Source organism: Henckelia pumila, chromosome 2 (assembly GCF_033568475.1).
Source record: "Henckelia pumila isolate YLH828 chromosome 2, ASM3356847v2, whole genome shotgun sequence".
Classification (NCBI taxonomy): Eukaryota; Viridiplantae; Streptophyta; class Magnoliopsida; order Lamiales; family Gesneriaceae; genus Henckelia; species Henckelia pumila.
In genome coordinates this window covers 111,050,804-111,193,627 of record NC_133121.1, presented here as the reverse complement: position 1 = coordinate 111,193,627, position 142,824 = coordinate 111,050,804, and the positions used below count along the sequence as shown (strand labels likewise).

Here is a 142,824-nt window from a genome sequence, read left to right as displayed (position 1 = left end):
TATTGTGTCAATTTCTGTACTGCAATAACTTATTTATAATGTGGGCTGCTAACAGCTTAGGGCTCATTAGTCATAAGTTCAAGCCTGACAAGCAAAGCCCGCATGTTCAGAAATTAATATAAAATTCATCGTGACTCAGATTGATAAACCAATTTCACCAATGTGCACAGAAATCATTTCTGCATCTTTTAAAGTCAAGACAAATTTTCTGAATCCGAATTCAGTGGTTTCCAAAAATGTCCATCAATATGTCATTTTAGGAAATCTTACTCCCTCTACTTTTAAATAAGAAGTCCTACTTCTTTATCCACTAAATTTAACTCTTTAAATTTAATTATCTCAACGGGGATTAGAAATCCATTATTTGTGTGACCCTCAATGGTTCAGGGATACAGCTAGCCGTGGGCTCACAGCTCCTTGTGACTCGGAACAACAATTTCCGACTTGCCCATCGAATCATGGTAAGAGCGTCTAGCAACATCGCCCCATGATTCCCTAGGTATCACTGATAGTGCCTGCAAGAACCAGTAGATTTTGGTTAGCGTACAGTACGGTCCCTTCATCCATATATCATGATCGAATCAATAACCATTGGTACATCGAGAGTCGTTCGAGATTTGATAACTATGCAATGTATCTTGAAGATCAAATAGTGACATCGCATGTGCTACTAGGAAACCAAGTAACCTAAAACACATCATGTACTCTGGCCAGAGATTCGTCACACTAATATCTCCTCAGATTGCATAGGATATCCACACTCGCAAGTGTGCGGTGAATCCTTGACAACAAAGCATCGACTCCTATATGTGTCGTAACTGTACCCAATCCCGACACCTGATGACCCTAATAGAGTCGGTAAACGAGTCAAAGCACAGTACTAGCATATAGAGTCTCAATGATGTTTCAAGTAATAAGGACTAATGGTGCACAACAAAAACCGCGGACTATATCCACTCGATAAGTGATAACCACTTGGAAAGTCCGAATATGATAGTTCGATCATTCATCATATGAATATCCATTTGCATGCTTCGAACATCTCTATGTTCCATACCAATGAAACATGGTACTCGGCATCGCAAATGCTAGTCTCAATCTCGAGCGATCCTTATCCTTATTTGTGGATGGCTCAATTGACTAGAAACTGTTTAGAATATACAGTGAACATAAGATGTGTTTCATGACAGTGATCTCTCTATATTCACTATCTCATCTTACTTTAGTATATTCAAGGTCTTTATCAAAATAGCAACAGTATATCATTATATAATATTAAGATAAAGTAAACGTCATTTAAAGAACGTATATTATATTAAACAAAGATTGTTTACAAAAAGAGACTCTCAAAGCCCTTAGCCACAAGTTGGCTAACGGGGCATCAACTCTTTCAATCTACCACTTGCCCTAAAGCCAACTAGTCATACTACGTAGTCCCATTGCTTCGCGATGTTTGTCAAATAATGGTCCTGGCAAGGGCTTAGTAAGTGGATCAGCGATATTGTCTGCAGAGGCCACTCTCTCGACAGTGATGTCTCCTCTTTCCACGATCTCCCGGATGATGTGGTATTTCCTCAGTACGTGTTTGGATCTTTGATGAGACCTTGGTTCCTTTGCCTGAACAACGACACCCGTGTTGTCACAGTACACCGGGACTGGACCAATAGCTTCAGGAATAACGCCCAACTCTTGGACGAAATTCCTCATCCAAACGGCCTCTTTAGCAGCAGCTGATGCCGCAATGTATTCTGCCTCAGTGGTGGAATCCGCTGTGGTGTCCTGCTTGGAACTCTTCCAAGAGACAGCACCGCCATTGAGCATGAACACAAATCCAGAGGTTGACTTCGAGTCATCCACGTCACTTTGGAAGCTAGAGTCGGTATAGCCTTCCAATTTCAATTCTCTTCCTCCATAAACCATGAATACATTCTTAGTTCTTCTCAAGTACTTAAGAATATCCTTCACGGCTTTCCAATGAATTTGACCGGGATTGGCTTGATATCTGCTCGTGACACTCAGAGCAAATGCCACATCCGGTCTGGTAGATATCATCCCATACATGATACTCCCTATGGCTGACGCATATGGTATGTGTGTCATTTTCTCTATCTCTTCGTCAGTCTTGGGACACATAGACTTGGATAGAGAGACTCCATGACACATAGGTAGATGTCCTCTCTTGGACTCATCCATTGAAAACCTTTTCAATATAGTGTCGATGTAGGTAGCTTGAGTAAGTCCTATCATTCTCTTAGATCTATCTCTATAGATCTGTATCCCTAGAATATAGGACGCCTCACCCAAATCCTTCATCGAGAATCTACCTGACAACCATATCTTTGTTGACTGCAACATCCCTACATCATTCCCAATGAGTAAGATGTCATCAACATAAAGTACTAAGAATGTCACAGCATCCTTAACTACTTTCTTGTAGACGCACGGTTCCTCCGGGTTCTTGATGAAATCAAAGTCCTTTATTGTTTCATCAAATTTCTGGTTCCAACTTCTTGATGCCTGTTTGAGACCATAGATCGATCTCTGAAGCTTACATACCTTATGCTCGCTTCCCATGGATGTGAATCCCTCGGGCTGCATCAGATAGATCTCTTCCTTAATGTTTCCATTAAGGAATGCAGTCTTCACATCCATTTGCCATATCTCATAGTCATACCATGCAGCAATGACAATAAGGATTCTTATGGACTTGAACATTGCGACTGGTGAAAAAGTTTCATCATAGTCAACACCTTGTCTTTGAGTGTAACCTTTTGCAACCAATCGTGCATTGTAGGTCAGTACCTTACCATCAGGCTCAAGCTTTCTCTTGTAGATCCATTTACACCCTATTGGAACTATTCCATCGGGAGGATCTACTAAAGACCAAACTTGGTTTGCATGCATCGAGTCTATTTTCGACTGCATAGCTTCAAGCCATAAGTTCAAATCAGCATCAGAAATTGCTTCCTTGAAGTTTCTCGGATCACATCCAATGTCGGGTTCACTTTGATCCCCTTCAAGAAGAAGACCATATCTAATAGGAGGCCTAGAAGTCCTCTCGGATCTTCTAGTAATAGGCGTGTCTTGTGATGATTCTTGAGGTATAGGATCGTTATTTTGTATCTCGGGCTTTTCTCGAATTTCTTCGAGTTTCATCATCTTGCCTTTCTTATCCAATAAGAACTCCTTCTCCAAGAAGGTGGCATTCCTTGAAACAAACACTTTTGTTTCAGTAGGATGATAGAAATAATATCCAATTGAATTCTTCGGATACCCTACAAAATAACATAAGGTGGATCGACTATCCAACTTATCTCCCACTGTCTGCTTCACATAAGCAGGACATCCCCAAATCATCAAGTACGAATACTTAGGAGCTTTGTCATTCCATAACTCGTATGGTGTTTTGTCCACTGCTTTAGTGTGGACGTTGTTCAACAACAATACCGTCGTTTCAAGAGCATAGCCCCAAAACGAAGGTGGGAGCTCAGTAAAGCTCATCATAGATCGAACCATGTCCAACAAGGTTCGATTGCGACGCTCCGAAACACCATTCAGCTGAGGTGTCATAGGAGGAGTCCACTGAGAGAGAATCCCATTCTCTTTTAGATAATCCAAGAACTCGGTACTTAAGTATTCTCCACCTCGCTCTGATCGAAGTGCTTTAGTACTCTTACCTAGTTTGTTTTCTACTTTAGCCTTGAATTCTTTGAACTTTTCAAATGATTCAGACTTATATTTCATCAAATATAAGTACCCATACCTAGAATAATCATCAGTAAAGGTAATGAAGTAGGTATGACCAAATTTTGTACCAATACTAAATGGTCTGCAAACATCTGTATGGATCAAATCCAATAGATTTTGACTACGCTCAGGTTTTCCTTTGAAAGGAGATTTAGTCATTTTTCCTTTCAGGCAGGACTCACAAGTAGGTAGAGAGTTAATATCATACATATCAAACATGCCCTCTCCCACTAGCTTGTTCATCCTCCTTGAGGAAACATGACCTAGCCTAGCATGCCAAAGGTTTGCCGGGTTTTGATTATCAATTTTCCTTTTATTTGTTGTTACCGGTTTATCAACATAATTAATTGGAACGTCTTTTAATTTTAAGTTATATAGATCGTTTTCAAGTTGTTCACATCCAATTGAACATTCATTCTTGTAAATATTGCAAATCCCATTCACAAAATTGCAAGAAAAACCATCTCTATCAAGCATAGAAATAGAAATAATGTTTTTAACCAAATCTGGCACATATAAAACATCTCTCAAAAATAACTTAAAATCATTCTGCAAAATTAAACAAATGTCTCCCACAGCTTTTGCTTCAACTCGAGAACCATTTCCGAGCCTCAGCAGGGTCTCACCCATCCTAAGCTTGCGACTTCTTGTCATCATCTGCAAATCATTGAAAATGTGAGATCCACATCCGGTATCCAATATCCAAGAAGTAGTATTAAGTGAAACATTTATTTCAATATAAAACATACCCTTCGCAGTTCGCAACTGCTCGAGATATTCCTTGCAGTTACGTTTCCAATGACCGGGTTTCTTGCAGTGATGGCAAACATCCTTGGATTTTTCCACGTTTGAAGCCTTTGTCTTGTTCTTCTTCTCGGGTCCGATTTTGTTGGATGGGGCAGAACGTTTTTTACCCTTTGTACTTGGCCCCTTCTTAGCAGAAGAAGAGGAGCCCACCAAGAGAATCGGTTTATCCTTCTTTAAAGTGGCTTCATAAGTTACAAGCATATTGACCATCTCTTCAAGGGAGGCCTCTATCTTGTTCATATTGAAATTCACCACAAAACCGTCAAATGATGAAGGAAAAGAGAGAAGTAATAAGTCCACATTGAGTTCATGCTCCAATACCAATTCAAGCGTTACCAACTTCTGAATGAGCCAAATCACGCGTACCCCATGATCACGGACCGAATTCCCTTCACGCATGCGACAGGTCATTAACTCTTTTACAGTAGCGAACCTTTCAGCTCTCGATTGAGCCCCAAAAAGTTCCTTGAGTTGTACGTGAATGTCAGCAGCATTCACGATATCCTCAAATCGCCTCTGGAGTTCATCAGACATCGAAGCTTGCATATAGCATTTGGCCTTGATATCATGGACCCACCATTTATCAAGTTTGGCCAACTCTTCCGGACTTATATCAGCTGGTGCTTCCTTCGGAGGAGATTTTTCTAACACGTAGAACATCTTCTCCGAGGTCAAGACAATCTTCAACTTACGGAACCATTCCGTATAGTTTGCGCCAGTCAGTTTGTTTTGTTCGAGAATAGAGAATAGTGGATTGCGCGAATTCATCTTAATGAAATACTGAAAAGAAACAGACAATAATCAGTGATTGTTTAATTAATTTACTAAGACATAAAATAATGCGAGTTTAATTTTATGAATTACACTCCCACTATTTTAACGATTCCACCACCCTCTAGTGAAAACGAGAGAATTATTTTATTTAGTGGGAACATGGAGCCCAATTGACAAAACATGGTCCCGAATAATATCACCCAACCATACTCTTCAAAAGGTAGAGCCCAATTGTTTCCAAAACAATCCCCATGTTATTTACCTCATGTCCAATAAGGGCCCAATAATATGACGTCGTTTATTGTGACATGTCAAGATGACCCATCAATATTAAGTTGTGATGGACGGTCGCCATGTGGATCCCCAATAATATGAGTCAATCCCATGGGAGTTCCACCCAACTTACAACATGTGTCGATCCAATGTACAGCTTTCCGACGAACGAGCCCCCCCAATAATATGAGCCGGACCATGCCCGCGGGTAGCATCTCTTACATTAATCGTTGATGGAAGGAAGGAACATTTAAACAATATTTAAATTCTCTTTTGTTAATCTTGATATCAATTTTAAATAAAATTTAAAATGAGGGATTTTAATTTTGAAAAGGTTTGTCTCATCATTCAAAATTTTGTATGCTTGCGGGATTCATACAATTTAGTCTAAACATGCATACAACAATAATATCATATATTACATTTTAGGATGATCGATTCCATTACTAATCGACCCGTGGTTGCCAATCACGAGTCTAAGTCCAATCCTAGGTGATATGCAAGTATGCAATGCAATCCTATTACATTGTGCTTCCAATTTATATTTCTTCAGTCTTTATCATTGCTTGCTGGGCCCACCTCCATCTTCAAAATCTCCCACTATTTCTAGTGAATTTACAATAAATTACTATGACAAATAAAGGGATACATTATAGGGGTGGGAACGGGCCATAAACCAGGCACACTTTTATTACAAATGATAAAATCAAATTGGGTCATAAACCAGGCTCATTAATAAAACCCATCAATCAATAATAAAGCCAAATGTAAACAACCTACCATACACCTATAACATTGGTCATGGCAATCGATCATCCTTATCCAATATTAAATTCAAAATTAATTCATTGGATAACATGCAATGACAATAAATTTAAATAGATAAAATCATATTTCATACATAAAATCTTATTTTATATATAAAATCATATTTTATCTAATTTATTCATAAAATCATATTTTATATATAAAATCTTATTTCATATATAAAATCATATTTTATTATCAATTGTACCAAAATAATTAATTTAAAGATTAAATTTATTGGATTAAATTTATAAATTTCCAAAATTCAAAATTTATCCAAAAATTAATTTTATTAAAATTTTGGGCTCAAACAATTTTGATCCATTGCCTCATGGACTAATCCAAACAATTTTCAATTGGTCTAAAAATTATAATTTCTAAAATTATAAAATAAAAAAAATTTAAATATAATTTTGGGGCTGCCCGGGACCGCCTTGCCCTGCTAGGCTGGGCCATAGCCCAGCCCAGCTTTTGGCCCAGCCGAGCGCTGGGCTAGGGCAACAGTTGCCCTAGCCCAGCTGCTGGGCCACTGGGCCGCCACCTGCAGCCCAGCTGCGCGCTGGGCTAGGGCAACATTTGCCCTGGCCCAGCCGCCGGGCTGCTGGGCCGCCTTACGCGGCCCAGCTGGGTGATGGGCTAGGGCAACGGTTGCCCTAGCCCATCACGCTGGGCTGCCGAGTGCAGCCCAGCGGCGCGCAGCCTTTGAAAAAAAATATTTTTTTTTTCAGTTTTGAAAATTGAGGCATGGTACAATTTTGATAAAATTTTAATCGTATGATCCGAGAGCAACCTGGCTCTGATACCACTGTTGGAACACGGTCGTTCTCCGGATCGAAAAAAAAAGTGATACCCGTTGCAGCGGAAGTTTTAAAATTTTATATGGAACAATTCCATATCATGGGTATCAAATTCCTACGATTAAAATTGATAACATAAAATTTAAACAATGTAAATTTTACCTTAAAATCTCGAAGCGAGATTATGGACACCAACAGATTAATCTGCTCTTGTTGTATATCCCAGGAACTGATGAACGAACGTTTTTTCAATCAGGTCCACGAACGGAGATTTAATCCCTCTGATAGACTGCACTAGAAAGTCTATCAGAAGTTTCTACGAATAGAAATTAACAGATTTGATCTGTTAAACCAAACTGCAATTTCGAAAATTACAGGCTGGATTTTCGATGACAAAGAGGGAGAGGGGCGGCGGCCACCTAGAGAGAGAACCCTAGGGTTTTCGAAAATTTTTATGTCTTATTGTGTCAATTTCTGTACTGCAATAACTTATTTATAATGTGGGCTGCTAACAGCTTAGGGCCCATTAGTCATAAGTTCAAGCCTGACAAGCAAAGCCCGCATGTTCAGAAATTAATATAAAATTCATCGTGACTCAGATTGATAAACCAATTTCACCAATGTGCACAGAAATCATTTCTGCATCTTTTAAAGTCAAGACAAATTTTCTGAATCCGAATTCAGTGGTTTCCAAAAATGTCCATCAATATGTCATTTTAGGAAATCTTACTCCCTCTACTTTTAAATAAGAAGTCCTACTTCTTTATCCACTAAATTTAACTCTTTAAATTTAATTATCTCAACGGGGATTAGAAATCCATTATTTGTGTGACCCTCAATGGTTCAGGGATACAGCTAGCCGTGGGCTCACAGCTCCTTGTGACTCGGAACAACAATTTCCGACTTGCCCATCGAATCATGGTAAGAGCGTCTAGCAAAATCGCCCCATGATTCCCTAGGTATCACTGATAGTGCCTGCAAGAACCAGTAGATTTTGGTTAGCATACAGTACGGTCCCTTCATCCATATATCCCGATCGAATCAACAACCATTGGTACATCGAGAGTCGTTCGAGATTCGATAACTATGCAATGTATCTTGAAGATCAAATAGTGGCATCGCATGTGCTACTAGGAAACCAAGTAACCTAAAACACATCATGTACTCTGGCCAGATATTCGTCACACTAATATCTCCTCAGATTGTATAGGATATCCACACTCGCAAGTGTGCGGTGAATCCTTGACAACAAAGCATCGACTCCTATATGTGTCGTAACTGTACCCAATCTCGACACCTGATGACCCTAATAGAGTCGGTAAACGAGTCAAAGCACAGTACTAGCATATAGAGTCTCAATGATGTTTCAAGTAATAAGGACTAATGATGCACAACCAAAACCGCGGACTATATCCACTCGATAAGTGATAACCACTTGGAAAGTCCGAATAGGGTAGTTCGATCATTCATCATATGAATATCCATTTGCATGCTTCGAACATCTTTATGTTCCATACCAATGAAACATGGTACTCGGCATCGCAAATGCTAGTCTCAATCTCGAGCGATCCTTATCCTTATTTGTGGACGGCTCAATTGACTAGGAACTGTTTAGAATATACAGTGAACATAAGATGTGTTTCATGACAGTTATCTCTCTATATTCACTATCTCATCTTACTTTAGTATATTCAAGGTCTTTATCAAAATAGCAACAGTATATCATTATATAATAATAAGATAAAGTGAACGCCATTTAAAGAACGCATATTATATTAAACAAAGATTGTTTACAAAAAGAGACTCTCAAAGCCCTTAGCCACAAGTTGGCTAACGGGGTATCAACTCTTTCACAAACTTGCCGAGCAGGTGATTATTGTAATCTTTGTGAGGAAATGTTTTCCTGGTTATCATCGGGCCTTATATGTAATCAAGTTGTAATGGTAAAATTTGCAATAGTTTTGTGTAGTTAGCTAGCTGTTATTTGCCTTGGTTCATCTGTTTGAAGTGGTGTTTATTGTATTTAGTTTTTTTGACAAGCCAATATTATATCCCTTTGGATCCAAGATTAAAGCCATTGTTAGGGAATCCGATTGTGTGTAGTTTTCTTGCTAAGACATATCTATCTTTTTAAAAATTTAAAGTAGGGTGTTTATCGATCTGGTTTAAGTTGTTTCGGATTGTGTTTATCTATCTTTTTTTGTATTCATTGTTTACTGATCATCCAATGTTTTGTTCGATGAAGTTTCTACTGCAGTCACTTATGATAAATCTATGAAGGCAATACGAGTAAAGGTGCCTGAATCAGATTAAGAGTTCTTTTTGCACCCTGAAAATGTTAGGCAAAATGATTGATCTGCACAAAGTTTGGTACGTTGAAGTATCTTCAAATGTTTAAATATCTATGGAACAACTATTAAAAATTTTTTGTGAAACGAATTGTCAAAGTTGTTGACCTTTTGTTAAAAAGAAAACATTTTCACATTTTAATCATTGATGATTCAAACAGGATGAATGGACTGGTGAGCACAAACTGTGTTACTCAAATGTATCAGAGGACATCGAACCTGAAGATATTCGGCTCATGGGGAATTATGCTATATTCATATTAAAGTCGAAGGTGAATAGCTTCTTTGAAGCAAAAAGATTTATTACTCAATTAATTTGCATTGTCTATGTCCACTTTGAATGTGTTGCATCTTATTCATATTCTACTGCAACTGTTCTTGATGAACTGTGTTATGATCCTCAATCTTCATATTTCATATAAAAAAGCAAAACAACCGAATTCATACAAATGTGAATCGAAAACCCAGAGTTAAGCCTCTGTTGCCCTCTAGCTATGCTAGTAATTTCTCAAATGCAAAATATGCTGAATGAATCCTAAACTATCACGCCCCTTAGAATATATTTGCATCCCTAAGTAAATATCCGGCCCAACTATCTTAAGCCCATAATAATATAGGCCCATATTTGACTACTAAGCCTAATTCCCAGGTCGTAACAATACTCCCCTCTTTCAAATCAGCCTTGTCCTTAAGGCTAAAAGTTATAGGTTGACTCTTGTTCTCTTCCATTGCTTCAGCAAGTTGTTGACACAGAAGCCCAATTCCCATTGTTGATATATTCATTCCGGCTTGTAAAAACTCGTCATTTTCAATGGCATAGAGAGTAACTTCTTTCTCTCTGTCCCATTTCTTGTTAGCATCAATCAACCCATCAACTAGGATAATAAAGGAACATCCATTTCCCCCTTTTCCAGCCAAATACAATTTTTGAAACCCAGCATTTATGGCTAAAATCAGCCCTTGAATAGCATGACTATCCGCATCTAATTTGTCGCCGACATCATCCCAGAATTTTGCGACAGGAACAAGTGTCGTGGTCCCAGGAATCACTACACATCCATGAAGCTTCCCTCTCATCCCACTCATCCCACTTGCAGCATCACCACTCACCCTCAAGATTCCAATTTTTTCCCTGCAACAAAAATAGAGATGGACAGCATCACAAAGGCCAAACCCAGCCTTCATTTTCCCTAGCTGCACTCCATGAAGTCGGTCCTTTGAAATTGATAGAATTTCTTGGGGGACATCGTTAACGAGGTACATATTCTCCCGACCACGGTTTCCATAAACAATAGACTCATTACCCAGGTCACAACTCCAAAAATTTAGAATAACTGTGAAATATTTTTCAGCCCACTCTTTACTTGTACAAATCTCCACCAAGTACACCGTTCCTTCTTCTTCTGCCTCTTTTTGCATCCATTGGAAGCCATAGATTTGTGTTGTGCTTCTGCCTGCAACTCTAGAGTTGTAGCTAATATGGGGCCAAGTTAATCCATTGAGACCCAGCCCATGTTCGCCAAGTCTGAACCCATTATCTCCAGTTTCTTTCTCCCACAATTCTATCGCAGCAGCGAGTGGAATGAGGCAATGGACCCTCTTTTCAGTCCACTTTTCAACCCTAGACTTAAAAAAATAAATTGCTCGTGGATCAATTCCTGCATCCCACAAAATTTTCCAATGCATAACGCACCGCTATACCACCTTCCTATCGGAAATGTTCCTTTCAATCTGTTGGGTGATGTTAGAGAAAATATAGCTGAAATACTGAAAGCAACCAAGTTTGGGTGATGCGGACAGAAAAAAGACTATTTCCAACTCGTTTGCTTTCGAAGACTCCCTCATCAGACACGGCTTCACTACTGGGAAAAACCCATCACCCATGTTTGACCATATTTGCACTTCCAGCTTCGGTACGGCCCCTTCGTGCTGCTGGAAACACCCACGCCCAGCAATTACCTCACCGACATCACGACAAAAGTCTCCAGGTCTAGTATGCGTAACTGGGCTGGAAATTATTTCTGGCCTTCCAATTTTTATATTTGAGCCCACTATGAAAATAGCCCAAAAAACAGCCAATGTATTATTATCCAGTAAGATCTCCATCTGCACTGCCCAAATCTCAAACCCATCCAGGCTCTGGCCTTTTGCTGTATTCTTCTCCGAAGAAACAACGAGCTTACCCAGATTAACTGCTTTACGCCCACTGTATCGATTGATCAAATCCTTGGCTAATCCTCCCAAGTTAACATCTCGAACCTTCGTTTTAATCTGCTGGAACCCAAATCGTGTCGGGCACCTCCTACAATGGGTCACGATTTTCATGGGATCGATTGGGTAACTGATGATTGTCTCAAGGTATGATTCAGCCGTGAATGCCCGTTCCAGTGTCATCCCATTGATCTCAACCAGACTTTCTTCTTTGGTAGCATGCTTTTTCTATTCAAGCCCATGGCAAGGGACCCATCGGTTTTTCTCTCCTTCAGTATCGCCTTTGAGATCTTTTCCCATGATCATTTGATTAGGGCCCATGATGTCACGAATTTTAAAATGCTCCTTCGTCTCTTCCATTTCGATTGCCAGATCTGTGGGCTTCTCTACCAAATTTTTCTTTCCATCGTCACCTTCATTTTGTGTTTTTTGAGAGTCTCGTCCTTGACTTGTAGATAGAGCTCCAACTACCGCAGGGATGAGTTGCTCCACATATGGCTTCAATCCCAGCAGAGATCTGAGAGATTGGTTAAGTGTTTCCATATTTTCTGCTATGTCTTTTGTAGTTTCTGCCATAACTTTCATTTTCTCGTTCATGTCTATCAAGGCCTTCTCAATGACTTCCAATCGTTCCTCTTCTCCGATCGTTAGATCTTCATATTCCTCCCTCCGATCCGACAGGTCGGACCAATTGTTATGATCCCCAATATTCATATTTCATATAAGAAAGCAAAACAACCGAATGCATACAAATGTGAATCGAAAACCCAGAGCTAAGCCTCTGTTGCCCTCTAGCTATGCTAGTAATTTCTCAAATGCAAAATATGCTGAATGAATCCTAAACTATCACGCCCCTTAGAATATATTTGCATCCCTAAGTAACTATCCGGCCCAACTATCTTAAGCCCATAATAATATAGGCCCATATTTGACTACTAAGCCTAATTCCCAGGTCGTAACAAACTGGTCATCTTTTTGCATGATGCTTATCGGTATGTGACATATTCGTGTGTTTTCTGTTGTGTGATCTGGTATTAAAGATAATGAGTTATATTCTTACGGAACAAGTGCAGTGACCAAAATAAAGAAAAATAATACGTAGTATTCAACTGATTTGTTTGATATATTTTATTTATTAAGAAGCATGAGTATTGATTATATTGTTTGAGCATGAGGTAAACATTTTCGTATAGTTTTGCTATATGGATGCCACCACACTGCCACGGTGGATCCTAACAATATTGTGATTCTTTGTTTGAATCTACACAAAGAAAAAGTAATCTTATTTTTTTATTTTTTGTTCTGTATATCAATATACTTGGTAGTTCATAATGTATGACATCCTAAAGTATGTTGTCTTGAAACAATTAACATAAATGGATTTTATGTGCCAAACATTTTAAGAACCCTTTGCTCCAAATTGATCATCTTCAATGTGATTAGTTTTGATATCTGTAACCGCTCATTGCCACTATAAAATTTCCAAGGGATGGTGCTGCTACTTTTTGTTTCTCATTAATTGGGACTTGGACTCATGGAGTTTTGATTTTTTACGAGTTTGTTTATCTTCTGCGCTTGAAATTTGAAAGATTATTATGTTTATAATATTTTAATTTGTAAATGATTGTGAAGAAACCACTGCTTTAGTTCCGGGCTATGGAGATTGTTTTTTTAAATTTGAGAGAGTACAACTAATTTTAAATATGTTTTCACAAAATCATATGGCTCTTACCGTTGAATCGCAATCCTTAACGCTGATTTTAGGTCGATTTTTTATGTTTTAGCTTGGATTCGAATTTTAAGAAAGTTTCTAAGTTCAAGCCTTGTTCTTCCAGCTCATTTTGGTCACGATCAGACGAGTTTTTCCAGTGATTTGAACTTTATTCTTGTTCGCCACTTGATTGCTAGCTTTGTTATATGATGGATTAATTCAAGAAAGAAAATGCCAGATTTATTGATGTGTTTGTCTAAATGGAATTTCATAACGCAGGTTTTTTTTAAAGAATTTGATAACGCAGGGCATTAAAGAGAGAGTGAAGACCAGGGAAGAAAATTCTGAGAGGGAAGGACAAATGGAATGCAAGGTTTATTATCATGGATATATTTTTTTCCAGATCATTGAGCGATCTCATTTCTTCAAAGTTACTTCTGCTTGTCCGCGGTAAAAGCTTACTTGAATTTTTTGCAGTATTACCTGTCTGAAGGAGGATGCAAATATGGAAAAGATTGCAAATACATTCATGGAAGAGACCGAACCTCCATGTCCCATACTCCGGAGTTAAACTTTTTAGGCCTGCCGATTTGACTGGTATAGCTCTCTCACACTCATAATTTGAAAATGATGTTTTTCCATCGAATTTGCTGATCATGTTTCCTCCTATCTGGGCTTTGGGTTGATTTAGATTTTTAAATGTTCTTCATTGATGTTGAAATAAACTATTTAGTTTTTATGGCTAAAGCATTTCCCCCCGATACTTAGAAATGGGAGCGGAAGAATTTTAGCGATGTATTTTCATGGAATTGGACAAATGGTACAGATAATCCACCTATTAAAATAGCACTTAGTTTGATCTTATATAAGTGACAATTCAATATTTTGTATCTTTGGCGTGCCCAAAATAATAATGGTTTGTTGCTGCATCTAATTTTTAATTAATCCGTTTGTCCATTTTTTTCCTCTTTATCTAGGCTTTTATTTATTTATGGGATGAAATGATATTTATTTGTTTGTTCTTATAATCCGTTGTTTGACAACTGTATGAACTGCCCTTTTTTTGGTACAATATAGAAGGTGATTTTCAAAACATCTCATTGCTCTTGAATTGACAAAGTAAGTTCTGCGGGCAATGGTGAGTTTAGCGGTGCTGAATTGAAAAAGATAATGGCGAATGAGAAACAAGCTGAAATTGCATTAAGTGATCCGAAACGGGCCAAAAGGTAATCTGTCCTTCCTTTTTGCTTTCATTGCTCTTTAAATAGACGAATTTTATGCGCCGTGTTATGAGTAGAATATTGTTGTTTTAGGATTTTAGCTAACCGCCAATCTGCTGCTTGGTTAAAAGAACGGAAAACAAGAATATTGCAAAGTTGGAACACAAGGTCCAAACAATACAGACAGAAGCAACCACATTGTCCGCACAACTTACTTTGCTTCAGGTGAGAGATTGATTAGATTTTTTATTGTTCAGGATTTTTGGGTTTTAAACTTTTTCTCGAAGACGGGTTTCTGTTTGCTTTCAGCGGGATTCTGCCTGTCTGGCCAACCAGAATAATGAGCTGAAGTTTCGGCTGCAGGCTATGGAACAACAGGCCCAACTCCGAGATGGTGAGTTATGATTTAAAGTTTTTAGTTCTTCTAACTGCATTTTATGGAGGCTTAGTTTCTTTCTTCTTCCTCTTATTTTTTAGATAGTGTATAGGAAAATACCAGGCATTCTGTACCATTCATCAATAAACATAATCTCAATATAATGGTAACAAATATATATATTGAAGATTGCATTGATAGGAAGAAAGAGTTATGCTACCTGAAATAACCGCTGAGTAGGTAATCAGGCCATAAAATTTTACTCCCTGAATGAATGATGTCATAGTAATAACCCTTGGCACTAAATCCTTAACATCGGGAAATTCTTGTTTGGTCTATGTTGTTATTTCAACTTGATAGAACAGTCAAGTGTATGCTAATTAAGGCCATAGTTAGTGTTCTCCTATATCTTTTTTAGTCGCCCTTTTTTATATTCGTTTGACTTGATTACATATTCATTCTTGTAGTTTAAGAGAATTAAATTGACTATTAGCTGCCTTGTTGGTTGGCATAGTTGAGGTTTTGACAATCTGTCATATGAACTGTATGCAGCTGAATGGCTGAATGCTTCAAGGATCGGACAGATGTACAGTGCTTCCTATAGTTTATGAAAGCTTGGGACGCTAACATGTGCTGAAGAAAGGAATCAAAGTTTTTCGAGATTAATACATAGTTTTTTCCTAGTGTTCATTAAATTATAATTCGATTATTTTTTTATTTGAATGATTTATAATCTTGAAAGACTCTATATTAAATTTTATTTTACAAATTTTTGAATTTTGAGTGACTTATAATATTAAAAATTTGTGAATTAAATTTTTTTTTTTGTTTTTTATTTGAACAACCAGAAAAGACAACGCTTTTTTGAAGCGTTGTCTTTTCCAGATACAACGGCACTTAAAAAGCGTTGTCTTTTCCAGAAACGACAACGCTTTTTATATCCAAAAACGACAACGCTTTTTATAAAAGACAACTCTTAAAAAGCGTTGTCATTTTTAGATACGACAACGCTTTTTAAGCGTTGTCGTTTCACTTAAAAAGCGTTGTCTTTTTCAAAAACGACAACGCTTTTTATAAAAGACAACTCTTAAAAAGTGTTGTCGTTTTTAGATACGACAACGCTTTTTAAGCGTTGTCGTATCTGAAAACGACAACGCTTTTTTCGCGTTGTCTTTGAGCGTGGTCTTTTACAACACTGCCTACGACAACGCTTTTTCGGGGACATTAACAACGCGGAAAAAGCGTTGTCTTTGGCCGTTTTTCTTGTAGTGTTGATTTGAAATCTATAGTTTCAAATTTTTCAATCCGAGCACACAATTATTTTTCCAATGTCGCACGAATATTTTTCATATGAGACTTGGTCTCGTCGGCTTGGTGTTGGAGATTCAAAACAAAAAAATTTAGATTTGATTTGTTATGCGTCTAATTAGGGCGATTTTATAAGCCAAATACAACGACCCAGACCCGATAGAGTTTGGACCATGGGGTCCACGTGTTAAAATATCGGTAATTTATAATTCAGTCCCCAGATTTAAACTTAAATTGATAATCAGTCTCTGTCAGAAAAAACTTTGTTTAAACTCCCTGGGCCCACATGTTTTGTTTCGGATGAAATTTGGTACAAAACATGAAAAATATGGTACAAATACATGATATTTGAGTATAAAATGTGTTAGATCTAGTATAAATTTATGATTTTCGAGTACTAAAAAATATTGATATTAATAACACATTTATCTTATTTGGATGAAAATCGGTACAAAACATTGAAAATATGGTACAAATATATGATTTTTGAGTACCCAATGTGTTAGATCTGGTACAAATATATGATTTTTGAGTACTCAAACACATGTTGCAAGTTCACATTAATAAAGATGTTTAGATTTTATACTCAAAATTATATTTTTTGTACTCGATCTTGAACAATTAATGCTCAAATATCTTGTATTTGTACCATATTTTCAATGTTTCGTACTTAATTTTATCCGAGAAAAATAATGTAGGCCCAGGGAGTGCAAACAATTTTTTTCTGACAAGGGACTGATTCTTAATTTGCTTTTGAATTTAGGGACTGAACACCAATTCATCCTATATTGGATCTCAAATCCTAAATAGATTATGGACGTCGTTGGATATAACATTAAGGTAGTGCTTTCACGGAAAGTGCGAATTTTTCCTTGTTATTTATGTTACTGAAAACTTTATTAAAAATTAATTTTGATTTTCTTGAATCGCGTAGGTGATATACGCAATAAATTGTGGTCAAACCAATGGAAATTTTGGTGGGAAATTTGGGAATGGCATAAAAGGTATGCTTTCACGGAAAGTACGAATTTTTCCTTCCTATTTATGTAACTGAAAAATTTATTAAAAATTAATTTTGATTTTCTTGAATCGGGTAGGGGATATACGCAATAAATTATGGTCAAAACAATTAAAATTTTGGTTATAAATTTGGAAAAATAACCTCGTTCAATCATTTTTTTTAAAATTTGGAAAAATAACCTCGTTCAATCATTTTTTTTTAAAAAAAATGATCTCTATGGATATCATTTTCTTAAAAAAAATAATTGACCGATGTTTTTTTTTTTTTTAGTTTCAGAAAATGATTGTTACAATTGAGTTTTGAACTCAAGAACTCGTCCTGTACTAAAGACTTTGTTTAATTCAGATGAGCTATACATTTCATTGGCAGGTTGACCAAGATTAAAAAAACCCCAAATTTGGTCTACCGATGGATGAACTCTTGGGGTATTATCCTAAAGTGAACATCTCATAACCATATCTGGCTACATAAAATATATGTGGTATAATTAATTTTAAGTTTTACCATTAAGTAAACCTTTACATAATTGAAATTATTATGCCATATATAAGCAAAAGTCTCGGTTGACTTACCTAATTATATATGTGACATCTGTAATTTGTATTAATTGCCGAAATAACATCAATCTGACTCTCTAGCTCCTTGAAAATAACGTAACACACATTCTTGATTTTTTAAAAAAAATCAAAATTACTTCAATTTTTTGGTTCTTTAATAAATTGTTTCATGCTTGAATCAATTGCCACAGAGATTTAATGATATACATATAGTGTAATGGTCAATCACAAATTTGAAATGTGAATTTATATGTTTTTATTGCAAATCAAGGAATTGATTAAGGGCCGTTATACTAATTGCTTTCTAGTTATGGAATCTTTACATAGTAAGATAGGAAAAGTCTTATTCCGGATTCTGGAAATTGATACAAAATTCAACGCTCCACATAATTTTATAAGTAAAATATTCATCAATTACATTTAATTGAAATTACTATATTTATAATGAGTGATTATAACAAAAATGGGGTATTAACATAATTAATTTGTTTGACTTTTTGATAACACTATTAAGTTGATTAATTTTAAATTTTAACTTGAATATGGTTTCAAAAAAAAAAAAACTTGAATATAAATTATTATTTTTTACCGTAACACAAGATTCATATCTTTTCTCCAACTTTCCACACAAACTTTATAATTATTTCAAAAAAAAAAAAATGTATATCAAAGCACATAAATCTTTGCAAGTATGTCACCAATCAACAAAAATTTGCTCTCATCTCTCGCCCTAAAATCTATGGATTGGTGCTCTTTCTCAGTCCCTTCAAATTTAATCTTTTTGATCATCACAATCAGCAATCTATTGATATTAGTTGCGGCTAAGGAAAAGCTATGTAAGAACCATGCACCATCACATGATCATGCCGTAAACAGTATTCGCAATGACTCGGAAGCCATTCGACTAGCATCAAACGACTATGGAGATATTATTCACCAAAACCCTTCTGCAGTTCTTTATCCTTCATCAACTAATGAAATCATCGACCTAATCAAATCATCTATCGATAAGTTTAGGCCATTTACCATAGCTGCAAGAGGCAATGGACACTCTGTCAGGGGACAGGCCATGGCAAGGGATGGAGTGGTGGTGAACATGAAATCTTTGGGTGACATTGGATTCAGAATTAGGGTTTCTTCCAATCCTTCGTTAGGGTTTTATGCAGATGTTGGAGGTGAGCAGTTATGGATCGACGTTTTGCGCGAGACGTCGAGGCACGGCCTCATGCCTGGAACATTGACCGATTATCTATACTTAACTGTGGGGGGAACACTTTCTAATGCGGGAATTGGTGGTCAAGCATTCTTACATGGTCCTCAAATTAGCAATGTTCTCGAACTTGATGTTATAACTGGTACAATATTTAATGTATATTCCTAATATATTATATGTATGTTTGTGTGTTTGTGTAAAAATTATTTGGTTGAATGATATTTGTTGCTTTTTGATATGCTGGATATTTAGGTACCGGGGCCTTGATCACTTGCTCCAAAACAAAGAATTTCGACCTATTTTTTGGAGTTCTAGGAGGACTCGGGCAATTTGGCATAATATCAAGAGCAAGAATTGTCCTAAAAAAAGCACCGACGAGAGTGAGTGATTCATGCACATTTTGATCATCTAATTAAGATAATCGTACAATTGCAAATTCTTAAGATTATGCATATATACATTGTTTGAGACATATCAGCACTGAATTAGTTTTACGTTTGCGTTATATCAAAAAAATGATGACTAAAATTACAAAAGAAAAAACAACAAAGATAAGGAACGAATTTGAGTTTATATTTGGATCATATAATTAACATGCATAAACATATACGAGTTTCTTATTAATTGATTCTTCATTGTTATTTTCATAGGTAAAATGGGTGAGATTGTTGTATAGTGATTTTGCCATATTCACCAGGGATCAAGAACATCTCATCTCAAGTAGTTCCCCAAACTATATGGAAGGTTTCATTGTTGCAAGTGAGTCCACTCCCGATAGTTGGCGATCTTCCTTTTCTTCAACTTCCAATCAAAACGACGTTGCTTCAAAATTGTTGAAGAACAAAGGTCTCCTCTACACCATAGAATTGGTCAAGTACTATGACAATCAAAGTGCAAGTACCATTGATAAGGTAACATCTTTCTATCCGTTGGCTCGCGCGCTCGTCTTCATGTTTATTCGAGTCCTAGCATATATATACATTGTTAGGTCTTAATCAACATCGAAGAAAGATACGTCCCATGAAAAATTTGCAAACAAATTAAAATATCAAATGATTAATCCTCAAAATGGCTAACGGTTAAATTAATTAATTTGGCAGGACTTTCAAGGATTGCTCCAAGAGTTGAACTTCATTCCTGGTATTGCTTTCAACAAAGATGTCCCTATTTTTGATTTCCTCGCCAGAGTTGGAGATTTGGATCACCCCAAAACAATGCAAGCACATCCATGGCTGAATCTATTCATACCAAAGTCTCGGATTCAAGATTTCAATTCTCGAATTTTAGTCAACATGATCCCGAGATTCAACGATACCAATGGCCTATACATTTTCTACCCACTTAACAAAATCAAGTAATCATATTTACAATGCTTATAATTCGTAGCCAAACATATCAGGCATCGATCATATTTTGCTTCGCCATATTATTCGATTTTTTATATATATTTTTTCTCATGAACTAAATTATATATATAGTAATTGCTGAATGCGTACATACAGATGGGATGATCGAATGTCAGCTGTGATACCAGATGAAGATGTGTTCTATACTATTGGATTGCTCCATTCAAGTAATCCGAATGCATTCGAGAAGTTTGACGATTTAAACAATGAGATACTGGGATTATGTGAGAAGGCTGGGATCAAGGTGAAACAATATCTTCCTTATTTTAAATCCAAGGGAGGTTGGATCGAGCATTTTGGCTCTAAATGGAGCATATTTCAGAAAAGGAAAAGAATGTTTGATCCCAAAATGATATTGTCACCGGGCCAAAGAATTTTCAATTAATTTGCCTGATACTTCGGTAGAATATATTAATGGCATTGATGCGTATGGAAGATTTCGTCAAAATACCTATGGTGCTTCATATATATATTCTTGTCAAAATTTTAAGTACTTTTAAAGATTATAATATATAGGCCAGTAACTTGGCCTTATCAACGTGTTTAAGCACACAAGCTAGGCATGCATGAAGCGCCAAATTTAGTTGTAAAATTTCAATATAATATCTAGGGGTGCGAAAAAATACCGAAATACCGAAAAACCGTACCGAAAAAATTACCGAAATTATCGTACCGAAATTTTCGGTATCGGTATCGGTATGGTAATTTTTTTTTTCGGTATACCGGTATACCGAAATACCGAAAAATAATTTTTTAAAAAAATATATATATATGAAAATTTTTGGTATACCGACTTTTTTGTCGGTTCGGTATACCGACAATTTTTCGGTATACCGAATTTTTTTGAATTCCGTATCGGTACACGGTATAGATTTTCGCCATACCGAAAGTTCGATATACCGAAAATTCGGTATATTCGGTATACGATACGGTATCGATATGGAAAAATTCCATACCGATTTTTTCGGTATGGTATACGATATCCGATTTTAGGTATGGTATACCATACCGACCCACCCCTAATAATATCTATGCTAGTTATATGTAACCAAGTTTTCGGTATATCGAAAATCGTTGTTCGAAAATCGATACAACGTCGGTATAAATTTTTTTATACGTAATTTTCGATGCGATATATGTTTTTGGATCCAAGACACTACCTCACGGACAGTACTCCAAAGTCCCAACTCGCACGCAGAACTCAACTTCGAATTTTAATTTTTAGGGCATAAATAAAAATTAGGTCAGGATTTAGGCAGACAAATTATATTGGGTTCAAAAGTTTGTCCCATGTATGAAAATTTGGGCTTCAATTCCCTCTAATTTTACTTCTAATGACCCATATGCAATTTAAATTAAATATATATACTAAGTTGGTTAATTTCCTCGATTAACGGATCGTTTTCAACTATTATAATATAATAGAAATATAAATGATTTCCGTGAAGTTAATTTGGGCTGAATTGGAAATAGTCAATAAATTAAATGAGAATGCCGATCGAATGCATGATTCTCATTCGTGTGCTTATTAAATAATGAAAATAGTGATAATTTATGCATTATTTCTTGTATAATCTTAAGGGGCAAACCAAAAAAATAAAATAAAAAGCAAAACAAGATATTACTTTGACCAATACGGAAGTCATCTGACCAAATCTTAATAAAAACAGACATTATTTATATGTTAATTTCTAGTCTTCTAGAATCAAATCCTTGGAATCGATATAATTAAATATTCTATTAGCAAAATTAATCTTATCACTTATGAATAGATTGTTTATGAAAATATATGTAAGTTAACGTAAGTGCCAAAGTTAAAGCCACTTGGAATATAATATTTACTTGTACTTGGATATATTTAGATGAGTGTTCACACTGTCAAACAATAATATTGTTTATTAGTCAGTTCACATTTGAGTTCTAATGAACAGAAATCATGGAGTTGAATATAATATTACACTTGCATGATATGAGTGCATGTGAACACTTTTACTCGAGTCATCGTATATATAATAAGGGTGGTCTATTAATTCTTCTTTTTCGTTAGAAAATATAATGGAAGTTCCTAAAAGAGTAGACTAAATATTTCTATGTTAGATTATACATATTAAATTGAATATGTAGTCATGTCCAAAATATGGGAACACATATAAAAATATATAATCATTTATATTAGTTCAAACTAAAGAAGATTCCATTTATTAAGAGAAATGTACAGACTACAGTCAGAGCTAGAGTTTAATGTGGGATTTTCACGGAGATTTAATTTGATGTTATGTAAAAAAAATATTTACATGTGAGGTCCACCAAAAACTTATGGAGAAAACCTTTGATTCAAAAAAAAAAAAAAAACTTATAGATAAAACCTCTATTCAATTTTTAAGTAATGTTTAGAGGATAGAATCATGTAACCGAATTTCACAAGCTAATCAACTTGAGAATATAATCTATTTTCAAAAAACCCTTTATATCCCATAGAATTAATTGCTAAGATATATAATTTATAACAAAATAATTAAATAGTGTCTAAAAAATCTTTGTGCTTGAGTCAAACTTTTATAACTTTTATTATGAAGTAGCTAGCTAGTAGCCCTCTCCTTACCACAAAATATTAAAATTACGGAAGAACCCCTTACCTTCCCATCTTGACCATCAGTTCATGAATTTGATGCTTAATTTTCCAATTCCTTCATCTCTCTGCTACACTTTCCATGTTCCGACTTCCCTTTCAAAAATATTAATTGATAATTTATAAATATATATATATTCAATAAATAATACTCCACTAAGAATTTACTTTCACGAGGGGCCTGTTGATGCATGAGGCAAGAGCTAGGAGTTCTTGTGGGATGAATCAAATTACCGAAGCCGAATTCCACAAATGTGAGTGATGGACTTCATCTTTCTCCTCGACGATGGACGCCGCGCCGCGTTTCTTCAGCATGTGATCCAGTCTTTTGGTTGTTCTTACATTTGCCTATGGTCTCAATTAGCTCAACCAGCCAAGTAAGCATTAATGTTCGATTCACATGATCATGCATGATACTCGAAGGAGAAGTGTATATATATATATGTCTATATATATTATATGTATCTCTTGACGTTATAGCGGATCGAACCCGTCTCGTTTTGCAGTTGCTTATATTTTGTGGATGGAATGTACCAAGAAACAAGCAGCCAGCAACCGAGCTCGTCGTCCGGAAGCCATGCCAGAAGTCTTTTTAATGCTTACTCGGAATCCATTACTTATATTGATAGTTGGTATGTGATTAGTAATGGTCATTAAACTTTGCACGTACATTTTCTTGATGATCATGAATAATTTGTTGATTATTAATGCCTTTTCTTTTCAGCCGAATTCCAGGGTTTTCATTTAAGAACAATCTTCCTTACGTGGAGTTTAAGATAGATGAAATTCAAAGTATGGCATCAAGTGAAGTGCAACTTCAATTCTATCAGGAAGCTAAGATTATGGTAATCATTAATTTCTTCAGTTGATATTCCTTTTTAATTAAATTTTCCACTTAATCACTGAGAGATTAATATGATTACAGACTGCAGTTTTCATGGGGTGTGCCAATGGAGAGATTGAGATAGGAATGTTACATCAACCTAAGGTAATAAAAAGAAATGGTAAGAGAATTTTTGTCTACACCAAAGTTTTGGATTGAATTGAGATGAAATGTTCACGCGAACATCTCAATTGATAAAATAAAAAAATAAAGATTGCAATGAAACTGTGTCGTTTCACTGCTGTTTTTTTTGGACAGCAGAGGATCCTGGTCGTCCCAAAGTTTTGAGCTTCATGTATGATCGAAAACACTAACTAGTTTTCCGTCCTTACAGACGGACTTGGAAATGGAAATCAAAAAATTATTCCCAACGAACTTCTCCAGAGAAACAGTAGCACACCCTCATCCGGCGGATCAAATCTGGCCTTCCTCTTCTTCATCATCATTAAGATCATTATCATTCGATAGCCCCGAATATTCGCCTCCAGTGTTGAGCATCCCCATTAGTACTACTTCCACCGTTCAAGCGGTAACCACACCAAAACCAATACCATATTTGGCTCCAAGCACCTCTTATATTGACCCTCATCAGCAAACGGTACAAGCCTTGAGGCAAATTCGGAACCCAAAGTTTCCTACCATAGAAAGTGAAGATGATGCAATACACAAGGCAATACTTGCTGTCTTGTCTTCTACTTCCTCCACTAGTACTTCTCCCTCTAATTCTCAGCAGAATCCACTGTATTTACCATCCAATATGATCAGTCCTGTCACGAATAAGTCGACTGCATTTCGAAGATATACAAGAAGTACTACTCAGGCTCGACCACTGGCAATGATAAATCGTAAACATAACATGTTTAAAAGAGCTGTTGTGCTCCTCAGAAACTTGAATGTGATAAGAAGACAAGAATATGATCAGATTCAAGAAAACTTCCCCACAGCAACTCGGTTGCATCACATGGTCTCAGAAAGGAAAAGACGCGAAAAGTTGAATGATGTCTTCCAAGCTTTGAGATCATTACTCCCTGCAGGATCAAAGGTATGTATGGAGCATTTCATCACACACCAATTTTTTTTTTCTAAATGGTCTATTTTTTCAAAACAACAAAACAAAAAAATTTGATGTCATGGCGCAGAAGGACAAGGCCTCAGTTCTTAGCAGCACGATTCAGTACTTGGGCTCATTGATATCTCAAGTTTCAGAACTCAGTAAGAGAAACCAGGAACTCGAAACATCCCTTTTGAATCGAGGAGAAGCCGCGGTGCCGCGCTTTCATTCAGCTCAATATCAAAGGCTAAATGTTGAGATATTCAAGCAGAGTACATCAGAAGCAAGAATCTGGGAATTGAGAGTTATTGTACGAGGAGAATGCAGCATGTTAGATTTGGTGGTTCGAATATTGGAGTCAATAAAACAGCAAAATAATGTATGCTTGTTGTCTTTAGAATCCAACACCAGCCCGGTTGAGTCAACATCAGCGCACTGCGTGGTATTAAGATTGAAGCTTGAGGTATGCATATATGTTATGTTTTGAGTTTTTATTATTTTTTAAGACGAAAAACTCATGGTCGTTATTTTTTAGTGCGCATTAACCCGATTAATTCTTGGTGTTAATTGATTTTCTTGTTTGTTGTTGTAGGGTGATGAATCTAACGAGTCTCGCAGTCTCAAAGAAATAGTCACGAGGGCTCTTGATGAGTACGTGGCTCGTTGACTAGTTACACCAAATTAACATCCAAAAGTCATCATTTATTTTTTTACAATATTCATCCCATTGTATGTAATTAATTAAATAGTTTGAGGAAATGTAATGGGCAATTTGCTCAAAAATTCCCAAATGCAAACATGTTTTGCTTTGGGGTCCCTAGTCATAAAACGTGGTATAAAACAATACAAGATGTGGTACAAATTAACAAAAATTGTGATACAAAAAAGTGGCTAAAAAGTGCAAAGCAAAACATGTTTGCATCGGAGATTTTTGAGCAATTTGCACAAATGTAATCGATTTTGTACTACTTGTAGTAACATACACTTATTGTTACAAAAGGAAATCTACATACCTACCTTACGGATTGAGTTTAGTTGTTTTTATTTTTGTTGAGAACAAAAGCTTAATTTATTTCTAATATAAAAAGTTTTCTGATAGAAGGGGTGCATATATTTTCTGATAATTGAGTGTTTAAAATTTTAAATATGATGTATTATATAGTAGTGCATGTAATATAATAAAAGTAAATATTCAATAAAATAAATTAAAAATAAGACAATTAGTATACATTTTAATAACTTTTAAAAATGACCAAAATGTTTGAAAAGGCAAAAACCAAATATAGCTTCAATATTTTTGTGAATGATATTCATTTGTGCCTATCACGAATGGTGGTTGAATTTTGTGTTGGACCGATTAAAGAGAGTCAAGTTCACACACAACTATATTAATTAACGAGTGTTTTAACTTTTATATACCAAATATATAAAATAATCTAAATTGCTAATGTTTCTAGAACATGATCGTATTAACAATGTTGGTAAGCTTACCACTTCTATGTGTCTTTGTTGACCTTTTTGCTTAATTATTTACCTTTGTTTGGTTGTTAACTATAATTAGTTTGACAACTGACCAGATAATTTATATGAACCTGCAATGTTGAAAATCAATAATTTTTATAGATTAGATTGGAACAAATATCGATCTATTTCACACAAAATTGATATGTGAAACAACACGAGTTTTTTTATTATAGTTAATATATTTCCTCTTGTGATAGAAAATTAATCATCACGAAAATTAGGTTAAGAAAATATATTGAATTATCAATATAACTCATCACCTGCTATAAAAAGAGAAACAACATAGGATAGCTAGCATTGAAATAACCTTCTCTAATCATATCACAAGATTAAATAATAATTGATTTAATTAATTACACATGAAATATTGCAAATCATGTCTATTTCAATATATATATAGCACAAATGTTGTTTCTTTCTCCATAGCAAATGATCTTTTTTTCCCTTTTTTCCCCTCTTTTTCATCATTATTATTAAAGGAGTTGGGTTGGAAGGTCTCGAATACGAGATCCATATCACTATTTGATATGAGTTTTGTAAAAATTAAACAAAGAATATATATATATCCATATCACTATTTGATATGAGTTTTGTAATAATTAAACAAAGAATATATATATATATATATATATTTATTGTATATATTATTATAACTATATTTTTTAAAAAAATTATATTATATATAGGATTTGGGGTTGGAATAAGTTTAGAATACAAGATCCATATCACTATTTGATACATTTGGTATCACTTGGAGCAGTGGCTAACTCGATTATTTATATCCAAACAATTAATAAGCATTTCTATTATTTTGCAAAACTATATAAATAAACAATAATAATAATAATATTTGCTCACATTAATGAGTCATAATTATGAGTCGTACGTAGTAGGAGTTGTGGTGCTAGTGTTAGTAGAAGAAATGTTGGATTGGTTAAGCCTTGCAGCTGCAGCAAGAGACGCGGCCGCAGCTGCAGCAAGAGTGCAAAGATTGGGATCATTCCTCAGCTCGGCTCCGATCACCCCCTCCGCGTCCCGCCGTGTCACCGCCTTATCCGATGGCAGCTTCGTGCTGACATCGGACATGATCTCTCCGAATTTGGTCTAATCCTCGTCCCTCTTAATATATGAAAGTATTAAGTTTGATTTTTTTTTCGAAGCTTAAAATATATATGTTTTTAAATTTTTTTTTTTAAAAAAAATCAATGATCATAGATGGAATGCTGAAATTTTTGTTAAGATTTATACATACATGGTAAATCAACAACATTGTGTAATCTATATATACATGTATATTTTTAATATTAATTGGATATTTTAAATGTTTTATTGATATTATGATATATTTTGTATATAAATATATGTATACATTATATAGTAAATATGAAACATTCTGTATTTCTTAGGATTTTTTTTTTTTTTTTACATTAGACCCATTATCCAATCTATATATCCATGTATAGATTTAACATTTATCGAGTATTTCAATTTTTTTTTTGATATCATGATACATATGTATATAAATATATTCACAAATATATGGTAAATTAGCAATATTATGCAATATATATTTTAAAAGTGCACTTTAATTCTAATTATAAGTGTTTTCAAATTGAAAATATTATATATTTATCAGAAATGTTGAATTAAAATTGTTTGTAAATATTCTTTGTAATTTAAAATGAATATATATGTATATAAATATATGTCAATATTATAGAATTTTTAATTTTGTACATAAATATTACGATTAGACGATGAATTGTTGATGTTTTAGAAAGAAAATATCACGGAATGATATTTATGTATATAAATCTATGCAAATATTACGGAATTACATTTATATTTAATAATAACATTTCTAGATCTTAAAGGTGTATGTATATAAATTATATTACGGAATTTTGTATATATATCTATATATACGTATATGTATAAATTTATATTGAACATTTTTCGAATCTTAGATTGGATTTTTTAAAAAAAATTTAATTGATGTTTTAAATATTTTGGAAAGCAAATATTATGAATGAAATGTTGAAATCCTGAAATATTATAAATATTCCTATGTAATTTTAAATTAATATATATTTATATAAATAGATGCAAATATTATAGAATTTTTAATTACATGAATATTGCGATTAAATTTAGAAATGAAATTGTTTGTAAATATTCCTCCGTAATCCAAATATGTCAAATATGAGTAATTGAATTAATAATTTGAAAAAATATAATTTTTAAAACAATTTATTTTTCGGTTTTGTTCACAAAATTTTAGTTTTTAGAAACAATGTTTTAGCGGATTTTACTAAAAAATGACAAAATCTTTGTTTATATACATATATATATATATATATAATATAGATGTTTATTCATGATTTTTAATGTTTTGGAAAGTAAATAAATATTAAAAAGGGAATGATGAAATCAAGAATAATTAAAATAATCATGTGTATTTTTACATGTATGTATATGTATTAAATAGATGTGAAATTTTTAATTACATGAATATTATGATTTAATTATGAATTTTTTTATTTTTGTTTTTAGCAATACATTTTTGTCAGAATTTTGCGAAAAATGACAAAAAAATCCACTTATATATATATATATATATATATATGTATGTATATGTGTGTGTGTGTGTGTTTGTTTAATTATATGAATATTGTGATTTAATTTCGTAATCAAGATATGAATAAATACTTTATATTTTTGTTAAAACTAAGTTATTCTATATTTTTCTTAAATTTTGATTTTGTTGTATTTAAGAAGTGGCAGTAGTGATTTTGTATAGTTTTAATTAAGATAGTGATTTTGTATGTTTTTAATTTGTAGTTATAGATAGTGATTTTGTATAGTTTTAATTGCGGTTGTGATTTTGTATAGTTTTTTTTTACACAAAATTGAAAATGCAAATATTATGCAATTTTTAATTATGTAATATTGTGATTAAGTTTTGAATTTAAATTTTTTGAAAATCATCCATAATCAAAATATGTCAAATATAAAATAGTTAATTTAATAATTTGAAAAAGAATGATTTTTTAAAACTATTTTTTTCGTTTTTGTTCTGAAAATTATTTCATTTCGTATATTATATCTTCTATTGTATTTCGTTTTAAAAATTCAACGACAAAAATTTTAACAATTTTATATATTAAATCATTTATTTGATAAATATAGATTCATAAAATTAATAAATTTATATAGAGTGATTAAGAAAATTTTAAACTGAAAATTTATTTATTATTATACTTGTAGTATTTATTTATCTAATTTTTAAAGTGTAAATTTTTTAGCAAATAAAAAAATTATAAACTATGTAAATTTGAGTCAATTATATTTGTGAAATATCTTTATTTATTATATATATATATAGTATGAAAAGATTTGAAATGTGTTTCGTTGTATTTAAAATATAAATAGTAATAAGTAGTGTTTTTTTTCCCTTTTTTAGCAAAAAAATTTTGGCGGGATTTTACTATATTTGGCAAAAACTCAGTTATTATATATATAATAATATATATAGATATATTTCCTCTTGTGATAGAAAATTAATCATCACGAAAATTAGGTCAAGAAAATAATTGAATTATCATAACTCATCCTCTATTGTGGAGAGAGAAACAACATAGGATAACATTCGAATAACCTTCTTTAATTCATATCACAAGATTAAATAATAATTGATTTAATTAATTACACATATGAAATACTGATCATGTCTATTTCAATGTATATATAGCACCAATGTTGTTTTTTTCTCCATAGCATATGATCTTTTTCTCTCCTTTTCATCATTATTATTAAAGGAGTTGGGTTGGAGGTCTCGAATACGAGATTCATATCACTATTTGATTGGGTTTTGTAAAAATTAAACAAAGTATAATATATATTGTATATATTATTATAACTCTCTTTTTCAAAAAATTATTATTATAGGATTTGGGGTGGGAATAGGTACTATAGAATACAAGATCCATGCATATCACTATATTTGATACATTTGGTATCACTTGGAGCAGTGGCTAACTCGATTATTTATATCCAAACAATTAATAAGCATTTCTATTATTTTGCAAAACTATATAAATAAACAATAATAATAATAATATTTGCTCACATTAATGAGTCATAATTATGAGTCGTACGTAGTAGGAGTTGTGGTGCTAGTGTTAGTAGAAGAACTGTTGGATTGGTTAAGCCTTGCAGCTGCAGCAAGAGACGCGGCCACACCTCCCGGTCGAGTGCAAAGATTGGGATCATTCCTCAGCTCGGCTCCGATCACCCCCTCCGCGTCCCGCCGTGTCACCGCCTTATCCGATGGCAGCTTCGTGCTGGCATCGGACAGGATCTCTCCGAGTTTGGTCTTATCCTCATCCCTCTGAAGCCGAGCGTTACGAGTGGCGGCTGATTGAGCAGCCGCAGCAACGCCACCGGGCACGATGTTGGTTCGGCCCGTGGCCCTCACCTCCGCCGCCTGTATGGCAGCCGCGTCACTATAATCCACCGGCCGGTGGCCTGCCGTCAGGGCCGTAGCTTCGAGGGCCTCGCCGATGGTGATGTTCCCAGATAGCTGGACTTGTTCGTTGCACGTGACGCCTACGGATCTCAGCTCTTTCTTGATGGCTTCGGCTTGATCGACGGCATCGTTTTTGAGGGGTTCTTGGAGATTAATGGCGCTTTTGGAGGGCTGTTCTTGGCTCATGGTGTTCAAGTTTGGCGATTGAGTGAAGATTAATGGATTATATTCAGGAGATTTATATAATTAAGTGACTGGTTCTGTTTGTGATTCAGAATATTGTAAATGTGGAGTTTGTGGATGTGATGAAAGAGAGGTAACTTGTGACCTGTGACTTGGTCTTTGGATGCATGCATGCTTCTTTTTAAATAAGTGATCAGCCTCATTTCTCTCCATCAAATAATTAAATACTACTCAAATATTATAAATTAATTTTCTAAAAAAAAAACTGCAAATTTGGTCATGTATGTTTGTCACTTTGCGATTTTGGTCTTCTATGTTTTCATATTTCAGTTTTAGTCATGTATGTTCTGATTTTTGGCAATTTAGGTCCTTTTTATTCAAAAATGTTTACGTTTCATTGTACACGTCAGCTCCACATCAGCAATGAATTGATGCCACGTCAGCGCCACGTCGGAAAAAGGACTAAAATTGCCAAAAAAATAAAGATAGCGGACTAATACTGAAACCTGAAAATATAAAGGACTAAAATCACAAAGTGACAAACATACAAGACCAAAAAAGCAATTTTCCATTTTCTAAATTATATATAAGTTCATCCTAGTTTAATTTTTGAAATCCTACTCAACTTTTAAGGAAAAGCCGATAAGTACATCCTATACTATCTAAGGATCAAGACACTGTGTGCTTTGACTAGTATGATCTCCTTCTTCTTTTAATTTCTTTCGAGAGTGTACTTGCTAACTTGTCTTCTTCCTTCAGGGTTTCATCAATCCCTTTGTTGTACCAAGTGCTCTCATATGAGATATCTGTTCACAAAAGTGATATATGAGATGATCTCTTTGCGTTGATTTAATTTTTTCGTAATTCATAAAAATGAGAGGCAATGACTTTGACTAATTGAAAATACAAATTAAATGTGATGTAGAAAATTATTCGTCCGAAAATTAAGTCAAGAAAATATATTAAATTTTTATAAACTCAATTTTATTTATTTATTAATGGCAAGCTAGGTTTCGAATACTATATACATATCACTATTTGATATCACTTTGCATTATATAAAGGCATGCACAGTGGAGGACATTTGGAGAGGACATTTCTCCTCCAGTAAGGTCGATGTCACTCGCAGGATATGTCTCTCCAAATGTCCTCCTCCGGTAAGGTCGATGTCACCCGTCGGGTGCTACCCTGCGGGTGACGTGGCGGATCATGATTGATAAAATCAATGGGTCTCACGTGGGGTCCACTGATTTTATCCAATCATGATCTGTCACGTCATCCGCAGGATAGTACCCTGCGGGTGGCATGTACTAAACCCCTCCAAACACAAATGTCCTTCCTTATAGGGAGGACATTTGTGCTGAGTTGGAAATGTCCGGATACAGTTCATTACTTTTTTTTTTATTGATTCAACGGGTGGACAGCTGTCCACCCGTTGAACTTTTTTTTTTAAAATAAAAAATTTATTAAAATTAATAAATGAAAATATAAATATTTTAAATTTATAAGAAAAGTTAAAAATTAAATTAATTAAAATAAATAAATGATAAAATGACAATTGTATATTTTATTTTCAAATTTAAAAATATTTTATTAAAATAAATTTAGGCTTTTAAATTAATTGTAATTGTCATATACTTTGTATAAAATAATGTTGGTAATTATTTTTTGAATGAAAAATAAATTAAGAGTAATAAAATATCAATGGGGTCCACAAATGTTTGGTTTATAGGATATTTGATTGTGAAATGTGAGATATTTGAAAGGTGGGATATTTGATTAATGATATGTCACAATGAACCCACAAATGTTTGAGAGTGATGTTCCCACTACTGTGGGTGCCCTAAGTGAATAACTCGATTTTATCCAAAACAATAAGCATTAATTGGTAGGTTAGATCCTACCCCATGGGTATTACCCTATGGGATAGGTGGCAATCACTGGTTGGTTCAAATAATGTGGGTCTCACTTAATTATATGGGACCCACATGATTTGAACAAATAAAATACATACACATGTCCCATGGGGTAGCCCCTAATGGGGTGTTCAAGTTGGTAGAGTAGGTGAACTCTTGACCATAGGTCAGAAGTTCGATTCTCCTTGCCAACACCTTCTTGGACTAGCCTGTCACACAGGGCTTGTCTAGTGTGTTTTACCTGACTGGCGTAGTTTGCAGGCTATTGCGTTAGTACGGGGGTTTACCAAGAGCGCATCGAAAGATAGCGGCTGCGGGTTCCCACGTTATAAAAAAAAATAAAAATATATTCATGGGGTAGATTGAAATTTTACCAATGGAGACTTCAATCCTACCTATTATTTTGCAAAATGATCACATATTCAAATAGGACAAACCGTATTCATCATTCCAATAAGTTTATCCTATTTTATTTTATCACAATTATACAATATTAATATATGTTGCAGAATATCAAAATTAATAATATTTAAATACAAAAAATAACAAACTTTTAATAAAATATTATGTATTATATTTTCACATTGAAAAATCCAATATCAAATTTCCAAAAAAAAAATGTTTTTCTCCTAAAAAAAAAAAGGAAAAAAAATGTTTTATTAATAGAACATGAGTTATCCAAAATGTAGCATATAAACAGTAATATATAGTGAAGGGATTGACCACACCGAGCACCGTTTCATCTGGCATGGCCATATTCGCGCCATCTGTCAAAGGCGCACGCTCACAGCATTAGCATATCGTATCTTCGTGGAGATAAAGCCATCAATTAATAGCGGAATTCCACCAACAATTAAATTCACAAAGAAATGGAGCCCGCGATGAGTTTTGAAGCAAATATTTCAAGAGGCGCTGAGAAAAACCAATTCTTGATGCAGGCTGTCAAAGCAGAGCAATTTCTGAGCCTGGAAGAAGATGCTAATAATCATCGCGGCGGCGGTCACTTATGGGCGGAGGAGATGCCGAAGCCGATGGAGGGACTCCGAGAATCTGGGCCGCCGCCGTTTTTAACGAAGACGTTCGATATGGTCAATGATCCCAAGACCGACTCCATAATAGCATGGAGCTGCACAAGGGCTAGTTTCATAGTTCGGGATCCTCATAAGTTCTCCACTGATTTGCTCCCTAAATACTTTAAGCACAATAATTTTTCTAGCTTTGTTCGTCAGCTTAATACCTACGTAAGAATATCTAATGGCTTGATTGTTATGGTTCCTTCTGATAAATATAAAGATTGATTGGAAGTCTGTGATGAATTGAAAATGCAGAGATTTAGAAAGATTGATTCGGACAGATGGGAATTTGCCAACGAAGCCTTTCAGCAAGGCAAGAAGCATTTGCTGAAGTACATCAAAAGAAGGAAGCACAATTCTCAAATGATGCATCAACAAGGAGCACTTCAAAATTCATTGGATTCCGCCAAGCATGGAGTGGAGGCGGAGCTGGAGAAACTTAGGACTAACCAAAAAGCACTGAGAACAGAAATCTTGATGTTGAGACAGCAACAAGAAAATGATCACAAATATTTGTCCGCTGTCGAGCATCATCTGCGCCTCACTGAGAAGAAGAAAAAACACTTGATCTTTTTCTTGATCAAGTCACTGGAGAAGAACACAATATCCCTGCATAATTTCTTTGAGAAAATAAAGAAAAGAAAACTGAGCGATGCAGGATTCGTCAAGAAGCAAAGGATGGGTTCTTATGGCTTATGTGAAGGTAGCTTACTTGAAAGCATGAAAACGATTGATGCTGATGATATAATCGAACTTAGTCTTGAAGATAGAAGGCTTCAAGTTGAACCAGACGAGGCGAGGATTCAATCAGAAATACAGATGCTACACTCTTCTAATAAATCATGCCGCCCTTTAATGGAGGAGCACAAGTTTGAAAAATTATCTCAAACAAATGTTTCAGAGCTTTGCTCTGACAATTTCATCATGTGGGAGAAACTAATAGAAGACAACATAATTTATGGGGAAGAAGAAGGAGAAGAATGGGCCAAGCAGCAAAATGATATTGTTCAAGAATTAGAGAAATTTAATTGTGAAGTCACTGATATTCAAAGGTTTGATTTTGTCCATCCCCCGTCTCAAGAATATCTCTCCTTTTACACCACTCCTCATTTCTCGAGTGTGATGCAGGGGGACAAATGAGAGATGCCACTGGAGTTTCTGATGCGTTCATTGTTGCTACACATGTACGATTGATGATGGAAGGAGCACGACCGTACAATAAGTTGGATGGGGGAACGGCGGTGTGATTCTTGCTTCCGGCAAAAACTTGTGCTATTCTCAAGTATAGCTCCTAGGTTTCCAGTTTACTATTTGCAAACAAGGTGGTCAACTGTCGAGTCTGAAGGGTTCATGAGGCTGATCATCACGTAGCAGTAGTGGCATATGTTTAGTACATGTAAATATACTTGTATCCAAACAAACTAAAATTCTGAGTAAATTTCGCACTGGGATGCAATACAATAAACAATAGTAGATACATGACAAAAAATTCCAATAATGCTACTCTAAGAATGTATAGCGTAAAATGCAGTAGTTTACAAAATGAGGTCTTAGCTGCATAAAATTTCAGGAAATAAAAGAGAACTCAAAAAGCTCAAATAAAATCGATTTATTCATCCTTCTTACGACTTCGAGGAGAGCATAACTTTTCCAACCCTCTTCCTAAAGATATTGGTAATCCACCTTCTTTCTTTGGTGTGGAAACAGCATTCCCTGTATCCCTTTTAGGATGGATTGTCTGAATAAGGGCCTCGATTTCCTCCTTTGCTCGTTCAAACACATTTGGACCTTTGACTTGACTGACGGGGGTATTCTCATCAATATCATCACTCCGGCCATGAGTTTCTTTGTGATGGTGGTGCGCTGATTTCTCTGCGTGCTTTAGTGATTCAGTATCTTCTTTGGTTTTCTCTGCGAGGTTTGGTGCAATGAGAAACAGGGAATTCTGATGGAAAATACTGTTTTGAAACTATTACAATAACCCATAGCAATGATTTGAAACAAGTTCCATGCCCCAAGATCGAAATTATATGAGTTTATCCCATCCAATAACCTCATATTTTGAGTTGAGGTTGATGTTTAGCATTGGTGTTCTGGTTGACAGGTTGAGAACTCATGCACAATGTAACAGGTACCACAGTGGCTCCACAAACAAGTTAACAAGTGGCGCTTAAACACGATAAATTTTACACATGATGGGACTAAGTCAATACTGATGACAACGTTTGGAGTCATGATCATCAAACCTAATGTCCATGTCTATCCAGATTGATCCTTGAGTTTCTAAGGCAGTGTTTGGAAGATCTTCTAGGAAGCACTTCTCAGCTTTTAATTAACAAAATTTTGCAATTTTATGAAATTTTGTTAATGAGAAGCTGAAAAGTAATTCCAAGAAGTTATTTCTAGAAGCTCTTCCAAACACTACCTAAGGGAGCGTTTGCAATAGATTGTGATTTTGTAGAAGTAATTAATTTATAGATTATAAAAAAGTTAAGAAAAATCAAAAATTGGTAGTGTTTGAAAACAAGTGTGAAAATCTAAAAATCAAAGTTGGGTAGTGTTTGATAAATAAGTAATTAGAGTGATTTTAGCAATGACCTTCTTATTAGAATCACTTTTGGAGAATCGTAATCACCACATTACTAGCTTTTGGATTTCAATTAAATTAAGCATAAGCTAACACATAATCTAGGTTTAAGAAACACACAAAAATGATTTTTTTAAGCCAAAAACTAATCACTTTTTTTTAGCGATTGCAAACACTCCCTAAATATGATCAGGATTTTCACTATTCATACCTGAACGCAACACTACGACCTGGCATTTCGAATCATCATCTGCATCGCAGTGCCTACAAATGATCCCAATTTGTTAATACCCAAGCATGACTGTCACACTTTCTCGTTGAGAGATCATTCAAATAAAGGAGAGCATTTCCTCACCTAGTTTCATCATTCAAGGGCGAATGCTGACTTTTCGATCCCGTCTTTGGATGAATTGCTTCTGCAAGAGCCTCAAATTCCTCCTTGGCTCTTTCAAATACATTTGGAGCCTTAACATCACTCATAGATGTATTCTCATCAATGCCATAATTCAATCCATGAGTTTCCTTATAATGATGTTTGTCACTTTGAAAAGCCGCCTCCATCTCTTCTTTCATCCTATCGAATAAATTGGGTGCTTTCACATCTTTTCCTGCTCACATGAGACAAAATCAGATTTTAAATCAAGGGTTCCGTCCACAAAATTAAAAAAAAAAAAAAAAAGCAACTTTCACTTCAAATTACATCGATTTCTCCACTTCCTTCGCGCCCCGTCACATTCCCCTACGGTCGGGATATAAAATCCAAAGAAATGGATGCACGAAAGAATAAATTTCTCGGAAAAAACAACATGATCCTCAATTACAACCATAATTCCTCAGGTAAAATTGATACAGGAGTAATTAACAGAACAGATATAAAGAGAGGGAATACCTGATTCAGCCATGGAAGGATTATTGGATTTCTATCCCCCAGGAAGTGGATTATATCGGAGTGCGATGGCAGTTTCTGTGATTTGGGGAGAATAAAGAATGGGATGCCACCATCGAAAAGGCAGCGTTTGAGCCAAGCAATTGTATCTGTGCCACACGTACTCCCTCTCTGTCCCCTTCTTACGAAAAATATTTTTACATTAAATTATTATATTATATTATATTATATTATTAAAATTTATAAAACATATCAAACAAAATAATATTTGCACCAAATATTCATGTAACATATTTTATTTTTTTATTTTTTTTATGAGGTTAGAATTTGAAATCGTTTAGCATAGTAAATAACACTAGTGAAGTCATTAGTGACATACTAAAGTCATTAGATCAAGAAAATGTTGGTGGGAAGAATTGAACTTCTGACCTCTAGCTAAGAGTTTACTTATTCTACCAATTAGACAGTCACTTGGGGGTCATCTAACATATTTTTCGTATAACCGATGGACTAGTCAATATAGCAGGTTTTTCCAAGTACTAGTCAATATAATCTTCACAAAAAAATTTATTTATTTTTATGTGAGACGTGTTTTCGATCTGACTCGATTGAGGACAATAATTACAATATTATTTTTCACTGTAAACAAAGATTGAATCGACCTATTTAACAAATATAAATTCGTGAGACCGTCTTACAAAAACCTACTATGTTTTCTTTTGATTAAGAGTAACTCAGTTTAAAACAAAAAGAACATGACCATTTTGTTGAAAACAAGATATTTTAATACTTGCATAATGTTTTGATTAAAACATGTACTCTCTTGGTCATATGATTATATAATTTTACTTTTTTTCACACATATTAAGAAAAAATAATTGGAAAAACATATTACGTTGACAATTCATATTTTATCTTTGTTTAATGCATTTAAAAAATGGTTGCATAATTTTCAATATATAGTTAATAGGGTTATATTAGTAAAAAAGTGTAAAAAATTATTACTAAATATTGTGTATGTCTATATATTTTAGACAAAAAAAACATGATCTATGTAATCGGGACGGAGGGACCAGGGAGTATATGTATTCTTTTGACAATATTTATCAAGAATTCAATATATATACCCTTAAAAGTGAAATTATTACCAAATTAAATTTTCACTAAAAACTAGAAGTGTTAAAATGAGTTAGGTTTGTTGGGGTGGCTCGTCCCGCCGTACAAAATTGGTGGGTTGAGCTGATAATTTCTCAACCCACCTAAAATGTGGGCCTGCATCCCTCGCTTAATGGTGGGTTGCGGGTTGGCCCGCCAAAACCCGCCACTTGAGCCCGTCGAGTTGGTCCGTTCCGCCACCTAAAATAGATGGATTAAATTGGTGTTTTTTCAAACCGCTTAAAATTTGAGTCGATCCGTTTCGCTAACCCATTTTGACACCTCTAATAAAACACATGTATGGCTTCTTAACTTTGTCAACGATTTATTGTAAATTGTGACTTTGTCAAATTGAGAATTAACGCATAATTTTTAAAATCTCATTTAATAGATCAGAGGAATAAAAGAAGCGAAATAAATTGAAAAGAATGGCCAGATCCCAATGTGATGTAATCGATGACATACACAATTAATAGTACGTACAACCAAACGACGAATGCCGTGCAACTAGCTTGACCAAGAAAAGGAGACCCAAAATGGTCCATCTTTGGCGCGTTTTCGTGTCATGCATCACCTTAGACTTTTAAGAAAAGTTAAACAAATGATTTGTTTAAACAAATTTACATCACAAATTAAGGTTTTCATCAAAAGCAAAATGCATGTTTATCGGCTCTATTTGACCTCTATTAAAATAAACCCTTTTTTTCCCACGACAAAGTTTGCAGACAGAATCGCATATTAAAGGTTCTTGACAGCCGGGTTTGTTGCGTCTGTTCTGATTCTTCATGGAAGCTGCGTTTCTGAAGCACGCTTTCTTTGACTGACTAGCAAGAAATTTATGTCTTTCTATTTAGGGAATATAAATTTTGAACTCTATGATTTTTGTATTAATTCAGGTGATTGTTGAGGGGTTTAATTAGCTTCCAAAAAAGGTAAGTATATATCCCATTTCAAGAAAATAAAAAAGTTTCGAGCTTTGAATTCAACCAATCGGGCTCGTGCTTTGAAAGTGTGTGTGAAGCTTTGAAAAGTCCCGTCTATTTTCTGCATTCCCATTTCAAGAAATTTCCTTTTATTTGGGTACGAGAAAGCAGCACTCGAAGACCACTGCGAAGCCGTGTTTGAGGGTGTACATTAGTGGCCTCTCTTTTTAAATTCGTTCAAGATTTCCACAATCCCACTTAAAGGCGGGCATATTTAAGGGGGGCAGGTGGTGGTTGTTTTTGGAGACACACACACTTATTGCAAGAAGGTTTTAAAAGAAAGAAACTAGGAATTTGATCTGATCCCCGGTCTTTCATTTCAGGTGAATTATTTTTAATCTTTATTTAGAAACCCTTTAATTGGTTCGATCGAGATTTCCCCCTTTGTTCTTGATCTTTCCACCCCTAAAGTGAGCCTATTTTCTTTCTTGCTGGTGTTATTAGTTGGAAGGATTTATTGCTGTGGGAATGGAATTTAGTGAATTTATCATCAGAAATCATGCCAAGAAAGTGACTTTAAGAGTTTGAACCTTTTACTACAAGCTGATCTGAATATGTTTTTGCATGTCTTGGTATCACCATGTCTTAATCCCATATTTAAGGACTGTCAATTATCAACTATCAAGCTTTATTGAGCAGTTTGACAATGACCCTGAATTAGACAGGGTTGACAATTTGGAAAAGAGTTTTTATTTTTCAATTACAATGGAGGTGGGCTGTTTTTGCTTTGAAATTGTTATCAAACCATGCTTCTCCCGAAGTTGGATCGAACCCGAGCATCTCCCCACTAAAAGAGGTTCATACGGCGGCACGCCTACACCGCTGGGGTTGTTGATATTTGAAAGAATTTTCGTATGTGCTTTTCAAGAATTTTGAAATCTGACATAGATTTTTATTTCAAACTGCGCAAGTAAATTAACGGCCTTGAAATTTTTTGTTTAAACTTCGTAACTATATATATCTGGTTGTTTCAATTATTCAAGATTTATTGGAACGCACATTTCTGCTCTTGAGATTGATTTTTTCTATCCTAATTCAGGCAATGACACTACGAGCAAATAGTTTTGGCAAAGCAGATTCTGTAGCCTTCACCATGGCAAAAGGGTGCAACAAGATGATAAGAAAGAATTCTATCAAGTTGAAGAACTGTGAACCTGCAAACCTAGTGCTCGAAACCTCACTTTCATTCAAGGATCTAGTTCAAGATATCAGAAAAACTGGATCGGATTATGTTAATTTGGAAAGTAGCACACAAAATATAGTAACTGCGGCTTCTGTCCCTGAACCGACCATAATGTTTTCTCCACGCCCCGTTAGCGAGCTTGATGCAGCTGCGGTGAAGCTGCAAAAGGTTTACAAGAGCTATCGGACTCGAAGAAACCTTGCAGATTGTGCAGTTGTTGTAGAGGAGTTGTGGTATGTTCATACAAACTAATAAAAACTCGGCATGGTTCTACTCGTGGTTTATCTCTTTGTAATGCTTGATACATGTTAATTGGTAGTATTTGACATTTCTAGGTGGAAAGCCTTGGACTTTGCAGCTCTCAAGCGGAGCTCTGTTTCATTCTTCAATGTTGAGAAACCAGAAACGGCTGTTTCACGTTGGGCTAGAGCGGGTACCAGAGCAGCCAAGGTATTTATCCTGAAACTGCTCTTTTCTTCTCTCAAAGTGCATTATATTTTAATTCTGTTTGTGTTCATGCTGTGGGGACTGAATGATTGGGTCACGGTCATAACATGATGCATAAGCTGTTACACGGAATCAAATTTTGACTATGCCAATTGCTGCTCCCATACGCTTTTCATTAAATATGGGTTTAATGATGAAATGTCTTTAAATTTCAGGTCGGAAAGGGATTGTCCAAGGATGAGAAGGCTCAGAAACTAGCCCTACAGCACTGGCTTGAAGCAGTAAGCCCTGAGAATCCTTTAAGATCATCAATCCGATAAAATCATCCCTTGAAAACATCCATATCAATTTTTGCTTGCTCCACTCCATGTTTTCGCTACATTGTATGTATAATTTTTGCTTCAGTTGGTTTGGCTTCTGATCTATTTTCTCACGCATGTTGCTATAAATTTCTGTAGATTGATCCACGACATCGATACGGGCACAATCTACATCTATATTATGATGTCTGGTTCCAAAGTGAAAGTGTACAACCGTTCTTCTACTGGTAAGTACTCGTTTGATAAAAAATTTACCTTTGTTGCAAGGTACGTACGAGATTTCTGTTTGAATCCCTCAATTAACATTTGAGATGTGACGTGAAGGTTGGATGTTGGAGATGGAAAAGAAGTAAATCTAGAGAAGTGCTCAAGGACCAATTTGCAGCGTCAATGCATCAAATATCTTGGACCAGTAAGTTTCAAACCATATTTGGTGTGTGCTTTGCATAGTATAAAAGGGCTGCTTAATTGATTTGTACTTCAATTCTCGACTTTCCAGAAAGAAAGAGAATCATACGAGGTCGTGGTTGAATACGGGAAACTTGTGAATAAAGAAAGTGGTGCATTGATCGACACCATTGAGGGGTCGAAATGGATATTTGTTCTTAGCACCACAAGAACTTTGTACGTGGGGCAGAAGAAAAAAGGGTTGTTCCAGCATTCGAGTTTCCTGGCTGGTGGAGCCATTACAGCGGCCGGAAGATTGGTTGCACATGATGGTATTCTGGAGGTAAATTAATAACATTTCAAGATTGCACAAGATTTTACCATATCATGAACGGGATACAATATAATTTGGTGCGCGAATCTGATCATTTTTGTCGATCCAACAGGCTATTTGGCCATACAGTGGACATTATCTCCCCACAGAAGAGAATTTTCAAGAATTCATAAGCTTCCTCAAGGAACACAATGTCGACCTTGTAAACGTAAAGGTAACTGAAAGTTGACTGAGCTTGTAGTCTCGTTTTCTTGATTTCATCAACAATTTTAATCTGGAAAATGAAATCCTCACCCTCGATTGTCTTCAGAGATGTGCAATGGATGATGATCGTCCTCCTCTCGGGAAGGATCCATACGAAGACTCGATGCCAAGACAAGTTTCTGCGGAGGCTATCACCATGAATAAGGAGAGTCCAAAGAAAGAACAAGAAATCACATCCGTGGATAACAAGGATAAGCCGGCCTACAACTTGGCCAAGCGTATGTCCTTCAAATGGAGCACGGGAACTGGACCTCGTATCGGATGTGTTCGAGAGTACCCTGCAGAGTTACAATTCCGTGCCCTTGAAAAAGTTAACCTTTCGCCCCGAGTGGCATATGGACCTCCAATCAACGACTATGGTCCAATCCCTTCTCCCCGGCCAAGTCCTAAGGTTCGACTGTCTCCGAGGGTGGCGTATATGGGACTTCCAAGTCCAAGAACCCCTTCCTATTGATCATGCAGCTAACTTACATGAAGCGGCAGTTTGGATCTCGTGTTACAATTGTATATGGTTCAAATTCATGCCAAATCTTTGTTTTTCCTGAAGTTTTGGCTGTGTATATTAGTTGGGGTGTAGGTTTTTATTCATTATTGATTGATTTATTTATTTTTTGAGCAAACTTTCTTTCATCTTAAAAGAAAGTGCTTATATTATCCATCATTTACTTCAAAAAAAAAAAAAGAAGAGAAGAATAATGACAATCCAGGTTATTCTTTGGTTTTTATCTCGTTTGACCGGTTCATATGCTGTAGTGTCTATACTTAGTCTTTGAAAATTTTATGCCAAACTCATTAATATGATCAACTCAAAATAAAACTAATGAGTATCTAAAAATAATAATGATTTATAGCTCATGTGATACTAACAATCTCTCATTCTCAACTAGAAAAAAAATGTATAGTTTATCATTAATCATGTTAAATTTATACATATATCTTATAAACTATGTATTAAGATATATTACAAAAGGTATATAAACACAAACAAGTAAAAAAATTTTGAAAGAAATAATTTCAAGATAATTACAAATGTAATTGTAAAAGCCATATCATATAAAGTTATAATAAGTTCATATAAATATATATTATTGAAATGAGTAGTTCTATATATATATATATAGAGAGAGTTTTGATCACATGAGTAACAACCATAAGCAACAGTTGACGTGACACATTGTACATCCAATTAGTGATTGTCACGTTAGCTGTTGCTAACATAGTTGCCAATGGTGGTTGCTCATGTGATCAAAAAACTCTTATATATATATATATATATATATATATATATATTTACGGACCTTAAATTAAAAAATCGTCACGTGACATATCGAGTTTCGCCAGGTTGGACAAAGACAACACGTGACTCGTGAATCGAAACTTGAATTACACGCATGTTTAAAACGCGTGACATGCACGCGGAATTTTCTTTTTGGATCGAAGCTAGAAAGAAAACTTCCTCACACACACACAACACACAGTAGGTGCTTTCTTCCATTTCTTTCCCCTCACCGGCTTGAAACCTAACCCTAGTTATGGCAGTGATGAGGAACAAACCAATAATTTGTTTTCAGCTTGTTTAATTGTTACAATTCGAAAAAGGAGTCCGAAAATCTTCGGTACCTTCTCTAATGGGTCGATCAGAAGTCAGATTGCGAATGAGTTTCTTGTAGCTGGAGGAAAACTTCAAAATTAGGGTTCTCGATCATGGAGCCGCGAGTGGGGAATAAGTATCGACTCGGTCGGAAAATAGGCAGCGGATCTTTTGGGGAGATATACCTAGGTGCAGTTTCTGCGATTTTGTTTTCAGAAGTTTCTTTCTTTCGCTCGTTCTTGATTGATTGTTTCTATGTTTGATGCAGGGACGAATTTTCAGACTAATGAAGAGGTGGCAATTAAGCTTGTGAGTTCTTAGAATTCTTGAGTCGAAATGTATTTATTTTTGTTAAGGCAAAAGCTTTGGTGAGTTTGGAATCTTGGTGTTAATTGCTTGTGCAATTCATACTCTGCTTAATTTCTTGTGCAATTCTAAAACGCTATAGATATCATAACATGTAATGACATTAAGATTATATTTTCAAGGACACTTTCAGAAAACTTTTCCCGGCTCTCATTTATTTAATGGTTTCCTTGGTGTTTTTCCTTTGGAATCTGAGATACATACATTTCCTATGAAGTTAATTCTCTAAAATTGAGCGGGAAAATATATGATTATTGAGATCTCTGTCATTCTTTTGGCAATTGTGTCCTGAAAACTGTCATATATGCTTAATAATATTTTTTCTGAGTAAATTTTTTGTTTTTCCCCGGGTGTCATGGCACAATACATCAAGTTACTGTGTAATACATACCCATGTACATACTTTGGAGTGGAAAAGAAAATTGCGCTCTGGAATGGCGTGTGGTTTGTGATTCATATTATTCAAGAATTTAGTTGGGCTTAGTACAATTTTCTCTGTGTTATGAGTTCCAGAATTATTGTACACGGTCATTCTGTTTTCTACCGGACTCTAGTTTGATTTGAGCCCTTGGGAGTTTTTAATCAAATTGGTTATATCTAATATAAAAACATACCCTTGATCCCAAATTCCAAATATACATATTGATATTCATATAGATCCACCAACTTTCGTATCCAGCGTCCCCGCTCTATTTGAAACTTGCTAGAATTTATCTACCCATAGATAATTTTCTGCAGGTGCAGTAGTTTTTTCCTTTAAAAATTACATGTCATACCATCTTTCCCAAAAGAAATAAATATGTGTTATGCTACAAATTCTAAAAAAGCATATAGGTTAACTCCTGAGTTGAACAAACTGTTTATTGTCTCATTAAGAGTTTATATGTTGATGGCCTAGCATGAAAAGTACTACTTAGTTCTTTTCATGAGTAGTAATTCAACAATTTCTGTTTAAGGACACTTGATAGTATTATCCAGTGATGCCAGAGCCATGATAGCATTGCAAACAACATGCTTTTCTATTGCTATAATCTATACATTTCTTTTGAACATGAAACTGATCCACAGGGGAAAAGACAAGATGTCTCTTAAAAATTTAAAATCTATGATCATTAATTTATGGACATGCTGGCAAGAGTTATGGCAGAAATGGGATATGCAAAGCTAGTGTTGACTGGTGATTGGTCGAGAATTAACGAATAAAATGTGATTCCAAGCTTCCAACTATTTGTTCTTAAGAGAACCGTTTACATTTGTTGGTCCTTTTTTCCCACTTGTTTTTCTTTTTATTTTTATTATTTGGTTGTAAGGATTAGCTTGAAATCATTCTCTTTTTGACTGAGATCTGTTTTCTGACATCTGCAGGAAAATGTAAAGACAAAACATCCTCAATTGCTCTATGAGTCAAAGCTGTACAGGATTCTACAGGGCGGAAGTAATGCTTTATTAAGAATTTTCTTATCATTGTTGATTGACTCATGGAATTTTCTCGTTAAGACATTTGACGGTTCTAACTCCATGACTTTCATCAACTTTCAGCTGGGATACCAAATGTAAAATGGTTTGGCGTGGAAGGTGATTACAATGTTTTAGTTATGGACTTGCTTGGACCCAGCCTGGAGGATCTATTCAATTTTTGTAGTAGGAAACTTTCTCTGAAGACTGTTCTCATGCTTGCAGATCAAATGGTTAATCCTTTACTATATGTTGTTTTGGACCACATTACTAGTTTTATGAATAATTAAGATTTTTAGCTGTGTTTTGATACAGATTCCTGACATTGTTGTAATAAGTATGTCAAATATTAATGTCAGATCAATCGTGTTGAGTTTGTCCATTCTAAGTCATTCCTACATCGGGATATCAAACCAGATAATTTCCTCATGGGGTTGGGACGACGAGCAAATCAGGTCACTGCTTGCTGCTGTTCTTCATTTATTTGGAATTTCTGTTAGAACATATATCTGATGTATTTTGCTAATTTGACAATGATGGTAGGTATACGTCATTGATTTTGGTCTGGCTAAGAAATACAGAGACAGTTCAACCCACCAACATATTCCTTACAGGTGAGATGAAAATCAGTTACTTTTTGTCGGTAACTATGTGCCACTTGTTGCATTTGTGCCGCAAATTTGAAAAGCTTGATATTCCTTTCCTGTTTTCACTTTTACATTGTGTTAAGTTGGTTTATAGGATTTTTAGCTCTTTGAGATATCTTGAGGCACCTAGCTCCAGCCTCCATGGTCCTACATGATTTGTTGGCCCTTGAATGTTGTATGCTAATTACCAATTTGTATCCTGACATTTTTTATACCTAGAAATTATACCGAAACTGTGCAAAGTGAACATTACGTAGCCAAATTTGTTACCACAAGTGCTTTTCAGTGATAAATTTTTTCCCTCTTTCAGTGGCTTATCGACCAAAGATACCAATCATGACACAAAAATGTATTCTGATGCCAATCTAGAAAATAGATACTTAATGAAATTTTTTTATGCAAATCAACTCGTTTGCTTATCAGTTTTCATTTGTAAATCATTTCACACACAATTCTATGCTGGATATTGCTGTCTGAGATCAGTAACTTTGAAATATGTGGTTGTTTCTTAATCTTTTTTTGAGTTACATCCATCTTCACTGCAGGGAGAACAAAAACTTAACTGGAACTGCACGATACGCCAGCATGAATACTCACCTGGGCATTGGCAAGTGTTTGTTGTCTACCCTTCCTTTAGATATTCGATTCATAAATCTTGATATTCAAATTTCCCACTTGTTGAATTTTTGTTAAATGTGCTCTTAGAGCAAAGCAGGAGAGATGATTTGGAATCACTTGGATATGTCCTTATGTACTTTTTGAGAGGAACGTAAGTATTACTTAAAATCGTCAGCATCTTGGTTCTTAAATTGCACTGAGCTGTTCCATGACATATGTACTGCGTAGTCTTCCTTGGCAGGGATTAAAAGCAGGCACTAAGAAACAGAAGTATGAGAAAATTAGCGAGAAAAAGGTTTCAACTTCTATTGAGGTAACTTACTATGAATGTTATAGTTGGATGTTCTCTGTAATAGTTATATGCTGGTTTAATGATTGAGTTACTTTTGTCCAGTCGCTTTGCAGGGGTTATCCAACTGAGTTTGCATCTTATTTTCATTATTGCCGTGCACTGCGTTTTGAGGACAAACCTGATTATGCATATCTGAAGAGAATATTCCGTGATCTTTTCATTCGTGAAGGTCAGAATATCTTCTCTTAAAAAAGTTTACCTTTACTCATCTACTCTTTTTATGTTTCCAGTTGTACTACTGAGAAAGCTGATAGATATTAGGTTACTATTCCCTTTTATTTTTGCAGGTTTTCAATTTGATTATGTTTTTGATTGGACTATCTTGAAGTATCAGCAGTCACAGATGGCTGCTCCTCCATCCCGAGCTCTTGTAAGTGAAAGAGGCTGCAATTTCATTGAGTCATGATTTACATTTTATTATCTTTTTATGTATTCTTGTTTCAGGGGCCAAGTGCTGGAACGAGCTTTGGACTCCCCCCTGCAATTCCCAATGTCGAACGTCACCTAGGTTTATATACTTGGATTTGTCCTTTTGTCATCTTTCTTTTACTTCAATCATTGTGATGGATTGATTGGTCTTAGACAGTTTAAGATCGAAACAATTTACCCTCTCTGCATATTGTTTATTATTAACCTTTCTCTTGGTATATGCCTTTATGTTGCATCCATCATGGGTAGTTTCTTTCTAGCACACATTTGAGTAAAACTTTTTATCTTTCTAACTTTGCTGTAGGTGAGGAGGAGGGGAGGCAAGGTGCCACCACTTCTTCAGCAGATCCTACTAGAAGGAGAAGTTCTGGACAAATTATTAATGCTGGAAGCTTGTCCAGACAGAAGAGCCCAGTGGCAAACGATTCAACAAGCAAGGATGCTATGGTATAAATTCACTTCCCACGATTGAGCTGTAGATTACAGTTCTGTTCTTGTTATTGTACTTGTAGAGGACAATAGGCGTTGCAGACCAGGTAGAATACCTGGTGTTGAATTTTGGAAATGCATCTAGAATTCTTTGTTTTGTTTATTCATCATCTTTTGGGCACTTTGTTTAAATTGTGTTAGATATATTCGTTTAGGAACTTTGTATAGCAGTGTTGGAACAAGTTGAAGATATGCTGGGTATGCAAATTTTGGGGTTTAAGCAGCAAATTCTAGTATTTATGATGAACCAATAAAATTTCGACCAATTCCCCCGACATATTCACGTCAATTTCCTGGTTCACATCTTGAGTAAAATGAATGATTGGATCGTGTATATAAATTTGAATAGTCAAACATTTTCAATTTCTGTCATGTAGCCTAGTCATGCTGTCTTATATTAGTCTTAACTTCTTTGGTGGTTTGCAGTTGTCAAGCTCCACTTTCTTCGGAAGGTCCAGCGGATCACTGAGACGGGGAGCTGTATCCGGTAACCGAGACACTTTCACTATGGGAAATGAATCTGATCCTCCACGTGCTCGTACCCCTGAGACCAGTACAGCCACTGTCAACAAAATCTCAATTGGCCAGAGAAGCTCACCTCTTGTTATGCCTTCTGAACCAAAGTATGCTTCGTATGGGAGGAGTAATTATGACTCCGCAATAAAGGGTATGGAGAGCCTGCGTTTTGAGGATGAAGGAAGGGATGATGATGATGATAGAAATCATCATTGATGTTACAAGAGATGATTCTATCAATTGATAATGAGTAGTGTGATAATCACGAGGTAAATTTTTAAGACTCTTGGTGATTCTTCTAGGAACATATTTGAGTTCAAAAATCTCGAGGGCTGTCAATGTTTGTGCTTGTGAGGATATATAGAGAGCTGATATACACGAGAGAATGGCACAACAGAGTTTTTAGTTCATCACATTTGGGTGTTACTGGAGTTGTAAAATCGACCACTGTAATGTTTTTTTTTTTTTTTGGTTTATTTCAATGAATTATTCGTCTGTCCAAGTTCAGATAAATGACTCTATTTAAGTTTGGAATGTAACCCTATTTTAGATATTAGAGAAGCTGGATGCTATATGTACTTGCCGCCTCCTTGTCTCGTTATGGACTTGTAACTTGCTTTTGCAGCTTCGACGGGCTACAAAATCTAGCGTGACCCAATATGCTGCTGTTTCTTGCAAAACCTGCGCGTAGTTAATCGAGTATTATAGATGAAATAATGATAATATAAACATAACAAATGACTCGATTCGATTGATGAAAAAGCACAACTTTGGTCAGTCATAGTTTTTATGATCAAAATGTAATTTTTTTTAATTATAAATATGAAACGAGTCGATTTTTTTTTTTTAATACGAATAGATTGTTTCACAACATAACATGCTTTAATTTTTTTTGAATCTAACATAACATGCTTTAATGAAAATTGGTTACAAATGCAAAACAAACGTTTAATCATGAGATGAAAACAATAAAAATCCTAGAAAAGCAAGGCCTATAATATTCATTTTTCGTTATAATATTAGTAGTAGAATGTAATGATACATGTGTGAATATTTCCAATTTTTCATTTATAAGATAAGAAATAACAACATTTACAATCCATCTCTTTTGTTTTTTTGTTAAAAGATCATCGAATCATGTTACTCATGCATTAGCAAAAACAGCTGGCTTTTTGTCTTGTTTCGAAGGCGGAATTATATCCTCGTTTTCGCTTATTTGAGATGTAATTGCATCAGATTTGACTTATTAAATATAATCGTTTGATTTCAAAAAATAAAATAAAATAACAACATTTACAATCTTCAAATAATATTATTCTGATTCTTAAAAAATCTAATAATAACATCTCTAAAAAAATCTAATAATAAAATAATAAAAAAGGATAAATGAGAAGTTCAAATCATCTTGTGTTACCAAAGTAGAAGAAAGGCGGATGAAATCACAATTCGATAGTTTCTATAAACCCTAGCTAACCCTTTCCTGGAAACACACAGTACACAACATCGGGCGTCACTTGAAGGTTCGATTTCGACTTTATGAAACTCAGGGGGAGGGATTATGTAAGTATCAAGCTGCAAATGTTAAAATGAAGTGTTTTTTGCTTAGTTTTCTCATTACCTGCATTCTATTATTTTTTTGTCTCTTTTTATCGCATGAACTAAAATTTTTATCATTCTGTGAAGCCCAGTTGTTTGTTACTTTTATTTTTATTTATTTTTTTGGTTGTGGTGTATTGACTGAGTTCTAAATGAATCGGATCGAGTCAATTGCATTTCTTTCCAAGGAGGAAAGTTTTATTTCATTGTGTTTTTGTGCTGGAGCTATTTATTTTTCACTATACTATAGCTGATTGAATGCGAAAATTTGGACTAGGAAATTGTTTTTGTGTGTGTGTGTTTGGGGTGGAATGTGTGGAGTTTGTCCTGCTATTGTAGATCATCATTGTTCTTTGAATTTGTTTTGATTCTGTTGATTCTTTTTTCTCTTTTTAGTTTTTACTTTTGGCCTGAAATATAATTTTTTGACTGCAGATCGATTTTCCTTACGTTATGCTCTCAACAAAAGAAAGCTTCGGAATAACAATGTCGTAAAAATTTATCAGATTTGGATTGAGGAGTGAGAATGGCTTATACTGTTACACCACAGATGTCAATAACCGAGTGTCATGATTTGCGAGGACTGAAATTATCCGCTTGTCAAGCAGATCTCAATTGTGGAACTAGCCACTATTCACGTATGAGGGCTCGGATTCCAATAAGTTGTCCAGTTAAGTGTAACGACAAAACTCAATCTCACATGAGGCAGAATGAAATCTATGGCTCTGGACCAACTGCTTCTCTGTTGATGTTTAGAGGGAAGCAAACTAGTGTCTGTCTGGAAGGAGTGAGCAAAGGAAACCAAAAGGAGGGGAGCTTGAATGGATATAAGATGGGCATTGAGACAAAATTCAATGGGAAAAACCATTCTAGTCAACATTCTTATTCTTCAAAGTTTTCTTTAGATGGACCTTTTGTCAAAAATGATGAAATCACTAACAATGAGATTCTTTATAGTTTCTGCTATCGTGGGAAATTTCTTGATGCAACAAGGCTATTAGATGTGATGGCACGTAGAAACCAAATTCCAGATTCTCCTTCCTGCATAAAGTTGATTAGGGGCCTAATCAATGTTGAGCAGACAGACAAAGCCACTAAGGTTCTTCAACTCATGGTTATGTCTGGCGGAGTTCCTGATATTATCACACACAACTTGCTAATTGGTGGTTTGTGTAGAAAGGGGCAGCTTAGTGCTGCTATTGATGTCTTGGAGGACATGAGCTTGAGTGGTTGCCCTCCTGATGTTATTACTTTTAACACAATAATAAGAAGCATGTTTGATCGTGGTAAGATTGGTCAGGCCATCCAATTCTGGAAGGACCAGCTCAGAAAGGGTTGCCCTCCTTATGTAATAACCTGCACAATCCTCATTGAGTTGGTGTGCAAATATAGTGGTGTGGTACGTGCTTTGGAAACTGTGGAAGATCTGATAGTTGAAGGATGTTATCCTGATATGGTGACATATAATTCCATGATCAATATTTCCTGTAAACAAGGGAAATATGAAGATGCCATGTTGGTTGTCCAGAATCTGTTGTCGCATGGAATGGTACCCAATTCGGTAACTTACAACACTATTCTCCATTCACTTTGTACATACGGATGTTGGGATGAAGTGGATGAGATCCTACGATTCATGAATGACCCATCAAACCGTCCTACAGTTGTGACTTATAATATTTTAATAAATGGTTTGTGCAAGCATGACCTTCTAACTCGTGCCATTGACTTCCTTGATCAGATGGTTTTACACGATTTATCTCCTGATATAGTCACTTATAATACACTTTTACGTGCTCTTTGCAAGGAGCGCATGATGGATGAAGTTATTGAAACTCTTTACTGCTTGGGAAATACTACATGTCCACCAACTTTAATAACATACAATATTGTGATTGATGGATTGGCGAGGGAAGGGTTCATGGAGAAAGCAATGTATGTTTACAGTAACATGGTACGATGTAAGCTTAATCCCGATGATGTTACCTATCGATGCCTACTTTGGGGGTTCTGTCGGTCAGATTTGGTTGAAGAAGCTGTACAATTGCTTAGGGTGATGGATGAGAACAAGCGTAACGTAAGAGACAACTGCTACAGATTCATAATACATAGATTGTGTCAGAAGAAGAAAGTGGATATGGCCATCGAAGTTATAGAAATGTTTACTTCAAGTAGAAGGAAGAATGACCCTGATGTTTATTCCTACATAATTCTAGGAGTACGTTCAGCCGGCATGGCTGATGAAGCTACAGAATTGCAGCAGAAGCTGATAGAGCTGAAGCTTTTGGAAGAACAATCCTTGTTGGGTAAAACAAATGGATGAATGATTTGAACAAAAAGTCGATATGGATTGGGAAAACTAAGGTGAAATTTTCAAGCTCGAACCCAAACCAGCCTTCTTTTGTCTGGTTTGGGATTTCTATAACTAGTTGTCTGGAGCTTGGATTGGTTCTTCAAGCCGAGTTGAGCTGTCGATTGTGTTCATGGCATGATCTTCACTGTTTAGGAGATCGTGTTCTTTCCCAGTTCCAAAACAAGAGTGGAACAATGTTCTGCAGATGAAGAACGAGTTGCTGATTTCGCGTGAGACAAGTTTTGTTGTATTAGGAATTGTTTTCTTGATCGTAGCTTGTGAAAATGAGAAAAGTTGATTTAGAAATAGAGAAACTAATTATTCATTGGATGCATTGATTTTGTTATGTTGTGCCTTTAGCTACCCTTGATTCCAAATGATACGCCTCATTTCCTGGGAAAGACATTTTTCGGAGTTTCAAAATACTTGATTTTGAAATCAATCATAGAACGTTTGATGTGAAAAAATTTTAATATATGCGTATATTGCAAATTCGTGGAATTTAATTCTCCACATAAACGTTTTGCTGCAGAGCGACAAAGTTAATTTTGAATCTAGGCTTAACTAAATAAGTTCATGGTTATTCACAGTAGAGCATTTCATGCGAAAACTGAAAGTAAATTACCACCACTCTATTTTTGGGAAGTTTTAGCAGCTGCTTGGCTAGGCCAAAAGACATTCTTAACCTTCCAAATACTGTCCATTTCACGAGGAATCACCACTACTGTAATTTATGCTGCAACAACAGCTGCAATTAATTCGGTGACAATGCAATTCTCAGTTGCAATAACAAGTAAAAGGGCACGTTCCAGAATGCATAGATGGAGAAAGTTGACATCTATAATAGAAAGAACAGAAGGAAATTGATCGGGTTACATACTGTCAAGAAACAAACCGTTTAAAACAAGAGAACTAGTGCCTGAACTTTTAAAGGCTACATAGCATAGCATCAATGACATCTTAGAGATTTCTGCCAGCCGAAATTGAGCTGGATAATACTCCCCAAGTGCTTTTCAGATGACCAAACATGATCCAGTCAGCTGCAGTTGCTCGAGTGGAAAAACGAGCAGTGATCTTGTTTTCTTCTTAGATACCACCACAATTGTTGCTTTATGGGAGTTAATGTCGAAAAAAAACCTTTCAGAATGAATGGGCCATGCTCAAGACAAACTTTCGATTTTCAGAAATCTGCATGTGTATACCAAGCAGTTCATCCTATAACCCCGGTGGTCATATCCCTGACCAGCGGCTGGGATTTGTTATGTCCAAACAATTAGAAAAACCGACTGCAAAAAATGACATCAATTTCCTTTCTCCCCACTAAATTTCATTTTTCTAGGAGATCTCCGGAGTTTTAGAGATTCACCGTCCGCACCCTCAACAGAATCTTTTGCAGCACTCCAACCCTCGGATGTCATAGTTTTACCCCTTTGTTTAGCTGATTCTGCACACAAACTATCAACTCCATGTTGCAAATCTTCTTGTTCCATCTTTGCTTTGCCAGGGTAATACAAGTTCTCAGGATTAAGTGGTAGGGAAGCAGGATCTAGCTCAAAAGAGCCTTCTGGCACTCCCGCTGTTTCATGGCCAGTCATTTTGAAACAGGGAACACGATGAGAGAACCTGTAAAGTTCCGTCGGCCCTATAAAAAAGGATTTGCTTTGACTATTTCTCTGGAAAAGGCTCACAAACCCTCTAATTCTATCCAGGTGACAAACTTCTATGCCAGAAGCTGCAACAAAATCTGAGAGCACCTCCACAATTTCGTATTTGAACTCATGATTATCTGGAACTGAATTCCAGGTTATACTCCAGTCCTTGAAAATAGCCCAAGTTTCCCCCACTCTAGGGTATATCATAAAAGAACCTCTCTTCTGCCCTCTTTTACAACACATTTTATGTGAGAATGAAAGAAAGTCCCTAGTTTCTTCAGTTCTTCCAAGCTCAAAATGGCCACAACCAGCAGGTAACCCCTCATCTACCCATTTCTTGCCAGGTTCATCTTTGGGATCAGCTTCAAACCATGTAAACTTCAAACCAAATGGAGACTTCAGTATCTTCTTCACCTTGGCATAGAATCTTGGCATGCCATCTACTGTATCATAACAAGCCCATATTTGATCAACAGCAAAAAGACTTTCATCTCTATCTTTATCAAAATCACCAAATTCCGGATCAGGAACTTCATACAATCTTCCATCTGGATTAGCGGTAGAATACGAATCTTTGCCGGAATCACTTTTGATTTCAGCCGTGTCAGCACCAGTTCTTGGCAAAGCACCGTTTTTTCCTCCTGCCTTGACATCATAAGCATTATCAGCATCCTTGTGCCATGACTTTCCAACAGAATGGACAGTTTCCATTTGCTTTCCTTTCACTTTTGAGGGATACACATCAGTAGGAAAACTATTTTTATTGCAATGTCTGGAATTTTCACTATCCAAAGCATCGTTTTGTTCCTCTACATTATCTTCTCGTAGCTTCCTTTCAAGTGATGCCTGATGAGTGGATGTTACATGCTGCCTTTTCCTACTTGATCTCCGAGGGGATAGGACAGGTCCATAATTCGTCTCAGTTGCAGTAGTATCATCGCAACCTATCCCAGCAGCCACGTTTCCTGCATTAAATCCTCTCAACTCATCTAATTTGCCTTCCATATGACCATTTGACAAATTCCCTGTACAGAAACCTCTTGCCTTAGTTTTTGAATCCCTACTGCTTCTGGCAACACTTTCTGTCTTGGCAGCCCCAGAGCAACGTTTCTTGATCCCTGGTTCTTGTTGAACTGGTTTCATGTCGGCATCATCATGCATATCGGTAAATGATGATTGATTCCCTTTTTCATTTTGAGTGTCCATCCTAAAGTCAGCCTGATTCTCCTTTACTATAGAAGCAGCTGGTTGAGTGAAGCTGGGTTTTGAAGTCATGGGTTGAGGACCATGCTGGCCCTGTTTGGATTTTGATGAAACACCCTCAGCACTTTCTTCATAAGCCGTGAATTGCAATGAGCATTTCTGGCAACGCAAAAGCATGTTCACAAACTGTCTCTGATATTGGTATTTTATTCCACAGGATGGACATGCCGTCCAGAATGCATCCAGTCTGGTAGAAGAACCGGACTGTGCTGCTTGACGTCGATTCACATTGCTATAAACACTGTCCTGAGATCTAGGTTTGTTGATAAATTGAGATTTTCTTTTGTTTATGTTAACAGTAGGTGAACTTGCTGGAGCAGATCTAACGGAAACTTTAATCTTATGGTCGTACAAAGATTTCTTTACAGGATCTGAAAGTACAGCATTGGCTTCACAAATCAACTTAAAAGCAGACTCCGCACCTGGAAATCTGTTCTTGTCAGGGTGGAGAAAGAGTGCAAGTCGTCGGTATTGTTTTTTGATGGTCAAATGATCGGCCAACCGATCAACTTGGAGAATTGCATACCAATCTTTGTCAGCTACCAATATCCTCTTTTGAGATGAACAGTGAACATCACATATGGTTATGAGCTGCATAATATTCTCTAGTTCAGGGTAAATACTTTGTGCTCTCTTAGCCATCTTTTGAGCCCCTTCAAAGTCATTATTCTCCAACTTCTTCTCAGCAATACCCTTGGCCCGAATGGCCTCATCTTTGTTGCATTCCATGGCCGTCTGGTAGTAGGAGTAGAAATGCCAGGTAGTCAAGTTACCTAAGCAAACTAAATTAAATCAGATTGTTCCCTCGCTAACCCCAAGCAACTTTTCCCTTCTCATCAGAAACTATAAACATACCAATCTACGCATACTCGGCAACCAAATTGCAAACGATTTAAGCATTAAAAATAATGTTATAAGCCTAAAATTATAGTTTGAGCAAGCACGTCATTATTGCATTATAAAACAGAAGGCAATCCAACATCATCAGACAATGAACATAATCAAGAGTAGCATTCAGATGCCTCACTAAGAGAGAACATGGAAGTTTCATGCAACCATTTACTATACTCACCTTGAGTCACACATAGCTGCTTCGCAAAGTCAATTTCCCCTCCCAGACTCCAAAGAGGAATTGTGCGAACCACCAATGTCCAAGACTTCACATTGATTCAAAAACGTGAAACAGCAACAAGAAGAGTCAATCAACACAAAATAATTACAATGTAGAACATAAGCATTTTGTCCGGAATGATACAAAGAACACAAGCATTTTCCACACGTGTCTAATGACAAAACAAAATATCACTATATTTTCCAGATGCCAAGTAGGAAATGGGAAAATTCGCAAATACTCAAGAATATTTTCCTCTTTTTTCTTTTCTGGGAAAACCCATATAAATAAATTTCTTATCAACAAAACCCATTTGTACAAACTCTCAGGCTAACAATGCCAACGTGTAGAAAGGTAAAGTCCCACACTTTTTTCCTCAAAAATACACTTGATTAAAATACTTTCAGAACGTGCATTTTTCAGTTTAATGGCTTGTAACTGAAAGGCAGACAATCAAGAAATCAAAGAGATACGCACCCGAAGCTTCGTGTCAGTCAATTCGGAGAGTGGAATGGAAAGATGAAGAGGAACGATTCCAATAAGTATTCAAACCAAATTCCCAAGCGAAAGGAGAGGGAAGTAAATTAAAATGGAGGGAAAGAGGGAATCGCTGAATTAGTGAATTTGCCCCAAAAATCAAAATTTTAGTGATGTTGATTGTTGAAGAAAGAACGAACTAGGGAAATTATATGGTTTGGCTTAGACCGACCCATATAATGGGCCCTGGCCCATGTTTCGATTTCAGTGGGCCTTTTCTCAAATCAAAATGGGCCTTTTAAATAAAATAAATCGGAAAGTCATAAATTACGAATTACGTGTTGATTGGGTTTTCAAATTTAAAAAAAAAAAAATTAAATGTGTGGATGATTTTAAAGTAACGAAAATTATGCAAATTGCACAGTGATTATTTATTTAAATTAAATCAAGTGGAGAAAAATAAATAAATAAAACTAATAATTAGTGGCCTAGTGTGAATTTTGTTTGATTTAAAATATAAATTATAAATTCCCACAAGATGTCAAGATTCATGCACTTATAGAACCGTTCGTAAAAATTACCCGCGAGACGCGTTTGGGATTGCATCTCAGCCGTCCATATTCAAAGCTTAAATTTGACAACTTCTGATCTCTCCTCCATTCAAACTTTAACCAAAAATTTGAATTCGGAGATGAAAATCGGCGGAGGCGGCACCGTCGTGGTGGCGGTGAAGAGAGCGGACGGGAGGGGTAGCCAGCGGGCGGTGCAATGGGCGGTGGAGAATTTGATGCCCAACGCGGATTGCTTGCTTCTCGTTCATGTTATGCCCACCATCACTTACATTCCCACTCCATGTACTTCTTCTCCTTCTTCCTTGGTTTCCATAGACATTTTCACAAAACACACACAAGCTCATATGACCAGCTTGTATCAGTATATCTACATGTTGTGTATATTTCCTCTGTTCTTTTTTTATTAATTTTGAAGTTCGAAAAGTCCTTTCTGTGTTCAACAGCAGGAGGTAGCATTCCGGTTAAGGAGCTGGATGCGAGTGTGGTGGAGATGTATATTAATGATGCGAAGGCAAAATGTGAAGAAATTTTTCGCATGTTCAAGTTCCAATATGGTACAAACAAGGTAGACTTTTTTTTTTCACATCGTGTCTGTTGGCTTTTGCAAGAATTCATTAGTTCTAATTGAAATAGCTGTGTTGAACTTCCTGTAGATCAAAACCTTGTTATTGGAAGGAGAGAATGCCGCGTTCATGCTTCTGAGATATGTAACAGATTCAAGAACAACAAGTTTGGTGCTTGGGTCTTGCTCCGCCAGTTACTTTTCGAGGTATTAATACTTATCTTTGCTGCTTCTCCTCCATTGTGTGAGTGGAACTTTGTATGCTTTGTTTGATTACATGTGATTGTCTGTATATTTGAGTGTTCGACATGGAATTCGACCCCAAAGTAATGTTGACTCGATAATTATTTCCTCAGGAAGACAAAAGATTCTGAGTTGCCTTCAGTCGTTCTCAAACATGCTCCTGATACTTGCAACATCTATGTGGTCTCTGCAAATAAAATCATATCGAATTCATTGAGTCACATGTTGACTGCTGGTATGCCAAGAATCATGTGCATTGGTTGTAAGACTTGGTCTGTGAACTTGATGGGTTTTACTTTTAACAGAGCGGAACCTTGTTTCTCATGGAATTAGCAAACAGGAATCTAGCCTATCCTCTTCATCGGCAGAGTCCAAATATGGCAGCTGCCTTTCAGATGAAAACCATCCGCTTTCTCAAGAACATACGCAAAGATTCTCTAGTGTGTATTCAAGTCCTGTTTCAAAAAAATCTGATCAAATTGCAGAAGACACCATCTCAGATACACTGAGAACTAGTGGGTGTCAGCATAAGTCATCTCCTTGTTCAGGGCAGGTAACTCGACTCATATTTTATATCATAAAAGTTATCTTCATTTAGAAATAACAATCAGTTACTACTTGGGGTGGAGGGGTGGGTGTCTATGTTGTTTTCTGCATACATCCCATCATTTACTAAAAATTCATGTCATCAATTTATACTAGGAGTGTGATTACCTCTTTTTTGCAGTGTGACATTCAGGCTGAAATAGAACAAATGCAGCTGAAACTGGAGAACACGATCAATATGTACCATAAAGCTTGTGCAGATCTGGGCCGTGCACAAAGCGAGGTTAGACTTGATTAGTTTTAGACAACTTAAAGCGATTTGGCTTGTCACTGGTCTTTTAGTCGCAAGCATTGTTGCACTAGAACTTTCATTTATCCTTTTCAACATTATCTAAAATATTTGATTTCTGCTTGATGCTTCTCTTTGGAAAAAATTAAAATTAAAATTAAAATTAAAATCTGAATGATGACATCCTTATGATGTGTGTGAATTGTGATATGGGGCATATGCCAGAAGATCTTGAAATTAAGCATCTTCATCGAAAAGTAAATTCAATTATGTTTCAGGTACACTTGATTTCTTCTGAATGCATTGATGAGGCACAAAAAGTGAATGCTACTCACCAAAGAGTAGAAAATCACAGGAAAATGGCTGCCATAGATAAAGAGAAGTATCTTGAAGCTGAGAAGGAAATTGAGAAGGCAAAAAATTTGCTAGTAAAAGAGAAATACGAAAGGCAGGTGGCAGAACTGAAGGCCCATAAAGGGTCACTGGAGAAACAGAAGATTGTTGCAGCACTGCTATCAAACGATATAAGGTACAGAAAGTACTCAAGAGATGAGATACAGATGGCGACTGGATCGTTCTCTGAGAATAAAATGATTGGTGAAGGAGCATATGGGAAAGTTTATAAATGCAGCCTTGATCATACCTCAGTCGCCATCAAAGTTCTTCGCCCTGATGGACCTGACAGAAAGGAGGAATTTTTAAGAGAGGTTTGGCATAGTTTTCTCATCTTATTATTAATCCTGTTTAGAAATCTGAAGCCCTCCTTGTGTGATCTTCTTTCCAAATTATTAGGGCCAGTATAGTACCACGTTGCATTTGCTGATAACATCTGTTGTAAAAAAATGCAGGTTGAAGTTCTGAGCCGTTTGCGCCATCCTCACATTGTGTTATTACTAGGAGCCTGTCCAGATAATGGTAGTCTTGTTTACGAGTATATGGAAAATGGTAGCCTGGAGGATCACATCTTTCGCAGAAAAGGCAGAACTCCTCTTCCATTGTCTTCTCGATTCCGGATAGCTTTTGAAGTGGCTTGTGGACTTGCCTTTCTGCACTCCACAAAGCCGGATCCTATAGTACACCGTGATCTAAAACCTGGGAATATTTTGTTAGACAAATATCGTGTGAGCAAAATATCAGACGTTGGACTGTCAAAAATCATTTCTGATGCAGTGGCTGATGGTATTACAGTATACAGGGATACGGTTGTTGCGGGTACCTTACATTACGTAGATCCTGAATATGCAAGAACTGGAACTCTTCGACCAAAATCAGATCTTTATTCTTTTGGAGTGATTGCCCTCCAATTATTATCCGCTCGTCGTCCCAATGGGATTATAACTAAGTTTGAAAATGCTATTAGCAGCGGCAGCTTATCAGATCTTCTTGATAAGTCTGTTGCAGATTGGCCACTAACCGAAGCACACCAACTAGCCGAAATTGCTTTGAAATGCTGTAAACTTAGATGTAGAGATCGGCCAGACCTTGAAACCGAGGTGTTGCCGACGTTGAAAAGACTAGCTGAATTTGCTGATTCAAGAAACGCGGAAGATAGAAGCCATTTCCATGCGCCTAAGCATTTTTACTGCCCGATTCTGCAGGTAAAAGATCACACTCCAAAATGTGTATAACTGATGTTTCATGCATGCTGTTGTGTGCTAATGGATCTCGCCGCCTTTTCACTTCAAAATATATATATTCAATGCAGGAAATAATGCACAATCCACACATAGCTGCCGACGGTTTCACCTATGAGCATGAAGCAATGAAAGCGTGGCTATACGAACACGATATATCCCCCACGACAAAACAAAGGTTAGAACACAAGATGCTCACTCCAAACCATGTCTTGTCTTCTGCCATTCAAGAGTGGAGTCGGAGTTGAATTTAAAGTCACTGTTGCATTGCAGTTCTCTTCTACAACTGTATTTGTTAATGTTACTAAAGAATGTATGAAATGTATATCTTGTTGTATAATACACTACAGTAGGCACAGTAGGCTTAGATAATTGTGCTATGTTTGAAACTTTCTGCGACTATACCCGTGTAGAATTGATAGCATGATCCAATTTGTCTGCATGTACAGTTGATGCACAGAGATGGCATTTTGGAGCACCAGAAACTGTTTATTATTATTTCAGATGAAATAAAAATATGTTCTGGATCACCTCTTTTGGGAGAAACAATTATGAACAAGCACAATGAGAACAAATTTATTATTTATGTTTTGAAGTTTTTTTTTTTTTTTTTTGCTGTAGATTCTCAATTTTACTTTTAGTTAATATTTATAACCAAAAACAAATGTTATCATTGATTGAACATGTCTAAAAATACATTAGAGCATGAGATATTATGCTAAGAGAACTCATTGTATACAGACAATTACAATTCAACTCAATGCAGCAGAACAACCCCCAACCCCCCAATTCTATACTGGTTGAATCACCAAGAATTTCTCAGATTGATTTCTGAAATGGCAGTTCATGTAGCATTAAATCTTTTTGGCGATGTCATTCTTGTGCCATTTTCGTTATATTTTCCGATGCATTTGAAAGACTTCTCCTCAACATTAGGCCTCAAACCATGCGTAGGCTCAAATTAAAGCTATTGATCAAGCTGAGACAAACCTGCAAGAATTGCAACGAATTTGCATGAACTTTTCTTACCATCAACATATGCGCACCAAACTTTATTGTTTCCAGCTACAATAAAAGATATAATTTCGTTGACGATAACAATTCTAATTAAAAGTATACATACAACTCAAATTTTACAAACGATCAAGCATTCCAACTGCCATCTAAATTGATAGTTGATGAAGATGACACGCGTGATAAAAAAAAAAATGATAAATATAAGAAGGTAATCACTTATTATATGGTGTATGAGATTTTTTTTTAAAAAAATATATGGTGTATGAGTTGATTGTTGATCGAACAATCCATACTTATCTTATCAACCACATCAAACAGTATCTTAAAGTCTTGGACACTACGATATACAAATTTGGAGTAGACCATGCTCATGCCGGAATGCAGTCAAAGTTAAACCACGAGAAGGGAAAATATATATGAACCAAAAAGGGGGGAGAATGCTTTCCATAATTTATGTGTCAAACCTTGTTTAAAGTATGGCAAGTGGAGGTTCTGCACTGGAGAAGTACATCGCAAGATCCACATCAATATCATCGTACTTGGTGATGAAGGGGTGCACCTATTTTTACAAAAATACATAATCGCTACTAGTTCCTAAAGAATAAGTTTTTAAGACTAGCAGAGGAGTTAGCGCGCAGTACCATAAGTTCATTTGCTGACAATCTATCTTTTGGATCCTTTTGTATGCTGAGAAAATCAGAATGCACAAAATGACATGTGTGCTAGAAAAGCAAAGCTAATAAAAAGGGTTCAGAAATGAGATTATATAAATTAGAGGAATTTTATTATACCTTCTCTGAGTCATCAATTATAGAAAATTAAAACAAACCGAGTATAATGTTTACCAAGCAGAAATAAATGAACAAAACTCGGGAGAAAATAAATCAGAAGGTGCGGAAGGTGCCGGTTGATTGACAATGGTGTCCATCAATTCATAGACATTTATCCATCCACCTGGCTGTGGTGAGGAGTATGGAAAATGCCCTATTGAACATTCAAGAAGAACCAAACCAAGGCTCCAGATGTCGCTTCTGTATCCGTGGGTCCTCCCCAGGATTCTCTCTGGCTAAAACATGAAATGGAAATCAGGAAATGTAAAGAGCACTGGTCATAAATGAAGGTAAACTGCCAAAAGCCATAATATAAAGAAACATTATTATAATTGATGTAGAAGGATGTGTGCTGTAAATGAATGATCCCTTTGCCAAGTACATAATCATACTATTTGCTCGCTTGACTAGCTTAATATGTTATTTTTTTGTAGAATTTTCACAAGATAAATTCATAACATCTAAGCATTATACTCACAGACATATAGTTGTACGTGCCAACAAAGGTGTTGGCCAAGCCAGACGTGCTAGCCAGAATTGCACTGACCCCAAAATCGGTGATCTTTACTTCACCTCTGTGGTTTACAAGCAAATTTGATGGCTTCAGGTCCCTGTGAATGACATGTTTTTTATGATGAAGATACCACAAGCCTTTGAGTACCTATAAATGTCACCAGAATTTGGAGAGATTTTTTAATTTATTTTTCGCGCTCCAGCAAAATTTGTTGGTTAAGGATTGGAAACAAAATGCTTGTCACCTGTTTACAAATTGCAGCTAGATACGGTTCCGGAATCTTATTAACCTTCTTGAGAAAATCTGCAAGAGACCCCCCATCCATGTACTCCAGGACTATAGATATTGCACCGTTGTCGTAGAAAGATTGATAGCAGAGCACAACATAGAGACAATGGGATGACTGAAAAATTTTCAGTTCCTGTGCAATATGCTTTCTAGCTGACTCTTCGATATTCATTTGAATAACCTGAATCAAGTGTGAAATTTTAAATGGAAACTGGATTTAGTGACGTGCACACACTAGATGACATATTCAAGAGAACTCTCTTTAATCTTGTGAAGCATGACAATCTATATATACATATATATGACTCTTGCATACCTTGAGAGCGAAAAATTGATCGGTCCATTTATGTCGCACCAGACGTACAATACCGCCATATCCCTTTCCAATAACTTGGATCGCTTCAAAGTCAGCTAAGGTCAATTGGTTTTCTGATGGTTGTATTAATGTGGACTGAAAGAAATTAAAACCATGCCAAATTAAAAATATGTTTCCATTGCAGCCATGCTGTCATAGAAATCGTTCTTGCAGCAGCATACAAACATTAAATTCATTAGTCAGGGACAGTAAATTTCATGATTTTCAGATTACATAAAACAAAATATACGTATGTTGCTACATCATTGCAAAAAATCCAAAATGGATGCAGCTTCCCTCAATCAACCCCTTAGCTTAATGATGGAATATAAGAGAATCTCTTGTCCTTCATTTACCTCTTTCACGATAAATTTCTGATTGTGATTAAAGGGTAGAGAGAGGATCAAACACCTCTAGTTATATTTTAAAGGTAATTGATTCCTATCAAGACTACAACTTTTTGGGAGAAAATAGCCCAAAGACTACACACTGCAGCAAGTCATAAACAGGTTGTAAGAGAGGGTTGAATTCCAATGGTCCGAAAAGGGCCGGTTTATTTTCATTTTTTCATGTGATGAAATGCTTCGCGCCCTCACAGCGAAAATAAAGATGCAACCTTTTTTTTCCTGGATCAACCCATATCGAAGGGTAGCATCGAACAAAATCCTATGTGTTTGGGAGAGCTTTTCATTAACAAAATTTCACAAAAATTCAAAATCTTGTGAAGGAAAAGTTACCAAAGTCACGTACATCTCATGCAATAAATTTTTTGCATAGAAAACATATATAGCATGAAATTTTCAGAACCCCAAAAGGGAAAAGATATCAAATCAAATAAAAAAAGGCGTTCGTCATATTCATACAGTCTCAACTTCATTCTCGGAGACAATACGAATGCCATCAGCATTAACTAGCAAGTCGCCATCCATAAATGTCCCTGATCGAGTCCTGCATGATTATAAAGAACAAGAATAAATAAAATAAACGAAACCCCTTGTAAAAATCCTCGTTGAATTCACTAGCTAGACACGAAGATTACAGAAATTTGGACACAGAATTTTCATCGGCAGAAGGAATGGTGAGCTTCAGGTTAGCTGCCAAAGCCCCTTTGTTCATTCTCGAACAAACAATCTTGAACCTTTTTTCCTCTGATTTGGGCTAATTGGTTAGTAAAGGGCTAATCTTTTCTTCTTTGGGATACTTCTCTGGTTTTTGGGCTAATTGGTTAGTAAAGGTGCTAACTTTAAATTGACTGGGAAAAGTCTTTAAAAAATTCCAAAAAAAAAAAAAAACTCTGCAAATTAGTTGAATTCACTGTCACATCGACTAGATAACTTTCTTTCTTTTCTTGTCTACAGAAGAAAATGGGAAGACACTCAGATACTTCATGCTCACTTTGCATGGCCCCAACACCCCTCCAAGTGCCCGCGCCATTATATATTTTTCTTCACCTTTTTTTTTTCCTTTTTTCATGTATATATATATATACTAGGAAAGAGACACGTGCGTTGCACGTGGAAATTTACAATGATGATGTAAAACACATTATTTTTTTTGTAAAATATTCTAGTATGTTTTAATGTCACTTCGTATAAACGGTCAACCTACCTTATGTTTCATAGCTGCATAAAATGAGAGTTCGAACTCCTTTCAGTCACACAAAAAAATGAAAAGCCTTGTTTTGTGAAGTTAGCAAATTATATGTATTATATTAGAAACTTATATATATGATATACTATTCAACTTTATTAATGCAATATATTTTCCTCAAAATAAAAATGCATAAACAATAAAAACAAAATTCCGCTACTATTATCCGAAAATAGCCAATATGACAGTACTAATTTAATTACTTTGATTTTGCTTATGAGTTAAAATAGGTATCATGAGGATTCAGAGATAATATTATTAATTTATTGTCCAAATATTATCATTGTAAATTGCATTAGATGATAACATTAAATCAACATTTTTTTTTAAAATCAGTGTGACGATACTTTTATATGCTGATAGTTTATTATAATAAGATATCATTTTTCAAATGACCGTTTATTGATCTGTTTGTGGTTTTATGTGTCTATTTTTTTAAATATCCTTTTAAATCATATATGTACATTTTTATAATTTAAACCATGTACATGAGCTTTACTTAAATTCAAGTTTTCTCACGCATTGAGGGTTTCAGTCTACTTAGAGGTGTCAAAATGAGTTTGATTTGTCGGCTTATCACAGGCTGCAAACAAATTGTAATTTTATTTTTTTGTTTTACAAAATCACGAGTTAGGTTGTGGACTATATAAAAATCAAGACTTGTAAGTAGAGGTGTTAAAATGAGCTAGATCTGTCGGGTTGGCCCGCCCCACCCGCCATACAAAATAGATGAGTTGGGTTGACATTTTTTTAACCCTCCTAAAAGGTGGGACACCCTGCTCTGCGTAATGGTGTGTTGTGGAGGGTTGCGGGTTGGCCAGTCAAACCCATCAAATTACACGTAGCCACGTAGGTCCGCTGGGTTAGCTCGTCTCACCTTCTAAAATAGGTGAGTTGGGTTAGTGTTTTTCCAAACTGTCTTAAAAGGGTAGGTTGGCCCGTCCCGTATCCCCTAATGGTGTTGCGACGGCCGGGTTGTGGGACGGCCCGCGCCTCTAACCCGTTTTGACACCTCTACTTACAAGGAATTATTAGCAATGTTAAAAAACCGTGGAGCATGATGAAGCATTATAATAAAGCTTCAAGCTACGCAAGATTATACGAGTTTAGACCAAACATGAGTTAATCAAGAAATTCTGATGGGCCGGGCTAAGATGAATGAAACTCATATTTAAAGGTATCTCACTTTGTATGATTGGTTAACCAACATAATGTTTCGTCGTTGCATAAAATAGAGTTCGAATTCTTTTAGGTCACACATAAAATTTAAATGGATCTTTATTCACAAAATTAGTATTCGGTTACCAAATTATATGTGTTATATTAGAAATTTATATGTAATATTTAAACTTTATAAATGTGATGCATTTTTCTCAAATTTAAAATGCATATACAATTAAACATTCAAATTTAAGATGAATGAAACTCATATTTTCCCACTTTGTACGAGTGATTAACCAACCTTATGTTCCATCGTTGCATACAATGAGAGTACAATTTTTTTTGGATCACACACAAAATTTAAATGGATTTTTATACACAATTAATATTCTCGGTTACAAAATTATATGTGTTACATTATAAATTTATATGTACTATTTAAACTATATAAACATAATGAATTGTTCTCAAATTTAAAATGCATGTACAATTAAACATTCAAAGTTATTATTATACGCATATAGCCAATATTGCATAAGTAATTTTTTAACACTCAATGTACAATGAGTTAAGTGACAAATTTATGAAATATTATAACAGGTGTCATAAAAATTAAGAGAAATATATATTATTTATTGCCAAAAATATTATAATTCTAAAATGCGATTAGATGATAACATTCAATCAACACTTTTTAAAAACCAGTACGACAATAGTTTTATATGTTGATGGTTTATTATAATAACATAATATTTTTTAATATACAGTTTATCAACTTCTATCTGGTTTTATGTGGCTAATTTTTTAATCTCCTTTTAAAAGTTAAATATATATTTTACTAATTTAAATAGGCACATGAGCTTTACCTAAATTCAAAATTTTCTCACACTTTGAACACTTTACTCTGCTTAGAGGTGTAAAAATTACTTGGCTCAGTCGAGTTGTAACATGCCGCTAGCCCAGTTCAACACCTCTTTTTCTACTACCAAGAAAAAAAATTATCATCAATTTGTTCAACATGTATATAAATTAAATATGTCTATATATAATTAAACACAGAAGTTTTGTTGCTAAATTTCGAAAATAAATTTAATGATAATATATTTGTTCAAAATATATTCAATTTTTAATATAAGACATAACATCTCACTATTTTTAAGACGGACAGTCTTAAATGTTCATATTTGAATTGTTGTTTTACCTTCCAGAAAAAATGATCATCACAATATTATATTTATCTTATTTATATCGATATTATAAGAGTCAAACGTTTGTTACAATATATAATAATTATCTTATATCATATCTTTAAATTAATATTCAATTCTATGTTTCATGTTATGAGTGGACCTAATAATTAAGAAAAATATTTCATACATATATGGAATATACAAAATTTAGCACAAATAAAAAGAGTAATTTTATTTAAAATTAAGTTTTATTCTATCCATATTCTTGTCAAACTCAACGATTATGAATTCAACGTCTACTAAATCAGTAAGCTAAATAACATCTCGGTCGAAAATATCAATATTTACTGAATATTTTTTAATTTCCTGAGTTGTTCTTATTTTCATAATTTGTTTCATTTGTTATTTCAACTTATTGAATATTGTTATTGAAATTAAAGACGTACAAAATGTTCAAAAAATTGCACGAGAATTTGATCACCAACTCACACAGAAGAAAAATGATATCAACAAAGTTCATTGAAAATTATCTAATTAATTAACAATATCTGTTAAAAAATTTCTAATTAATTAAGATACATTCTTTTACAATAATCATATGTACTCCTTTTAAACTAACATCATTTGTTCCTTAATATATTAATCACATTTGGTGAAACTATCAAAATTTAATATTTGCAATAGCCAAACATATATGCTTACTGCCCCATCGCAAACTTAGTAGAGTGGAAAAAAGGACAAAATGTGTTAATAAAATATTATCATGAGCTAAGCTTAATGCAACTCGTATATAGAAATATCCCACTTCGTATAAGTGGTCGACCAACCATATGTTTCATAGCTGCATAAAATGAGAGTTCGAGCTATTTTCAGTCCCTCTTTGTGAATGAATATTCGGTTAGTAAATTAATATCTGTAATATATTAGAAATTTATATCTATACTATTCAAATTTATAATTGCAATATATTTTCCTCAATATAAAAATGCATAAACAATAAAAAATATTCCAAAATATTATTATCCGTAGATAGCCGATATGATAGCACTAATTTAATTACATGCTTATGAGTTAAAATAGGTTACATGAGAATTCAGAGAAATATTATTAATTTATTTCCCAAAATATTATTATTGTAAATTGCAATTAGATGATAACATTAAATCATTTTTTTTAAAATTAGTGCGACGATACTTTTATATGTTGGTGGTTTATTATAATAAGATATCATTTTTCAAATGATCGTTTATTGACTTGTATGTGGTTTTATGTGTCTATTTTTTAATATCCTTTTAAGGCATATATGTACATTTTACTAAGGAGAAACTGCAATTTTGGTCCTTTATATTTATCACTTTGCAATTTCGTTTCTCTATGTTTTTATATTTCAATTTTAGTCCTGTATGTTTTGATTTTTGGCAATTTCAGTCTTTCTTCTTCGAAAATTCTTACGTGACACTGTACACGTCAGTTCCACATCATCACTGCATCGGTGCCACATTAGAAAAATAACTAAAATTACCAAAAAAAAATAAAGATAACAGACTAAGAGGACCGAAATCGCAAAATGACAAATATATCGGATTTAAAAAGAAATTTTTCCTTTTACTAATTAAAATCATGCACACGAGCTTTACTTAAATTAAAGTTTTCTCACGCATTGAGCACTTCAGTCTACTTAAAGGCTGCGAAATGAGTTTTGATTCGTCGGCTTATCACACGTTGCGGACAAATTGTGATTTTATTTTTCATTTTACTAAATCATGAGTTAGGTATGTGGACTACACAAATAAATACTTACAAGAAATTAGTAGCAATGTTCAAAAAGCGTGGAGCATGACGAAGCATTACAATAAAACATCAAGCTACGCAAGCTTAGATGAGTTTAGACCAACATCAAGAAATTTTAATGGGCTAAGATGAATGAAACTCATCATATTTATAGGTATCCCACTTTGTATGACTGTTTAGCCAACCTTATGTTCCATCGCTACTTAAAAGTTCAAATCTTAAATGAATCTTTATTCACAATTTTAGTATTCGGTTACCAAATTATGTTATATTAGAAATTTATATGTACTATTTAAATTTAAACTTTATAAACGTAATGATTTTTTTTTCAAATTTAAAATGCATGTACAATTAAAAAATTCAAAGATATTATTATATGCATATAGGCAATATTATATCAGTAATTTTTTAACTCTCAATATACAATGAGTTAATGTCACAAATTAAAATAGGTGTCATAAAAAATTAACAGAAATATTTTTGTCACCAAAAAATATTCATATTCTAAATTGAAAATAAATTAGAACATTAAATAAATATTGTTTTAAAATTAGTACAACATTACTTCTATATGTTAGTAATTTATTTATTATAATATCTCATTTTTGAAAAAATCACTATCGACATGCATGTATGTGGTTTTGTATATTTATGTTTTAATTCTTTTTTTAAGCCTATATATATATATATTATACTAATTTTAAATATGCACATTAGCTTCACATAAATTCAGCTTTACACACGCATTAAACAATTCACTCTACCTTAGATGTGTCTAAATATTAAGACAAAGACATATATCATGATTATGCCGAACGAAGGGCCATGCATATTTACAGCAGCAGAACTCGAACAATAAAACCGCGAAACCAAATTCATGCATGATCTTTACTTCAAATCATTGACTTATGACCTATATATCTAATAATAATAATAATATATAATAATAATAATATATCCAGACGATACGATACCAAATCATGAAGGATTCATTGCCCGACCTCACTCCCACGTGATTCACCATGCATATTGTCGACAACACCTTGGTACATTTCCGATCTGATCTCGCCTGTAGTAATCTAGCCTCATTGTTTCCAGTTCAACACACATATCGGCAACATAATTGCTGCAACAACCAACCACCATAGAAGATTACCGAAGTGTTGCTGCGACAAATCCGCAACCTATAACAATATAACTCCCTACAAGAAACCATCCTATATATCATTTAATTTCTTCCACGAACAACTTGGAATTTTTAAATTAAAAAGAAAAAGAAATGCAACACGCTCATTTGAGGCAGAGTTCCAAGGAAGAAAAATTCGATTCAAAGAATCACGTAACACTTATGATTAGGTACCACATGCAAGAGGAACGAACCCAATTTCTGCTGCGGCATGAAAAAATATATATCACTGAAGGAGGGAAAAATCGTATGTGTGCAAACAAAACATGGAGCAAAAAACAGTATGTAACCATTGTAAGCGGGGGAGGTAGAAACACCAACACGAGAAGCCAAATTTGAAAAGCACTTTGTAAACAATCCAAATAAAAAAAAACAACGAAATAAAGAAGAAAACGGCTGGGAGCAAGCAACACAGACCATGCGAGGAAACCCGAGATGACAATCGAGCTCCTATGTACCCCGCCTATGAGAGCCAGAAGAACGATAGCGCGTGGCATCATAATTCATAATCAATGAACATTCCTATCAGGATACTGGATAGATAGATAAGTAGAAATGAGAAGGAAAGAACCGGAAGGAGTAATGAGGGTTTGCATTAATAGACAATAATTAATTAGGTGCTATTAAGAAGAGAAGATAGATAGATAGGTAGAAATGAGAAGGAAAGAAACGGAAGGAGTAATGAGGGCTTGTATTAATATACAATAATTAATAATTAATTAGGTACTATTAAGAAGAGAAGAAGGAAAAACACTACGTAGCAAATTACAACCGAGTAAATAGAAGGATAAACACGAAATTTGACTTAGTAGTTTGAAGGATAAAAAAGTAATTTCACAATTCAAACTGGCTTATTTATAATAATATAGATATAGATATAGATATATACAAGAAAAATGTACGTGCGTTGCACGTAACAACAATTTTATTTGATTGAGACCGAAGTTATCAAATTTTGAATGTTTAGCTTTATTAAAATCAAGTGTTATACTTTTTACGGGCAAGTTCAAATTTCAGTCATCATGATTCAATATCTAATTAGCTACTGAAGTGGTCATATGACCTATTTAACTTTATTTTTTGTTATATTTGTCGGTTTCTAATCGATGGTTTTTTTATAGTGATATTATATGTTTATGCATTGAGTTTGATTTATTTTTTAACTAACAGTTTTAAAACAATAACATATGTTATATATTTATTGAAAAACGTAAAATATGTATATTTGTTACAAACTGTAGGATCAAGAGATTTGTGTTTTACTAAAAGCTATAGTTAGTGATAATTGTGTAACACAAATCTTTTAGATCGTATCTCAGTTCAAACAAACACATGTTTCAATTGTTCAACTCAGGGAGACAATTATTGCACCCAAACAATCACCTTATCAAGAATTGTGTTTTCAATCAATATGAATCGAAACTACAAGATTAATTGACTCTGATATTAATTGTATGGCCGAACACGTCTCGCTTTACCAAAATTTATTGTTGATGGTAACAATAGGACTCAAAATTTTAAACAATACAAAATCTCAAGCGTCATGTTTCGATTAATGCTCTCAGAGACTATTATTGCACCCCAGCATAAATAATTTATGTTAAATGATAAATTTTTTTTTATTGATTTTTAAGAAAAAATAGTAATTTCTTTCTGAGAAATGTTTTTTTGATTCATTAACTTGTCCAAATTTGAGTTTTAGTCCATTGAGTTGTTAAATTTGGTTATGGTGCACTAAAATTTAATCTTCAATTATTGTTAGTCCAATTGCTGACGTGATATTTGACAATTCAACAATGTTCGATCTCACTTCAGCATTTTTACGTCGTGTCAGTATTTTTTTTTATTATTATAAATCAGTATTTTCCAGTGTCACGTCTCCAATTAGACCAAGAGTAGCCGAATTAAAATTTAGCATATCACAAATAAAGTTTGTAAACTTAGTGGACCACATCATAATATTAAATAAGTTAGTGAACAAAAAAACTATTTTTTCTTTATTTAAAAGCTTTATTTAGAGATGAATTTTGATCTTCTATTGATAAAGTAAATATAAATCATGTATTACCTTTTCTCTGATAAACCATGTTAATCATTAGACAATTGTTGTAGCTTGACTTGCTACAGTAATTTTTTTCAGATAAATGATTTTTAGATTCATTAACTTGTTCAAATTTGAGTTTTAGTCAATTGAGTTGTCAATTTTGGTTTTGGTGCACTAACATTTAATTTTTGACTATTGTTAGTCCAATTGCTGACGTGATTTTGACAATTCAACAATGTTCGATCTCAATTTTTGACTTGAATATGTTTTTATTCTTAATTTTCTTCAATAATAATCCAATTGAGTTGTTTTAAATTTGATATGCATATAAAACACATGTTGTTGTACATGCCATAAAAAACATTTATAGTGAGTGTGATAATTAATATATAATTTTTAAGAATAGTATGTTAAATATATTATTTGCAATAAAAATTTGAGCAGACAAAAAAATGTGAAGAAAAAATATTTTTAGAAGATAAACAATCATATTTTAAACAATTTAAAAACTTTTATAATCAATCATTCTAGTATTTAAGTAACTTAGATATAATAATAACTTGTCAGACTTAAAATCGATTTGAATTTAGTGTGATTTTTTTATTTTTTGTCACGCAACTTTTTACGATTTCATAAGAATTAACATTAATTGATTTTATTAGCCAAGTACTATACTGTAATACACATATCAACATGAAACTTAGTTATAATCACACTCTCTATGTCTCACTTATTTAAGCTACATTTATTTTTTATTTGTCTCAATTATATAGTTTTGTTCTCATATTAAATATCATATGTCCTACTTTTTTAAACAATTTATCCCTATTAAATTCATATTATTAACTACTTATATAATTATTTTATTTTATTAAAATTTAATTAAATAAGGGCAAAATAAGAAATTCTTTTACAAAATTTACTTTTACAAACACTTTCTTAATATATATATATATATATATAGAGTTTTGCTATCCTGTCCACCCACCGTGCCCACCTAATGTGCCCACCATGAGGTGACACTCAACTATTGGACGCACAATTCATCACATCCAATAGTTGCACGGTGGGTGGACAGGATAGCAAAACTCTCTCTCTCTATATATATATATATATATATATATATATATATATATATATATAGCTCTGATCCCCTGCATCCTAGGGTGCAGGAAAACGGTGTGCGACCCCTAAACCCGATAGTGGGTTTTAGTGGTTTTTGTTTTTTTTTTTGCACCACTAAAACCCATTACCGGGTTTTAGTGGTCGCACATAGTTTTCCTGTGCACCCTAGGGTGCAGGGGATCAAAATTATATATATATATATGAAAATACACACAAGCCTAAATAAATAGGACGAAATGAATATATATTTTTACCTTGGACAAGAAAATATTTATGTTGTTTATTAATTCTTTTAAATTTTCATATTATTTTACCGATTTATCCTTATTAAATTCATATTATTAACTACTTGTATAATTATTTTATTTTATTAGTATTAATTGATTCTAGTAGCCAAATATTATACTGTAATACAAATATAAACATAAAACTAAGTTATAATCATACTCTCTATGTCTCACTTATTTAAATTATATTTATTTTTTATCTGTCTCAATTATATAGTCTAGTTTTCATATTAAATATCATATATCCTACTATTTTAACAATTTATCCCTATTAAATTCATATTATTAACTGCTTCTATAATTATTTTATTTTATTAAAATTTCATTAAATAAAGGCAAAACGAGAAATTTCTTTACAAAATTTACTTTTTCAAACACTTTCTTAATATATATGTGAAAATACACACAAGTCTAAACACGTTGGATGAAATGAGTATATTTTTACCTTGGACAAAAAATATTAATGTTGTTTATTACATTAGTAGTCCTTAAAATTTTCAAAAATATTAGACAAAAATATTAATTATTAAGTGAAAAATGATAATAACTAAAGTGTCACTTTTATTTCATATTAAATATCATAAATCATAATATTTTACCAATTTATCTCTATTAAATTAAATTCATATTATTAACTACTTGTATAATTATTTTATTTTATTAAAATTTAATTACATAAGGGTAAAATGAGAAATTTATTTATAAAATTTATTTTTTCAAACACTTTTTTAATATATATATGAAAATACACACAAGCCTAAATAATTGGGAAGAAATGAGTATAATTTTTTACTTTGGACAAAAAAATATTGATATTACAAAAAATATTAATTATTAAATGTAAAATGATAATAACTAAAGTGTCACTTTTATTTATTGAATTAAATTTAACAGTTAATCTACTTTGAATAATAAATCAATGGACACAAAATTAAGATAAATTTTAATTAATAACTTTTTTTAATTTAAGACATTAATTAAATATTAAAAATTATTATACCTTGAATAAATAAATAGACAAAAATTAACTACTCTTGACTAATCTAGAAAATGAAAAGAAAAACTTAAAAAAACATTGGAAATGACAAAAATATTTAATTAATAGTATGTAAGATAAATAAGAGCAAATTAGAGAATTTACAATTGGAACTCATATATTTATAAGAGTAATAGAGTAACAGATTAATCTACTTTGAATAATAAATAAATGGACACAAAATTAAGATAAATTTCAATTAATAACTTTTTTAAATTTAAGACATGAATTAAATATTAATAATTAATATATCTTGAATAAATAAATGGACAAAAATTAATTACTCTTGACTAATCTAAAAAATGAAATGAAAACCTAAAAAAACATTGGAAATGACAAAAATATTTAATTAATAGTATGTAAGATAAAGAAGGGCAATTAGAGAATTCACAATTGGAACTCATATATTTATAAGAGTAATAGATATACACTTAAAAAAATAATAGATTAATTATTTAACGTAAAATTAATTAAAATGTGTAGTAGATGGATTTGAAGCCTCAAGTTATACTTTTCTCAACAAACAATCATGAAATATTTGATTACATTTGAAATTCATCCCTCGTGCAATTAAAACTAATAGATAGCAATGATTGTGTTATTACTTAAGAAATAATATGATTAATATACCATTGAATATGTATGATCTTATATACAATCATTAACTAAATATATACCTATCTTCCATGATTTAATACTCAATAAATTAATAATTTCTTTAAAATAATATGTTTATCGTTCCCGACGGCCGATTTGGACCAATGAAATACTAAATTAATGATTTCGATGAATTACTAAGATAATAATTTTTCAGAAGACTATTGTATAAACCTATAGTCCTATCAATATTATAAACCAATAATAATTCACTAAAATTACAAAATTAACGATTATAATTTAGTTAAAATATGATTATATATATATTGTTTGTGTTTTCATAAAATTTAATTATACTGTGTTTTTGTTTGTGTGATAAATTTAATTTGATTAGTGAGTATAAGGAATATTATTTAATTATTATAAACATTGAGTATCACTTATGTATACACATACATATAATCACAGATGCATACATAATCAATTATACATATATATTCGAATAATATGATGCAAGTATTGGTAAAACACAATGACTTTTTATGTGATTAAATTTATGTTAGCTGAATTAAAATACTTTTTTGAAACAATAAATTATTAATTTGTCGATGAATTATTACATTTTTAATTAATAAAATTTCACAATTTCAACATTATTAATTTATATAGATTTTTACGGTATTTTCAAGGTAAATACAGTATAAATAAATAAATGAAAAGGTAAACACATCATCTTTCCCACACAATCTCTTAAAATATTGTGCTTAAAACATTTTTACAAGACCACCACGAATAATTTCATCCTACCTTTATAAGCATTATTTCAATAATATATTTAAGGATGAAGACTTATTAGGATCCATTAAAAAAATAAAAAATCTCATATGTATTAATAAATTTCAACCCTTAAATATACATTGAGACAATGTATATACATGTAAGATCAAACTTACCGACAACCACAACTTATCACATTGGCTTTCAAGTTTTTGAACTCAACACTCCAATCTCAGGCCCAAAAGATAACACTTTAAATGTTGGGTTAATGGGCCAGCCTAATCGTAAAGCCCATTAACAATAAGTAGAACTAGCTAGTGATGAATTGAAGACTCATCTTTCTCCAGTTCTGTATTCTCAGCGATACTGTTGCCACAAGGTCAGTCCACCCATCAGGTTATTTTAAAAAAATTGAATCTTTTTTCTTAAAATGGAGTGAATGCATGTTGGATTCGTTCCAGTCATGGTTATCTTGTCTCATGTTGCTTTTTGTGAATTATCTGAATTTAATTTATGTTTCTGTGAATAGGGTTTAGGGTTTTTGTGTTGGTGGAAATGAAAGAATCCCTTGATCCCAACTGGTGATTGCTCGGACTTATGTTGTTTTGATTATCGATTCTTGCTTTCTGTCGTTAGTGTTTTCAATTATAAATGTAACCATGTACTGCTTATGGAAACTCTGTTTTGGCTTTATTGTGCACATTCTTCAGCTGTGAATAATAGATGCTTTGTTTTAGTTTTATCCCCTTTGAAGTGGTGGGTGGACACGAATTTCAGCGTGCTTTCATTGATTTTTGATTTTGAAATTATTAATGTTTTGATTACTTATCAGGGCTTATCCAAATTTCGAAAGATGGCGGCTCAGCTCTGCTACTGTTCTATTGCTGGCCACCATCACCTCATCACCACCGCTCCTCTCATTGCCAAAGTTGCCCCAAGATTTGCCGATACAACTTTCGGTTATAATATTTCCCTCCCTGCATTGCAATGCAGTACCAAGAAACAGCTAAATTCTGGTTTGGAGTCAAAATATCACGCCCCTTGTGCTGGTGGCGGTGGAGATATTGGTGTTGGGCAGGGTAATAACGGTGGTGGGGGTGGTGGCAGCGGTGGGTGGAGTGGTGGTGGAGACTCGCATGAATCCAAGTCGGCATGGGATGGGTTTGGACCCATTGGGGCTTTTATAAATGGATGGAGGTCAAGGGTTGCTGCCGATCCACAATTTCCTTTCAAAGTTCTCATGGAAGAATTGGTTGGTGTTAGCTCATGTGTTATTGGAGACATGGCATCACGTCCCAATTTTGGCCTTAATGAGCTCGATTTCGTGTTCTCGACCCTTGTTGTTGGTTCCATTTTGAATTTTGTGCTCATGTATCTCCTGGCCCCAACCCTGTCATCTTCAACACTTCCAGGAATTTTCGCGAATTCTCCAGTAAGCCATATGTTCGAACCCGGTCAGTTTAGCTTGTTGAATAGGCTTGGTACTTGCATTTACAAAGGTGCTCTGTTTGCCGCTGTTGGATTTGTGGCTGGACTGGTTGGGACAGGTATTTCCAATGGATTGATCGATATGAAGAAGAAAATGGATCCCAATTTCGAGACACCGAACAAGCCTCCTCCAATGCTGTTGAATGCCACGACATGGGCGATTCACATGGGTGTCAGCAGTAACTTGAGATACCAAACTCTTAATGGAGTCGAGTTTCTGTTAGCCAAGGGATTCCCACCCTTCCTGTTCAAGACATCTGTTGTGGTTTTGAGATGCTTGAACAACGTTCTCGGTGGAATGACATTCGTCGTCTTGGCCAGGTTAACAGGGTCGCAAAGTGTTCAAAAGACGATGCCAGCAGCTGTTGCAGAGAAGGAGAAACCGGTGAAGATCGAGGACGGTGATTCACAAACTAGTGAGTCTTATTCCAAGTGATCTATCTAGGTCGATTTCTAGTCTCTATGCATTGCAAGTCAGTCTCCTCTTGACTATTCACTAACCTTTTTTTAAGCATGGGTTTGGTTTAGGTTCCCAACCAAGTCTCATTTTTGCAGAAAGTTCTTTCACTTCATCATTTTCACTCTTTATTTGTTAACCAATAGTCACACAATTTTTCATGTTTATGTTCAAAATGGGGGAAAAAAAGTGTCAATAATTCATGGTCAATGATTGATTGAACTTGAAGCGTGTGGATGGGGACCCAAATTTAATCTAATATTTATTGGACGATTTCACCGATCTTTATCGGTAATATCCAATCTCATTTATATTTACAATACGAAATAATATATTTGATATAAAAAGTATTATTTTTTTATAAGAAATTCAAATAAAAAATTTATCTTTAATTCGTTGGACTGTCTCACGAGTTTTTGACACAAACAAAAGAACAATTGCCATGGTTCTATGTCCCCAATTTGACAATCAATGAAATTTAATACGGCATTTGTTTATATCTCATCTTATGATCGTCCACGTGGATTTCCAAATATTAAGTTAATAGCTTGCTTGCATGTATTGTGTTGTGTGCAAAGAAAATTGATGGTGGCAAAAACATTTAATTTATTTAAAATAATTGAGGGGTTTATCCATAGGATCGGGAGGGCTAATTGCATCTACACCCCTGTGAAAAGTCTAAAAGACATAAAATATCCTGTGTAAAATTAATAGCATGTTAGACCTTATGTTTTAAAAAAATTAGCATAAAAACCCCTATGAGAGGGTATAAATGTGCCCGAGTTTGTATAACATAGGGGTGAAATGTGCTACATTTTAAAAAATTGAGGGATGTATTAGCCTATTAATATTTTTTATGGGGTTTTATGATTCTTAGACTTTTTACAGGGGAGATTAATGCAATTAGCTCGGATCGGGATAGAGATGCCCACTTTTGAGACTTGTGGACAATTATATTTATAATGGCACGTACCCAAATCACTCAATCTATATCATAAATAATAAATAACGACAATTTATCCTAATTCAATGTATGTTATTTTACTTTTTTGTTTTTGTTTTTTGAAAGCATGTATGTTATTTTACATAAAATAAACTAATAGTTTTTTTTAGAGGAATAAAATAATAGTTGTTCGACCTTTTCTCAAGGAAATTAGGAAAGTCAAATAGACGTGATTGTTAAGAAAACTTCAAATTAAAGCTGTTTTTTTTCCTTAATTGAAAAAAAAAATAATTGTGAGGCCATATTTTGAGTTGACACGTCACACGTGATTATGTTTTTTCAAAATGTTTCTTTAGCATAATTAATTTGTTCCGTGAGGATTTATAATTATTATATCATTATATTATGATTATTCACATCTTTAATTTTTTTTGAAGAAAGTGAGAATTGGTTATTATTCAAAAACCAAAAGGGTGGGAGTGGGGGGGTTCGCCTCGAATCATTTTTACAACCACGCTCCAATCATGCAGTTCATATGCAGAAAATTATTATTTCTTGAATTCTTTTTCACGATTCTATGAAAAAGGTCCAAGTGTAACTTTTTGTCAAATTTGGAACAAATATAGATTGTATTGTATTTAAATAACAATATGTGTACTATAATTTTTTAAAAATTTAATGTAATTTCATTAAAAAACTATGTTTCTCTTGAATTTTGTAGTGCTATACAATGATTATTAAATTGAAAATGTATGGATAATTTAGGAAGGAAATCATTAGATTTTCAGTATGAAAACTTGATGCATGTACGTTTTTCATGGATTTGTTTAAGTTCGGAATTTAGTTTCTCTTAAATAATCAATAATTTCCTGATGAAAATTGGTTTAAATTTAACACACTTGTATTGATATATTTATACGGCATACGACTCAATTCCAAATTTCAATAACCCAACAATATATTATATATATTTAGTTGATTGCCTTCGCATTTTTAATTAAATGGAAGCCACCGTATTTGACTAGAATAAACAAAACCATGAAAGCTATAAAAATAAAACATAACTCGAAAGTAATTTCTAATATCTATAATATATAATAAAACATCAATTTTTTAAGTAATTAACTTGATAATTTAATGAATGGACAAAAATACACTTATTTTCATTCAATAAAATTTGTTACAACAAACTTATTTAAGTAAGTTGAAAAACTAAAATGATTATTAATGATAATCAATATCTTAAATATTTTTAAAAAAATCTTAGACATTTTTTAAAAAAATGTTAATTACGTGAAAAATTTGTGCACGTGAATTATCGTGTGCATGATTTGCTAGTGTATATATATAATCTTACGTGCTTTATTAATTAATGTCCAATCCATACTTTCGATCGAGTTAATTGGCTCATGAGAACCATGTATTATATTATATTTATCTGCATAAAACAAAGTTAAAAAACAAATTAATTAAAAATGCTATTTATCTCCTCAAAAAAATTAAATTTGCAACCTATCTATTATTATAAACAAATCATGCTTCTGGAACAAGGGATTGGAGGGAAACTGGATTAAGTAAATATACATCCAACCAACCATATTGCTGTGTGGGAAACATTTTTTATTGATAATAATAATACTATAGACCAATATTTAATGATATATATTCATTGAAGAGTTGAACCAAGTTTGTAATAACATATAGTATTTGAACTCTGTTCAAAAAATATATATATAGTTTTTGAACTCCTTTCTTTTCGTACAAATTAATTCCAAAAGTTTATAACGTTCCATTTTTTAAAATTTTTTGGGTAACATAATCAATAAACTATTGCAAGTTGTAAATTGAATTTTTCAACGCGTCAAAATTCCTTCTCTAAGTTTTAAAAACCGAATAAAAGCCGTTCAAATAATTGAAGAACTGTCATTTTAAAATACAAGAAGTTGGCATCCAAAATTAAAAATACAAGAAGTTGCATTAGACGCAACCCCACCAATTTCATTGTATATTTAAATATCCTTTGAAATTCAATTGCTTCAGAAGCAATATAGTTTATTTGTGTGCTATATTCGCTCACTGATTATTAATAAACAAATGACAACCATCTCTTTTCATTTTTATAAATGTGCGCCATCCTTGACAAAACTTTCTAACCAAAATTGTAAAAACATTGTCAATGAGTTATAATAGACAATCTGATATCAAAATATAATTTTCAAAAAGAGCATCTAATTCTGGTGTTATCGATGTAGGACAGAGATAATACTTATATACCATCCGTAAGAAATATCAGGGTACATAAAATTAAAATGTTGTTTCTAGTTGTTACAAATATCCGATGCGAAAATATTTAAAATGTGAAAATAACAACAAACCATCAATAAAAAAACACTCAAAAATAATTATGCACAAATACTCAGTCTTCGCGCGCAGTGCCTCAAGACAAAAACTTTCACTAAAAAACTGTAAATCGTTTTACAAAATTCTAATACTAGTGAATGACATTAAAAACAGTTTTTTTCTAAAATAAGTGAGAACAAAATAACTAAAAAACAACTCCTTAAAATCTACTGAAATTAAAATAGTAAAATCAAAAGGAATTGACACGAGAGCAATACAAGTCTTCAACCAATTTTCATATGCTCTCAAAATTTCAAGGTATCCACGAAAATCAAAACAACAAATTGACAAGGACTTCGGCACTCCAGAAAATCTCGAGTTCTTGACTATGCTTCAGCTCTCACTTCTATTTTCTGCTTACTATCTCCAAATTTCTTGATCTTGTTTTCTTATTTCAAATGTGAATCAATCTATGAAAATAAGAAAATATAGTTAAGTTAGGAGATAAATATATATTTTGATAATTGCAAAAATATCTCTTATCAAAATAATCAAAGCAAGCCATATTTTTTCTAGTACAAGTACATCAAATATCAACCAATTAAATAAGATATATAAAAAATTTAAACTTCAATTCCAACAAAAATAAAATAGTGACCTTCACCATCAATGATTCATTCATTTTTTCATGAGATGTGCTCGAAAGGTAGATCAAATGATCAATGACTCATTTTTTTTAAAAAATTTCCCATGTGAAATCCGTGTTACTCATATAATTAACCAGCATCGTTTGTAATTTTCATCGGGACCCACAATATTATTTCATGTTGATATCTAATATTGTATAGAATTATACTGGATATAAAAAATGTATAAATAAACATTACATAAAATATAGTATAACTTAGGATTTGTAATAAATTAAACCCCAACATAAAAGTAGTGCTTCTTAAAGTGAGGCCCTCACATACCAAAAACCAACATCAAAAGCAACAACCAAAACACTCTATGCCATGGAACCCGATGGAGACTCGCCACCCATCTGGTCTACCACCTCCACTCCCTTCGTCCCCGTCCGCCGCCGCCTCCGCCTGTCTTCGGTACTTAATCCGGCGACTCTTACAATATCCTTCGTCGTCCTCATATCGATCCTATTTTTCTTGCTCCCTCCGTCTCTGTCTCTCTCACGCAGTAACCAGGTTCTTAAGCCCAACAGCTCCGTTAAAAAGAGCTGGAATTCCATTAACATCTTCTTGGTGTTATTCGCTGTTCTTTGTGGTGTTTTTGCTCGAAGAAACGACGAAACTTCATCCTCCTATGGTGCAGAGACTGCGCTAATTAACGCTTATGAAGTTGTAAATAGCGGAAGTCGATCTGTTTCGGGTGCTGATTGGTTAGAATCTCCCGATCGGAAAGCTTACGCTAGATTAACGAGTAGTTATGTGAATACAGGTGGTAGCAGATTGAGGAGGAGCAGCAGTTCTTATCCCGATCTCAGGCAAGAATCACTGTGGGGAAGTGATGGTGAAAAGTTCAAGTCTTTTGATGATTTTGAGGTTGATTTTCACCGTCCGCCGGGAAATTTCCATCGCCATGTGAGGCAGAGTCATGAGGTGGAGAAGGATGCTCTTGTTGCTGAGATCCCTGTCAAGGAAATTCCAGTGGACAAATTTGAACTCAAGAATTCCGTCCCGTCGCCACCGACACCGACACAGCCTGTATTGCAGGTGCCTCAGCCTCCGCCGCCACCTCCTCTACCGGTGAAGAGGAGGCGATCTGTTCATACCGTCGCAAAACAATATAATGTTGAAAGGGGAGGACCCGAAGCTGAGCTTAATGAAAAAAGATCGTCGGAAACACCTCCACCTCCGCCGCCGCCGCCTCCTCCCGAACTGAAGTTTCACCCTCTGGCTGAAAGGCGTGAAAAGTTCAAAGCGAAAAAGAGTGGAACAACCAAAGAACTTGCGACGGCAATAGTTTCACTTTACCAGGGTACTCAGGGGAAGAGGAAGAGGAAAGGGAAAAGGAGAGATCTTTACGGAAGCGCCGCTCAAAATTCTTCCCCACCAACCGTACTAGCACCGTCGTCGTCAATTCCGTCGGTCCCTCCACCTCCGCCGCCACCTCCTCCTCCATCTAAAAAAGTATTGCAGAACTTCTTCAAAAAAAGCAGTAAAAGCAAACGCGTCCATTCCGTTTCCACCGCTAACCCACCTCCTCCACCCCCACCGCCGCCGCCGCAAAGCTCAATTTTCAACAGCATTTTCAAGACGGGGAGCAAAAGCAAGCGATTTCAATTGACATCAGCATCGTCCCAGTCCCCTCCGCCGCCACCTCCACCACCCCCTTCCACAATATTCAATTCCTTATTCAAGAACGGAACCAAAAGCCGGCGTCTCAAGTATATAGAGAACCCACCTCCACCTCCGCCTCCGCCGCCACTGCTTCCAACAACAGCAAGAAGCCGCCCGAAGAACAGCCCAGCAAGCACCGGCAAACCACCGAAACCCACAAAATCATCCACGTCCCACCACGAGAGCGTGGCTATTGCGCCAGCCTCGCCATTGATCCCCATGCCACCGCCACCGCCTCCACCCCCGTTCACGATGCCAAAACTGAAATTCATCACGAAGGGAGATTTTGTCAGGATAAGCAGCGCCAACAGCTCTCGGTGCAGCTCCCCGGGACGGGAAGATTTTGACGTCATGTCAGTGAAATCAGACGGTGGAGATTCAATCGGGCCCTCATTTACCTGCCCCAGCCCTGACGTGGACTCGAAGGCAGACACTTTCATTTCGAAGCTCCGAGATGAGTGGAGGTTGGAGAAAATAAACTCCTTGCGAAATACGGGCTCTTCTTCGGCCCAACTCGGCTGGTCAGGCCCAATCTGACTTTAATTAATTATGTGGCTTGGAATTTCCTTCTCTTTCCTTTGAAACATTGTAGTTCAGAAATCCGACACACGCACACACAATTTAAAAAATAATAAAAAAAAAATAATCCCAAGGTATACATTAGATTGAAAATATATATTTTTTGTGTGATAAAAGATTATATTTTTGGCTCTATTTTAATTTTTTCCCAACTCAGTGGAGCCATAAAAGTACGTGAGGTAGATTGCCAATAGTATTATGTCTGCTCGATGATAATTTTTTTTTTTTTTTGAGTAAATGATTTTTTGAATTGCGTAGGAGGAGCTTGAATTTGAGTTATATGATGTATAAGCATCGCAAATTCACAGACCAAGAGATCGGTTGTAAAGAATGAGACTTATGATGATATATATATATATATGAGCAATGCTACATGTGCAACGAAATTTGTACAATAATTTTTACACCACACAAAATTCAATACAAAAATTTAATTTATCAAATCTCATGATACATTGAATGCAAAATCTCACGATATAATATCAAAATCTCACGAGATAATAACAAAATATCATGACATAATTGTTGTAAATATCGTTGTACGATATATTGGTTGTACCTCTAGCATTATTTTATATATATACGTTTTGTTATCATATCAAAATCTCATGTATCTAAAAGTAATTTGAGTGTATTTATTGATTTTCATTGTTATCTTTGGCCGATAAACTTTAGTTGTGTATGCGTTTATGACAAGTACTTACTAACTATGCTCATGCACATAAAATAGTGTCCACAATAATTTTATAATCAATTTAATTTTCTTTCTTTCATTCTTAAATAAAATTTCTTTTGTAAAACATTGTTTCAGCGGTCCTCCATGTTAATTGTCCATTTAATAAGCGTCCTTTGTTTTGTTGCTTAATTCTGGAAACTCCAATTCTATACACCACCGCCACCACTAGTCCACTACCACTACCACCACCACCACGAGGAGGAGGAGGAGGAGGAGGAGGAGGCTTGTCATTATATTGAGGTAATTCAAAACAGGAAATGTCTCGTGGTAATATATGTTTTTTATCTATTGGAAGAAACTCTTGAATCGTTCTTCAATAGTTTGTGGAATAATTTGTCCTTCTGGTTTTGGTAATTTGGATAAATTGATAATGTCAAATGAATTTGAAGTATTTCTATAAACATGAACTTGTAGAGTCGTCGTAGCTTTTAAAACATCGATTTGCCAATTAGAAGTACACCAATAAATGACTAGACGGATATATTAATAAAAGAAATTAACATCAATTTGGGGACTGATATTTACACTACATCTTCTCTTAATTACATTCCATATTTAATATTTATATTAAAAAGTGACAATGATATCCTTTAAATTATTGGTTTTATTTTTAGTAAATTCTTTAATGATTTTAATGAGAAAATCCTAGAATATGTTAATTACTCGAAAACTTATGGTTAAATTTGCTAATCATTAAACACAAAATAACAAAAATTAAATACTAATTGTTATTTTTATTTTTTGCTAATTCATATTTGTTTATCAAATTTTCGTACTAATGATGTTCGTTTTATTTTTTATTATATATCTTCGTATTTTATTATATTTAAAAAAATAAAATTTTAGTTAAGCATAATATCTTCTGTCATACTTAATATATTTGTGTATTTCAAATTTTTATAAAATAAAAAATAAAAAATAAAAAATATTTAATATTTATATACATAACGTAGATAAAATTTAAATAATAGTTTTATACTATAAAATCTAGTTGTTAATCACCGAAGGACATAATAGAAATATATATATATATATATAATATAGAATTTTTTAATTTTATCTTATATATAAAGATATTTTGTATATTATATCACATTTAAATAAAATTTTGGTAAATCAACATTTTTACATCCATTATTTCATATAATTTCGTGAAAAAAATTGTCTAATATTTTGTATAATCATACTAAAATAAGATAAATTATAAATATTTAATGATTAAATAAAATATATTCGTTACTTTATTTATTATATATGATAAAATATTAGAATTTTTTTTAAAAAATATTAAACTTTAAGTTGTTGACATATAAAAATATTGTATTTTTAATGTCTTTTAAGTTAGAACAAGAAAATATTATAAAAAGATAATTAACAGGTCTAATAATATATTATTTAAGTAAGATAGAGTGTTATTAAAATTTTTTTGAGTATAAATAAATTTATATGTGTATATAAAAACAAAAAAATATTTGTTCACCGTACGTAGTCATACGAAATTTCCACGGTTTGGTTATCAATTTTTTTTTCTAATTTTAATTACGAATATTTGAAAATAGAAAGTGAAAAGTTGGAAAGTCAAACCAGATAATGGTTTACGTTTTTTTAAATAATAAGTTCTTGTAATTGGTCACAATTCCTATGCTCCACTAATATGCTACATTCCTTGTTCCACCAATGAATGTAATGATATGTATATTTTTTACCTGCTAATTTTATCAAACAAAATCTATTAGATATATTTCCAAATTAAATAACCTCTCATATATAAAAAAAATCATTCCAAAAACAAAATTATCTTTATATAATTAATAATGCCTCACGAACAAAAAAATATTTTAAAAAAATAACAATTAAGGATTGACACAAAGATATAAAAAAATTAATTAATCCAAAATTTATTTTATTTATGTAATATATATATATATATATATATATTTATATATCATAATAAAAATAAATAAAAAATTGTCAGGATTGAATATTTATTAGGTATTTTTTTGATACTTTTTCTATTATAGTTATTGTTTTTTTAATGAGTTAACCACTTTTTATTATGTGATATTTTTGTTAATGAAAAGTGGAATTTTTGGATAAATTTAAAATTTTTTGGTATCTCTGTGTGTTATCACTCTGTTGATATTTTTATCATTTATATATCTTACCTACTGGACATAGGTTCACCACTCGATGAGGTTTTGTTCTATTTTTTTCATTTTGTGTTTAAATATTTTTATTGTTATGATGATATATATAATAATATAAAGAAAATAAAATCATTCGGATAAATTAATTTTTTTTAGTCTCTTTGTGCTAATCATTAATTTTTTTTGAATATATTAATTTTTTTAAAAATATTTTTATGTTCTTGTGGAATTAAAAATCATTATGTTTTTGGAATGATTTTGTTCATATACAAAATGTTGTTTAGGAAAGATATCTAAGACGTTTTGTTTATAATAATTAACAAGTCAATGACCAAAAAATTATAAAAATAAATTTTTTTTTGGAATGATTTTGTTGATATATGAGAGTTTATTTAATTAGAAAATATATCTAATAGATTTTGTTTGATAAAAATTAGGGCCCGGGCTATGCTGCACCGGGTGTGCTTCACCCGGTGCAGCATCTGCCCTTCATTGGCCCGATTTGTGTGGGTCCCAGGCCAATGAAGGGCTAAGATCCCACCGGGTGAAGTACACCCGGTGGGGCATAGCCCCTCCCAAAAATTAGCAAGTAAAAAATACACATGTCATTCCACTCATTGGTAGAGCATGAAATGTAGCATATTAATGGAGCAGATGAATTGTGGCCCTTGTAAGTATCACGGTTGAATATTATGTTCTTTTGATTCTGGAAGCTTTAAAGTCTTAGTTATCGGATTCCTCTATGATTGGTCTTATTTTAGATGATTGTAAAATCCTTGCTATGGATACATGATATTCATTCCATATCTATTACTTTGTTGGAGGATCAACGATTGTTCATGCGTTACAGCGTTAGCAAGAAAAACTTATTCTTTGTCTGGTCCCGAGGGCAAAGTAGTTCCTCCGCCTTCTGCTGTTTATGACGTAATTTTCAGTGATTTGATTTAACGTATTTAGTTTTATCCGGAAAAAAAGTTATTATAATACTAACTTTTTTTTAACTATAACTACTAAATTAATATCCCATCAACTATGGATTTCATTAGAATTTAGTTTAAAAAACACATAAATTGATTTTTTTTTTAGACCGAGCAAATAATCATTTTTTAGTTATTGAAAACACTCAAAATTGGTATAAAATAATTAAATTATACAAAAAAATAGCTTCTCGTGAAATCATGAATTTTTAGGCAAAAAAACAATATTCTGAATTATTTTAATTTAAGAAGAGTGATGGTCACGATCTTATTTTTAATTAATCACATGTATTTTATTCATTAAGCTGCAACCGTCTATAACCAATTTAATTTAGTTTTGATAATTTAAGGGTAAATTATAAATTCATACCCAAACCTATTTTCATCTTACATTTTAATATCTAACCCATTAAAACTTATTTTCTACTCCCTGGAGAGAGAAAATTTTGTTTAAAAATATCAATTCTACCCTTATCTATTAAAAATCCTAATAAATCACTAAAAAAAAGGTGAGAGAATGGATACTAAAAACAAAATAAATCCAAATAGTATTTATATAAAAATTAAAATTAAAATCAAAGAACATAAACCATATCATATACATGCTTATGTTGATACAGGAGCAAGTATGTGTCTACCAAGTAAACACATACTCCCAACTCATTATTGGAAGAAATACGACAAAGGATTAAAAGTTCGAATAGGAGATGAATCAATAATCATGCTTAATACAGTAGCAGAAAAATTAAAAATAGAAATAGAAGAAACAAAATTTGTAATACCCATTATATATCAAATAGAATCAGGAATGAACATTATAATAGGAAATAACTTTTTAAAAGAATATATTTCCTTTACACAATTTGAAGATCACATAACTTTAAACAAAGGATCATCAATGATTTACATTCCCAAAATACGAACAACATTTCGCGTGAAAATAAAGGATTTACAAAGAATTTTCATAAACGAAATACAAATCCAATAGAACTAAAAATAGAAAATATTTTAACGATTAATCCTGAAAAAAAAATCATGAGGAAATTTCATGATATTTGTTCTGAAAATCCTCAGTACAAAATTAAGAAACGAAAATAATTCATTGCTTCAATAAAACTCAAAGACCCTAATATCACAATCCGTGAAGCACCAAGAAGATGTAACATGGATGGTGTACAAATATTTAAAAAAGAAGTTCAAGAATTATTAAAACTTAAGATAATCATCCCTAGTAAGAGTCCACACTCTTCACTAGCCTTTTATGTCAGTAAGAAAGATACTGATAAGGAAAGAATAATAATTGATTATCGAAAAATGAATAAAGCAACAATTATGGATGGATATTATATCCCAAATAAGAATGATTTACAATCTTATATAGGAGAAATGAAATATTTTTTCAGTTTAGATTGTAAATCAGGATTCTGGCAAATTCAACTAGAACCACAAACACAATTACTTACAGCATTCAGTTGTCCAAAAGGATAGTATCAATGGACTGTATTACCTTTCGGACTCAAACAAGCACCAGATATCTTTCAAAGATATATGGATGAATCTTTTAAATCATATATAGATTTTTGTTGTGTTTATATAAATGACATATTAATTTATTCAAAAACACTAGATCAACATTATAAAGACCTCATGACAGTATTAGATATTTGTCATAAAGATGGAATCATACTTTCTGAAAAGAAAGCACAATTGTTTAAAACAAAAATAAATTATTTAGGATTACAAATAGAAGATGGAAAATATTGTTTACAACAGCATATACTTAAGAAAATTCACGATTTTCCTAGTGAAATCAAGGATAAAGATCAATTAAGAAGATTTTTAGGATTATTAACTTATTCTGGAAATTACATTAAGAAACTTGCAGAAATCAGAAAACCTCTTCAGGTAAAACTTAAACAAGACTACAAGTGGAAATGGTCTAAAAAAAATACTAATTATATAGACACTATTAAAAAAAAATAATTAGTAATCTTCCTAAGTTATATTTTCCTTCCAATAAAGATATAATAATAATTGAAACAGATGCTTCAGATGAATACTGAGGAGCATGTTTAAAAGCTTATACTGGAGAAAGAAATTTAGAAGAACTTACTAAAACAGCTACTAGAAATTATGAAGAATTATGCAATTATACATCAGGAACTTTTCAAGGTGCACAATTAAATTATCATTCAAATGAAAAATAATTATTAGCTTTAATATTCACAATTAGGACTTATGAAATTTATCTTATTCCTAAACCATTTTTAGTAAGAACAAATAATATGAATTTAACATATTTCAAGACAAGAAAAATATCAAGAAATGCAGGGAGAAATGCAGCAAGACTAATTAGATGGCAATTGGAATTGAACCATTATCAGTTCGAGATCCAACATGTCAAAGGAATGGATAATTCATTACCCGACGCATTAACCAGAGAACTTCATCCAAATTATACTATCCGTAGTAACGGAATAACAAAAGAGATCCTAAGTGATCCAAAAAATAACCACGAGTCATCCGAACATGCCTTAGAAAGCATGATATAAATTGATGAAATGAGATTTATATTCAGAGACATGAATTATTTTATGACTTTCAGTCATCCGAACATGCCTCAGAAAGCATGAGAAATATAAATTGATAAAAATGAGATTTATATTCAGAAACTTGAATTACTCTATGCGTAAAGACAATCAATCTCATTTATGAAGATTGATTCAATTCTTTAAAAGAATTTCATAAATGCAATGATACGCATAATAAAACTATCCGAGTTACTCACGAAAAAGAGTTAAATTTCTAACCATTTATACATATATATATATATATATATATATATGTTTTATTGTGCAGGATGGAGCAATTAAATCAATTAGAAAAACAATTGATTGACATAGATGAAGAAATTCAGATTCTTCAACAAAGAAAAAAAAATATAAAAGAAAAAATTCAGAGGATTAAAGAAAAGATGACAACATCATCATCATCATCCTCACCAAAAACTCCAATCAAGTTAGCAACTCCATTTAACAAAATAATGGAGATGAATGAAAAACAGTCAGTGGTCACAGCCGACACTACCGTGACTCTCATCAGCCATATCCTGAAAAAAATTGCATATTAAAATCCCAAATGCGTAAGAATTACTCAAGACTAAACTAAATCCCAAGTACTAATCCCAAAATCTAAGCATGCTCTGATACCAAAAATGTAGTGACCCTGCATGGTATCACCTACTAACTGGAAACTAATAGCATGCATTAAACTTAATACAGCAAAATAACTTAACAGAGTAACACATGCGGAAAACAAACCATAATTTACATTAGCTTAGTAATAAAATCCAGGCTTAAATCTGTAGTGATACAACCAAATCGAAAACTTAAACAGTAAACATTATACAGCTATATCAAATCCTGCTGTATAATAAAATCCTCAAGGCTCCTGCTCCCTAGTCCTGCCTTGAACTACCAGCTCCGTCCATCCTGCGACCTGCCCCATGGAATAGGGTGTCCAAGATAACAACTAGGACGTGAGCACTAACGCCCAGTACATATACATGAGTAAACATATGTATATAATGCATACAACATGATGATTGGTACAGGGTCATCTGAAAAGTCATGCTCAGAACCGGCGCCACATGAGTGCTGCCACCGCACGGATCAACCTCTGGGTGCAACCACACTCGTCTAGTACACCAGAGTAGACAGACATAAATTCCCCCGCCGTCGCGGTACTCTCAGTGACAGACTATCGAATATAGAGCTGAGCGGCTCTATAGTCAGGTATAACAAGGTATAGGCTCAACGTGTATATGCACATGACATGAATATAGAAAGCGGTAAATCATATATCATGCCATATAATAATGCCAAATAAATGCAACATATAAACATGTATACTCGCTGGCAATCTCAGTCAATGTGTACGTACCTCTAGGCTAGTTCAAGTAAAGTAGGATCCTAGGTTCCAAGCCTATATTCAAAAATTCACCGTATCACTACATAAATTCTATAAGCCTTAACTAAGCTAATAAGTACTCCCAAAACTTAAACAAATTCCCGGACCATACCTTCGTCCGTAGTTAGCCCTTTGGAGTCGCTAGTCCCGGATGACTATAACCACACCTTGGTTATTCCAGAACCTCTATTATAACCGATAGGGCCCTCAAGTGTATATCTCACACTATATAACTGAAGAAAAAAACTCGGGAATTCGTATTTAGAAATGAATCTGAGAAGCCCTATTTATAGACAAAATTCCCGGCCAGGATCGGAACTTCCGATTTCAGGATCGGAGCTTCCGATCCAGCTCACTGCGTGCATGGGTGACACGACGGGATCGGAACTTCCGATCGGGCGATCGGAGCTTCCGATCTGCTCTACGTTCAAAACTTGTCAAAACTCGCGGCTGAGTCATCGAGCATTGCTGGCAGCTGGAGATCGGAACGTCTGTTCCAGGATCGGAGCTTCCGATCTCGGTGCTTCCGATGAGGTTCCGAAGTGGCTGGGATCGGAGCTTCCGATCTGGGTTCGGAGCTTCCGATCCGGACCAAAATCAAAAGCCCAATTTCTCTTCCGAAGTCCAATAACACTCCGAAATTTATTAATTACCAACCCTTAATCATGTTTATCATATTATTATCTTAAAATGGAATCTGGGTTACTACATTCTCCCCACCTTTAGATATTTTGTCCGCGAAATAACATCTAAAGACAAATCAAGATAACAATATGAAATATCAAACCATGTTTTATTACAACAACTGTAATTACATCTTAATGGTAAATCAAAAGTACAAAGCAAACAACTCAGGATATTCCGCTTACATACGACTTTCAGTTTTCCAAGTTGCTTCTTCAATGCCTCGGCGCTGCCACTGTACCATCACAAGTGGTATAGTCTTGTTTCGAAGAACTTTCTCCTTCCTGTCTAGGATACGGATTGGTCGTTCAACAAAAGACAGATCTGACTCTAGCTGAATATCAGTAGACTGAATCACATGAGATTCATCAGCTATATACTGTCGAAGTAACGACACATGAAAAACATTATGTATACTGGAAATATTTGGCGGTAAAGCCAAACGATATGCAACATCTCCGATCTTTTTCAGTATCTGAAAAGGTCCAATAAAACAAGGAGACATCTTGCCTTTCACGCCGAATCTTATCACCTTCCTGAAAGGTGATACTCGGAGGAACACATATTCACCAGGCTCAAACTGAAGTGGCCTGCGGTGAATATTAGCATAACTGGCTTGTCTATCTTGAGCAACTTTGATCCTATGTTTGATCAAATCTACCTTGTCTACAATCTGCTGCACCAATTCAGGACCCTCAACTTGTCGTTCCCCGACTTCATCCCAGAATAACGGAGTACGACACCGTCGACCGTACAATGCCTCGAAAGGTGCCATATCAATACTACGATGATAACTGTTATTGTAGGCAAATTCGATCAAAGATAACTGATCCTGCCAAGATAAGCCAAAATCCATGACAGAAGAACGTAGCATATCCTCCAGCGTACGAATCGTCCGCTCTGACTGCCCGTTAGTCTCCGGATGATATGCAGTGCTCAAACTCAGAGTGGTACCCAACGCCTCCTGAAAACTACCCCAAAAACGTGAGGTAAATTGCGGGTCTCTATCACTGACTATGCTCACTGGAATCTCATGTAATCGCACTATCTTCTGGATGTATAAACGTGCCATGCGATCATAAGAATACTCCCGGTTATAAGAAATAAAGTGTGCTGATTTTGTCAAACGGTCAACAACGACCCAGATAGCATCACACTGACGTGAAGTCATAGGTAAGTGGGTAACAAAATCCATAGTTACGTGCTCCCACTTCCATTCGGGAATCTCAAGATTCTGCAGTAATCCACCTGGTCGTCGGTGTTCAGCCTTGACCTGTTGACAAACCAAACATCTCGAAACAAATTGATACACACTCCTCTTCATTCCTTTCCACCAGAATCTAGTTTGCAAGTCCTTATACATTTTCATGCTTCCAGGATGGACTGATAATCGACTCCTATGAGCTTGAGAAAGAATATCATTCCTGAGCTCCGCAACATTAGGTACAACCACTCGATTAGATAAGCACAATAAACCATCTGCCTGAAAATGAAATCCAGATGTATTAACTCCATTGGTTAAACGTACCAAACGCTGAGTCTTAACATCAGATATCTTAGCATCTCTGATCCGAGAATACAATGATGGCTCAGACAAAATAGTATACAACCGAATCCCATTTCTCCCTTTCTTGTGCTTGAACGTAAAACTCAATGAACATCACTCTTGAATCATATGAGATACTTCACTAGTCTGAAGTGCAGAAAGTCTCACCTGCCGATTCAAGGCATCAACAGTAAGATTAACAGAACCTGGATGATATTTGATTTCACAATCATAATCCTTCAGAAGATCCATCCAGCGTCTCTATCGCATATTCAACTCCGCCTGAGTGAATAAATACTTCAAACTCTTATGATCCGTAAATATCTCAAATTTCTCGCCATAAAGATAATGCCTCCAAATCTTGAGCGCAAATACAATGGCGGCTAATTCGAGATCATGTACTGGATAATTATTCTCATGCGTCTTCAACTGTCGAGAATCATAGGCAATAACATATCCATGCTGTGTCAGAACACATCCTAACCCCTGACCAGAGGCATCAGTATAGACAACATAACCTCCTGATCCAGAAGGTAGAGCTAGCACAGGTGCAGTAGTAAGACGTCTATGCAGCTCGTGAAATGACTCCTCACAATCCGAGGACCATATGAAGGCAACATCTTTCCGTGTAAGCTGTGTCAAAGGTCTGGCCAACTGTGCAAAATTCTCGATGAACTTACGGTAATATCCAGCTAGACCCAAGAAACTACGAATCTCAGCAACCGTCGTCGGACGAGACCAGTTCAGCACTGTCTCTATCTTACTAGGATCAACAGATATCCCTTCATTAGAAATCACATGACCGAAAAACACTACCCGATCAAGCCAGAATTCACACTTGCTCAATTTCGCATACAACTGCTTATCTCGTAACATATGTAAAATAATCCTTAGATGCTGTGCATGCTCATCCTTGTCATGAGAATAGACAAGAATATCATCAATGAAGACGATGACAAATCTATCCAGATACTCTCGAAATATCTGATTCATCAGATTCATAAAGACTGCCGGTGCATTCGTCAAACCGAATGGCATCACCAGAAATTCATAATGTCCGTATCTGGTCCTAAAAGCAGTCGTAGATATATCTGAGTCTCGTACCTGCATCTGATGGTATCCAGATCTCAGATCTATCTTCGAGTAAACAGAAGTACCCTGTAATTGATCGAACAGATCATCAATCCGCGGCAAAGGATACTTATTCTTGATGATGACACAATTCAACTGCCTGTAATCAATACATAATCGCATCGATCCATCTTTCTTCTTGACAAATAAAACAGGTGCTCCCCACGGAGAAACACTCGGACGAATATATCCCTTATCAAGCAAATCCTGTAATTTCTGTTTCAATTCCCTCATCTCTGAAGGTGCCAGATGATAAGGTGCTCGGGATATAGACGTAGTTTCTGGTACTAAATCAATACCAAATTCAACCTCTCGCACCGGAGGAAAACCAGGAATCTCATCAGGGAATACGTCAGGAAACTCGCTGACAATCGATAACTGATCAATACCCGTACTACTCGTGGACATATCAACTGCATAGATGAGGTAGCCCTCCCCACCTGACTCCAAGACATGACATGCCTTCAGAGCCGAAACAAGTGGCATCGGAGGTCGCGCACCCTCACCATAAAAATACCAGCTATCACCCTCAACCGGATGAAACTGTACCAGACGCTGATAACAATCCACAGTAGCGTGATACAAAGTCAGCATATATATTCCCAAGATACAGTCAAAATCTGCCATCGCTAATATCATCAAATTAGCTGCTAACACATTACCCTCAAACTCCAGAAGGCAACCCATCACTAGACGCTTAGTTACTATCTCTTGCTCCAACGGAGTAGATACAACCTAAATCCATATCTAATGATACATAAGGTAATCTATGTCTCTTAACAAAGCGACTAGAAATAAAGGAATGCGATGCTCCAGTATCAATTAAGACAAGTGCAGGAATACCACATAACAGAAAGGTACCTGCCAACATGCGATCGCTTCCCTCTGTAGCCTGCTCCTGAGACAGAGCAAATACCTGCCCTTGAGTCTGGGGACGATAACCAGAAGAACTCTGTGGTGCTGGCTGCTGACGTGGAACAATAGAAGCCTGAGATCCAACATGTGATCCCGATCCACTAGCAGAACCCATGCGCTGAGGACAATCTCTCCGCAGATGTCCCTGCTGACCGCAAATATAACAAGCACCAGTTGCTCTCCGACATGAAGCTGCAGGATGCTTCCCTCTACAAAACTCCTCCTCCTTCTTCTTCTTTCCAAAACGGAACATACCTCGTGAACTACGAGATCCAGATGAAGTAGTAGGAGTAGAAGAAGACGTAGGTCCAGATTGCACAACAGATTGATCTCGAGGCTCAAAAGATCCACTAGGCTGTGCTGGCATCATCAACTGTGCCTGCCTATTTCTAGTCTCCACAAGACGACAACGGTTCACCAAATTCTCAAAAGATACCGGGTCATCACAGATGACAACCTGAGAGTAGATATCTTGGTTCAAACCTTGTAGAAAGATATCATACTTCGATGCATCACTCTCATTAATATGAGAACTGAAAGGTAGCAGATCAAGAAATCGTTGCTGATATTGATCAATAGTCACTGATCCTTGTCTCAGAGTAAGCAACTCCATCGATCGTGCTTGGCGAACAGCTGGAGGAAAATACAGTTTCTGGAACTCCCGACAGAAATCCCCCCAAGTCACCTGTCCTCTCTCAGTACGTGCCTGAGCAGCCTTGGCATCCCACAAAAAACGTGCTCGATCCTCTAGAACGAATTCTAGAACTTCCAATTTCTGATCCTCAGTACAATCGAAAGCACGAAAAGTACTCTCGAGTTTAGACATCCAGCTTCTAGCTTGTTCAGGATTCTCGCCTCCCACCAAAGGTTTCAGTCCTACTTGCATGAACTTATTGATAGAGTAGCGACGTCTACCCTCATGATGACGATGTTGATCATCATGATGGCGGTGATGACGATGAGGATGACCACCTCCCTGGCCAACACTACCGTGACTCTCGTCAGCCATATCCTAAAAATAATTGCACATTAAAATCCCAAATGCGCAAGAATTACTCAAGACTAAACTAAATCCCAAGTACTAATCCCAAAATCTAAGCATGCTCTGATACCAAAAATGTAGTGACTCTGCATGGTATCACCTACTAACTGGCAACTAATAGCATGCATTAAACTTAATACAGCAAAATAACTTAACAGAGTAACACATGCGGAAACAAAACCATAATTTACATTAGCTTAGTAATAAAATCCAGACTTAAATCTGTAGTGATACAACCAAATCGAAAACTTAAACAGTAAACATTATACAGCTATATCAAATCCTGCTGTATAATAAAATCCTCAAGGCTCATGTTCCCTAGTCCTGCCTTGAACTACCAGCTCCGTCCATCCTGCGACCTGCCCCATGGAATAGGATGTCCAAGATAACAACTAGGACGTGAGCACTAACGCCCAGTACATAGACATGAGTAAACATATGTATATAATGCATGCAACATGATGACTGGTACAGGTTCATCTGAAAAGTCATGCTCAGAACCGGCGCCACATGAGTGCTGCCACCGCACAGATCAACCTCTGGGTGCAACCACACTCGTCTAGTATACCAGAGTAGACAGACATAAATACCCCCGCCGTCGCGGTACTCTCAGTGACAGACTATCGAATATAGAGCTGAGCGGCTCTATAGTCAGGTATAACAAGGTATAGGCTCAACGTGTATATGCACATAACATATGAATATAGAAAGCGGTAAATCATATATCATGCCATATAATAATGCCAAATAAATGCAACATATAAACATGTATACTCGCTGAAAATCTCAGTCAATGTGTACGTACCTCTAGGCTAGTTCAAGTAAAGTAGGATCCTAGGTTCCAAGCCTATATTCAAAAATTCACCGTATCACTACATAAATTTTATAAGCCTTAACTAAGCTAATAAGTACTCCCAAAACTTAAACAAATTCCCGGACCATACCTTCGTCCGTAGTTAGCCCTTTGGAGTCGCTAGTCCCGGATGACTATAACCACACCTTGGTTATTCCAGAACCTCTATTATAACCGATAGAGCCCTCAAGTGTATATCTCACACTATATAACTGAAGAAAAAAACTCGGGAATTCGTATTTAGAAATGAATCTGAGAAGCCCTATTTATAGACAAAATTCCCAGCCAGGATCGGAACTTCCGATTTCAGGATCGGAGCTTCCGATCCAGCTCACTGCGTGCATGTGTGACACGACGGGATCGGAACTTACGATCGGGCAATCGGAGCTTCCGATCTGCTCTACGTTCAACACTTGTCAAAACTCGCGGCTGAGTCATCGAGCATTGCTGGCAGTTGGAGATTGGAACGTCCGTTCCAGGATCGGAGCTTCCAATCTCGGTGCTTCCGATGAGGTTCCGAAGTGGCTGGGATCGTAGCTTCCGATCCGGCCCAAAATCAAAAGCCCAATTTCTCTTCTGAAGTCCAATAACACTCCGAAATTGATTAATTACCAACCCTTAATCATGTTTATCATATTATTATCTTAAAATAGAATCTGAGTTACTACAGGTAGTGCGGTAAGACCATAGCACACCGGGGACGTCCTCCACCCAACTTTTACCAGCACCAAAGAGTCGGGTTTGTAAAGTTTGGATGATAGTCCTGTTAGTTACTTCCATTTGTCCGTTGCTTTGGGGGTACGCCACGGAAGTGAATACCTGCTTTACCATCATCTCTGTGTACCAATCCTTTATTTTCTTTCCCTGGAACTGCCTCCCATTGTCCGAGACAAGCTTTCGGGGTAAACCAAATTGGCAAACAATGTTCTTCCAAATAAATCCCAACACCGCCTCTTCAGTGATTCTCGCTAATGGCTCAGCCTCCACCCATTTAGAAAAATAATCCACTGCCACCAGTAAGAACTTCTTCTGTCCGGGGCCCACAGGAAATGGTCCCACGATATCCATGCCCCACTGATCAAAATGGCAGGATGCCCACATCGGCTGTAACTCCGCCGCTGGCTTATGAGAAAAGTTCCCAAACCTTTGGCATCCTTGACATGTTTTGACTACCTGCCGGGCATCCTGCTGCAGGGTGGGCCACCAATATCCCGCCAATAGGGTACGCCGGACCAAGCTCAGAGCCCCTCTGTGATCTCCGCAATAGCCTTCGTGTATTTCCTGAAGTACATAGCCCACTTCTCCTTGGGCTAGACACCTTAGCAAGGGACCCTGAAAAGATCGCCGGTATAACTTTTCATTAATCAAGGTGAATCGAGTTACCTGCCTTTTGAGCTTTCGGGCATGTGCCTCATCCCCAGGAAGGATTCCTGTCTGCAAGTACTCCACAAGGGGAGCCATCCAGGATCTTTCCGAGGCCTCTTCTTCCCTTCCTTCAATGGCCATCATCGACCCGGACTGTTGTATCACCTCCCGGCTATCAATACCAGTGAGGGATGATGCTACCCTGGCTAGGGCGTCTGCCTCCGCATTATGCTCCCTGGGAATTTGCTCAATGCTTCAGCTAGAAAATTCTTCTCCCTGCTGTTTGATAAGTCCCACATACTCCTGCAATCTCATCTCTCTGATGCCAAAAGTTCCCTGGACTTGCTGTACTACCAGTTGAGAATCCGAATACACAATCACATGCCTAGCTCCCGCCTCCCGAGCCAATTTCAAGCCCGAGATTACTGCTTCATACTCTGCTTCATTGTTCGACTTGAAAGATGATAATCTTATCGCCACTTTAGTTTTTTCCTGAGTGGGAGAAATGAGGATCACCCCCTTTGGAAGATCCCTCTCGGGGTCCTTTGTCAGGCCCCCGTGGCATTACCTCCCGGGCTTTTGAGGGGTCAGGCCTATTGTTTCGCAGGGTGTCAAACCGGGGTACCCAGGGGCGTCCCCGCTGTTTTTTCTCCACATGCTTTGTTTCTTTGGGTATAGGCTGCCTCGGTTCCACGATGAGCCTCCGGTACTCATTAGTGACGTGTGTGTTAACCCGGTGTATCGAACAGTATTTTCCCGGCCTTTTTGGAGGCAACGGCTGAACATTCTCCTCACACAAGTGGAGTTCCCTATCCCGGGTTACCCTGTGAGGAGCAAAGCGGCAAGCCTCCCTGGTTGATCCTGCCTTCTTCTTCCTTGATTACTCTGGTTTCCTTTCTCCTTTTGTTCTTCCCTCCTGTCCTTTTCCTTCTTCTGTCGCTGGGCCTCCTCCATATTGATATATTTCTCGGCTCGAGCCAAGAGGTCCTCAAAATATCTGGGAGCCCTCTTGACTAAAGACCGAAAGAATTCTCCTTCTTTAAGCCCTTGCGTGAAAGCAGTGATTTTGGTTTCAGGTGCACACGCAGGCACTTCCAGGGCCACTCTATTGAACTTTTTAATATAAGCTCTTAGAGACTCCTCATTTAGCTGCTTTATCTCGAAGAGGCTAAGAGTGGTTTTCTTGTATCGCTTGCTGCTGCTGAAGTGTTGCAAAAAGACTTCCCGAAATTCTTTGAAAGTCTTAATGCTTCCTTCTTCCAGATTTTCGAACCATCTCTGGGCGGAGTCCACCAAGGTAGTTAGAAACACCTTGCACTTGATTTGATCCTCATAGCAATGCAACATTGCCACGTTTTCAAACCGGGTTACATGCTCCTCGGGATCAGCGCTGCCATCATACTCCTTGATTTTGGCAGACTTGAAATAGACTGGCAATGGCTCTCCAATGATTTCCGAAGAGAAGGGACAACCCAAACTTTTGACCCCCGAAGATTCCCGCGGGTCAGTATTCTCCAGTTTTTGTATTTTTTGTTTCAACATTTCCAGCTCCCCTGCCATGGTGACATTTGCCGATCCTGCATGTGAATTTCCCTCCTCCTCCACGTGTATGCCTTTATTCTTCTCTTTCTCGGGCCTCGGCCCTGGTTCTTCTTCCCCTTCTATTTCCTTTTCATTATCCTTCCCTTGGCCCTCTTTTTCTCCTTGTTGTATCGCCATGATTCTTTGTACAGCCGCGTCCACCATAGCGTTCATTTGTTCCTGGATTGCAGCCACTGCTCGATGAGAGCTTTCAGGATCATCAATGATGGTCATATCTACGCCTTAGACTCACTTCTCACAGACGGCGCCAATGATGCGATTATCACAAAATAACTACCCGGGGATGGGTAAATTCTCGAGCGGAAAAGGTAGGTGAAGATACAAAATATATGAATATCTTATCCGTTTGGAGAAGAAGTTCTACGAATATTTTTTAGAGAGTGAGTCCATAGCCCTACCTTGCCCCCCAGGATGGGCTTTTATACTCGCCCACCCGGGTCCTCAATGATTACTGGGTATGGCCTTACTGACAACTTTTAGGGTGATAAGATGGTTATCACGTGTGATTTAAACCCCCACAATTTTCGGACAGAGCCCACTCCTTTGGATCATGTTTAGTAATGATTGGATTTGTGATTTGAACCTGACACACTTCAAATAAACGTGGCCGTTTCCTGGCCCTAAAAATAAAAAGGCCGGGGCCCCACTGGTTTTCCTTTCCTTTCCTAACTTCCGAAGGCTTACTAAGGGAGGTTCTAGGTCCCAGGCCCCTTACCCGGGTTCCTTTCGATCTCCTGTATCGGTCCGGGTGCTAAGGCCTCCCAGGTTAAGCCTTCCTCGTAGATCCCAAGTTACTGCCACCCAGTCCCGGGTTCCTTAATATGTTGCGGTTACACCATCCTCCCGGGTCCAATCCACCCGGGGTATCGTAATATGATATCACCATACTTCCTAAATATATTCGGGCTAGGACCTACTCCGCTGTCCCGAAAAGCTAATACCATCTTCTCGGGTCCTATCCACCGGGGTATCGTCATCCCAGGTCCTATTTACCCGGGATATCTTAACGGGATATCAATTTGATTTTGCAGAAACTATTTCAATGCTTACCTGCATAGCAGGTTCGAAGCAGTCGAGCGAAGAATCGCCTGCCGATCATCAGTCTGAAAAGCCTGATCCCGATGGAACTCACAATAAACAGGCGATCAAAGCCCTCTCTTCTCAGGTAATTTATCGGCTTTCCGGAGGAAGAATTCTGGAGGGAAATTTTTGTTCGAGAAATTAATTAAGTTGTGGTTTTGCAGATCCGGAGTATGGCATTGAAGGCCTCGGGTGCGTATCGGAACTGCGCGCCATGCTGGAGTGAGCAGGAGGCGCAGCTGCGGGGAGACGCTCTGGCGCCGGACAAATTCCAGTGGTCGTACCGGCGGATGGGGAGTTGTAACTCTAGCGCTAGTGCCGGGAGAAGGGAGCTGGAGGCGAGGGTGAAGGGGATTTCTAGCGGGGAGGGGACACCGGTGTCGGCGAGTCGACACGGTGGTGTTCGTGGAAGAAAGCGAGCCGAAAGTGTGGGTAGCTCGGGTGGAACCCGGGGTGTTAATTACGTTTTTGTCCTTGCCACCTGGCGGCAACGATCTTAAGCAGATTAGATTCAGGTAATATTTCGGTAATTGAATGATTTCAATCATTTTTTGGTGGGAAATATTTAATTTTTTGTGTTTTTATGTGAATGGCACTAACCAATGTTTCCTTTCAAATTTCTGAAAAAAAAATTATAAATTATATGCAAGAATTCCAAATGTCGTACGGAAAATGGAAAATTTGGCGAGTTGAGAAATAAATTTGGCATTTTGTCAATTAGAGAGCTAACAATAATTCATTGTTTAAAATTATGTCGGCCTCTTGATTTGAAACATGCCAACCAAGTGATTTGTACCAAACAGAGATTTTGGAAGGAATTAATTGACATAGAAACTGGGTTCATATCTTCAATTTATTTGATTTTATTAGGACATGCATTTTTAAAAAGTTTTTGGTTTTGTAAAAATGAAAAAAATTTAAAGGATGTGTGAGTTTTTAGACAATATTTTTGTAAAATGTTTTTAAAAATATTTTTAAAAAAATGTTATTAAAATATAGTTTTTTGAAAAAAAACAATTGAAAGATCTTTTTAGAAAGAAAGACGTGATGAAAATCAAAACATATGGTTTTTAAAATATTAAAATGTTTTCATATACTAGTTTTCAAACACATATTTATTTTTATAAAACAAATTTTTAAATATTTTTTAAAAAATATTTGTCCAAAAGAAGTTTTTATGTTTGGTCGAGGCTATCATTTGGAATAATTAGTACAATAGAGTTAAATCACAGCATGGAAGGGTTATCATTGGTATTTGGTGCTGACATAATTATGGTTTACAGCCATCTACGGGTATAATTGGGTTCGAGTGCTCTTAAGGACTAGGTCCTAGGACCCTGTTAAAAAAATAATAACACTAAAAAGGTTTGAATGTTAAGTTGGTGATCATGGTGATATTTTTCCAAGAAAATAGCATTTGTAGTCTCATGATTTGGCTTACTATGTGTTTCAGTCACGTGACGGGTCAACGTTTGGTTGTTCGTATCAATTTTGTTTGCAATCAACTGCGGAGACACAAAATTTGATTAATTTTGTTGTAACCTTTAAATCTTATCGATAGTTATTTTTATAGTCTCGTTGAATCAAGATATACGTGTATGAGTAACAATGTTTTAGGGGTTCTATTAGCATATAATAAGGAACGCACGTTTATAAACAAGATTCTTGCCAATGAGAAATCTATGTTACGTCTCATAATTTAATCATTATAGTACTTTAAATGTAATGTTAAAATGACACTAAAATAATCTGATTAGTTGCTTGCTGTCCTAGCATATTCTCTGTACTAATTAATTTGCAAGGGAATTGGATGCTTTTAAGCAAAGTCATATGCAATCCAGTTTTATACATGCCATTGATTTTCAGGCTCTATTTATAAGGGAACTGTGCAATGTGTATGTCCAAACTAGTGGCATGCCATTTAAGACAAGCACCGGTCTATTAGGTGAAAAATCAAACAGATGGAATTATTATAAACTGATTGAGGCCATATGTTTCGATTGCTTTTGAGGTGGGAGCAAATCGAAAATGTAAATATTGGTTTTTATACCAATTCTGAGATATATCAACTGGTTGTCCGTTAGCACTAAAACATGTGGCGGCTATGCAATTCAAATCTTATAAATCATGGAAGTGTCCGAATCCTATTATTACTTCCACGATGAGTTTCTGTTGGAATTCTATTCTTTGTTAATAGCTCGAAACTTTGATCAACGGGTTGAAATGTCTTGCTATGTAGCCGAGAAACATTCAACAAATGGAAAGCTCAACGATGGTGGACGGAGAATTGCGAAAAAGTGATGGAACTTTACAATGTACAGAGGTTAAACCGCCAAGCGTTCCCTCTGCCAACAACTCCAAGATCTGAAGATGATGCTAGTTCCAACATTGAATCTATTGAAGAAATCCCATTGACACCACCATTAGGTAAAGAGCCACCACCTCGCACGTTTTTCCGACCAACTGGAAGGGGGATGGCATGCTCATCATCAGATTCACTAGACCATCAATCAAAGCATTCTCAATCTAACCATGACGCTTGTGGTGTTTCCTCGACTCCTAAACTCTCGAGTATCAGTGGTGCTAAAACAGAGACGACGTCCGTGGATGCCTCCATAAGTACCAGCTCCTCTCGAGATGTGGATTGCTCTGGAGATATATCAGTAAGTAACGCTAGTGACATGGAAAGTGAGTGGGTTGAACAAGATGAGCCAGGGGTGTATATTACCATCAGAGCATTGCCTGAGGGTAAACGAGAACTTAGACGTGTGAGATTCAGGTCAGTTTCTACTTTCTTTTTCTTGAAAACATGAACATCAATCTTAAAACTGGGTTCAAGGCTTGTTTCAGTAACACTTTCGTACAAGTTTACTTTCAAAATTACCAATCAGGCATGCAAAATGAAATAAGAAGAGTTTTTACGCGCCTTGCCTATAGCTTTTGGAGATTAATAAATGCCCCAAGCTGATACTGAACTGAAATTAATGGCAGTCGAGAGACATTCGGGGAGGCGCATGCAAGATTGTGGTGGGAAGAGAACAGAGCAAGGATACACAAGCAGTACCTGTGATTCAACTCAAGGATGTAAGAAAATATGGCACATAATTAAAAACGAGATATATACTGTAAGGTTTGGACAGTATGAAATCACAGAAATACCAGAAAACTTTTCGATTATGTGTTATCTTTCAGTGTTGTCAACACTTCACGATAACACTATGCAGCAGAATAATTAACTAACAGTAAAAGTAAATAACACACAGATATTTATGCACAAGTACTAAGTACTTGTACTATGCCTCATGGCGAAATAATCACTAGAAAATTAAATCAGTTTACAAAAAACAACTAGTGATTGTTTTACGAAAAATCTACTTTTCTCAACAGATTGAGAAAATAAAAAACTTCCTAAAAACTAGTAAAAACTAGAATAAAACATCAATAAAAAGTTCTAAACCGAAAAACGAAAACCAAAGAAACACTTTCTGAACAACACTTCACTCGTGTGTTATTCAGTGTTTCCAACACTACTCGGCAACACAACGTAGCAGTAGTATCTCTTCAGAAATTCTTCAATGATCGATCTTCAACACTCTAGAATTTTTGCAGTACTTTCTCTATGTATTTTGCTCTCTACGTTTCACTTTCTCTATGTATTTTGCTCTCTACGTTTCACTTTCTTCTCTCTTGATTGTCGTGTTATCAGATCGGTCCAAGCACTCCTATAAATAGATCTTCAATATGTTTCCATAAATAAGAACCTACAAAGCATGGAAACAATATATCATCAGAAATCACATATTTCGAATCAAGATATATCTGATATTACCAATTTTAAAACATATTCTAAGAAAGACAAAACTATAAATATAGAAATTGAATGCAATAAGGAAATAATTTAAAAGACATGTGCACAACATGTTCTTTCAATCTCTCCCTTTTTGCCTTTCTGGACAAAACACACAAGCAAGTGCAAATAACTCCCCCTATCTTATGTAACTAAAGCTCCTCCTGAATTTAATCATCTTAGAACACAGTGTTGTGTGATTGTGTTGGCAACACCAACTCTCAACACTTTACTAGATCAGAGTAGCAAATAGTTTAATATCATATCAGAGAGTAATAAGGAGCACAACCTAATCAACTCAGAAAAATATTACTAACTCAGAGCAAAATAACAAAAGATAAGGATAAGAAAAAAAATCCTAAAACCAATTACGATCAACCATAACTAATCATCTGCCTCTTCAGCTTGCTCAGCACTTGATTCTACTCCCCCTTTTTGTCCAGAGGGCCCTGGTATTCCAAGTTTAGTCCTATACTCAGCCATTAAGGCTTCATAGTACTCGAGATCAGCTTTGGCTTGTGCAATTTTCAGTTCAGCATGAGCCATTTGAGCACGTATTGCAGTAGAATTCAACATAATCACAGCAGTGTTAAGAATGGTCATGGGTGGAACAGACTCAGTGTTGGCGACACTGGGTACAACACCAGTCCATGGTAGATCAATCATCCTATTTTCTTTCAGCAAACTAGGTGCGATCTTGATAAGCTCATTTTCTCCAATCAATTCTTCATCATCCTCTTACGTGAAGCCTTGAGATTCCAGCATACCATAGATCAATGAAGAAAACGGAAACTTAGTTGCTTTCCAACCACCTTATCGAAAGGTCATAATATTTTCAAACACCAAATTTCCAAAATCCAAAGGAGCTTGAGTACCAATGGCAAATAGCGCAAGGGCTTGTGGCTTAGTTACCACTGTTGTATTGGTAGAAGACGTCCAATTCCTGATCGCAATTTTGTGAAGCACAGAAAAGAAAGAAGTAAGCTTTGCAGCTGACAACCTGTCTGGGTGCAGCGGAAATTTTTGAACCATCCCTCCAGTGATCACTTTAGTGACTTGATCAATATCCTCAGTGACTGCATCATCATCGATATCAGGAGTATTGTAGTGCTCATTGATCAAAACAGGAGTAAAATCATACACCTTTCCTCGGATGTACACTCTTCCAAACTTAAATGATTCTTCATCTCCAGTCTTCATGTTCAGATTGCAGTAAAATTCTAACACAGCTCTTCTTGAAAATGGTTCGGCAGTGGCTTTTCGAAAGACACTTCATCAATATTTCTTTCTTCCCAACAGTCTTTTCCAGACAGAGCTTCCCATTCATCAGCAGATTCCTTTGAATAAAACTGAATATTGTATGCCTTAGCAGGATCAATATCAGAGTCAGATTCAGTAGCAGTGTTGTCATCAGTGTTGGCAACACTGTCATCAGCAGCTTGTTCCTCAGAACTTCCAGAACCATCAGAAGCAGCATCCTCATAGTCTTGTTCCTCAGAACTCGAAGAAGATGAACTATCAGACTCCTGGGGCCGGTTATTCTCAAACTCTTGCAATATTTCATCATCTGGTTCATCACCATCAGATGGAACTTGTGAAGGTGCAACTGGTTTAGCCTTGGTTTTCCGAATATTCGCCATGAAAGTGGTCAGTGAAATTTCCTCATCAGTAGACACTGGAGCCTCTGTGGTTGGCTTTGTGGTATCATCAGCAACAGCAGCACTAGATGACTCTTTCTCAGTAGAAGCCACATCAGTAGAAATTTCATCAGAAGAATCATCACCACTAGACGAAACTCCTTTATTTGATTTGGCATTTTCAGCAACAACGGTTTTTGTCCTAGCAACCACCTCAAAATTCTGATCCGCAGAATCATCTCCAGATGAGAAATCTGGATCATCCAAAATAGGACGTGAAGTCTCCCCCTTACCACGAAATCTCTTATTGGTAGTAAAATCGGGGTTGAATCCTGCTTGGCGCTTTGACCTTCTTGCTATTGGCTGTGTTGGGAACACACGATTCAACACTGAGAAATCAGGAGGATTCTCAAGGTCGATTTCGTTCCCAGGTTCTCCTGGAGAAATTTCTGCCAACGGTGTAGGTTGAATGGCAACAGGTACAATCGAGAGAATAAGATCAGAAGATAGCTCCGAAGGCTTGTCTTCCTCTTGATAACCCATCTCCGATTGTATATCATGCGAATCGAAAGCTTTGCCTGCCATTATAAACAATTTAGGAAGTAAGGATTTTAGAGAATTTTTGCAGAGAGAGATAGAAAAAGTTGAAGATGATAAGATCAATTTCTACAGTGCTTAGAAATATATAGGGATAAGGGGTTCAAACGAGAAAAATCAAAAGCTCCTATCTCTCATATCACACTAAGAATCTCCCCCTAACGGTAACAATTCTCCAACGGAAAAAAATCTCTCTAATTAAGGAAATTAAATTTGATTAATTAAGGATACCCTGAAACTCTTACTTAAGAATATATCAATATTCCCTAAAAATAAATAACTCCACATCGAGTTTTAACTCCACTGAAACATATTCAATCTCAATCAATTCAATTTTCAGCAAGTTGGGCAATTTTTTCAATTTTTGTTCGTCTTTGAACTGTTAACCCTGAGCACGATATGATCACAATAAATGCAAAATACAAAATGCATGACCTAATTTATGTCTAAAACAGAATGTAATGAGATTAGATAAAAAATAATGCATGCAAAGTGTGTGCAACACGTGTTAAGCACCAGTATTGGCAACACTTCCCAACAACACTGTAGTCTTCAAAATACTTTTGAATTTGTCACACTTCCAGAGCCATGTGATTCTTCTTTTTATTTTGATTCAGAAGTGGTAGCCTGCACACTAAAAGAACGGTCTTCATTGGACTCTCTTAGGTAGCTTTTTCCAATTTTCTTCCGATTTTAGTTTGATTTTCAAGACATTGGTCACTGAAATTTTATCAAACCATGTTTTTTAATTTTTAAAACCACTTTTCACATGGGACAAGATCATAGAATACACGAACATCCCTCAACTACTTCGTGGTTTAAAGCATATTTTCATGGCAAGTATGTTCTAAAAATACCTTTGACAGTAGAACTACAAAGTGTCAGTCAGTATTATCAACCAGTGCAAAACATAGAACAATATGAATATGCAGTATGCCTAAATTCCTAAAAATGCACATGCATGTTTGGTGTTGTCCGTCAGTGTTGGCAACACTTAAGGACAGCAACCGTGAGTGCTTATAAAGAACACATGTTGAGAGATTTCCTAAGACTGGAGAATCTCTCGAAGTTTAATGCTTTTGTAAAAATATCGGTCAGTTGGTTATTGGTCCCAACAAACTCCATATGGATCATGTTCTTCTTAACTAAATCTCGAATGAAGTGATTTCTTATGTCAATGTGTTTAGTTCGAGAGTGTTGTACTGGATTTTTTGATATATTTATAGCACTTGAGTTATCACAGTACACAATTGGTGTTTCACTTTTAAGACCATAGTCTTGTAGCATTTGATTCATCCAAATTAATTGAGAACAACAACTTTCCGCTGCCACATATTCGGATTTGATAAGTGCATTTTGTGCACTTAATTTGTATATGGTTTTACTTGAATTTTGGAATTTATTGGTAGATATTGCGTGAAATTGTTGTTGTTTTTGTGTTTGTAGGAAGTTATGGATTTTGATGTGTTCAAGTGGAAATAAGCTTACAAGATGAAAGTCTACAAGGAAATTCAAGAGTTGGAAAAGTGAAGAAAAAAGGCTGAGTTCGAGCAAGAGGCGCGCCCGCCCTATCCTTAGGCGCGCCCGCGCTGCTAATGAAGAATTCGAGATAAAGAGTCGAGCTGGGAGCGCGCCCGCGCTGACACTAGGCGCGCCCGCGCCATTGAGGAATTTTTAAAAGCATGTTTTGCGAGTTGACAGGGCGCCCGCCCTGTTTCCGGCGCGCCCGCGCCGTCGTCTGTTTGGAATTTTAGAGTCCGATTTTTTATGGAAACTTGGGGGATATCTTTGGTATTTTTTTGGACGATTGTTAGGTCATATTTAAGGGATTTTTCGGAGTCATAGGAGGGATCGATCAGCCACCAATACACACAATATTCGAGAGAGCACTTCTGTGAGTTTTTTGGAGTTGAAGAACTGAAGATTGCTTGGAACGAAGACGAAGACTTTTCGACCGGACACGGAAGAAAGACTACGGCTTTGTTTCTTCTTTTTAGTTTCTTTTGATTGCTGAATTATGTTTGAGATATTAAACATGATTTGATTTTTATTGAATTCGAGCATGAAGTAAACTTTTCTAGTCTAGAGGTTGACGTAGCTTGGTTGAGACATATTCATGAATCTTTGATTTTAATGAATTGAATTTCTATAGATTAATTGTGTTTCTAGAATTGAATGTCTTCTTAATTTATTGGCCATAAATTGAGTTGTTATATTTACTTAGAATCATTGCTCGGGAGAGGGGATTTTGAGTAGGATCAATAGGAACTACACTGTTAATTATTTATATAGCTCGGGAGAGTATATAGCTTTAATAAAACTTTTAAGGAACATCATTTTACACATATCACTACATCTAGATTTTTAATAGGGATATTGAAATCGAATTGTAAGTTGATACACTCTATTTATTGCTCGGGAGAGGGGAATAGAATACTCTAAGTGTTTTTGGTTATTAATCGAAGGAAATTCATAAAATAGATTAATTAGGATTGAATATTGTCGAGACCAAGTGAAATCAAAACCTCTGGATTATTTTTCTCTGATTGATAATTCCTCAAAATTTGTGTGTTTGTGAGCTGAATAATTTTTATTTATTTATTTTATTTATTCTGCAAAACTCTTGAAGTTTGATTTTCTAGATAAAATTAAGACTATTTTAATTACAAGTATTGAATCTTTTCATTTTACTCCCTGTGGGATCGACACTTTTTCTTTCACTATACTAAAACTTGACACTCGTACGCTTGCGAGGAAAATTCACAACAAGTTTTTGGCGCCGTTGCCGGGGAATAATTTTGATTATTTTTTTAAATCTTGTTACCAATTAGTCGAAGTTTTAATTTAGAGCTTTTCTTTATTTTAATCTAATTATTAATAATTTGTTATTGTTCTTAATTTCAGTCTATGCGAAGATCTCAAAGTGCGAATTCTTTGCTCTTTGATCCAGAGATTGAACGAACTGCACGAGCTTTGATAAGAGCTAGGAGAGAAGAACAACTTAACATGGCTGAAGAAAATGTTAATGAATTGCCCTTGGTGCCAATTAGAGATCATTTCAGGTCGACGATCCAGGCTCACTATTCTGAAATCGCTCGAGGGACAATAAATGCCAACAACTTCGAGTTGAAGCCGGCCTTAATCAACATGGTTCAGCAGAACCAATTCAATGGAACTGCCACAACTGATCCTCATTTACACTTGCGCACTTTTCTAGAGATTACTGATACTGTTAAAATAAATGGTGTTTCTGAGGATAAAATACGCTTACGTTTGTTTCCTTTTTCTCTTAGGGACAAAGCACGGAGTTGGCTGCAGTCATTGCCACTAGGACGCATAACAACTTGGGAGGGCATGGCTGTGAAATTCTTAGAGAAATTCTTTCCACCATCCAAGGCAACCCAGCTAAAGATTGAGATCAGTACCTTTCAACAGCATGATTCAGAACAACTATACGAGGCATGGGAAAGGTACAAAGATTTGTTAAGGCGTTGTCCTAATCATAATTTTGCAGATTGGGAAGAAATAGAGTTTTTCTACAATGGATTGAATACGCCTACAAGAATGTCTGTGGACTCTACTGCTGGAGGTACCATATTTGCCAAGGATCCCATTCAGGCGTATGATATGCTGGAACGGATGACTATCAATAGTTATCAATGGCCATCTGAACGTATGGGAGTCAAGAAATGAGTGTACAGTGTGGATCCTCTTACATCCATTACTGCACAGCTATCTACGTTGAGTACACAAGTGGCTTCTCTGAACAAGGTGAATATCGCAGAACCTGCAGGTGTGTCGGTTGCCATAGATGAATCTCATCCACCTGAGGAAGCTCAATATATCAATCCCAGAGGCTATGGAAACTATCGAGGTAACCCTCCTCCTAATACTTATCATCCTGGTTTACGTAACCATGAAAACTTTTCTTATGCCAACAACAAGAATGTGTTGAAACCCCGTTCGGGATTCAATACAAATCAAGGGGAAGGTAAAGCATCGTTGGAGGATGTGGTGTCTACATTTGTTACTGAATCTAACAAGCGGATGTCGAGAACTGAAACTCGAATGGATAGCATGGAGACACACATGTGTAGTTTGGGAGCTATGATGAAATCCATGGAGACACAGATTGGACAGCTTGCAAATGCTTTGAAGGATCAAAACAGAGGACAGTTTCCCAGCAATACTGAAGTAAATCCAAAAGAGCAGTGCAAAGCAGTTGAGTTGAGAAGTGGGAAGAAGTTAGAAGAGAAAGAGCAGAGCAAAGCCAAAGAAAGTGAAGAACCAGTGACTGAAGAAATTGTGGTTGAAGAGCCCAAGAAGGAAGCTGAATCTAAACCGATGTACAAGCCACAACTTCCTTATCCACAGCGGTTTAAGAAGAAGGCACTTGATGAGCAATTTTCCAAGTTTCTAGATATCTTCAAGAAGATACACATCAATATTCCATTTGCAGATGCCTTGGAACAAATGCCTAATTATGCAAAATTCATCAAAGATGTAATGTCTAAGAAGAGGAGATTGCAGGACAACGAAGTGGTGAATTTGACAGAAGAATGTAGCGCAATCCTGCAGAAAAAATTGCCACAAAAGTTGAAGGATCCAGGGAGTTTTACTATCCCTTGTTTTATTGGTGGTTCTAAGGTAAATAGAGCTTTATGTGATTTAGGAGCCAGTATAAATTTAATGCCTTTTTTTGTTTACAGGACTTTGGAGCTTGGAGAAGTCAGGGCGACCACCATCACATTACAGCTGGCGGATCGGAGTATCACATACCCACGGGGTATTGTGGAGGATGTTTTGGTAAAGGTCGATAAGTTCATATTTCCAGCAGATTTCGTGATTTTGGACATGGATGAAGATGAAGAAACTCCCTTAATTTTTGGGAGATCTTTTCTAGCTACTGCACGCGCATTGATCGATGTACACAAGGGAGAACTCACACTTCGAGTTGGTGGTGAAGCGGTGATTTTTAATATTTATCACACCATGAGGGGCCCAAATGAGGTAAGTACATGTAAGAGCATTGAAATTATTGATTCTCATAACTCTTTTTCATGTGTAGAAAGTACGGATCCGCTCGAACGATGTTTGGTGGCAGACTAGATGGTTGAGAAAGAAGAGGATTGGGAGTTACATGAACAAAAAGTATTCCTAGACAGCGCTCCGAAAGAAAAACTGGTGAGTTCTAAGGAATCTGAAATTTTGGAAAATAATGCACCAGAGGTGTCCCCTGAAACTCATGATCTGAAAGCATTGCCTGCGCACTTATGTTATGAATTTCTTGGTGAAAATTCTACTTGTCCTGTTATTATATCTGCGCATTTGTTTGCTGTAGAAAAAGATAAGTTGTTGAGAGTTCTGAGAAATTTTAAAACCGCTCTAGGATGGTCAATTTCTGACATTAAGGGTATTAGTCCAACAATTTGCATGCATAAAATTTTGATGGAAGAGTCGTATACTCCTTATGTTGATCATCAGAGAAGGTTGAATCCCGCCATGAAAGAGGTAGTTAAGAAAGAAGTGTTAAAGCTGTTGAATGCGGGAGTGATTTATGCTATTTCTGACAGTAGTTGGGTATCTCCTGTTCAAGTGGTACCTAAGAAGGGTGGGATTACTGTGGTTAAGAACGAGAATAATGAGTTAATCTCCACACGTACAGTAACTAGCTGGCGAGTTTGTATAGATTATAGGAAGTTGAATAAAGCTACTCGTAAAGATCATTTTCCACTTCCTTTTATTGATCAAATGCTTGATAGACTTGCTGGTTATTGCTATTACTGTTTCTTAGATGGTTATTCAGGCTATAATCAAATTGCTATAGCACTGGAAGATCAGGAGAAGACTACCTTTACTTGTCCCTATGGCACGTTTGCTTTCAGGAGGATGCCGTTTGGACTGTGTAATGCACCTGCAACTTTTCAGAGGTGTATGATGGCAATTTTTGCAGATATGGTGGAGGACGTGATGGAAGTGTTTATGGATGACTTTTCAGTATTTGGCTCCTCTTTTGATCATTGCTTGCATAATCTGTCTCTTGTTTTGCAGAGGTGCCAAGAAAAGAATTTAGTTCTTAACTGGGAAAAATGTCACTTCATGGTTCAAGAGGGCATTGTCCTTGGACATAAAGTGTCGTCCAATGGATTAGAGGTGGATCGAGCCAAAGTGGTTGCAATAGAGAAGCTTCCACCTCCGAAGAATATCAAGGGCATCAGAAGTTTTTTAGGCCATGCAGGGTTTTATCGGCGTTTCATCAAGGATTTTTCTAAAATCACAAAACCTCTGTGTAATTTACTTGAAAAAGATTCTACATTCATTTTTGATGATGATTGTTTGCAGGCATTTGAAAAGATCAAGACGGCATTGACCACAGCACCCATCATGATTGTGCCAGAGTGGAAGGAGCCCTTTGAGCTTATGTGTGATGCTAGTGACTATGCAGTGGGCGCGGTATTAGGCCAAAGGAGAGATAAGATTTTCAGAGCTATATATTACGCCAGTCGCACCATGGACGCCGCACAGCAAAACTACACTACCACTGAAAAAGAGATGCTTGCAGTAGTCTTTGCTTTTGATAAATTTCGTCCATATTTAATTGGTACTAAAGTAGTTGTTTTTACTGACCATGCAGCAATTCGCTACTTGTTTGCAGAAAAGGATGCCAAGCCACGCTTGATAAGGTGGATTCTACTTTTACAAGAGTTTGATTTTGAGATCAAGGATAAGAAGGGTAGTGAAAATCAAGTTGCTGATCACTTGTCAAGATTGGAGCTAGAAGACGTGAAAGAGGAGGAGAGCATAAAGGAATTGTTTCCGGATGAACAAATCTTTGAGGTAAGTTCCTCTATTCCATGGTTTGCTGATATTGCAAATTTCTTGTCTTGTGGTGCTATGCCTCCAGAGTTGAATAGACATCAAAAGAAGAAGTTTTTCCATGACATTAAGTTCTACTTGTGGGATGATCCCTATGTTTTCAAACGTTGTGCCGATCAAGTGATTCGGAGATGTGTGGCGGGACAAGAGACAAATGAAATCTTGGAACAATGCCATTCCTCCCCCTATGGAGGACATTTTGGACCCACCCGCACTGCTGCTAAGGTATTATAATCTGGTTTTTATTGTCCTACGTTGTTTAAAGATAGTTATACCTTGGTGAAATCATGTGATAAGTGTCAAAGAACGGGAAATATTTCAAGAAGGCATGAATTACCTCTCACAAATATTTTAGAAGTAGAATTATTTGATGTGTGGGGCATTGATTTTATGGGTCCCTTTCCCCCTTCTTTTGGGTACACTTATATTTTGTTAGCAAGTGGATTACGTTTCGAAATGGGTGGAAGCCATTGCCACCTCGACTAATGACGCTCGTGTTGTAGTTAAATTTTTGCAAAAGAATATCTTCACGCGGTTTGGAACTCCACGAGCAATAATCAGTGATGAAGGTACACATTTCTGCAATAAAATTTTTAATACCTTGCTCACGAAGTATGGTGTCAGGCATAAGGTGGCGTGCGCATACCATCCTCAAACCAATGGCCAGGCGGAGATCTCTAACCGGGAAATTAAGCAAATCTTGGAGAAAACGGTTAAGACAAATCGGAAAGATTGGGCAATCAAGCTAGATGACGCCATTTGGGCCTACCGCACTGCATTCAAAACCCTTATTGGGATGTCTCCCTTCAGGCTGGTTTTTGGTAAGGCATGTCATTTACCGTTGGAGTTAGAGCACAGGGCGTTTTGGGCTATCAAGAAGCTAAACATGGATCTCGAGGCATCCGGAGAGTTGCGGAAACTACAGTTTAATGAATTGGATGAATTCCGGAGTGAAGCATATGAGAATGCCAAGATCTACAAAGAGAAAACAAAGAAGTGGCATGATAAAGTTATTGTGCAGAGGGAATTCGAAAAGGGTCAGAGAGTTTTGATATTTAACTCTCGGTTGAAATTATTTCCAGGGAAGTTGAAATCGCGATGGTCAGGGCCGTTTCTCGTTGAGACTGTGTATCCACATGGTGCCGTTGAATGAATTGGATGAATTCCGGAGTGAAGCATATGAGAATGCCAAGATCTACAAAGAGAAAACAAAGAAGTGGCATGATAAAGTTATTGTGCAGAGGGAATTCGAAAAGGGTCAGAGAGTTTTGCTATTTAACTCTCGGTTGAAATTATTTCCAGGGAAGTTGAAATCGCGATGGTCAGGGCCGTTTCTCGTTGAGACTGTGTATCCACATGGTGCCATTGAATTGCGATGTACAGATGGAAGAGTTTTCAAGGTCAATGGGCAGAGAGTCAAGCACTACTTTGGCAATGAAGTACCACCCGCATCCAGCGCATTGCTTAATGATCCCAACTAAAGACTGGTGCACGTCGGGCTGATGACTTTAAAACAAGCGCTTTTTGGGAGGCAACCCAAATTTTTTTTAGTTTTTGTCTTTGCTTTCTCGTTTTAATTTTTGTTCTTTAGTTTTTACTGTTAATTTTGTTGTTTTGGAATTAATTTGTTTTTTTTCTTTGATTTTTTCAGAATTTTGGATGCAAATCTCGAGGTGAAGGCGCGCCCGCTCTTCTATTAGGCGCGCCCGCGCCTTTCCTGCAATGATTTTGTGATTTTTTTTGAGCTCAAGGCGCGCCCGCCCCGTCTTCAGCGTGCCCGCGCCGTCCCTATACCATATTTTTGAAAAAAATTTCGAGACGTAGGCGCGCCCGCCCCGTCTTCAGCGCTCCCGCCCCGGCTCTGCTATTTCACAAAACGAGATAGAGGCGCGCCCGCCCCATCACCGATCTCTTATATTTAACCTACTATTTTCTTTCCTTTCTCCCAAATCTTTTCCCTAATTTTTTGTCCACTTTCCTCCTCACGAATTCTTCCCCTCTTTTCTTGTTATAATCGGCTAGTGTCTCTCATCATCTCCAAATCCCCCCCAATCTAATTTCTTTCTTCCTCTCTTTGACGCGGGACGGTCGAACCACTTTTATCCGGGGCACACCTATTTTAATTTTTGGAGGATTGGAGATTGGGGAAGATTTTGATTATCTACTCTTCTTGAACTCATATGGAGTAAGTCATTCTTTTGGTACTTCTACAATTGTTTTGGGTGGTGAGTATTTCGCAAAATTCTACTCGTGCGATTCGTGGGTCTTGAACTATTAATTGATTAATCGATCTTTGAAGTGTGAATTCTATTGGATTGTTGCGGAAGCGGTTGTTGTTGGGTGTGGATTGTGGAGTAGATTTAAGTTTGGGGAAGTTGTGATTGTGGTAAATTGGTTATTTGTGCGTGACGTGTGGTGCCTACTAAGTGTTTGATTCATGGCCCCAAAGAAGAAGCAAAAATCTGTTGCATCCTCTTCTCATGCTAATCCAGAGCATGAGCCGCAGCGTTTCTGGAATGAGAGTGCCGAACAGCATTATCAAAATTGTCTAGGCAAAACGATATTACCGGAGCGTGGGTTTGACACGACATTGGGGTTTGGGAACGATGAGTTTTTGCATACAATTGGTAGGGCTGTGAATGGGCGTCAATGGTTAAATTTTGTTAAGCCACCGCAGGATGCAGTCGTCCCAATCGTTCGTGAATTTTATTCAAACTTGAAAGTAAAGCACATGCAGTTGAAAGTGCTTGTCCGAGGCCAGCTGGTGCCTTTTGATGCTCACACTATTAACACCTTGTACAACCTTCCACCAGTATTTCACGATGAGTATGTGGAGTACCGAGCGAATGAAGTGGATTACGCGGCGATTCTGAGCCGTATTTGTGTTCCGGGTGTGGAATGGCGCATGGGCCGTGATCATCAGCCTTCTAAGTTGAAGAAGACCGAGCTAATTCCTAATGCTAAGCTATGGTACAACTTTGTGTGTGCTCGTCTTAAACCGACTGACCACGAGCATGAGGTGACACGAGAACGAGCGATTCTTGTTTATTGTATTTTGGAGGGCAAAGCAATCGACTTGGGACAGATTTGTCAAGCAACTATTCAGGGTGTGGCGGCAGGTAAGACGACTGGCGGGTTTGCTTTGCCCGCACTTATCACTGATCTTTGTGAAGCGGCTGGAGTTGAGTGGGGCCAAAATGAAGAATTGTTGAAAGCTACTGCTTCTATTGCTTGTCATACTCCTTTTCGCATGATATCGGCTTCTGAGCACCGAACTCGCGCTGAGAGGCGAGATTTTAATGAGCAAGCAGCTGCACGAAGCGGCCCTGCACCCCGACCTCAAGCACCCCCTGTTGCGCCCGATCGTGTTGCTATTCTGGAGGATGAATTGAGAGCACACCGTCAAGAGTTTCGGACATTTCAGCAGACTACTGGTGTCTTTATGGACTACATGATGGATTTTACAGATGCTTTGAGACATCAGTTTCCACAGGCTACTAGTTCGGCTCATCCATTTCCTCTGTATCCACAGTGGCCACCCACTTTTGGCCCTTCTGATCCATCCCATGATGATGCTGCTGATGATGGCGACGACCACTGACGGTCGTCATTTGTGGTACATGTCCTTTATGCTTTCTTGTTTTAATTCCTTGAGGACAACGAATGTACTAAGTTTGGGGGAGTTGTGTCAATTCTGACTTTTATTGTTTTTATTTAGTTGCTTTTGGTTTTGTTTTTTTTTTTTTCAGTTGTTTGGTTCTTAGGAGTTGTGTTGTGTTGGTGTGTGGCTGCATTTGAAAATTTTTTGAGAAATTTATGTAGTTGTGTTGATATGGATTGATGACCAATGATGTTAATTTTGTTTGTTTTGTAACTGAAGTCCATGACTACCTGCCTAGCTGACAAAATTTTGAAATAAATGGAACCAAGTGAACAATTGAACTCCTATATATTCTGTGATTTTGCTTGAATCTGAATCTTGAGACAGACAAACATAAAAAGGATTGAGGCATTGTTTGGATGTTTTTTTTGGGCCTTGAATTTGATTGAATCAGTGTATCCTTAGTTGCCCATTTGAGCTTACATGCATATTTGTACTTAGAGGTACGATAATTCTGAAACTACTTGTGAAAATCATCGTTTACTGCTGATGATTATCAATTTCTGCACTGATTGAGATTTGTATGATTTAATTGTAGACTGAGACTTGTCTAGAACTAGTTCGGACACCCCTTGAGGCGAAATACGGGCAAAACTGTGATTAAGAATGATTTAGGCGATTTTTCTGAATTCGTTTGAGTCTTTCAAGCTACCTATTATATATATGTTATCCCTAGTACCTTGTTTGAGTTTGATTGAAAATCGAATGGCATGCGTGTAAACGTGTGATTAAACCCCCATTCGTCATTATTTCAAGGTCCTACATTGACTACCTGAATAGCTTATACACTATTTCCTACCTTTAATGGAGTAATTTGAATGCTAAAATGTTATATGCTCCTAGCTTTATTTGTGAAAAATGGAATGGTGTGGTGGATGAATTGAAAAGATGAAAAGAGGTAGTATAAGAAAAAAAAAAAAAATGTGTGGTTGGAAAAGTTGTAAAAGAGAGTAGAAAGAAGTTGTGAGAAAAATTGAAAAATCAATGAAGTGAAATAAGTGTGGAATTGTGAATGAAAGGAGTCAAAATTAGAATTGAGTTTGAGCATAAATGTGAATTACTCCTTATTTGAATTCTTTTCCTTCATTTGTAGTCATGAGCCAGGCCTTGCATTATAAGCTTATTAAGTCCTATTGACCGAGTCACAGTTGCCCAATATACTAGTGGAAAGGGGTTGCGAGAATTTAGCCTATGGACTGTTGATTGAAACTTAAATGATTATGAATTCTTGATCGAAACACGCACACACTATGTTCTTTGAATTAAACCAATTGAGTGTGGTTGTGATGATATATCCTTGAATTTGATCCTGTTTTACCATGAAAGTCCTCATGATTTGTGAATGTTTGAATTGAGTTAAGAGAAGAGTATTTTGAAACGTGAGTTGCGGAGTTTATGAGTTTATGAGGTTGAATTACTTTTCTGAACATCTTACTTTTCAAGTGTTAGTAGGGCAGAGATGATTGGATTTAAATTGTTTTGAAATTCCATACTGATGAAAGAGTGGGTGCCCAGTGAGCCAACTTGTGGCTATGGGCTTTGATGACTCTTTGTACAAACGATCTTTTGTTTAATGTAATTTACACTTTTATTAATGGCAATGACTTTATCTTTCTTCATATTGTTATATTATGATATACTATTGTTGTTTTGATAAAGACCTTGAATATACTATAGTGTATGTAAGATGTGGTAGAACATGGGGATGTCTATCATGAAATACATCTTATAGTCACTGTATATTCTAAACTGTTCCTAGTCGATTGAGCCGTCCGATAACAAGGATAAGGATCGCTCGAGTTTGAGACTAGCATTTGCGATGCGGAGTACCACGTTTCATTGGTAGGGAACATGGAGATGTTCGAAGCATGCAAATGGATATTCATAGGATGAATAATCGAACTACCCTATCCGGACATTCCAAGTGGTTATCACTTATCGAGTGGATTAAGTCCGCGGTTTTGGTTGTACACCATTAGTCCTTACTACTTGAAACATCATGGAGACTCTATATGCTAGTACTGTTCTTTGACTCGTTTACCGACTCTATGGGGGTCATCAGGTGTCGGGATTGGGTACAGTTACAACACATATAGGAGTCGATGCATTGTTGTCAAGGATTCACCACATACTTGCGAGTGTGGATATCCTATGCGATCTGAGGAGATATTAGTGTGACGAATCTCTGGCCAGAGTACTTGATGTGATTTAAGAAATGGTTTCTTAGTAGCACATGCGATGTCACTAATTTGATCTTCAAGATGTATTGCATAGTTATCGAATCTTGAGCGACTCTCGATATACCAATGGTTGTTGATTCGATCGGGATATATGGATGAAGGGACCGTACTGTACGCTAACCAAAATCTACTGGTTCTTGTAGGCACTATCAGTGATACCTAGGAAATCATGGGGCGATGTTGCTAGGCGGTTTACCATGATTCGTTGGGCAAGTCGGAAATCGTTGTTCCGAGTCACAAGGAGTTGTGAGCCCACGGCTAGCTGTATCCCTGAACCATTGAGGGTCACACAGTGTAATGGAGTTTTAATCCCCGTTGAGATAGTTAAATTTAAAGAGTTAAATTTAATGAATAAAGAAGTTGGACTTCTTAAATAAGAGTAAGGGAGTAGGATTTCCTAAAATGACATAGGGATGGAAATTTTTGGAAACCACTGAATTCGGATTCAGGAAAATTTATCTTGACTTTAAAATGTGCAGAAATGGTTTCTGTGCACATTGGTAAAATTGGTTTATCAATCGGAGTCACGATGAATTTTATATTAATTTCTGAACATGCGGGCTTTGCTTGTCGGGCCTCAACTTATGACTAATGGGCCCTAAGGTGTTAGTGGCCTGCATTATAAATAAGTTATTGCAGTACAGAAATTACATAACAACAGGTCATAATTTGAGACAGGTTTTTTCGAAAACCCTAGCCTCCTCTCTCTCAAATTCAGCCGCCCCCTCCCTTCTCTGCGTGAGAAATTCCGGTCTGTGATTTTGAATTGCAGTCTGGAATAGCGAATCAAATTCGTTTATTCTCTTCGTAGAAAACTTCTGATAGATTTTCTAGTGCAATCTATCAGAGGGATTAAACCTCCATTCGTGGACCTGATTGAAGGAAAGCTTGTTCATCAGTTCCAGGGAGATACAAGAAGCGCAGAGAAATCTGTGTGGTGTCCAATAATCTCGCTTCGAGATTGAAGGTAAAATTTAATAATAGTTATTTAATTTTACACACACTTATAATTTAATCGTTAAACGGTTGATACCCATACTATGGAATTGTTCCATAATAAAATTTTTAAACTTCCGCTGCACCGGGTATCAATCGTGATTGATCTGAACGCCAGTTTTCCAACAACTGAGGTCATTAATCCATAGTCATTCTTGATGGTTATTGTTCTTGCAATTGAGTGGAGTTTGAGTTAGTTTTGCTCGAGACGAACAAAAGTTCAAGTTTGGGAGAATTTGATAAGTTCATTTTGTGCACTTAATTTGTATATGGTTTTACTTGACTTTTGGAATTTATTGGTAGATATTGCGTGAAATTGTTGTTATTTTTGTGTTTGTAGGAAGTTATGGATTTTGATGTGTTCAAGTGGAAATAAGCTTACAAGATGGAAGTCTACAAGGAAATTTAAGAGTTGGAAAAGTGAAGAAAAAAGGCTAAGTTCGAGCAAGAGGCGCGCCCGCGCTGCTAATGAAGAATTCGAGATAAAGAGTCGAGCTGGGAGCGCGCCCGCGCCGTTGAGGAATTTTTAAAAGCATGTTTTGCGAGTTGATAGGGCGCCCGCCCTGTTTCCGGCGCTCCCGCGCCGTCGTCTGTTTGGAATTTTAGAGTCCGATTTTTTATGGAACCTTGGGGAATATCTTTGGTATTTTTTTGGACGATTGTTAGGTCATATTTAAGGGATTTTTCGGAGTCATAGGAGGGATCGATCAGCCACCAATACACACAATATTCGAGAGAGCACTTCTGTGAGTTTTTTGGAGTTGAAGAACTGAAGATTGCTTGGAACGAAGACGAAGACTTTTCGACCGGACACGGAAGAAAGACTACGGCTTTGTTTCTTCTTTTTAGTTTCTTTTGATTGTTGAATTATGTTTGAGATGTTAAACATGATTTGGTTTTTATTGAATTCGAGCATGAACTAAACTTTTCTAGTCTAGAGGTTGACGTAGCTTGGTTGAGACATATTCATGAATCTTTGATTTTAATGAATTGAATTTCTATAGATTAATTGTGTTTCTAGAATTGAATGTCTTCTTAATTTATTGGCCATAAATTGAGTTGTTATATTTACTTAGAATCATTGCTCGGGAGAGAGGATTTTGAGTAGGATCAATAGGAACTACACTGTTAATTGTTTATATAGCTCGGGAGAGTATATAGCTTTAATAGAACTTTTAAGGAACATCATTTTACACATATCACTACATCTAGATTTTTAATAGGGATATTGAAATTGAACTGTAAGTTGATACACTCTATTTATTGCTCGGGAGAGGGGAATAGAATACTCTAAGTGTTTTTGGTTATTAATCGAAGGAAATTCATAAAATAGATTAATTAGGATTGAATATTGTCGAGACCAAGTGAAATCAAAACCTCTGGATTATTTTTCTCTGATTGATAATTCCTCAAAATTTGTGTGTGTGTGAGCTGAATAATTTTTATTTATTTATTTTATTTATTCTGCAAAAATCTTGAAGTTTGATTTTCTAGATAAAATTAAGACTATTTTAATTACAAGTATTGAATCTTTTCATTTTACTCCCTGTGGGATCGACACTTTTTCTTTCACTATACTAAAACTTGACACTCGTACGCTTGCGAGGAAAATTCACAACAGGATTCAGCAGTGGAAACACACAGTTCTGCTTCCTACTATACCATGAAACCAAGTTGTTACCCAAATAAAAACAACCACCCATGGTGCTCTTTATCTCATCAACATCCCCTGCCCAATCAGCATCACTATAGCCTACCAAATTAGTATTGGTTTCTTTAGTGTACCATAACCCTAAGTCTAAAGTGCCTGCAACATACTTCAAAATTCGTTTTACAGCTTTCATATGTGTGACTTTAGGATCAGATTGATATCAGGCACACAAACACACACTGAACATAATATCAGGTCGACTTGCACTTAGATACAGCAAACTTCCAATTATACTTCTGTACAAAGTGTTGTCAACAACACTGTCAGCAACACTGTCTTTGCATAGTTTTTCATTAGTTTCCATTGGTGTTTTCATATGTCTAACATGATCAGTACAAAACCTTTTCACCAAATTCTTAGCATATTTTCTTTGACACAAAAAGATTCCATCACTCATTTGTTTCACTTGTAATCCTAGAAAGTAATTCAACTCACCTACCAGCTCATTTCAAAGGTAGCAGTCATGCTTTCAACAAAATCATTTACAAGTTTTTGAGATGAAGCACAGAAAATTATGTCATCAACATAGATTTGACAAATAAGAATGTTACCTTGTATTTTTTGAACAAAAAGTGTTTTATCTACCTCACCTCTTTTGAATCCAATGTCAAGAAAATACTCCGTGAGCCTTCCATACCAAGCACGAGGTGCTTGTTTCAATCCATATAAGGTCTTCTTCAATTTATAAACATGATCAAGATGATGTGGATCTTTGAATCCCTTAGGTTGTCTTACATAAACTTCTTCACTCAAAATTTCATTCAAAATTGCGCTTTTTACATCCATTTGAAAAAGTTTCATTTTCATGTGACATGCAATAGCCAACAATAATCTAACAGATTCTATTCGGGCTACAGGTGCGAAAGTTTCATCAAAGTCCACCCCCTCAACTTGTGTATACCCTTGAGCTACCAATCTAGCCTTGTTCCTTACAATATTTCCTGATTCATCAGTTTTGTTCTTAAAAATCCACTTTGTTCCAATGATATTACTATGATCAGGTGGAGGAACTAAGATCCACACATCATTCCTAACAAATTGTTCAAGTTCATCATGCATAGCATTGACCCAAAACTCGTCTTTTAAAGCCTCACCAACATTTTTTGGTTCAATACTAGACACAAAGCAAGAATGTCTTACCTGAGAGTATGCGGAAGTCATGCACACTAACCCGCTCATCTTTTGATAATCAACTTTTTCCTTTCTCTTGGTCTGCATCCTTCCTTGTGCATCTCCTATGATTTGTGAAGTAGGATGGTTTTACTGAATTTTGCTAGGTACATCATGTCCAACATCTCGTATTTCATCTTCAAAATCATCATGTTCTTCTGTACTCTGTTCATTCATATTCAGTGTTGGACTCAGTGTTGTGCTGGGTGATTTTTCAGGAGGGACAACACTATTGACAACACTGGAATCAGTCTGTGAAGAGATAGTATCTAGCATATCATCAATATTGCATTCAATTGTTTTCCCCTTCAGATCAGCATAATCATCAAATACCACATTAATAGATTCCATGATAGTTCTAGTTCTCAAGTTAAACACACGATAAGCTCGACTATTCAAAGCATATCCAAGAAATAGACAATTATCGCTTTTTGAATCAAACTTAGCCAACTGGATCCTGTCATTCAAAACATAACATATGCATCAAAAAATATGAAAATATTTAAGGTTAGACCTCTTTCCCATGATAATTTCATAGGATGTCATAGTAGAACCTTTCCTTAAATATACCCTATTGGATATGTGGCATGCAGTATTTAAAGCCTCAACCCAAAATCTTTTTGCAATATTTTTGGAGCTTAACATAACCCTTGCCATCTCATGGAGGGTTCTGTTTTTTCTTTCGGCAATGACATTCTGCTGAGGTATCTTAGGTGCTGAATATTCATGTGATATACCTTCCTTTTCACAGAATTGATCAAACAATGAGTTTTCAAATTCCTTACCTGAAAGAGTGTGTGCTCGGTTAGCCAACTTGTGGCTAAGGGCTTTTATGACTCTATATATAAACAATCTTTGTTTAATATAATTTACATTCATTAATGGCATTTTCTTTGTCTTTCTTCATATTGTTATATTGTGATATACTATTGTTGTTTTGATAAAGACCTTGAATATACTATAGTGTAAGTAAGATGAGATAGTGAATAAAGAGAGATCACTATTATGAAACACATCTTATAGTCACTGTATATTCTAAACAGTTCCTAGTTAATTGAGCCGTCCGCTAATAAGGATAAGGATCGCTCGAGATTGAGACTAGTATTTGTGATGCCAAGTACCACGTTTCATTGGTAATGTACATGGAGATTTTCAAAGCATGCAAATGGATATTCATATGATGAATGATCGAACTACCCTATTCGGACTTTCCAAGTGGTTATTATTATTTGAGTGGATAAGTCCGCGGTTTTGGTTGTACACCATTAGTCCTTACTACTTGAAACATCATTGAGACTCTATATGCTAGTACTGTACTTTTACTCGTTTACCGACTCTATTGGGGTCATCAAGTGTCGGGATTGGGTAAAATTACGACATATATAGGAGTCGATGCTTTGTTGTCAAGGATTCACCACATACTTGCGAGTGTGGATATCCTATGCGATCTGAGGAGATATTAGTGTGACAAATCTCTGGCCAGAGTACATGATGTGCTTTAAGAAATGATTTCCTAGTAGCACATGCGATGTCACTATTTGATCTTCAAGATGCATTGCATAGTTATCGAATCTCGAACGACTCTCGATGTACCAATGGTTGTTGATTCGATCGGGATATATGGATGAAGGGACCGTACTGTACGCTAACCAAAACCTACTGGTTCTTGCAGGCACTATCAGTGATACCTAGGAAATCATGGGGCGATGTTGCTAGACGCTCTTACCATGATTCGTTGGGCAAGTCGAAAATCGTTGTTCCGAGTCACAAGGAGTTGTGAGCCCACGGCTAGCTGTATCCCTGAACCATTGAGGGTCACACAAGTAATGGATTACTAAACCCTGTTGAGATAGTTAAATTTAACTCTTTAAATTTAATGAAAGAGAAGTTGGACTTCTTAACTAAAGGGAGTGAAATTTTCTAAAATGACATATGGATGGGCATTTTTGGAAATCACTGAATTCGGATTCAGAAAAATTATCTTGACTTTAAAAGATGCAGAAATGGTTTCTGTGCACATTGGTGAAATCAATTTATCAATCGGAGTCATGATGAATTTTATAATAATTTCTATAATAACAGGCTTGGCTTGTTGGGCTTAAGTTATGGATTATGGGCCCTAAAGAGTTAGAGTCCTAATATAATTATAACTTAATCTAGTCTAAAAATTATCTATAAATATAGGTGTAGTGTTCGAAAATTAGAGGCATTCCATTCTTGCAATTTTCGAATTACACAAAAATATTTTCAAGGGGTTTTTTCGAAAATCCTCTACTCCCTTTTGAGAAAATTCGGTCTATGATTTTTCTGAAAAGTCACTTTCTGAATTGACAGATCAAATCTGTTTATTCTCTACGATAAACATCTGGTTGATTTCTAGTGCAATCAATCAGAGGGTTTCTGTTTTCTATTCGTGGACCTAATTTCGGAGATTGATCGAGCAAGTCATCGGTTCCCGGGATTTACAACAAGAGCAGATTAAATTCTGTTGGAGTCCATAATCAAGCCTTAGCTTGAAGAGGTAAAAATATTTAATTGTGAATTTATATTTTTACTTGCAAGATTTTAATCGTTAGGATTTGATACCCACGATATGAAATTGTTCCATATCGAAAAATAAAATTTTTAAACTTCCGTTGCTTCGGGTATCACATCCGTGTGATCAGAGAACGCATGTTCCAACAGTGGTATCAGAGCCAGGTCGTAAACTTTGATAAAACGATTAAAATTAATCGATTGTACAAAATTTTTATCCTCGGTTTTTGAAACAAAACGAAAAATTTTTAAAATTAAATTTGAAGGGAAACAAGGGCAATCGGGCAGCGAGCGTCGCTGCCCACGGGTAGCGACGAGCTGCCCACCTACACGTGGGCAGCCCTGTCCCACGTGGAGGTGGGGCTGCCCGGGAATGTCCCGGGCAGTCCGGAAATTTTAAAATTTGATTTTTTGGATTTTTTGAAATTTTTGAAATTTTTGTTTTTGGTCCGATCGAAAATTATTTTTGATTGGTCCACGAGGCATCGGATCAAATTGTTTGAGTCCGAAATTTTTAAAATTGATTTTTGGATAAATTTGAATTTTTGGAAAATTTATAAATTTTATCCGTTAAATTAGATTTTATAAAATTAATTATTTTGGTACAATTGATGACAAGATATGATCTTATGAAAGGATAAGATAAAATTTGATTTTATCTTTTTAATTATGATGCCATTGCATGTTATCCAATCATTTAATTGTTGAATTAATTATTGGATAAAAGGATGATCGATTGTCATGACCAATATTATAGGTGTATGTTAGGTTGTTTACATTTGGTTTTATTGTTGTTGGGTTTTATTAATGAGCTTGGTTTATGGCCCAATTTGAATTGTCATTTGTAATAAAAAGTGGGCCTGGTTTATGACCCGTTCCCACCTTTAAATATGTATCCCCTACTTGTCATCGAAATTTATTAGACGTAGTGGGAGATAAATATTTGAAGACAAAGGTGGGCCCAGCAGACAATAAAAACCGAAGAAATATAAATTGGAAGCTCAATGTAATAGGATTGTATTGCATACTTGCATATCACCTAGGATTGGACTTAGACTCGTGATTGGCAACCACGGGTCGATTAGTGATTGGGATCGATCATCCTTTAAATAATATATGATATTATTGTTGTATGCATGTTTAGACTAAATTGTATGAATCCCGCAAGCATACAAATATTGCATGATGAGACAATTTTCAAAATTAAAAATCCCTAATTTTAAATATGATTTAAAATTGATATCAAGATAAAAAAATGGAATTTAAATATTGTTTAAATGTTCCTATCTTCCATCAATGATCAATTTATGAGATGCTACCCGCGGGCACGGTTCGGCTCATATTATTGGGAGGGCCCGTTCGTCGGAAAGCTGTACATTAGATCGACACATGTTGTAAGTTGGGTGGAACTCCCATGGGATTGGCTCATATTATTGGGGATCCACATGGCGACCGTCCATCACAACTTAATATTGATGGGTCATCTTGACATGTCACATTAAACGGCGTCATATTATTGGGCCCTTATTGGACATGCGGTAAAAACATGGGGGTTGCTTTGGAAGCAATTGGGCTCTACCTTTTGAAAATTATGGTTGGCTGATATTATTCGGGACTATAGTTTGTCAATTGGACTCCATGTTCCCACTAAGGAAACAAGTTTCCCATTTTCACTAGAGGGTAGTGAAATCGTTAAAATAGTGGGAGTAAAATTCATAAAATTAAATCTCGCCATATTTTATGTCTTAGTAAATTAATTAAACAATCACTGATTATTGTCTGTTTCTTTTCAGTATTTCATTACAATGAATTCGCGCAATTCACTATACTCAATTCTCGAACAAAACAAATTGACTGGCGCAAACTATACGGAATGGTTCCGTAAATTAAAGATTGTTCTAAACTCGGAGAAAATTTTCTACGTGTTAGAAAAGAATCCTCCAAAGGAAGCACCGGCTAATATAAGTCCGGAAGAATTGGCAAAACTTGATCAATGGTGGGACCATGATATCAAGACTAAATGCTATATGCAAGCTTCAATGTCTGATGAACTCCAGAGGCGATTTGAGGATGCCGTGAATGCTGCTGACATACACATGCACCTCAATGAACTTTTTGGAGCTCAGTCAAGGTCGGAGAGGTATGCCACCGTCAAAGAGCTCATGACATGCCGCATGCGAGATGGGACTTCTGTCCGTGAGCATGGGGTACACATGATTGGGCTAATTGAGAAGTTGGTAACACTCGATTTGACATTGGAGCATGAATTGAATACGGACTTATTGCTTCTTTCACTTCCTTCGTCGTTTGACGGATTTGTGGTGAACTTCAATATGAACAAGATAGAGGCCACCCTTGAAGAGATGGTCAATATGCTTGTGTCTTATGAGGCCACATTAAAGAAGGAAAAACCGGTACTCTTAGTTGGCTCCTCTTCTTACTCTAAGAAGGGGCCAAGTGGAAAGGGTAAGAAACGTTCTGCCCCACCCAAGAAAATTGTACCACAGAAGAAGGGCAAGACAAAAGCTTCAAACGTGAACATATATGGAGATGTTTGTCATCACTGCAAGAAACTCGGTCATTGGAAACGTAACTGCAAGGAATACCTCGAGCAGTTGCGAACTGCAAAGGGTATGTTTTACATTGAAATAAATGTTTCACTTAATACTACTTCTTGGGTATTGGATACCGGATGTGGATCTCACATTTGCAATGATTTGCAGGTGATGACAAGAAGTCGTAAGCTTAGGATGGGTGAGACCCAGCTGAGGCTCGGAAATGGTTCCAAAGTTGAAGCCAAAGCAGTGGGAGACGTTTATTTAGTTTTGCAGAACAATTTTAAGTTATTTTTGAGAGATGTTTTATTTGTGCCAGATTTAGTTAAAAACATTATTTCTGTTTCTATGCTTGATAGAGATGGTTTTTCTTGTAATTTTGTAAATGAGATTTGCAATATTTACAAGAATGAATGTTTGATTGGAAATGGACAAATTGAAAATGATCTATATAACTTAAAATTAAAAGACGTTCCAATTAATTATGTTGATAAACCGGCAACAACAAATAAAAGGAAAAATGATAGTCAAAACCCGGCAAACCTTTGGCATGCTAGGCTAGGTCATATTTCCTCAAGAAGGATGAACAATCTAGTGGGAGAGGGCATGTTTGATATGTCTGATATTAACTCTCTACCTACTTGTGAGTCTTGCCTAAAAGGAAAAATGACTAAATCTCCTTTCAAAGGAAAGCCTGAGCGTAGTCAAAATCTGTTGGATTTGATCCATACAGATGTTTGCGGACCATTTAGTATCGGTACTAAATTTGGTCACACCTACTTCATTACCTTTACTGATGATTATTCTAGGTATGGGTATTTATATTTAATAAAATATAAGTCTGAATCATTTGAAAAGTTCAAAGAATTCAAGGCTGAAGTAGAAAACAAACAAGGTAGAAGTATTAAAGCACTTCGATCGGATCGAGGTGGAGAATACTTAATTACCGAGTTTTTGAGCTATCTAAAAGAGAATGAGATTCTCTCTCAGTGGACTCCTCCTATGACACCTCAGCTAAATGGTGTCTCGGAGCGTCGCAATAGAACTTTGTTGGACATGGTTCGATTTATGATGAGCTTCACTGAGCTCCCTCCTTCGTTTTGGGGCTATGCACTTGAAACGGCGGTGTTGATGTTGAACAATGTTCACACCAAAGCAGTGAATAAAACTCCATACGAGTTACGGAATGGCAAAGCTCCTAAGTATTCGTACTTGAGGATTTGGGGATGTCCTGCTTACGTGAAGCAGACAGTGGGAGATAAGTTGGATAGTCGATCCACCTTATGTTATTTTGTAGGATATTCGAAGAATTCAATCGGATATTATTTCTATCATCGTACTGAAACAAAAGTGTTTGTTTTGAGGAATGCCACCTTCATGGAGAAGGAGTTTTTATTAGATAAGAAAGGCAAGATGATGGAACTCGAAGAAATTCGAGAAGAACCTAAAATACAAAATAACGATCCCACACCTCAAGAACCTTCATTGGGCACGCCTACATCTAGGAGATCTGAGAGGACTTCTAGACCTCCTATTCGATATGGTCTTCTTCTTGAAGGGGATCAAAGTGAACCCGACATTGGATGTGATCCAAGAAACTTCAAGGAAGCAATTTCTGATGTGGATTCGAATTTATGGCTTGATGCTATGCAGTCGGAAATAGACTCGATGCATACAAACCAAGTTTGGTCTTTAGTAGATCCTCCCGATGGAATTGTTCCAATAGGGTGTAAATGGATCTACAAGAGAAAACTTGGGCCTGATGGCAAGGTACTAACCTACAAGGCACGATTGGTAGCAAAAGGTTATACTCAAAGACAAGGAGTTGACTATGATGAAACCTTTTCACCAGTCGCAATGTTCAAGTCCATAAGAATCCTTATTGCCATAGCAGCATGGTATGACTATGAGATATGGCAAATGGATGTGAAGACTGCATTTCTTAATGGAAACATTAAGGAAGAAATCTATATGATGCAGCCCGAAGGATTCACATTCATGGGAAGCGAGCATAAGGTATGCAAGCTTCAGAGATCAATTTATGGTCTCAAACAAGCATCAAGAAGTTGGAACCAGAAATTTGATGAAACAATAAAGGACTTTGGTTTCATCAAAAACCCGGAGGAACCGTGCGTGTACAAGAAAGTAGTTAAGGATGCGGTGACGTTCTTAGTGCTTTATGTTGATGACATCCTACTCATTGGGAATGACGTAGGGATGTTGCAGTCAACAAAAATATGGTTATCAGGTAGATTCTCGATGAAGGATTTGGGTGAGGCCTCCTATATTCTAGCGATACAGATCTATAGAGATAGATCTAAGAGAATGATAGGACTCACTCAAGCAACCTACATCGACACCATATTGAAAAGGTTTTCTATGGATGAGTCCAAGAGAGGACATCTACCTATGTGTCATGGAGTTTCTCTATCCAAGTCTATGTGTCCCAAGATTGATGAAGAGATAGAGAAAATGACACACATACCATATGTGTCAGCCATAGGTAGTATTATGTATGAGATGATATCTATCAGACCGGATGTAGCCTTTGCTCTGAGTGTCACAAGCAGATATCAGGCCAACCCTGGTCAAATGCATTGGAAAGCTGTGAAGGATATTCTTAAGTACTTGAGAAGGACTAAGAATATATTCATGGTTTATGGAGGAAGAAAATTGAAATTGGAAGGCTATACCGACTCTAGCTTCCAAACGACGTGGATGACTCGAATTCAACCTCTGGATTTGTATTCATGATCAATGGCGGTGCTGTCTCTTGGAAGAGTTCCAAGCAGGACACCACAGCGGATTCCACCACTGAGGCAGAATACATTGCAGCATCAGCTGCTGCTAAAGAGGCCGTTTGGATGAGGAATTTCGTCCAAGAGTTGGGCGTAATTCCTGAAGCTGTTGGTCCAGTTCCGGTGTACTGCGACAACACTGGTGCCGTTGCTCAGGCAAAAGAACCAAGGTCTCATCAAAGATCCAAACACGTACTGAGGAAATACCACATCATCTGGGAGATTGTGGAAAGAGGAGACATCACTGTCAAGAGAGTGGCCTCTACAGACAATATCGCTGATCCACTTACTAAGCCCTTGCCAGGACCATTGTTTGACAAACATCGCGAAGCAATGGGATTACGTAGTATGACTAGATGGCTTTAGGGCAAGTGGGAGATTGAAAGAGTGGGTGCCCGGTTAGCCAACTTGTGGCTAAGGGCTTTTATGACTCTATGTATAAACAATCTTTGTTTAATATAATTTACATTCATTAATGGCATTTTCTTTGTCTTTCTTCATATTGTTATATTGTGATATACTATTGTTGTTTTGATAAAGACCTTGAATATACTATAGTGTAAGTAAGATGAGATAGTGAATAAAGAGAGATCACTATTATAAAACACATCTTATAGTTACTGTATATTCTAAACAGTTCCTAGTCAATTGAGCCGTCCGCTAATAAGGATAAGGATCGCTCGAGATTGAGACTAGCATTTGTGATGCCAAGTACCACGTTTCATTGGTAATGGACATGAAGATGTTCAAAGAATGCAAATGGATATTCATATGATGAATGGTCGAACTACCCTATTCGGACTTTCCAAGTGGTTATTATTATTTGAGTGGATAAGTCCGCGGTTTTGGTTGTACACCATTAGTCCTTACTACTTGAAACATCATTGAGACTCTATATGCTAGTACTATACTTTGACTCGTTTACCGACTCTATTGGGGTCATCAGGTGTTGGGATTGGGTACAGTTACGACATATATAAGAGTCTATGCTTTGTTGTCAAGGATTCACCACATACTTGCGAGTGTGGATATCCTATGCGATCTGAGGAGATATTAGTGTGACAAATCTCTGGCCAAAGTACATGATGTGCTTTAAGAAATGGTTTCCTAGTAGCACATGCGATGTCACTATTTGATCTTCAAGATGCATTGCATAGTTATCGAATCTCGAACGACTCTCGATGTACCAATTGGTTGTTGATTCGATCGAGATATATGGATAAAGGGACCGTACTGTACGCTAACCAAAACCTACTGGTTCTTGCAGGCACTATCAGTGATACCTAGAAAATCATGGGGCGATGTTGCTAGACGCTCTTACCATGATTTTTTGGGCAAGTCGGAAATCGTTGTTCCGAGTCACAAGGAGTTGTGAGCCCACGGCTAGCTGTATCCCTGAACCATTGAGGGTCACACAAGTAATGGATTACTAAACCCCGTTGAGATAGTTAAATTTAAAGAGTTAAATTTAATGAAAAAGAAGTTGGACTTCTTAACTAAAGGGAGTGGAATTTCCTAAAATGACATATGGATGGGCATTTTTGGAAATCACTGAATTCGGATTCAGAAAAATTATCTTGACTTTAAAAGATGCAGAAATGGTTTCTGTGCACATTGGTGAAATCAGTTTATCAATCGGAGTCATGATGAATTTTATATTAATTTCTATAATAACAGGCTTGGCTTGTTGGGCTTAAGTTATGGATTATGGCCCTAAGGAGTTAGAGTCCTAATATAATTATAACTTAATCTAGTCTAAAAATTATCTATAAATATAGGTGTAGTGTTCGAAAATTAGAGGCATTCCATTCTTGCAATTTTCGAATTACACACAAATATTTTCAAAGGGTTTTTTCGAAAATCCTCTACTCCCTTTTGAGAAAATTCGGTCTGTGATTTTTCTGAAAAGTCACTTTCTGAATTGACAGATGAAATCTGTTTATTCTCTACGATAAACATCTGGTTGATTTCTAGTGCAATCAATCAGAGGATTTCTGTTTTCTATTCGTGGACCTAATTCCGGAGATTGATCGAGCAAGTCATCGGTTCCCGGGATTTACAACAAGAGCAGATTAAATTTCTGTTGGAATCCATAATCAAGCCTTAGCTTGAAGAGGTAAAAATATTTAATTGTGAATTTATATTTTTACTTGAAAGATTTTAATCGTTAGGATTTGATACCCACGATATGGAATCGTTCCATATCGAAAAATAAAATTTTTAAACTTTCGCTGCTCCGGGTATCACATCCGTGTGATCAGAGAACGCATGTTCCAACATTAGCATGGTCAGTTCGAATCCTGATAACCTTCAAAGCAAACAGATTAGTGATCTGCTTTATCAATTTTTTGAAAGCATCAAAAGTTTTAGACTTTTCTCTTAAAAAACTTACCCATGAGTACCTTGAAAAATCATCAACATACACAAATGAATACCTCTTACCTCCACAGCTTTCAACCTCCATAGGTCCCATTAAGTCCATGTGTAGGAGTTCAAGACATCGTGTTGTCCCACAGTGTTGTAGCACTGGATGTGACATACGAGTTTGCTTACCTTTTTGACAGTCTCCACACATATATGGAACTTCAGAAGTTAAATTTGGCATCCCACGTACAGCATCATACTGGCTCAGTTTTTTCAATGCTTTGAAGTTGGCATGTCCCAACTTTTGATGCCATAAATTCAAATCATCAACCTTGGTGAATTTGCAAGCAAGTTCCTCTCCAAGTTGATAACAGTTGTCCGATGATCTAGACCCTGTCAAAACACACGAATTACTCTTATCAAATACTTGACATAAATTCTTATCAAATTTAACATAAAGATCATCATCACAAAGTTGACTAATGCTAATAAGATTTGCATTTAATCCTTCAACATGTAGAACATTTTGAAGCTTAGGCAGTCCTTCTACATTTAAAGTTTCTTTTCCAACAATCTTTCCATTGGCTCCTCCTCCATATGTCACTTTTCCTTTATCCTGTTCAACATAGTCAGAAAGATACTTCTTCAATCCTGTCATGTGGCGTGAACTGCCACTGTCGAAGTACCAATGACCCGCAACATTAGTTTTCAAGGAAGTATAAACGACATTACAACTAGATTTAGCTTTTGGTACCCAAACCTTTTTCTCAGAATTTTTCTTCCTGGCAGTGTTCTGGTTCAGTGTTGGCAACACTGATGACAGCTCTTGCCTGGAATTCCAGTACATATAGTCATACCTAAGCTTATAACAATAAGACTTGATGTGACCTTGCTTATGACAGTAATGACAAACAAACCTACGCTTCCTTTGCTTTTTTCTCTGAACAGGAGCTTGTGTCTTCAATGGAATTGCTTTTTTCTTTGGAATTACAACTGGAACACTAGCAGAGTTATTGTTCTCTTTGACAAAAATAGTTTGTGACGACTCCCCAACTTCAAACTTGCTATTATGAAATCCTAGACCAGCTCTATCATCTTTTCCCATCATCAGAATTGAATCCAACTTGGTCATGCTTGAATTATACTTTGCAAGAGTTGCATTGGCTCTTCCAAGCTCTTCTTTGACCTTGCCTAGTTCTAAATCCTTCTTGCTCAGAACAACTTCAAGTCTAGCCACTGAAGCTTTCAGTTCACTGTTCTCCTTTGTTAAAGCAGAATTTGTCTTGTTCCTTAATATCCAGTCATTATACAATTCTTCATACATCTTCTGAGCATTATCCCAATAAAGTTCTACTTCACCAGCTTCCTGATTTGAGTCTCCAGAAACAGATGCATTCAGACACAATACCTTTTGGTCAGTGTTGTGACCAAGTGTTGTGACACCTGTAATAACATTGTGTTTCTTCTGCAGCACCAAAACTGAAAGGGCATTTTGAGTCTCTTCTTCTCCTTGTTCTGTTCGTTCCTCATCTTCATCATCACTTAGGAAAGCATACATTCCTTTGCGAAGTCTGGTTGGGCACTCATTAGCATAGTGACCGAAGCCTGTGCACTCATGACACTTCACAGATTCAAACTTCTTCGATATATTCAGTGTTTTTCCTTCTTTCTGAAAGTGATTTTGACTCTTTGAAGGGATGGTATTCTGTTTTGGTCCGCATATCCTCAATGGTTTTCCAATAGCAGAAGCATTCAAAACTTTGGGTTTCTGACCAGGTTTCTTATAATCTCTCATTCTCTTCAAGTAGTTACCAAATTGTTTGGTAAGAAAGGCGATTGAATCATCTCCTAAGTCAGACTCGTTGACTCCCTGTGTCAGATCAACAAAATCATTGTATGAGTCATTAGAAACTTGAAGTGCAATAGACTTACCTTTGTCCTTTTTTCCAAAATTCATCTCTAACTCATATGTTCGAAGTGAACTCATCAATTCATCCAATCTCAGAATTGATGTGTCTTTTGATTCATCAATGACACAAATCTTCATTTGAAATCTTTTCGGCAGTGATCTCAACACTTTGCTCACCAAGCGTTCATTTGAAATAAAATCACCAAGATCAATTGCCTCATTCTCGATCTTCCTCAAGCGGCGTTCATAATCATCAATTGTCTCACTCTCTTCCATTCTCAGATTTTCAAACTGAGTAGTGAGAATCCTTCTTTTGGTTTGACGCACACTATCTGATCCTTCACAGTGCATTTGAAGTTTTTCCTAAGCCTGTTTAGAACATACATAGTTAGTGACCAGTGAAAAAATATTAGAATCAAGAGAAGTAAATGTAGCATTAAGAGCTTTGTTGTTCATATTCGAAGCAGCAGTTTCATCGGCATTCCATTCCGTTTCTGGTTTGAGGAGAAAATCTCCTTCTCCATAAGTTCTCCTTGGTGGATTCCATCCTTGTAGCATACGCTGCCATGCCTTTTCATCAATAGATTTGATGTAGAAACGCATCCTTACTTTCCAGATAGAATAGTTGGATCCATCCAAGATTGGAGGGCGTTGAGCAGTTCCTGAATAAGGTATCTCCATTGTGATGTCCTGTCAAACACAAAAATAGAATCACACTTAGTATCGTCAAGTGAATGTCTCTGACGCCAATTGTAAGGTTTGGACAGTATTAAATCACAGAAATACCAGAAAACTTTTCGAGTATGTGTTATCTTTCAGTGTTGTCAACACTTCACGATAACACTATGCAGCAGAATAATTAACTAACAGTAAAAGTAAAAAACACACAGATATTTATGCACAAGTACTAAGTACTTGTACTATGCCTCATGGCGAAATAATCACTAGAAAATTGAATCATTTTACAAAAAACAACTAGTGATTGTTTTACAAAAAATCTACTTTTCTCAACAGATTGAGAAAATAAAAGACTTCCTAAAAACTAGTAAAAACTAGAATAAAACATCAATAGGAAGTTCTAAACCGAAAAACAAAAACCAAAGAAACACTTTCTGAACAACACTTCACTCGTGTGTTCTTCATTGTTTCCAACACTACTCGACAACACAACATAGCAGTAGTATCTCTTCAGAAATTCTTCAATGATCGATCTTCAACACTCTAGAATTTCTGCAGTACTTTCTCTATGTATTTTGCTCTCTACGTTTCACTTTCTTCTCTCTTGATTGTCATGTTATCAGATCAGTCCAAGCACTCCTATAAATAGATCTTCAATATGTTTTCATAAATAAGAACCTACAAAGCATGAAAACAATATATCATCAGAAATCACATATTTCGAATCAAGATATATATGATATTACCAATTTTAAAACATGTTCTAAGAAAGGCAAAACTATAAATATAGAAATTGAATGCAATAAGGAAATAATTTAAAAAATATGTGTACAACATGTTCTTTCATATACGATGACGGAAGCGGTGACAACCGATGCCGCCATACTTGAACACTGTGCATATGACGTCTCACATTCAGAAAAGTGAGACACACAACGCACACTTAGTTTGAATCTCGTGCTCCCGAACTCATTGATGGTATGAGAATTTGCTTATAAATACCGAGGCTCTTCAAGTCCCTAAATACACAACTCATAACAACACAAATACACCATCTGTGAGAGAGTTGGAGTGTTTAGAAGGCTTCAACTGGAGAGAAAAGCAGCACACTTACAAATTATTCGATGGCTGGAGGTAACGCTCGATCTTGCTTCCGCATATTATTTATCATGTTCATATATTGTATAAACATGATAATTGAGAAAATTCTAACATTTGGTATCAGAGACATGATACCTCTGCCTTGAATATTTGTTCTTGATTTTGCTCGATTCTTCGTACGGTGAAACTTCGGAAAATTGATTCTCAAATTTTGGTATGCAAATATTTTTGAAGAATCTATTGAGAATCGAGAGTGGACAGAAGATTTTGGTAAACTTAAGAAAAGGAAAATTTTTATATTTTTCTGTTCGTAATTTTCGGAGAAGAATAATGTTTTCTGCAAATTCTGAAATGAGAAACGAAGGTTGAAGATGAAGTTGTGCATGTGAAATATTTAGATATATGCATTAATGATTAATGCTAAGGAACCTTCACGTGGAGTCAGATCATTTCATTCAATTGTTGAGATAACATGTGTCGACAAGTTGTATTTTATTTTTAATTAAAATAATAAGAAATGCCGACAAAAGTTTTATATATATATATATATATATATAATTTCCAATATATGTTTAGTAATTTTGCATGCTATATGTTATGTCAAATACTATGGGTATTTATTTATTTGATTAACATGCAAAATTAATATTATGTTTGGCATTTATATTTTGAATTTTTAAATGCAATTATATTGGAAAATATTGGTTATATTCACATTATGTTCATATTAAATTATTATTATGATATTTATGATTATTATGAACAATTCATGTTAAAAATGTGAATAAAATTTTTGATAAAAAATTTTTTGGCATAAAGATTCACATTATGGAGTTGAATAATAATTATGAAGTAACATTATAAAACATGATCTAAGGGAGTTCTTCACAGACCGGTTTAAACTGCCTTGACTTGCGACTGGTCTCCCTGATGAACGTTGCTCTATCTAGAAAATAGGTTTTTAAAGAGGCTTTGCCCTACCTATCAACTGGGAGCACTCTTAGAAAGTGTCGATTATGTTACTAAGTAATTATTATTATAAAACATTAAGTGAAGCCAGAATTTTTGTCCGGTGAACCGTATAATTTTAAATAATTAAGGTTTAGCCTCAGCACCCTTAATTATGCAAAATTATGCATTAAGTTGATTTGGATCACATAATGGATATAAATTGTAATTAATTGCATAAATATGATAAATTTTATCCCACAGGGATATTTATTATATTTATGTGATTAATTAGAATAAAATATCAAAATTATATTTTTCTTAATTTACCCACAGGAGTTAAGGAAAATTATTTTTGATAGTTTTATTATAAAATTAAAGAAAAATCTTATTGAATTAAAACTTTAGCCCACAGGCAAGTTTTATGTCACTAGATTTTTATGACATGTTTTTTTAATACATGAAATTTACCTCAAAATTTTTAAGTTAATAAGCATATATATTTTTATGCAGTTATGCAACCTGCGAGTTTTTCTGATATGAAATGTGATATTCCCGAACTAAAGGGCGATAATTATAAAATATGGAAAGAAAGAATTCTTCTTCAATTAGGGTGGATGGATATTGATTATGCTATTCGGAAAGACGAATCACCTGCTATTACTGAAAACAGCATTCCGGATGATGTTGGATCTTTATGAAAAGTAGGAGCGATCTAATCGACTCTGCGTAATATTCATAAAGACCAAGATCTCTGCTGGTATGCGTGGTTCTGTCGATCAGCATAATAATGTCAAAGATTTACTGAAGGCTATTGATGAACAGTTCCAGTCTTCAGATAAGGCACTTGTCAGCACCCTAATTATGGAATTCTCTTCGTTAAGGCTCACCAATGTGAGAGGTGTGCGCGAGCACATCATGAAAATGCGGGATATAGCGGCTCGACTGAAGATACTTGAGGTAGATATATCTGAAACTTTCTTGGTGCATTACATTCTGAATACCCTTCCACAACAATACGGTCCTTTTAAAATTTCTTATAACACACATAAAGATAAATTGTCAATTAATGAACTTATGACCATGTGTGTTCAAGAAGAAGAAAGGTTGTTAATGGAATCGGGTGAAAATGCACTACTGACGATAAAAGGAAAGAATCAGAATCAGGACAATAAGAAAGGGAAAGGTAAAATACCGCCCCAAGAAGGAATTAAAAAGGAATCCAAGTGTTTCTTCTGTAAAAAGAAAGGGCACATGAGGAAGGATTGCTCTAAATTCCAGAAATGACTTGAGACAAAAGGTATTTCAATCTCATTTATTTGTTATAAATCTAATATGGTTGATATGATTTATAACACTTGGTGGATTGATTCTGGTTCTATAATCCATGTTACAAATATCTTGCAGGGTATGCAAAACCTAAGAAAAACTCTAGGAAATGAGCTAAACATCTATTCAGGGAACAAGATGTCTTC

At 35.7% G+C, this 142,824-nt stretch overlaps 14 protein-coding genes, 1 non-coding gene and 1 pseudogene across 26 annotated transcripts; 10 read left to right on the top strand and 6 right to left on the bottom strand.

Moving 5' to 3' along the window:
- The first annotated feature begins 14,645 nt into the window (after positions 1-14,645).
- LOC140878163 (cytokinin dehydrogenase 3-like) lies at positions 14,646-20,961 on the top strand. Its single transcript, XM_073281775.1, has 8 exons — positions 14,646-14,701; positions 14,827-14,920; positions 15,005-15,089; positions 18,773-19,312; positions 19,423-19,550; positions 19,821-20,081; positions 20,271-20,524; positions 20,673-20,961. Exons 1-8 carry the CDS (start codon positions 14,646-14,648, stop codon positions 20,959-20,961), a joined length of 1,707 nt encoding a protein of 568 aa, XP_073137876.1.
- A 2,298-nt stretch (positions 20,962-23,259) lies between these two features.
- On the top strand, positions 23,260-26,025 carry LOC140884720 (putative transcription factor bHLH041). Its single transcript, XM_073291563.1, has 7 exons — positions 23,260-23,582; positions 23,712-23,837; positions 23,930-24,050; positions 24,131-24,193; positions 24,423-25,130; positions 25,228-25,602; positions 25,732-26,025. Exons 1-7 carry the CDS (start codon positions 23,467-23,469, stop codon positions 25,804-25,806), a joined length of 1,584 nt encoding a protein of 527 aa, XP_073147664.1. The 5' UTR covers positions 23,260-23,466; the 3' UTR covers positions 25,807-26,025.
- A 4,782-nt stretch (positions 26,026-30,807) lies between these two features.
- Positions 30,808-31,377, bottom strand: LOC140885377 (late embryogenesis abundant protein 47-like). Its single transcript, XM_073292339.1, has one exon. The coding sequence runs from the start codon at positions 31,375-31,377 to the stop codon at positions 30,808-30,810; it is 570 nt and encodes a 189-aa protein (XP_073148440.1).
- Positions 31,378-34,198: 2,821 nt separating this feature from the next.
- LOC140877429 (heat stress transcription factor A-7b-like) lies at positions 34,199-35,682 on the top strand. Of its 2 annotated transcripts, XM_073280965.1 has the most exons (3): positions 34,199-34,531; positions 34,619-35,415; positions 35,492-35,682. In XM_073280965.1, the coding sequence occupies exons 1-3, from the start codon at positions 34,223-34,225 to the stop codon at positions 35,523-35,525; spliced, it is 1,140 nt and encodes a 379-aa protein (XP_073137066.1). In that variant the 5' UTR covers positions 34,199-34,222; the 3' UTR covers positions 35,526-35,682. The 2 variants fall into 2 exon arrangements, with proteins under 2 accessions (XP_073137066.1, XP_073137065.1); XM_073280964.1 differs by having other exon boundaries at positions 34,619-35,682.
- A 149-nt stretch (positions 35,683-35,831) lies between these two features.
- LOC140877431 (uncharacterized) lies at positions 35,832-37,992 on the bottom strand. 2 transcript variants are annotated; one of them, XM_073280967.1, is made up of 4 exons: positions 37,840-37,992; positions 37,306-37,558; positions 37,162-37,214; positions 35,832-36,274 (listed from the first exon to the last, which is right to left on the bottom strand). In XM_073280967.1, the coding sequence occupies exons 1-4, from the start codon at positions 37,850-37,852 to the stop codon at positions 35,973-35,975; spliced, it is 621 nt and encodes a 206-aa protein (XP_073137068.1). In that variant the 5' UTR covers positions 37,853-37,992; the 3' UTR covers positions 35,832-35,972. The 2 variants fall into 2 exon arrangements, with proteins under 2 accessions (XP_073137068.1, XP_073137069.1); XM_073280968.1 differs by lacking the exon at positions 37,840-37,992 and adding an exon at positions 37,651-37,830.
- A 1,710-nt stretch (positions 37,993-39,702) lies between these two features.
- Positions 39,703-43,634, top strand: LOC140877428 (IQ domain-containing protein IQM1-like). Of its 2 annotated transcripts, none has more exons than XM_073280963.1 (9): positions 39,703-40,118; positions 41,014-41,390; positions 41,493-41,607; positions 41,820-41,885; positions 42,063-42,151; positions 42,249-42,336; positions 42,424-42,654; positions 42,758-42,859; positions 42,956-43,634. In XM_073280963.1, exons 2-9 carry the CDS (start codon positions 41,017-41,019, stop codon positions 43,361-43,363), a joined length of 1,473 nt encoding a protein of 490 aa, XP_073137064.1. In that variant the 5' UTR covers positions 39,703-40,118; positions 41,014-41,016; the 3' UTR covers positions 43,364-43,634. The 2 variants fall into 2 exon arrangements, with proteins under 2 accessions (XP_073137064.1, XP_073137063.1); XM_073280962.1 differs by lacking the exon at positions 39,703-40,118 and adding an exon at positions 40,130-40,297.
- Positions 43,635-44,362: 728 nt separating this feature from the next.
- LOC140885168 (casein kinase 1-like protein 1) lies at positions 44,363-49,953 on the top strand. The gene is made up of 14 exons (XM_073292118.1): positions 44,363-44,689; positions 44,769-44,809; positions 46,232-46,301; positions 46,406-46,554; positions 46,681-46,776; positions 46,865-46,935; positions 47,514-47,575; positions 47,674-47,737; positions 47,815-47,899; positions 47,981-48,107; positions 48,226-48,308; positions 48,383-48,446; positions 48,672-48,814; positions 49,283-49,953. Exons 1-14 carry the CDS (start codon positions 44,614-44,616, stop codon positions 49,586-49,588), a joined length of 1,437 nt encoding a protein of 478 aa, XP_073148219.1. The 5' UTR covers positions 44,363-44,613; the 3' UTR covers positions 49,589-49,953.
- Positions 49,954-50,760: 807 nt separating this feature from the next.
- On the top strand, positions 50,761-53,711 carry LOC140882650 (uncharacterized). Of its 2 annotated transcripts, none has more exons than XM_073288778.1 (2): positions 50,761-50,892; positions 51,404-53,711. In XM_073288778.1, the coding sequence occupies exon 2, from the start codon at positions 51,495-51,497 to the stop codon at positions 53,289-53,291; it is 1,797 nt and encodes a 598-aa protein (XP_073144879.1). In that variant the 5' UTR covers positions 50,761-50,892; positions 51,404-51,494; the 3' UTR covers positions 53,292-53,711. The 2 variants fall into 2 exon arrangements, with proteins under 2 accessions (XP_073144879.1, XP_073144876.1); XM_073288775.1 differs by having other exon boundaries at positions 50,795-50,932.
- A 379-nt stretch (positions 53,712-54,090) lies between these two features.
- On the bottom strand, positions 54,091-57,960 carry LOC140883293 (uncharacterized). The gene is made up of 3 exons (XM_073289713.1): positions 57,825-57,960; positions 57,309-57,393; positions 54,091-57,009 (listed from the first exon to the last, which is right to left on the bottom strand). The coding sequence occupies exon 3, from the start codon at positions 56,963-56,965 to the stop codon at positions 54,623-54,625; it is 2,343 nt and encodes a 780-aa protein (XP_073145814.1). The 5' UTR covers positions 56,966-57,009; positions 57,309-57,393; positions 57,825-57,960; the 3' UTR covers positions 54,091-54,622.
- Positions 57,961-58,509: 549 nt separating this feature from the next.
- Positions 58,510-62,239, top strand: LOC140884251 (U-box domain-containing protein 34-like). Of its 2 annotated transcripts, XM_073290950.1 has the most exons (10): positions 58,510-58,678; positions 58,840-58,961; positions 59,050-59,165; positions 59,315-59,436; positions 59,507-59,754; positions 59,929-60,030; positions 60,315-60,743; positions 60,885-61,634; positions 61,742-61,848; positions 62,120-62,239. In XM_073290950.1, the coding sequence occupies exons 1-10, from the start codon at positions 58,516-58,518 to the stop codon at positions 62,121-62,123; spliced, it is 2,163 nt and encodes a 720-aa protein (XP_073147051.1). In that variant the 5' UTR covers positions 58,510-58,515; the 3' UTR covers positions 62,124-62,239. The 2 variants fall into 2 exon arrangements, with proteins under 2 accessions (XP_073147051.1, XP_073147050.1); XM_073290949.1 differs by lacking the exon at positions 62,120-62,239 and having other exon boundaries at positions 61,742-62,108.
- A 95-nt stretch (positions 62,240-62,334) lies between these two features.
- On the bottom strand, positions 62,335-65,965 carry LOC140880829 (mitogen-activated protein kinase kinase SIPKK-like). Of its 2 annotated transcripts, XM_073285640.1 has the most exons (9): positions 65,714-65,965; positions 65,538-65,622; positions 64,636-64,770; positions 64,276-64,500; positions 63,996-64,178; positions 63,533-63,753; positions 63,329-63,374; positions 63,152-63,246; positions 62,335-62,660 (listed from the first exon to the last, which is right to left on the bottom strand). In XM_073285640.1, exons 1-8 carry the CDS (start codon positions 65,788-65,790, stop codon positions 63,157-63,159), a joined length of 1,062 nt encoding a protein of 353 aa, XP_073141741.1. In that variant the 5' UTR covers positions 65,791-65,965; the 3' UTR covers positions 62,335-62,660; positions 63,152-63,156. The 2 variants fall into 2 exon arrangements, 1 of the variants encoding a protein (XP_073141741.1); XR_012149716.1 differs by lacking the exon at positions 62,335-62,660 and having other exon boundaries at positions 63,166-63,246; positions 63,479-63,753; positions 65,714-65,964.
- An 11,895-nt stretch (positions 65,966-77,860) lies between these two features.
- LOC140883484 (protein RETICULATA-RELATED 3, chloroplastic-like) lies at positions 77,861-80,521 on the top strand. Of its 6 annotated transcripts, XM_073289970.1 has the most exons (4): positions 77,870-77,897; positions 78,048-78,099; positions 78,351-79,422; positions 80,341-80,521. In XM_073289970.1, exons 3-4 carry the CDS (start codon positions 78,372-78,374, stop codon positions 80,424-80,426), a joined length of 1,137 nt encoding a protein of 378 aa, XP_073146071.1. In that variant the 5' UTR covers positions 77,870-77,897; positions 78,048-78,099; positions 78,351-78,371; the 3' UTR covers positions 80,427-80,521. The 6 variants fall into 6 exon arrangements, with proteins under 6 accessions (XP_073146072.1, XP_073146069.1, XP_073146075.1 ...); XM_073289971.1 differs by lacking the exon at positions 78,048-78,099 and having other exon boundaries at positions 77,861-77,897; positions 80,352-80,520; XM_073289968.1 differs by lacking the exon at positions 78,048-78,099 and having other exon boundaries at positions 77,861-77,897; positions 80,341-80,520.
- Positions 80,522-83,759: 3,238 nt separating this feature from the next.
- On the top strand, positions 83,760-85,637 carry LOC140878162 (uncharacterized). The gene has a single exon (XM_073281774.1). It carries the CDS (start codon positions 83,760-83,762, stop codon positions 85,635-85,637), a length of 1,878 nt encoding a protein of 625 aa, XP_073137875.1.
- An 18,051-nt stretch (positions 85,638-103,688) lies between these two features.
- LOC140883270 (protein Brevis radix-like 4) lies at positions 103,689-107,302 on the top strand (annotated as a pseudogene).
- A 5,908-nt stretch (positions 107,303-113,210) lies between these two features.
- LOC140885942 (small nucleolar RNA R71) lies at positions 113,211-113,316 on the bottom strand. The gene has a single exon (XR_012151353.1). It is a non-coding gene; the product is annotated as a small nucleolar RNA R71 (small nucleolar RNA).
- A 13,235-nt stretch (positions 113,317-126,551) lies between these two features.
- LOC140878160 (uncharacterized) lies at positions 126,552-140,184 on the bottom strand. Its single transcript, XM_073281773.1, has 9 exons — positions 140,152-140,184; positions 139,409-139,465; positions 139,007-139,312; positions 138,800-138,913; positions 137,631-138,583; positions 137,474-137,543; positions 137,237-137,329; positions 136,752-137,014; positions 126,552-126,918 (listed from the first exon to the last, which is right to left on the bottom strand). The coding sequence occupies exons 1-9, from the start codon at positions 140,182-140,184 to the stop codon at positions 126,552-126,554; spliced, it is 2,256 nt and encodes a 751-aa protein (XP_073137874.1).
- Positions 140,185-142,824: the final 2,640 nt, after the last annotated feature.

What these genes read in the sequence shown, in the direction of transcription:
- LOC140882650 (XM_073288778.1), top strand. Translation starts at nt 51,495, where the DNA reads ATGGCTTATACTGTTACACCACAGATGTCAATAACCGAGTGTCATGAT.
- LOC140883293 (XM_073289713.1), bottom strand. Translation starts at nt 56,965, where the DNA reads ATGGAATGCAACAAAGATGAGGCCATTCGGGCCAAGGGTATTGCTGAG.
- LOC140878162 (XM_073281774.1), top strand. Translation starts at nt 83,760, where the DNA reads ATGGAACCCGATGGAGACTCGCCACCCATCTGGTCTACCACCTCCACT.
- LOC140877428 (XM_073280963.1), top strand. Translation starts at nt 41,017, where the DNA reads ATGACACTACGAGCAAATAGTTTTGGCAAAGCAGATTCTGTAGCCTTC. An exon ending in CGGGTACCAGAGCAGCCAAG is followed by an intron (nt 41,608 to 41,819) that starts GTATTTATCCTG and finishes TTTAAATTTCAG; the next exon opens with GTCGGAAAGGGATTGTCCAA. An exon ending in GTACAACCGTTCTTCTACTG is followed by an intron (nt 42,152 to 42,248) that starts GTAAGTACTCGT and finishes TGTGACGTGAAG; the next exon opens with GTTGGATGTTGGAGATGGAA.
- LOC140884251 (XM_073290949.1), top strand. Translation starts at nt 58,516, where the DNA reads ATGAAAATCGGCGGAGGCGGCACCGTCGTGGTGGCGGTGAAGAGAGCG. An exon ending in GAGTCACATGTTGACTGCTG is followed by an intron (nt 59,437 to 59,506) that starts GTATGCCAAGAA and finishes TACTTTTAACAG; the next exon opens with AGCGGAACCTTGTTTCTCAT. An exon ending in CATCTCCTTGTTCAGGGCAG is followed by an intron (nt 59,755 to 59,928) that starts GTAACTCGACTC and finishes TCTTTTTTGCAG; the next exon opens with TGTGACATTCAGGCTGAAAT.
- LOC140878163 (XM_073281775.1), top strand. Translation starts at nt 14,646, where the DNA reads ATGGCGAATGAGAAACAAGCTGAAATTGCATTAAGTGATCCGAAACGG. An exon ending in CGAACTTGATGTTATAACTG is followed by an intron (nt 19,313 to 19,422) that starts GTACAATATTTA and finishes CTGGATATTTAG; the next exon opens with GTACCGGGGCCTTGATCACT. An exon ending in TAAAAAAAGCACCGACGAGA is followed by an intron (nt 19,551 to 19,820) that starts GTGAGTGATTCA and finishes TTATTTTCATAG; the next exon opens with GTAAAATGGGTGAGATTGTT.
- LOC140878160 (XM_073281773.1), bottom strand. Translation starts at nt 140,184, where the DNA reads ATGGCGGCATCGGTTGTCACCGCTTCCGTCATC. An exon ending in TTATTTCAAATGAACGCTTG is followed by an intron (nt 138,584 to 138,799) that starts GTGAGCAAAGTG and finishes GATCTGACACAG; the next exon opens with GGAGTCAACGAGTCTGACTT. An exon ending in TATGTTGATGATTTTTCAAG is followed by an intron (nt 126,919 to 136,751) that starts GTACTCATGGGT and finishes TTTGAATGACAG; the next exon opens with GATCCAGTTGGCTAAGTTTG.
- LOC140883484 (XM_073289970.1), top strand. Translation starts at nt 78,372, where the DNA reads ATGGCGGCTCAGCTCTGCTACTGTTCTATTGCTGGCCACCATCACCTC. An exon ending in GGACGGTGATTCACAAACTA is followed by an intron (nt 79,423 to 80,340) that starts GTGAGTCTTATT and finishes TATGATTCTTAG; the next exon opens with ACTTTTTACAGGGGAGATTA.
- LOC140880829 (XM_073285640.1), bottom strand. Translation starts at nt 65,790, where the DNA reads ATGAACAAAGGGGCTTTGGCAGCTAACCTGAAGCTCACCATTCCTTCT. An exon ending in TAGCTGCAATTTGTAAACAG is followed by an intron (nt 64,179 to 64,275) that starts GTGACAAGCATT and finishes TGACATTTATAG; the next exon opens with GTACTCAAAGGCTTGTGGTA. An exon ending in TGTTCATTTATTTCTGCTTG is followed by an intron (nt 63,375 to 63,532) that starts GTAAACATTATA and finishes TGATTTTCTCAG; the next exon opens with CATACAAAAGGATCCAAAAG.
- LOC140877429 (XM_073280964.1), top strand. Translation starts at nt 34,223, where the DNA reads ATGCAGGCTGTCAAAGCAGAGCAATTTCTGAGCCTGGAAGAAGATGCT. An exon ending in TTCGTCAGCTTAATACCTAC is followed by an intron (nt 34,532 to 34,618) that starts GTAAGAATATCT and finishes TTGAAAATGCAG; the next exon opens with AGATTTAGAAAGATTGATTC.
- LOC140877431 (XM_073280967.1), bottom strand. An exon ending in CCCTTGAATGATGAAACTAG is followed by an intron (nt 37,215 to 37,305) that starts GTGAGGAAATGC and finishes GATCATTTGTAG; the next exon opens with GCACTGCGATGCAGATGATG. An exon ending in GGTCGTAGTGTTGCGTTCAG is followed by an intron (nt 36,275 to 37,161) that starts GTATGAATAGTG and finishes CAAACCTCGCAG; the next exon opens with AGAAAACCAAAGAAGATACT.
- LOC140885168 (XM_073292118.1), top strand. Translation starts at nt 44,614, where the DNA reads ATGGAGCCGCGAGTGGGGAATAAGTATCGACTCGGTCGGAAAATAGGC. An exon ending in AAGAGGTGGCAATTAAGCTT is followed by an intron (nt 44,810 to 46,231) that starts GTGAGTTCTTAG and finishes TGACATCTGCAG; the next exon opens with GAAAATGTAAAGACAAAACA. An exon ending in TGATCTTTTCATTCGTGAAG is followed by an intron (nt 48,108 to 48,225) that starts GTCAGAATATCT and finishes TTATTTTTGCAG; the next exon opens with GTTTTCAATTTGATTATGTT.
- LOC140885377 (XM_073292339.1), bottom strand. Translation starts at nt 31,377, where the DNA reads ATGAGCCAAGAACAGCCCTCCAAAAGCGCCATTAATCTCCAAGAACCC.
- LOC140884720 (XM_073291563.1), top strand. Translation starts at nt 23,467, where the DNA reads ATGGACTTCATCTTTCTCCTCGACGATGGACGCCGCGCCGCGTTTCTT. An exon ending in ATTACTTATATTGATAGTTG is followed by an intron (nt 23,838 to 23,929) that starts GTATGTGATTAG and finishes TTTTCTTTTCAG; the next exon opens with CCGAATTCCAGGGTTTTCAT. An exon ending in ATCAGGAAGCTAAGATTATG is followed by an intron (nt 24,051 to 24,130) that starts GTAATCATTAAT and finishes ATATGATTACAG; the next exon opens with ACTGCAGTTTTCATGGGGTG.